The sequence below is a fragment of the Paramormyrops kingsleyae genome, chromosome 7 (genome assembly GCF_048594095.1).
Source record: "Paramormyrops kingsleyae isolate MSU_618 chromosome 7, PKINGS_0.4, whole genome shotgun sequence".
NCBI lineage: Eukaryota > Metazoa > Chordata > Actinopteri > Osteoglossiformes > Mormyridae > Paramormyrops > Paramormyrops kingsleyae.
The window spans coordinates 34,647,421-34,769,316 of record NC_132803.1 but is presented as its reverse complement, the minus strand read 5'-3'; the positions used below and the strand labels follow the sequence as shown (position 1 = coordinate 34,769,316).

General features: G+C 43.7%; 1 protein-coding gene across 9 annotated transcripts; it reads right to left on the bottom strand.

Annotated features, from left to right (window-relative positions):
* Window positions 1-237: 237 nt before the first annotated feature.
* On the bottom strand, window positions 238-115,230 carry psd3l (pleckstrin and Sec7 domain containing 3, like). 9 transcript variants are annotated; one of them, XM_023795566.2, is made up of 17 exons: window positions 114,895-115,230; window positions 110,786-111,780; window positions 97,279-97,390; window positions 92,404-93,376; window positions 90,086-90,508; window positions 55,548-55,739; window positions 53,067-53,147; window positions 51,338-51,450; window positions 49,917-49,975; window positions 46,241-46,330; window positions 18,822-18,865; window positions 14,022-14,203; window positions 10,852-10,922; window positions 7,873-8,030; window positions 7,195-7,339; window positions 6,745-6,888; window positions 238-3,386 (listed from the first exon to the last, which is right to left on the bottom strand). In XM_023795566.2, the coding sequence occupies exons 2-17, from the start codon at window positions 111,671-111,673 to the stop codon at window positions 3,186-3,188; spliced, it is 3,876 nt and encodes a 1,291-aa protein (XP_023651334.2). In that variant the 5' UTR covers window positions 111,674-111,780; window positions 114,895-115,230; the 3' UTR covers window positions 238-3,185. The 9 variants fall into 9 exon arrangements, with proteins under 9 accessions (XP_023651334.2, XP_023651325.2, XP_023651342.2 ...); XM_023795557.2 differs by having other exon boundaries at window positions 92,404-93,379; window positions 114,895-115,229; XM_023795574.2 differs by lacking the exons at window positions 110,786-111,780; window positions 114,895-115,230 and adding an exon at window positions 107,403-107,718 and having other exon boundaries at window positions 92,404-93,379.
* Between the last annotated feature and the right edge of the window lie 6,666 nt (window positions 115,231-121,896).

The following is a 121,896-nucleotide window of genomic DNA, read 5'->3' as shown; positions in this document are numbered from 1 at the left end:
ACTGTTGAAAGTGCCTACAATGGGCACGCAACTGGACCTTGGAGCAACAGAAGGAAGTCACCTGGATTAATGAATCCTGTTTTCTGTTGCATCACGTGGATGGCTGGATATGTGTTGGACCTATGAGTCCGATCCATGTCAGTGTTGCCCCATTTTGATCATGAAGCCGTTTTATGTCAGAAAATCAAACCAACATGAATCCCAGGCCTTTGACGTTAGAAATAAAGAAAAAAATCATTCAATTAAATACATTATTTTATTTGTTGAATCCATCTACAGCTTGTATACCACCAACGACGTATTGCCGGCGTGAGAGCTTAAGACACGCTATGAGCAGGTTAAATCACTTGAGCGACCAACAATGCGATCCTCTGCCTCTTGAAACACAGGGCGACAGTTATAGTTAACATTTACACAGTTAAAGGATTGTACAGGATCACAGCATTGAGAGAAACTTTGATGCTTACGTTCAGATGCTAAGGTACATTACAGTCCATCGCAGAACATTTAGATTCCAGAGCACCTGTAGCTTCAGTTGCTCCCTGTCGTCTGTCCCATGGAAATAAGATGAGATTGGTGTTTCTTTGTGATTAACAGCAATTAAGCTGGCACCATCTCTTCTGTTTTTGAGAGACATTCGAATGGAAACATCCCTCCAAGTTGATCACAAATTGTAACCCGTATAAAGAATACTTGTGAAGAACAGCATTAAATTATACTGACTTTTTTTTTTTTTTTGCAAAATGAGAGAAAACGCTTCAAAGATCTGATAAATAGCAAAACTGCTTGAAAGTTAATTGTTTATATGAGGTCTGATTGCTTCCTTATGGCTGCACATAAAAAAAAAAAAAACTTGACTGTGGATAACAGAAGTGAGAGAGAGGACGTTACCATCAAAATTACATTTCAATTTTTAAATAATGCAACCTAATGACTAATAAAGACCGGATTCACTCTATCAACAAGCTACATTGTATTTATATTAAAGAAATGTGCCACAAACAAGCAATTCATCCACATAAATCCTTTATACATCAAAGAAAAGAAACAGCTTGCTGAAATGTACCTGTACAATCAACAACACATAATATATCAATGTGTCAAATGTACCAATGCAACACTATTGCAATATCATAATTTACAAACTGGCTCATTCATGAGGGGCTCATTTTGCATTAGTGTGCTTAAAGAGCAAAATGAATAAGATGATTGAGACCTCTGATCGTTTTGGGCATGTGTCAAAGGCGTAAAACTGAGCACTTCTATACACCTTCCATAACATAAAACATGGATTTGTGGAGCAGGCCTCATGTGAGACGCCCAAATTGTAATTCGAATGAAATCTTCAATTTACAGAATGGGGCATCTGGATTCACGACATTCGTTCCAAAGATGTCGAACCTTTAAACATTGTACCCCTAGGATTGAACAGTTTTTTCTACTGCAAATTAAAACAAAGCATCATCATTACTTCACCATAAGTAATAATACTCCATAAGTCATAGTGCCAATAAATCTGAGACACGAAGAATAATATACTAAAGCAAGCAAAAGGGGGGGAAAAAAAAAAAAACTTTGGAAACAAATTACAGACAGAAGTGAAAATAATGTTTGCATGTTGACCGGTGTATTGAAAATCTGAAAAAATGTATCAAAATATGTGTAAACATATGTTTTGTTCAAAATGTCTGAAATGAAGAAAAATAACAAATTAAAAAGGAAAATATTCTGGAACGGTCCAATGGAAGAATATTGTCCCAAAACGCACATAATTTTCCAGCGCCAGGAATGTCGCTGAGCGACGTTATAATTCAATAACAGCATCAGTAAAGGCAATAATTGCAACTTTAAATGTTACAGCACTGTGAATAGTTTCCTCAAAGGAAACTTTGTCAATAAACAAACTACAACAGCAAAACTATCGAACCACTGAAAACAAAGACATTTCGAGTTGAGCTGATCGAAAAGTACATTCAGCTCAGTACCTTCAATAAAATAAAAGTTAATTTCTGCCTGGAAAAACCTGTGATGTCAGTAAAGAAATGTATCATTCTACTCCTTAAAGCTCTTTGAAAAATTCAAAAGAACTCATTTATAAAGTGCACTATAAACACCAATTAGATCTTTACAACAATACAGTTATCAAATTAGAATTTAAACTCGAAATACATAAGAAGGTTATAAAAGACAAAAAAGGAGCATTGGCATTTACACTACTTAAAAAGCATAAATATATCCTTTGCTGTAAATGGATAAAAAATAAATGTCTCAGCTAGAGAGACTATGGTTTCCTAAGTGTACATCAATGACATACTGCAGTCTGAAGACATCAAAGGGAGTGTACTGTAGGTGTAACTGATATCAACACTATACTGACTGACAGATATGAAAATATCCCTTATTGATAATACAAAATTATATTTAGTCTCAGTATGGTGCTCAACTACTTTAACATGCAATTTTACAATTTAATGAATTGTTACAGGAGGCTCTCGATTTACTTTTTTAATGTGTTTTATGCAAGATGCAAAGGACTTCATCTCCGAACACAAAACTCTCTACTGAGTGATGCATCACACCTCAATATTTACATTGTGATGCAAATCACTATACACATAAAATGAAGGAAAGTTGAGGAAAAGGAAAATGAAAACCAACAGGGAGACACTGTTGCCGTTAGAGGCCTGTGTGTCTTTAAATTTGTACAGTTAAATCATGAATTAAATTAAATGCAACCACCACACTTAAATCTACATATTAAAATATCAGGTTAAATTTGTGATCTGTTTTTTATATTTATGTATAGAGGTTGGTCAAGAATCTTCCCCTAAATTGGAGATAACCTTCCTCTTGACTCAATGGTGGAAAAAAACAGCTGGAAATCTGACTGGACGATACAGCGAAACAGAGAACAAAATGCATCACAAAATTTTTTTCAAAAAAATGTCACGCCTCAAACAGGAGCACCGACAGCAAACTCAACGATCTTGAAATAAAAAGACCACATACGTACGGATGATGTTCCATACAAAATGCTACACAAGCACCAGTCAGTCTAGGGAGAGGTGGTTATCATTTACATTTTACACAACTGTCTTCAGTACAACAGTGGGCCGATAAATAAATTACACAGGATGTATTCACAGGCGGCGCCGGGGCAGCCGTCTCCAGCCGGCGGGTCCTTCCTATGTGACCTTGGGGGCCTCGGGCCGGTAGTCCTTCCTCTCTGAGATATTCCGCTTCACCTTGGCCACAGCCGGCTGCGACTCCTGGTTCAGCGACGGGCTCGACTGCGACTTCTTCAGCCCAGCTTCGGCCTCCTTCCCAGACAGCAGGTCCTTCACCCCCTCCTTCAGGAGCTTCACGTACATGTTGTACCGGTTCTCCTTTTGAAGAAAGACGACAGCGTTACCATTTGAAATTTCTGCCAATGAACGCCTGGCTACACTAACGCTGCCGTCTGTTTCGTGCCTGTCCTTAAGTAAACGTCTCTACTGTAAACACTTTAATGGCTGTAAAATCCTTATGCATTATTAATCAATGGCCGTTTGCTCAACTGAATGATATTGAAACTATTTCTGAGCCCTGATTGAAATGTCATGTTTTTGTCTCCCCCAGTAACACAAAAAAATGAATGAACAATGCGTTGACGAAGAATGGGAATTATTTTATGAGTCTCATGCACAGATGGGGCGGTATGATCCGTACGGCACGTTGTGGCAGGCAGAACCAGGCTGGTAGCTTTCCACTGGATGTGGGGGGGAGCTGTAGCCGTGGAAACAGTGCCGCTCATCTGGATGTGCAGTGGATGTTCAGCAGACACACTGACGTGTGTGAAGCGTGTTACATTCGCTCGATCAGCAAGTTTAAAATGTGTGGGTGTCAGCCAAAATATGCAGAATGGCACAGAGTCTGACTTCTGTAACTGAGATAACTGAATAAATGCACATAAAAAAAATCAAGCAAGGACACCTGTACATTGCTCAGTGGACAACAGCTTAAAATAGGTAAAAACAAACCAAAAACAAAACTAGGGAAAAAACAATCAATGAATCAGGTGAAACAGAAATGTTCTGTTTAAAGAATAAACTGAAAGGGTCCAACGTGTTGATTACTCTGTACTTGCAGAGCTCTGTGCTGAAATGAGTAAGGTAGAGAGATAAATCTCATGCTATCTGATCAAAGCATTGCTATTCTTTCATAAGAGGATGCCGATTCTGATGGGCAAGGGAGCATTTTAACAAAGAGTCGGCGCTTATCGCAGAAGAGCACCTTTTCTAGAAAATGAGACTTTGCAGCAGATATATTATAAGTCTGCAAACAGAGGAAGTGAAACCAGAGGGTATCAATCGATTACAGGACTGTTGTTAATCACTCAGTGGTAATATGGCATGAACAATAATTGACTTCCTTCTCAAAAGAAAATTTTGTTACTTAAACTTGAGACTGAACTTCCACTGCATATCATACATAATGCAAAGATTTTGTGCATGTTTGCTAATTATTATTAATTAATTTTTATATCCACCATATGTTTTTGGTTTTTTTTTTTTACATGCAAGACAATGGTCATTCAGTCATTATATCCTTTTGCAGTGCAGGGTGGTGGAGATCCTGAATCCCAGAGTTCACAGGGAACACCATGGATGGGTGGGATGCTGGTCCACAAAGAGCAAATCGCAACAATTACAACATCAAAAGCAGCAACAACATCAACTCCTCCTCCTTCTTTAATCTCTAGATCGTCATGCAGGCAGAGAGGTGGGGCCCTTTTTTGCAAAAAGCTCAAAATGCATGACTGAAGGCTGCATGATCAAACAGGCATCATTATTAGAAAGATGTTTGCCCACGGCGAGAGAATCTCTCTCCAGTTACATAAAACATCCACCATTCCCTGCCCAAAATGTCTCACACATCTTCTGGTCTCTGAAAGTCTAATCCTGTTTCCGTTCCTTTCATGGGCATTGTTTTGTTGAAAAATACAGAAATACTTTCTCACTCCAGCTGGAAAAACATTAACCTGCATCACAACCTGCCTCCCACAGTCCTGAGATGTTTAATCCCACGTTCAAAACAGAGACTCATTAGGCAACATACTTTGATATGATACATACATATTCTGTTTAAGTGACAGTAAACTGCCACCGTCTAGGTTGGAGCAATAAGCTTCTAATTATTTTAATGGCAACATTAGAAGGAAAAATTAGGTCAGCAACATTCAGGAGGTTTCCAGTGCTAAGAGGCAGTGATTAAAACCGCAGGACTGAACGTTGGGGAGAAGTTGTGTCCAGTGAAGATTCCTCATGTCGGCTCTTAATGGACACGCCGTCAGTGTCTGGCCATATCGTCTTCCCTTTCCATCTCTAGGAAACCTCGCGCACTCCACCCGCGATCCGTGTCCCGAATCCCCTTTCAGGGACGCAATACGAGTCGGAGACGCCCGTCGCTGCAGTTTTGTCTTTGTGCAGCCGAGCAGCAGACTGGGCTGGCTGCCCGCGGAAACGCCCTGGTTGAGCCGGATGCCACGTTCACCATCTGCTAATGATGCTGTTCCACTTAAAGGCATGACTGACGGACAGACAGACTACAGTCCTGAGCGCATTAATTCCCTCCGACAAACGGCGCTAACGGCGGCGGGCAGACGGATTAACCTCAAGAGTCGCCTTTTGAAACTCATGCCAGCTAAACGTAAGCCCTTGATGTAAAAATAGTAACGGTTCTGGCAAAAAAATAACCCAGGCCTTTAATCCTATTTGGGCACATGTGCGGCCATTTGGACGAACATTAAACGACACCTAAAACCTCTCCCAGGAGGAAACAGCAGAAGTGAACCAGCAGTGAACAAGAATGGATCTGTCTGCATCCTGCCTAACAATATCAGTCAGCCCACTGCTAGACCCAGAACATCAGTGCTACAGTATGGCATTGGCAAAGGTCTATAAACACATTTTGGTAACACTTTTCTTAAGGCCATGTCTTTAGTAATTTAAACTCACTACTTATAGTTACCTCCATTTTTACTAAGGGAGATGCCCTTCATAGAGGCTCCCTAAAAAGAAGCCTTGATGGATTCTCCCAAATTGTGCAATTCTTTTGATAAAACACTCAACCAGGATGCCCCCATTTTTCTGCCAGACATATTGCTATATTGAAACACAGTTGCATAACCTTGAACCCAAGGACAAGGTGGACTGGCATGTACAAAATATGTAATCATTATTCTGTCATGAAGGGGACCTCCTCCTCTTTATTGTGTGCACTCTTTCCTCCCTGGTCTGTCAAAGACCCTTTGGACACAGAGCAGACGACTGTCATGACTTTGGATCAGTTCAGACTGACTCGGAATGAAGCTATGTTCAGTTTTAGCTGTGCTGTCCAAGCATCCTTGCTGTGCCTTCACAATTTGAAATAAAATTCTGAGTGGAAAAACACCCTTGATCGCCCTTAAATGGTTGAAACAAGCCCTGAATGAGTGGCTAACCAACAAACCTTCGTATTTTCGTATTTTGACACTAACTAGCAGAGTATTTCTGAGTAGTAATAATCTGAGCTAACTAACATCAAACCTCTCCATGTTACGTCTTCAAGACAGCATTAAACATTTTTCTTCCATGAATGCTGCTCTCCTAAGGCACGTCAGCTATCGGCCTTAAGGAATGGAGCTAGCGGTACGAACACGGTAAAGAGCGTGACAGTGCGGATAACAGCAGGACGGCCGCACCAGCACGTGAGAGATGAGCTCACCTCAAACTCCAGGTAGTGCTCTTTAAGTCGGTACTCATCAACCTCCTTGGCTTTGACCTTCTTATCTGGGGGGTAGGATTTGTGCTCGGCAAGCTCCGTGGAGACATGCTTCAGCTTAGCCTCATGGGATTTCAGCTGCTCCTCCTGGAAGGGGAAGAAATCGCCAATGCTTTTTCAACAACAATCTTTTCGTAAGCACTTTGCGAACATTAATGAGAAATAAACGTAACTTGTAAAGTAAAGAACAGTCATTTAAAGATGAAACAAAAAGAATTGTGTTCAAACGTGTACGTCAGTTTGTAAAAAAGTGCTTGTCAACAATATAAAAATCTCAGCCAACCTTCAACAAATAAAACGAAGATAACTGTCAAAAACACGCGCGGACACACACACCATTTTCAAACAACCAAACTTGCATGTATAATCAGGCAGGGCGGGCCACGGCCTCACCTGTGACATGCGCGTGGTGGTTGCAGGCAGCAGGGGGCGGCTGAACTTCCTCTGGGAGCCAATGGCTGCCGGGAAGGAGGGTGCAGAGAAGACGGCTGCCACAGAGTTGATCTTCCTGATCCAGGAGTCCATCTCCTCGGGGCTCCTGAAAGACCGGTCGTTTGTAAAGGAGACACGCTGCGGCTTAATACGCCCAGATGGTCATAAGAAAACATATTTTACTTGTACCCCGACTCCTCCCCCCCAGTTCAATTTAATTATACATAACTGGATGATGATACAAACCATAATGTGTTATAACTAAAATAAACATCACCAAACGAAAATGAGAACTATGCAAAATGAGGTTGGAAATGTTAAAAATTAAAATGATTAAACCCAGCAGAGGCGAGACATTCAGACGACCCAAGTCCCGGTTTACGTTTGGGGAAAAGACGTGACTCGTGAGATCCCCGGCCTCGGCTACGGATAAGGAGCCTTATTGCTTTATCCAGGCCGCCCTGAGAAACAATGAACTCCGGACAGACTAATGCCAGAGATAAATGTGCTTTCATTGTGCTTGAATCGGAGCATGAAATTAGATTTCATCCAGAGAATGGTCCCTTATTTCCCCCGCCACGCCTGCGTGCGCACACTCCCAGCGACGGCATGGCCTGGGCCTCCCCGAGAGCTACTCACTGCGCCTGGAAGAGGAAGACCCTCCAGTCGGCCGTCTTCAGCTTGAAGACATTGGGCTTCTTCTCATAGTCCATGGCCTTCAGGGCCAGGGCGTGGTGCACGCTGATGGCGTTCTTTAGGTCCTCCTCGGACAGGGCCTTCTCCGGCTTATACTCGTCCTACATGGGGGTGATGGACGACATCACAATCTGAGTATCAGGTCTTCACTGGACCTTACCTTCATGAAGGGGAGTGTTTCAGGGAGTAAAAACATGGACTGTTTGCGGGTCCCCAAGGAGTGGCTTGAGAAACACTGATGTAGAAGAAATGGAAGGAGGTGCTGGACCAGTAATACGACTTAAACCATTTAAACATTACCTTAAAAACGGACACTGGACGTTCTGCTTTTGCTCCAACTCCCCTAACGGTGCTATTTCGATCAAATAAACAGTCTTGTTAGGATTTATGCTTTATTGATTTATTTATAACATTTTTTTTTTATATGAAGGCATGGGTAAATAGGATGAATGTTGATGTTTGAGCAGCTGTTGCGAGTCAGCAGTGATATACCTGCCTGTTCACAGCCCACTGGAGCTGTACAGAAAGTGGTAAGCAATGCAGCAAAGGGTGCTGCCCAAAAAGTGTCTGTGTGAGCCAATCTGCCAGATGCATAGTGACAACTACTCATTTATCATCATATCCTACAGCCTTAAATGACTGCTGCTTTCTTCTGTATAGAAATTTCATTAACTGAGACTCTCTTGTGTCATTTCAGCATCCAAATGGCGAGATTGCCATGGATACTTTACCATTAATGGGGGGGGGGGGGGGAGGCAGTCAATTCAGAATGCCAGTCATGAAGAACTAATCTGACACAAGCAAACACTCACATGAAACCGTACAAGCACGCATGTATGCATTCATGCACACCCATGCACAGAATCCCTGAAGGACCTTAACAATAATCTTAACAGAAGCTCTAAGGAAACGTATGGTGCCAATATTTCTTATCCTTTTGAGAAGCCTGATGTACAGGAACAGCTCACCTCACATGGTCTGTGATGTAATGAGCCCATTAAACATACAGGTAAGCTTGTATTATTTAGAACAAGGAAAATTCTTCAATAATACTGGAGGTTTATGAAAATATCTCACATAAGTGATCTGAGCATGACTCAACTAAAACTTGAGATGACAGTCTATCAGTAATAAAATAACATAAAGGATGCCATAAATAGCATTCATCATATACAGCGTCACGGTGTTGGGTAAAGAGCATTTTGTTTCCCCAGAATTCTCCAGGCAGTGTGTATGTAGTGTCTTAGTGTCTGACCATCTCCAAATGTGACATTTCATTAGAATTAATTCCCTCAGTCCTGCTCCTACTGATGAAGAGCTGGGTGTAATTCGCTATGATTGCTACTCCAAAGTCTAAAGCCCTCGTCGCTCAAGTTAACGTACCAGCATGTTTGATTATTACCTGGCAGCTCTATGGAAACCACCGCAAACACAATCAGTCCAGAGGGGGATGAGCACACGTGTCCCAGCCACGGGGACACCTGTCACTATAAAGTCAGAGCGACGGGAATAAAACCTGCCATGCGTGTTCGGAAAGGGGAGGGAGCGGCAAAGCATGTGACCTTGATTGCATTTATGAAAATCTTGCTAACCTACTTCAAAGAAGAGACTGTCAACGTGAAAGTCTGTGATAATATGGCTGCTGTTAAGACGATGCAGGTCGGTAACCAGTGAGAGCAGGATGAGGATGCTCATATAGTGTATTATTATATCAAATTTCATATATGTATATGTAAGCATTACTGATTTTATGGCAATATATTCCAGGCTCCATTTATATTAGAAGGTGGTTTGCAGTATCAAAAAGGACGATCTAAATACTACTTGTCCACATCGTCCAACATCAAAGCTCTGCATTCAGCATCACCTAGACAACAATATCTCCCATCTCCAAGTACCTACTGTACAAGGCTGATCATACAGTGGGCAATCTGTATAAAAACAGAATCCAGGACTGGCGGATGGGGAAAAACGATGACAACGTCTGCCTGTTCACAACAGGAAGCTGGTTAGCATCTTAACGGCTGGCTAGCCCCCCCCCCGGCACCTTCTTAGCTCCATCTATTCAATCCACCTCAGGACGTAACAGAAGTATTTATCTCCTCTTCATTATCTGGTTTGTACAGTGGCAACCCCAATGTCCTGCACCAGGTGCGAGTCAATAATAATAAAACATAATTAGGCAGAAAAATGCGATCGGCGCATACAAAATAAATGCCCTGGCAGTGAAGTATCCTTCCACGCTGGGGAAACCTCAACTGGGTGAAGCCAACCAGAGAAAGGATTTCAAAAAATGAGACCACAGTTAGAGATAAAGGAGGGTGGGAGGTGCATGATAGAGAGGCTGGAAACAGAAAGTGCAGCTACCAGAGGTTCTGGACAGTGTTGGATAATTAGAGGTTCTCCGAGCAAGGCGTAACAGGCCTCTGATAATTATTTTAATTGGTCTTTGTACGGGGGTGCCTTAGCCTTTCAAGTCCAAGTTAACATCGTGATTTTACGGCCTGTCACCGCTGCAATGGCGGGACGGCAGATTACCCGCTGAGTGGAATAACGTGTGAGGCAAAGAGACAGAAATTCATGTGCATCAAAGCGGTGTGGCGTGAGAGTGCGTCCCTGGAGACCCGAGCAAAGCCTCCAATAAATGCAACATTTTTTGCATGTCTAGCAGAGACCTTTATTAGAAGGACTGCAGACAGATCAGCCTATAGGAGGCCATACTTAGACGGACCAACAGCCCCCTAAAAACGCCATAATGCCCTAAAAACTTGGCTGCCTTAAGCAGACAATCGGTCAAACAAAGACATTAGTTATGGGGATCTGGAAGGAGCCAGATGTCGCTGATGCCTTTTTATTCTAGATAAGCAGACAACCTGTTACCCATTTTCCTCTTTAATATTTTTCCATCACATGATTCCTTACCTTCTGCAAGTAAAGGATCATTCCTTTGAGAACAGCATAAAATGTTTTCCATCCTCTCTTCCCTCTCGGTGCTAAAAAGAAGAAAAACGGGACATCAGTCACAAAAAACACAAAACGCGAGCACATGTGAGGAGAAAAAGGGCCTTGAGCTACATCCACTGATCTGCAGGATCAAATACATCAACCCTGGTTTTCATGCATTATCGTAACATGACAACGCTGACTAAATAATTGTGTTCCAGGGGATGCCCTCTCTCAGGATATGAGGTAGCATTTAAAGCAGTAACATCCCTTCTTCTTGGTACAAACCACCTAGTGTTTAACGTCATGCAAAAAGAATGCGTCTGTGTTACGGTTACAGCGCATTGGCAATTAAAACCTCACTTGACTTGACATGAACACAACCACCTTCCGACACAAATATCCAGTAGGGTGCTTATGCTCAACAAAGAACCCAAGGCAGGATGTCCTTGGGAAGGCTGAGACGTCACAATGCCAGTTTGAGGATTTCTGACTCTGGCCCATTACCTAGAGAGGGCCACATAAGCACTTTAGTGTGGGATAGAGGACTTGAAATCTATATTAAAGGGCCCTTCAGAACTTCAGTTCTCCCTTGCTAACAAATTCCGGCAATACCATTCTCAGAGACATGCTGCTATGGCAACGTGCGGAAGATGAACTTGGTAACAACGGTGGCTGTAGAAACCGTTTCTACGGACCTGATCTATCGGGCTTCGCGAAGGAACGAACGGGTGGCGTTGGTGCCATCTGCCTGCCCGTTCCGCCTCTATTTCCTGCCACACGCAATGCCATGAGCTGGCATCGCTGCAGTCTTTTATTACATTGACCTTGCAGAGTGTCTTAAACATGGAGTTCTCTTATTTAGGATCCTGGGGCGAAGTGCAGCTCTGCGGGTCTGGATTTTGTGTCTGTGCCCAGAAGGTTGTCGGTTCAAATCCCATGGTGAGATAGTAATTATAATCACAGTTGGTCTGTTAGGCAAGATCCTAAACCTCAAATCTACTCCAGGGGTACTGGGAAAATGGCTGACCCTGGACTCTGACCCCAGGCTTCTCTCTCACCTGTATGCGAGAATCTCCTAGGACAGCAAGATGGGAAATACAGATACCAGGTATTCTTTCTACCAGTACAATAACAATAAAAGCTTTCTATTTTTATTCTACCCATGGGCAGCAAATTACATCAGTTAAGTAAAAATCCACTCCACGTGCACACGAAAACAAGGTTTCTTCCATGAAAACTTCACAAATTGATTTTGTGGGCCATGTAAGATTAATAGGCCCATAGACACTATTTTAACTAGAGGGCAGTTATTACTCTGATCTACTCTCAGATCCAAACTGCGCTTAAAAACCTTCAGGATGCTGCCACAGGAAGTGACTGTAATAGATGGCAGTTTTTAGCAGGAGCACGTGTGGTCTGTACCAACAAGTCAGCAGGGTCCTTCCTTAACGTGGTGAAATCGTCACACCGAAGAGGTAAATGCCTGTGAAGCCAATCCCCCCCACCCCCATTTGCAGCTGTTAGCAACTCTGCTTAATTTTCTCCATAGGAGTTCACGTTACTCAGATTGTTTTCCTGCTACTCCAGGTCGTTCCACTTCCCGATTATTAAAGCTTAAAAAACTCGACCCACAGTAAGTACGTGCTGTTCATCTTTCCCCTTGTTGGTCCTGCTACCTCCACTGCCTACAAACTCGAGAAAGACCAAAACGCTATTTCAGTGCACTGGCATAACAATGAGGTCCAATCTGCTTAAAAAAAGAGGATTTATTACACCTGAAATAGCACACGTGGCTAAAAATTTCATACACACACAGCAGGCAGTTGGATGGTTTCTGTATTTTAAGCTCATGATCTGTTGCTTGCAACTGATTTTTTTTTTTTTTAATGTTTTGGATGATGGATTTTTTTTGACGTAATAGGCACACTAATACTGCAATTCCCAATTAATCATAGGAAAAATGCTTAAAATTTTGTCATTCAAAATGGTGATGCAGCCACATTCCTGAAAGGTAAACAGTAAGTTAACATGACAAGTTAACACTATTTCAACTAGTGCACCGTTTCATTTCTGGAGCAATTTAGCTAATTCTTTAGGGACAGGCTCCATAGTAACAACTTAGGATGAGATGAAGTGACCCTCGTTTGGCCTCTGACTAGCTGTCCAGGCAAGCAGCTCATTCTCATAACAGATTAAATTATGAAAATTCTTGTGCATACAGCAGAGCACAGACAAGCAGGCATTTAGTGCAAAACAGACAAGTAAACATGGTGCAGATGAATAAAAAAATGCAAAGTACATACATAGCCTATTCTGAAAAACAATTATGGAAAATTAAGGAAATAAACAAATAAACAAACATATATGGGCGGATGGAATATGATTAATTAAAAAAGCTACATTTTTTCATGTACTGCCCCCCCCCCCCAAACTGTGACACCCCAGGCAGCTCCCAGGGGCAGCAAAAGGGAGCAACTGCCTGCCTTGTGTTATTTGCCCCTCTCAGAGTTGTGCTGTACCCCGCCTGTGAGGGTGACGGAGTCCCCCTCCCATCCTGGGGGCTCTGTGGTGATTTAATATGAAAGCTGACAGGAAGATGGAGGCATGGGGCCGCAGGTCGCAAACGCTAGTGCCCGTCACGGCACGCCACAGCGGCACCATGCAGCACGCCATATCCGGCAGCCTGCTGCTCCGCATTCCCACGGTAACAAACCCACACAACAGGCGAATGGATATTAAGCTAATCGTGTTCCTGTTAATGACAAACAATAAAGAAAGACTCTTCAGCTGGGTAGGATCGATAACTGTGCATTATGAGGGATGTTGTGTATAATCTATCATTCACATTTATTATGTTAAATGAGCAATAATATATGGTACTTAATGTCTGTGACATCATCCATTACCAAGGAACATAAGATTACTGATGCCGTTTTGAATAAATGTGCGTTTGAATCTAATTTCCTCACTATGGCAAAAATTTACATTAATCATATACTGATTAACCCAACAGCAATATGTTCGACTGCTCCAGAAGTAGAGTGAATTCTGGCCATCAGATACTGTTATTCTCAAACGGTGAATGGTTTTACGGTTGAGTAGGAGCAGTAGCTTGGAGGAGCTCGGCAGGAGTGAAGGAGACTCACTCTTCTTGCCATCCATGTCGGCGTGGATCTTGCGCCCCAGGAAGCCGGTTTTGTAGACGGCCGCATTGGGGTCGTGCGAAATGCTCAGGAAGGGGTTACCGCTGCTGATGCTCTTCGTGTTCGCGCTGTCCGTCTTGTTGTCGGCGAGCTCGGAAAAGGACTTCTTCAGCTCATCACCATCTCTGCGTGTCGCAAACAAAAACAAAGAGCTCTGCATTACAACCTTACTGATTAACTCATCAGGCTAACGTGACACCCGAAAATATGTCAATTGTTGTATAACCGATTCATAAAATTTGTCAGTGATTGTCCTTGTAACCTTGAACAGAATCAGCAGTTGGAAGATGGATTTATCAATGTCTGCACATTTCAAATGGTACGTTAATTAAAAGCTGTACTCGCATCCTTGAACCCAGTGCATGCTGGGATTGCTCCAGGCTCACCCCAATCCCTGCACTGGTAATGGAAGAAGGATGTGGTGCTTTCGTTTTCACTTTTGTAAACTTTTGCTTTGCTTGGAGCCATTTTCATCTCTCTGACATTTTGCCAAAGTGCTTCACACAAAACCATCCTGAAGGAACATCGTTTTTCGTGCACTGTTTGTGTTTTGTTCTGAGCTTCCCAGACCAGGCGTTTACCTAGAGAAGTTCCCTCTCAGATTCGCCATTATATCCGCCGGACATGCACGCCGTACTGGTTCACGAACCGCCAAGAAAAATACACACGAAAAATCTGAGCAGGAAGAATCGATGGCTTCACTTCACGTCGCCCTGTCATCAGATCATTTCTCCCAGACCGATCGGAGCAGATGTCTTCTCTATGCGAATGTTGGGGCTCACCTGACTGTCCGGCCAGTCACCTGTCCTCACCTGACTGTCCCCAGCGGAAATTCGCGGCTCTCATCAAATGCCACCCGTCTTCACTAATACAAATCAATATAATCCTTAAACCCTCCTCAGACCCCCGAAAACACAGTGGATGAACAAATTCTCATTAAAATGATGAGTATTGACTCAGAAGACAGTGTTGGGCTACTCAGCAGACCAGTGGCCTGTACTATGAAGCGGGGTTACTGGCATATCGGGGTAACTTGTCGGATTTCAGGTAGTCTGGGCAAAATGTAAGTGAACGAATATGAAGTCCATTTAAACTGTGGTACCTTAAATCCTACAAGTTACCCCGATAAGCCAGTAATGGGATTTATTTTATTCATTCTTTATTTGTAAACAGAGTGAGATGGTAATACCTAGCTTCACCACTAGGACACAGCGCAGGAACACAGCCATAATCGACTTTAACATAATGGTGATGGTGGAGGCAGCGACATCACAGTCATATTGCCCTCCCCAGACGGCGAGGCAGATAAATGAGTCTCAGATCCATCGCTCCTCCCGTACAGACGGGGAGGAAGCCTGGGCATTTCTTAGCGAAAAGTTTGCCCATGTTGGGGGGGGAGGGGGTGGGGGCAACATGGCCATATGGGGCTTTTCATTAGCGACAGGCCTTGCATCGTCACCAGGGGGTGTGTTAGAGGTCTCTTGCTGATGGAGCTTATGCCACCTTCACTGGAATTGATGGTGGGAGCAACGAGATAAACAACACGCCTCAGCTTGGGGATTGGGGGGTCATCTGTAGCAGGGTGTGAGGGGGGGGTCATCTGTAGCAGGGTGTGAGGGGGGGGTCATCTGTAGCAGGGTGTGAGGGAGGGGGGTCATCTGTAGCAGAGTGAGGGGGGGGTCATCTGAAGCAGGATGGGGGTGGGGAGTATTCTGTAGCAGGGTTTGGGGGTGTTCATCTGTAGCTGGATGGGGGGGGCTCATCTGTAGCAGGATGTGGGGGGGGTCATCTGTAGCAAGATGGGGGGGCTCATCTGTAGCAGGATGGGGGGGCTCATCTGTAGCAGGATGGGGGTGGCTCATCTCTAGTGGGGCGGTATGTGGGGTTACGGTTCGTGGTACATGCCTGGTTAACTGTCCAACGCTCAGGGAGCATGTCACAATTTAAACAAAAATATCAACAACGTACTGCATGGAAAATCACATAAGTGCCCCTATTGTGGAAAAGTACCCATCTTAATATCATGATTATCTGTAGCAAAAAGTCATACAGCCTACAGTTAGACCAATTTCTACATCAATATTTCCTGAGAATACAGCAATTTTCCTTTAAATCTGTTTCATTCCTTGAGTGATCAGATTAACCTGTTTTTTTTTTTATCCTCCGAAGGGCCAACAGAACGTCCCCTGAAATCGCATCAGATGACATTATGATCCCAGGTGCAGTGAAGTAACCACTGCACTACAGGCTGCTGTACAAGTGGCCTCCAAAAGAGTGGGGAAGGCAATGTGCCTGGCACTGCCAGTGACACGTCTCCCTCCGCGACCGAAACAAAGCCATTTAGCTAGCAAGTTATAAATATAAATTATGCTAATTCAACCTTCTGCATTGTTCTGCTGACAGCTCAGACATTAACAAGCATCTTAAAATGAACAATGAATTTCTTAATTACACAAAACATTATTCTGCGTGCGACAAAAGACATTTTGAAACGGGGAATCGCATTATGCGCAATTAGCTAACTGGAATCTCTAAAATAGACTTCAAACAAGAAAAATCCTCCATAAAATCACTACGATGTCAAAAATACAAGCTTCCATGCTAATTGCCAGGATAATTATATGATGAGAGATAAGCAGATTTACATGGATCTTACAGCATTTAGCTAATGCTACATATGTACGAATACTACTGGGTAGGGGTTTTGAGTAACAGGTGAAAAAATGTTTAGGTAAGCAGCAGTGTGCTGTTTATTAGTCAGTATTTGAGGTGATATGGAAATAAGAATGTATGTTTTCTTAAGCATAAGTTTACTACGATTTACACCAAATATTTTTTTATACAGTGACATCCCAAAAAGTAAAAAAAATAATAAAATTACTCTGTGTTAATTTTGTTGATTTGCCTTCCTGATATTATGCACTATTAACTATGCTAATTGTACTTGCCCTTAACTGATTGTTTTTTTAAATAGCAAGGAGAATTGAATTTTTATCCTCTAGGACAAACAAGGTTCACACTTCTCAGTAATGGATAACCGACTACAGGTCATTTTGATTTTCAGGTTGAATCTATCAGGTAAACCACTCTACTCCTTTCAATAGATGGTCTGGTAGTTATTCATTATGGAGGAAAAAAAAGCCTGATCTGTCATTTGTTGACAATTAATTTTAAAGTGAACAAGAGACATGTCTCTCCTTCTGGAAACACCACTGCAACTTCTCGTTTAAACACCTTTTCAGCAGCTTCGATCATTGCAGCTGTCCATTACAAGGGTGTCTCCACGGCAGGAGACACGGTCGTTTCCTTTGTGACCTCATTCCTCACACCTATCGCTGCAGCCATAACCACCCGAATTGGTGCCGTAGCCCACAAGGGCAACAGGCACAGCCAAGTTACCCAGCCCAGGCCGTGCCGCACGTTTTCATCTCAAACCTGGGGGAAAAAAAACCAAAACAAACAAAACCTTTCCGTTGCCAGATATCTCCACATCTACGTATATAAATGTCAACAGTGATGTTAGCAAAGGCAGAAACAAAATAAGCCGACAAAAGTGCCGTAGTACCCGGGCAGCCATTTTGACTGCGGGGTGGTCAGAAACTGCCACGTTGCCATCATGGCTCTGCCAGAGCACTGTAATTATTCCTGTCACATTCCGCTGGCTGTTTAAAGACAGAAAAATGCCTGCCCCCCACCCCAAAGTATTCACATAAATAGAGACAAAACATAAAAGTGATACATCACTCAAAATGTTTTTATCCTAAGTTTAATTTCCTGGTCTGCTGCCCTTAGGTTAGCTCGCCGCATACAAATTGTCTGATGCGCAATCATACATCAAGATGAAGAGTGTGCCTTTAATCCTAAACGATGGTGACGACTCCAGGCTGGTGTTTGTTAAAAAGCTATCAGTGCCATCTTCTGTCACGTTCTGCTCAGTGCACTCAGGGGTGGCCGCTCCACCGAAGGCTCTTTCTGCGAGATGTTATTCCTTTTTTTTCCCCTCGGTTGTGTAAGAATGTCTGTAAACACACTTCCTCCCGGGTGGCGATGTCTATGCACCTTTGCCACCGGAGGCGCAGGTACTGTGCGTTCAAGGCTGGATTCACACGACTCCGGAGAGGGTCAAGGAGACTGTTACTTTAACATGCCTGCTGACCGTAAGGAAACGGTGATTAATTACAGCTTAAACTGGAAGACTTTGCAGTAGCAGGCTTTCGCCGTCCCGGGGGAGGGCCTTAGTGATCACAGGAAGGGGCGCAAACGGACGGACGGCCGTGATCACCGTCATTCGCTGAGCCAGCTCTCATCCTAATTGATGGCCGGGCTTAAGCCGGCACTTCTCCGATCGCTCACTCTATCTTGAGAAACACGGGAATGTGTCGTGGTTCGTAATTGTGAACGTCGCTCCTGTGCAAAGATCACTATTCGATGAAAATCACCATCAGGACCAACACGGTCTCAGGAAGGCAATATGAACACACAACAGACAGGCATCCGGTAAAAAGCTCCTAAAACACGCCAATGCTCCGAAATGTAGATGTTACAGGAAGTATGGAAATACAGGCCTGAAATGAAATGGCTCTTTGATATCAGGAGGCACTTGCTGAGAGCGACAATCTGGCTGATTGGAATTCAGACTAATATTCCATTACAGAGACTGAAAAACATCAATAAGGAACATCAACATATTCTTCAAAGTGAAATATATCAACAGAATTACTGCATAATGAAATGTATACTTACATTGCCCACTGCAGTTTTTCATTTTTGATTGAATTGTACAAGGCCTGGAAAAAAGGAAAGAAAAACAAATAGCATCAAACACATATTAAGATCACAAATATTCTTATTTTGGATTTGCAATGCTGCTTCTGGATTCCGCCAATGACTCGCCCAGCTGTGGAGGGCAGTGCTCATGACCTCTTACCAACAAATTAGTTTGACATTTTTCAAATCGAAAGGCACCACAAAGACATTTACTAAACAGCCTTCAGAAAGGTTTAGAACTGAACAAATACAACGCGGCTCTGAGTTAATTAAGCACCCTCTCTCATTATTTATGAGCTCATGTTGGGTTTAAGCCGACCCAGATGTCACTGTCATTTAACCCTTCGGCATTTTCCAGCCATATACCTTAATAAATCAGTTTCTATAATAAACAAACAATCGAACACATTCATAAAGAACTCCTAAATTAAGAGGAAATTGACAATCCAAGTTAGAATTTGTCCCAATATCAAAGAAGTGAGTGATTGATACACCTGACGAGAGAGTAGGCACTTAAGGAAGGTCAATCATAACAGAGCGGACTTATTAAAAGGGCCGGGGGGACCGGCACCGCGTCTCAGATAACATACTACAGACGTTCCTCTACTTATGAACCTTCAATTTACGAACTTTCAGACATACGAACGAAGGGGACTGCAAATCCAAATTGTGTTACTTGGGCTCCTGTTTCCTGTCTGCAACATCAGATTTTGTTCTGCGCACCAATTCCGCCTAGTACGACCTCTGGCCGCTACTCCCGCCGCGCAGCAGCGTAGCGTGTGTACTCCCAGCATCCCAGTTCTTTGTACTTGCGGATACCCAGGTATTGACAACTGGTACGCAAGTACGCATTCATCTTTAAAAGTGATACCTGCTGCAATCGATTGTTGTAACAGCGTGAATGCGTACGTATTTTATGTGCATTTGTGCCGATATGACATGAAATTATCGTATATTTTAACCTTTATATGCTAATTCGTACTTCATTTGCGATATTGAGGTTAAAATGCACGGCGATTTCTTGTCATACTGGCGCAAATGCACATAAAATACGTACGCATTCACACTGTTACAACAATCAATTGCCGCATGTATAGTTTTTAAAGGTGAATACGTATACTTGCATACCAGTCATGTCAATCCCTGCGTATACCCTTAAAATGATGCTGAATAATGACTTACGAAAATTCCAAGTTACGAATGGCTGTTTGGAACGCATCTCATTCGTAAGTAGAGGAGCGTCTGTACAAAAAGGCTGCACGTCATGCATTTTATAAAGTGCATATATTAAAGCGCTTGTTAACAGATCTGTTTGCTTAGTGACGTAAAGAGTCATGTAACACAGAAGGAGTTAAGTGGGGTGGTGGGGGGATATTACATAACACACAAAACTACAGGTGAACATGACAAATTGCTCAGCAGAGCGGCAAACTGACTCATCACACACTACACCTCAGGGCCTTTCGCCATTAATGATATCATATGAAAATCACTAGCCAGAAGAACACAAAACACTACAAAAATAAGGACATACCACACATTTCTTAACTGATATTGTGTTTATCACACAGTAAACTGCAATAATTGCCAAAGAAATTTCTGTTGGGTATGAAATTACATCATATTAAATAAATGCTACAAAATATTGCTGTCACAGCTGGTTCACTTTACGAAACAGCCACCGAGTGAAGTCTGCTCCCTATCAGCGTCACCGTACCTGACCGGTAACGTGCTTTAAAAAAGTCAGGCATTTGAGGTGTCGGTACATCTGGCAAGGTATAGAGGCTGCTGTTTATCATGATCTTTATCACGATAAACATCTTAACGTGTCGCATTTCGGCTGCCCATTACACGCGCTAGCACTTTAGCTAGCTAGCTAGCTAAATACAGTGGAATATTTTTCAAAGCGTACCATTAACTTGCCACACAAATTGCTGCAGATCTGCAGTCTGTAACTCTGGAGAGCCGCTCCCTGAAAGAGGAGATGGCTCTGACTGACACATGTCGGTCGCACATCGAGCAAAAACAGCGCACCGGACAGCATCTACATTCTCGCTGCTACACTGAAGCACCCCGCAGAGCCGCCAGACATTTGAAGGATGTCCTTCTCCAGCGGTGCACTTGATCACCCCACACCTGCACTCGAGCTGACCAGGGGAGCCATCGGACAGGGCACAGACATGACTAAAAATGTTACTGTTGTACATCGTGGTTACAAACATTTGCTAATCCTGCCGTCAATATCAAATATTAAGTATACAGGATTTATACAATGTAGCCCGAGAGTCTTGGATTGCCAAGCAACAGAAATACTAACCTATCAGAAGTAATAAAATATTTTCAGTACAAGACTTAAGAGTTTAGTTGTCAAACCAATTTGGAATTAGGCTGTAATAGACTGTAGCCAACTGGCAGGACTATAAGTGTTTGTTAACGTTAAAACACGATCCAACAAAAAACCCATTATTAATTCAGCAGGTTTTCAGCAAATCCTGATCTTTGTCTTAAATCTAACACCCCACATCCCTGGTATGATCTGCCTCTTCCTTCCTTCCATCCATTCATCCATCCATCCAGTACAGTGTCAAAAGATCTCTGGTACTGCCCACCCTATAATTTTGCATACACTCACACCTCTAATCAAGTGGTCCAGCAAAGCATCTTGGAATTAATAAATATAAATTAACACCCAGACATCTGAAAGGCAAATCAGAGGTAGCTGATCATCAAAAAAGCACGATAATGCAGAAGGAACAACAGAGGAAATACTGAACATTTCAACGCAAATCTGTCAACAAGGCCCTCGCTGCCGGTCCCCTCACTGGTAAACAGTGTGCTAAGCCAATCGTCTCTGCAGAAACAAAACGGCCAGAAACACAATGCGCAGAAACAAGGGAAGCTAGCCGTTATTTACACAGTTTGTGTCATTAACACGTTAAACCTGTGTGTCTCACTGGACCTGTATTCAGTAGGAAAGTGATATTTTTAATATTGCATGTGTTTTGTTGTGCAGCCACTGACTGTAGAACTTCAGCAGAGGGCGGGGAGGGGAGGGGAAAGGGAGGCTTTGGTTACCAGTGAAAGCTCATGCCATGGTCCTCACTCAAGTACATGACGGAGCTAAATGTCACGTCTCTAAGCCCGATAATCCCACGCATTCAGGGCCACTGGAGCACTGCCAAGGCGCACATTTCGGCCAGGGGCTCGTTATGTTACAATCTGGCGGAGCGTCGGGCACGGGGATGGCGAGCGTATTCACGGCACACACGCTCACGGCACACACGCTCACGGCACACACGCTCACGGCACACACGCTCACGGCACAGTCTATCACGCGCCAATATGTGGCTTAAGAATTCCTGTTGTGGTCGGGCATCAAAACAGTTCGGGATATTCTTCTTGCAGGGGGGGAGAGAGAGAGAGAGTAGAAGAGATGGGAGGAGAGGAGTAGAGTGAGATGGAGAGGGAGGGAGAGAGAGTAGAAGAGATGGGAGGAGAGTAGAGAGATGGAGAAAGAGAGAAAGAGAGAGAGAGCGAGAGAGAGAGAGAGAGAGAGAGAGAGAGAGAGAGAGAGAGAGGGAGGGAAGGACAGATATGAAGGCTTCCTGGGCACCATAGAAAAGGCTCATTTTCAGGCAATGAAAACAGATTCACTGCAGCACATATACATCCGTACATCGAGAGAGAAGCCTGCAGACAGCGAGGCCAGGTCTGACAGGAGCCGCACGCAGGTGCCGGGGCTGGGGGTCCTAAATACTTGTTTGAATGCAAAGTTTGACCCTGAGGCACCCCGGGTCTCTGGCGCCTGCCAAATCCTTGGCGGATCCCCAAGCGAGGAAAATCGACAGCTGGTAGCAAGGTGACAGTGGCAAGTACGGTGACACAGATCTGTACCTGCTGAGGCTAATAAATGACACCCCACTCCGGACCGCTTACAAAAAGACAGGGGGGAGGCACACACACTCACACACACACGTCGACCCCCATACACAAAACAATTGTGAAAATGCCGAAGCAGCGACGGCAGAGGGAAACAAAGCGGTGCACCAGCAGGCACAGAGACCTTCCCAGGGCAGCGTGATCCGCCTGATTCTAACAAGTGGTTATTTACCCAAGAGCCCGTCTCCGAGAGACAGGCAGGGCACCTCATGCAGACGACTTCCATCATGCAGAAATGCGGCGTTAGGACCAGTGGTCCGTCTGATGGGCAGGCGACGCGCCCCTGAGCGTTAACGAGCCAGCTTGCTCTGTCACCATTGCACTCTCTCTCGTCGTACACACGAGTTCGATCTCCCGGCATCGGCTGACCAAAGAATCAGTCTTCGAATCAAACCCACTTAAACAGCAACAAACATGCATTTACACACACATCTGTATTACCTTGTCTTTCTTCTGAGCGGATGAGAATTCCGAGGAATTGGACACTTTCAGGGACTTGGACCGGTGCTGTTGCCGGCGAATCGACTCGTCCCTGCCGTACTTGACGGATCCGCTGGCCCTCATCCGGACCTTGCTGGTCCCTTGGACGCTGTTTACCCCAATCATTTCCACGCGCCGGCCCCAACGCGCGTAGCACGGTAACTATGGGACGCTGTCGCTGCCTTGTGTGTGTGTATGTGTTACTGGGGGGGGCCGAGGGGGGGGCTGACACTTGCGACGGAGGCGGCGGGGACGAGTGAGAGAAGCGGTCACAAGCGGAGTCCGCACCTTCAAAGCAGCCGTGCAGCAGTCTCCTGCATCTCCGCGATACTGTTTTGATTCAGAGTGATAGTTCCAGGGGAAGCCAGACGTCAGAGACGGTGAGTTACAGAGAGAGAGAGAGAGAGAGCGAGAGGGAGAGAGAGCAAGGCAGAGAGAGGGATGGAACAACACACCTCCCCACCCACCCTCTCAGAGCAAAGCCAATAGCGCAACCAGATTAATTTATATTCCAAATAGCAACAGTAGAGGCTTCCTGTGACGCTACGCAGGGAGATCATTAATGTCTGCAGTGAGATAGCAGGCAGAGGGAGGTGGCTGGACCTCGGGGAGAAGGAACGGGGGGTCCGTCGGCACAAGGCGGGGGCTGACAGAGATGACGGACTCATGCCTGGCCCCTCGAATCTGAGAACCCTGCCCATGTGAGCGCACCTGAAACAAAGTGTCCCCTGTAAACAGCCCCGTGCTGGGGGGGGACGGGCATTAATAAACACCCCCAGAAAAGCAGCTGAGGTGGCCTTTCTGACATGACATAATCCTCCCACCCCAATCTGTTTTTTGGATTTGTATATTTAAGTTTCTTATGTTAGCAACAACAAGTGACAGAACGTGTAATATTAACATTTCTGGCCGATTACATTATTACAAACATTGAGTGGGACCCAGCTGACCGCGACAGGCACGGATAATTAATGAAAATGCGTCATTAAGAAAGCCTGCTCCTGTTTACATTTAAGTTGAAGGAGGATTTTACACACGTTCAGATTAATTTTGTTTCAAAGCAAGCTTTAATCTCTCCAGTGTACATGTACAGAACAGAAAGCAACAGGCTGTTTTGATTATGGCTTTGAGAAAATGATGGAACTGGCTCACTTCCTTGCATGCCAGGTTCCAGTGAATTTGTATACTGGAAATATAAAAAACCAGCCTGAAATCAGTCCAGATGAGACATCCGTTTACAAAGCCATTATGATCAATACCAATTCATGAAAAGAATCAAAACAGGGTGAGAAATATGAATGACAATCACATATACAGCAAAATCAACACAGACCAGTAGACTCCATTACTGTAAAACCCAACTGTGGTCAGTTTACTTGACAAACGTTTGAAGCTGTTGATGAAATATTACAACAGTTCATCTACTAAAACACAGTGACACATTTATCACAGAGAGTCACGGTGAAAGTTACTTGTTTAGAGCCCATTGTTATACCCACAACTGCATTTTGGTGTCAAAGTACTTACAATCCACTTTAGTTACACTGAATGATAATATTCCCCCAATTGGCAACAATAAACAGCACTATGATTGTACACATCTTTTTAACAAGGAAACAAGGCAAAATGAAAAACAAAAACAGCCATCTTCCATTACCTGGTCTGTTTTTATTCCAATAATGAAAAAATGACCAGCCTCATCACACAAAAAAAAGCCAAAACCACTCTCTTTCATTAAAATGGAGAGATCAAATGTTCTGAAAGTTTTCGGGGGTCAAACATTTCTCAGCCACAAAGGTAGCGTGAACAATCTGAATCCACTGTATCTCACCATTTAAATGTAATTACGCACTGCTCTGGCAGACACGCCTCTTTCTGGGACCGGAATCTCAGCATCGCCGGGTCCAGATTTTATTAGATAAACGACAAATTGAATGTCGTGACGGAGAATGGTCTTGAATTAAACGTGAAACATGAAAATGTACATAGTGCCACCCCCCCCGATGAACAATAATGCCTGTGTGAATAAGCTGTGACATAAAAGATGTGGGGAAGAAATGAGATGTCTGTCATCAAGGGACCTTTCAGAGTCCCCCCTCATCCTCCTTTAAATCAGACATCAATTAGTTCCTTAAAGATGCGCGGGGGATTAAAAAGCTACTGGGGACACCCTGCATGCGGGGCGTTACGTAAAAATATGGAGAACGGCAGCAAGCAGCCTGTTAGCCACTGTGCCTGTTTGACTTCTGCAGCCAGGCCCTGATGCTAAAGGCTAAACGGGGGGGGGGGGAGAGAAAACCTCCTAGCAACCAGCTGTAACTATAGAGCCACACTGACAAGCTGACAACATCTTGCAATGGAACGTGTTGAGCATTGGAGATATGGCACTGACTATAATATTTTATTAAATAAGGTAATTTACATACGATGATCTTACTATGTCATAACAGTAATTCCCATCATTTTATATTTAATAGAAAACTGTGATTTTTCTAATCATACAGAAAAGCTTGCTTTACCCTTGAGGATCAGGAATGCTACACCCTGCCAAATGTGGGGTGTGAAGTTCCAGTTGTGGTGCCCGTCCGGAGGTAACCATGGCGAGCCAGTCGTGGCGACAGGACGAGCAACTGACCTTGGCAGATCGGTCTCCCGTACAGCTTCACATAACAGCAATCCATGTATATTTTTGGAAGGTTTAAGAAGACCCAAACAAAGCATGATTCTTCCTGAGCCCATACCCATAAAACAGAGCGGTTTCTGCCACTCTTGCTGGACGACTGACGACACTAAGCGAAAAACGCTTAGCCAGCTGCTGGCTTGGGAACATGACAACTACTGAGAGGCAGCTGTAGTCCGTAACCAGACTACTAGCAATTATCCAGACCATGTCAGAAATACTTACAATGCATATAATTAATGGTCCCAGTGCAAGCTGACAAGCGGCATCCATACTTATACACCAGATTACTAAAATGCCAAACAGGCCCAGGTTACTCGACCACCCAACAAATCAGCCACGTCCCGACACACAGCACATATCAAAGCCATTTATGCAGCACGTCACTTTCCCTGGACAGGATAATCTGACTTTAAACAAGCTAAAGTGATTTTCGTTCTGAAGGTGACATGTAAATGGCTGACAGTTATCGATAGACGCACAGTAAATATCACTAGCTATTTGTTTATAGGAGGCTGAAGTCCTTGATTAAAAACCAATCTTCCAAAAGAAATTCTTAACAAGAAGAATTATGATGCATTAAAGATATCGATTTGTCAGTGGCATTTGGAGGATACTAAAGTGGGACTTGCAGTTGTTCCAGGCAGGACTTTAATAACATCCCATTAAAAGTCCTACAGCAATAAATTGTACGGGCAAAATGATTTGTTTGATAGCCAGCTGGTGTGTGAGTAGCAATTCTTCATTTAAATCACAAAATTATGTTGTATTTTATGTTAATGTTCTGTACACAAGATCTCTATTGTGGTGATGACAGGGCAAAAATCTTTGGAAATGAACCCTAAGTATAATTTTTTAAATGACCAGTATTTCGGATATTCATAGGTACGTTTTCCTTAATTGAGAGGTCAGAGAGTTTCTCTCTTATGCACCACTTAAGGCACAGATAAAGGCCACCCTGTGTCCTCCATGACGGAGTCAACCCCACCTGCTCCCCTACTGAACACAGGGAATAACGTGCCTCATCCCCACCTGCTCCCCTACTGAACACAGGGAATAACGTGCCTCATCCCCACCTGCTCCCCTACTGAACACAGGGAATAACGTGCCTCATCCCCACCTGCTCTCCTACTGAACACAGGGAATAACGTGCCTCATCCCCACTTGCTCTCCTACTGAACACAGGGAATAACGTGCCTCATCTCCACCTGCTCTCCTACTGAACACAGGGAATAACGTGCTTCATCCCCACCTGCTCCCCTACTGAACACAGGGAATAACGTGCCTCATCCCCACCTGCTCCCCTACTGAACACAGGGAATAACGTGCCTCATCCCCACCTGCTCCCCTACTGAACATAGGGAATCACATGCCTCATCCCCACCTGCTCCCTTATGTAGCACAGGGAATAATGTGCCTGGAAGACCTTTTTCTGAGCCTCTTGAGCACTGAAGCTACAAGATGCTTTGCTTGTGCAGATAAAGGCATCCAAATTTATATCTGCTAATCCATGATAACAAAAGCTTGCTTCATCTTTGTTTACCAACATGGTGGTATGCAGCTCAGCGTGTTAGGACTCAGTGCCAGCAATTGGAAGGTCGAAGACCTTAAAATATGTGGCAGGCAGAGTGATATCACTGTTGTTCCCCTGAGCAAGGCTCTTAACCTCCAACCCCTCGAAAGAGCATCTGACCCTAACCCTCTCAACTGTACCTTGCTTATGATAAAAGGATCTACTACATAAATTAAATGTAAATATATGCATCGGGAATTCAGATGGAGCTGAATTCCCTTCAGAGTGTCATGGTCCCACTGGCCCACTTGCTGCTCATTAAGCAGCCATGCTGGCAGCAGTTATGTTCAAAGGGAGCAGAGCTCTCAGCTACGGGTCCCGGTCGGGAGTGTGGGCCATGCCACTGGGGGGCAGTTAATGGCACTCAGCGGTACCACATTTTATCTGCTTCGTTAGGCCGAAACGCAAAGAGGCATCACCCAAATCCACCATAATCACAGATTCGTGTTGGCAGAAGAAACGGCATCAAATGTATAAAACTGGGCAATAAATCTTACAGCAATTTATTGTTTAAATTCTAATTACCAATAATCCACTAATTCATCTTCCAACTGCTTATCCAATACAGTGTCACAGGGATCATTAATAATAAGGGTATCCATATTCCACAGGGGGGGTCCCATGCAGCATGGGGCACAAGGCAGGGATCCAGCCTGGATGGGATGCCAGTCCATCACAGGACACACACTCACACAGTATGGGCAGTTTAAAGGGGCCAATTACCCACATGCCATTGGACTGTGGGAGGATACAGGAATACCCAGAGGAAACCTGCGTTACACTGGAAGAACATGCAGATCCACACACAGCGCTGGTGGAAGAGTCCATGATGGTTACACATTTATATTTTAAATGCTAAAAATACCTACAATCCCTGGCCACAGTTAGAAGGTAATAGGATATAAGTCCATCCATCTATGACTTTGCCTTTTGGACATGCTTGCAGGCATTTCTAACAACCCTTCTGCCTACAGACTCTCTGTGCTCCATAAAGGTCATGCTGCTTATGGCTGTAACATCCCAAACCACAGATCAAGCATCGAACCTCATTCACCCCTTTATGGCCATCAATGCAGACGAGCGGAGAGCGGCAGGCAGGATTAGGGTTACCGATGGACCTGACGATGGTAGAGCTGCCCAGAAAGGGGTGGGACCCCAACACTGGCCACTTCAACAGATGGGCATCGACTAACGGACGTGCCGACATAACAGTTCCCGAGAGACAAAAGAAATGAAGCTGTCACAGTTAGGGGATTCACAAGTCGCAAAATGAGATTAATACCTACATGCAGGGAGATGTAGTGAGAAGGTGATATAAATAGATATATATATATATATATATATGTGTGTAAGAGAGAGAGTTACAGGATCACACCTTATGGCTTGGTAACTACGCAGAATACACCAAATAACCGGCAAACACTTATCAGAAAACACCAGATCCGGCCTCATTGATCCAGCAGGGGAGACAGACCCTTGAATTCATTTACTTTCATGGCAATCGCTGCAGCTATGAAGCCCAGAATATTCAGGCTGGTCCAGCAGGGGCTGGTCCCGGTAATAATGGACAGTCTGGTGTCGGCTTATACTCCACGGTTTTTCCATGCCACTCAGAACCGGACCAGTACGCTACACAGGTGCGCCGCTCACATTCCTTTCATGTGAGCTGCTACGCTAATGTGGCATCTCCGCACGCTTTCATCTCAGCCTTTCCAGGGCCTCTTTTTCCCCAGCAATCCATATTCTGACAGACACACCAAGGCGGTGACCACTTCACGCAGACAGATGGAGGTCTTCTCTGAAAGCCCGAACCCACGACCCAGCAGCGTGGCCATAAATGGGTGCTGATGGGTGAAATATTGCCTCATCTGCCAAAAATCACCGCCTATATTCCATGCACATAATTGACATTTTACGGCTCACGCAATCTCAGAAATGGGTTCATGGCAAAAAACATTCGGGGAAATCTGTTTGTTCACATTATGGCGAACTTTTTTGTTGAAACGAATCAACACGGGGAAAATCATGCTCATTTGAAAATGTGACAGGGATTTGCAGAAATTAGGTTTGCATATAATTTTAAACTCCCGTAGATAACACATTTAGGACTCATTAACATATGACAGAACTGTTCTGGGTGTGACCCAACCCTGTACTGCCTGGGATAGGCTCCAGGCCCCTCTGCAACCCTAACCAAGATAAGTAGTTAAAAGATGGATGACTGAAAGAATGGATGAACAGGCACCATCTGACATGTGTCTCAACATAAGGGAAAATAATTTAAATTTCTGTTATCGAGACTGATAATAATGTCATGCTGATGGAATGCTTGCGGAGATACCAATACGGTTAGATAACCATCACACTGGAGCCTATTAAATTCTATTAAATGCTACACAATTATCTGAGGGCTGAGGAGGAACCAGGCGTTCGGCACAAAATGTCAATGCTGATGCACTGGTGGGAACCAGAATTCAAAAGGCAGTAATTATCCATGTACCCGAAAACACTCGGCAGTACAGACACCCGTGTGCGAATCACTAGCTGACCATCTGAGGATTCAGCTTATTTTCTTCAAACCTGCAGCACAACAGAGGTCAAAGGCCGCGAGCAGCTTCACAACAATATCAATGTATAAAATCAAAGGCAGAGGCACTTTGACAGGAAGACTCTGAAGTTGCTATTAGAGTGCAGTTTTTATGGTTTAAAACCCACTTTTACTGTGCAAGACCATAAACAAATGCTTTCAGTGTATATTTACTATTATGAAGAAAGTACTTTAAACAAGATTAAGTCAAGAAATGATTAGTGGAAAACACTGAATATCATTATACAGACAGTTATATTTGCCAGATTATTCTGTGCTCATGAAATGCTTAACGGTATCAGGTTCTCTACCATCCAGCCTTACCTGAATGTGGAGGATCAATTCTTATAAGTTTCTCTCTTAAATTTTACTATCTAGCCAAGGACTAACTACTGTAGTACACAAGAAATAACTAACTAGATTCAAAACCAGGGGATAGTTTTCTTTTCGAAGCGACCGATTTCAGTTTCCATGAGTAAAGCGCGTGATCAGAACATGTTTTCATATAACAGTTGCCGGCCGGCAGGCAGGGAGGGACCGGTGGACAAACCGTGAAGAAAATAGCGAACCGTCTAAGAGACTCTGCGTTGGATCATCTGCTCAGAAAATTATACGTATATGTTCAATATTAACCAAATGAATGTTTTTGTATGGATAATGGATTTAAAATAATACAGAAAATCGAGCACATGAATTATGGCGACAGCGTGCCTTCGTATCTCTGGGGAATAGGCGTGCGTGCGGTGGCACCGCGCCCGGCGTTCGGCTTTCGGCACACCGTGCTTTCTTCCCATGTCCCGATGCGGCCGGTGGGGCGTCGGGGTGCCGCCGCGGCTGTTGTCGTTTTAGCTTTAACTCTTGCCTTCCTTCTGTCATACATATGGTGGTAACGGAGATGGTTATCGGTAAACTAAAGATCGCCGCTACCGCACTCACGTTTAATAAGCCACAAACATTAACGAAACAGACGAAGGTAAAATTAAAGTAACTCGGTGAGACTAATCACATCGCCACCTGTCACATCACACATCATATTCTTATCATCCGTAAAAAATCGGCTGAATTATATTAACCTAATATGTAACCTTTTACATAAAAAAACATCACCCATTTTTAGTGGCTAGATGTTAATTTCAGCTAGTCAAGTGCTAGATCAAGTGGTTAGAGGCCAGTATTTCCTGGTGTAATTCATCCTAACCTCCTAATTTTTAAGAGAGAGATATGCATAAATATTTTCATAACGAGGGATTTATGATTACTAATTATGAATAAAAAGCAAGAACAGTTCACATCAAATTAACTAGCAAATGACATCCAGTGTCTAAAAACGCAGATGATTGTGGTGTAACATCGACAGAGACTGTGAAATGGAGGCACGCCACACCTAACCCTACCATATCATCTGTCAGTGTCCGAGCTGCAAGACATTAAAGAAAACCTTGTCGCTTTGGCTAACCATCAACTTCAATGTGAAGAATGGGGGCGTGCTGAGAGGGGGGCGACCATTATCATATTACTACAATTACAAAGGTGCTCTCCCAAACATTACCCCACAAAAAAGTGTATATACGGTGTATACAATTTGTTCTTTATACAACTTTCACACTTCTCTTATTACTGATTTTTCTTACGTTTTTCCTTTGTTGTATTTCTGTCTGTTATGTTGGACAAAGAAATTTCCCCCCACAGGGATCAATAAAGTTCCATCTTATCATCTTATCTGATAAAACTGTAGTGTATATGTAAGAATTCTTTCACCTGATTTCGGTGCTAGCAATACCAGAATTACCTTATTGTAGTCTTATCATCGTCCACTCTCCATTACTGCTTATCCAGGATCCAGGACTGAGTCACAGTGTAATATTGTTATAATAAAATGAATACATGCTAGGAACCACAGCACCATCAAAACACACAGCAAAGTCATCCCTGTTTTCCCAAAGCCCTTATCAACAGGCAGGACATGACAGTAACAGCCAGGTGGTGTTTCAAGCTGCCCATCAATAAATCTACATAGGAACTGCACTCCCAATTCAAGCTAACGCTACAGAATGGTTCATTTTAACAATGTAATTAGGGGCACTAATTATCTAAGGTGGTTTGATTGGCTCTTCATTAGTTTCCCCTAATTATGACAACAGAGCAGCAGCATGCAATTAACGGCATCGTTAAATTAGGCCATTTGCAGTTTGCAACTCCATAGGAGACCTTGTCGTGGGGTCGGCGTAAACGGGGGACACGTTTTCAGTGCTACAGTGACTATCATCGAGGGGGATGTCGACACGCCGGTCGGTGATGTACAGGAAGAGGTCAGGGTGAAGATTGGGGGGGGGGGGGGGGGGGGGGTTGTGCCCGCCCTGTGAGTTACACCCCCCTCCAATCTTCCTGTTAATTAACCCTTGTTCTTAATATGTTTCACCTGCGCACAATAAATGCATCGAGCCTGATGGTTTTCACTGTACAGCCACAGCGTCATACACAAACACTGGGTGCCAACGGAAATGCACAGCTGAGAATAACAGGCGCTTCAATACAGGTGCCTGCATTTGTTCACTGGCGGGGGGGGGGGGGGGGTGCCAAAAAGCCACATGACGCAGCAATGCTCTCAACACCTCAGCGCCCAGCCGGACCATTGAGATAATTACCTGTTCTATAACGGTAAACCAGCTGTCCTGCCAGATCACTTTCAGGCAGCGACCAGTTTAAAATGCTTTTACCAAAATCTGTAGGACTCCATTTCCCAAGCATCCCTGCACCAGGGAAGTGACTGAAGTAGAGAGCAAAATCTTAGCGTATTAGTTTTAGTTTACAGAGGACAGTGAAGTTCTGAGCCCACAGCACATAGGAGTGAGCAAACACTCAAACCAGGACTGTGGGCCGACCTGAGTGCATCAAATGTGTGAAATAGCAGTGAGGAGCTGATCCAACGTGGGAGCTGATCCAGGAGCGGCAATAGGAGCATGTCCCAGGCCTGGCTCACGCCAAAGCGGCCCATTTAAAGCGCTGGGATGGTGCCACCTGGGGACGTCACATGCACATGGCCCCGAAAGCACCAGGGTGACCTGTTCCAGGCTTCCTGGAAGCCGGAGGTCGAGGCCATGGAAAGACGCATGGTGGGCGTTCGCCGGACGTGGCAAATACCGGACGCCGCTAAATATACAGCTACATCGATTAGATTAACAGGCGCGTCAGGGGCATGTCCCCGCCTGCTGCCCTCCTCAAAGCACCCAGCTCACACGGCCAGCCCCCAGTGCCACGCAGGAATTCCTGCAGACGTGTAACATGGGACCAGCAGCACAGTGGACAGCTCTGAGCTAGAGTCAGGAGGTTGGCCTTGAAGGTGTACCTAAAAGAGAGGTTTGCCTACTGTACAGTATCCTGCCATATACATTACCAAAACTGCAAGTTCTGTTGAATTAAGGCATGAACTAGGCAACAGAATATAATAATAAGAAGAAATCGTTACTTTAGGATCATATTTTTTAGTTTTTACATTGTCCCATTATTGTGGAGGGGGGTTACGTGTTCCAATGATCCCAGGAGCTAAGTTGCCTGGGGCTTTATGCCCCTGGTAGGATCACCCAAGGCAAACAGGTCCTGGGTGAGGAACCAGATGAACTGCGGCTCATAAGACCCCCTATGATGAGAAATAACATAGATACACGTTTTCCCTCGCCCGGACGCGGGTCACTAGGCCCCCCCCCGGAGCCAGGCCTGGGGTGGGGCTCGATGGTGAGCACCTGGTGGCCAAGCCTGCACCCATGGGGCCTGGCTGGGCACAGCCCAAAGACGAAACATGGGTCCCCTCTCCAATGGGCTCACCACCCGTAGGAGGGGCCAAGGGAGTCGGGTGAAGTGAGTTGGGTGGTGGCCGAAGGCGGGGAGCTTGGCGGTCCGATCCTCGGCTGCAGAAGCTTGCTCTAGGGACATGGAATGTCACCTCTCTGATGGGGAAAGAGCCTGAGCTGGTGCGCGAGATTGTGAGGTTCCGACTAGATATAGTCGGGCTCACCTCGACCGCACGGCTTGGGCTCTGGAACCAGTATCCTCGAAGGGGGTTGGACCCTCTTCCACTCTGGAGTTGCTCGCAGGGAGAGGTGCCGAGCAGGGGTGGGCATACTTATTCCCCCCTGGCTGGGTGCCTGTACATTGGGGTTTACCGCAATGGACGAGAGGGTAGCCTCCCTTCGCCTTCGGGTGGGGGGACGGGTCCTGACTGTTGTTTGCGCTTATGTGCCAAACGGCAGTCCAGAGTACCCACCCCTTCTGTCCTTGGAAGGGGTGTTGGAGAGCACTCCTCCTGGGGACTCTCTAATTCTGCTGGGAGACTTCAATGCTCATGTAGGCATTGACAGTGAGACCTGGAGTGGTGTGATTGGGAGGAACGCCCCCCCCCGATCTGAACCCGAGTGGTGTTTTATTATTGGACTTCTGTGCTTGTCACGGACTGTCCATAATGAACACCATGTTCAAGCATAAGGGTGTCCATATGTGCACTTGGCACCAGGACACCCTAGGCCGCAGTTTGATGATCAACTTTGTGGTCGTGTCATTGGACTTGCGGCCGCATGTATTGGACACTCGGGTGAGGAGAGGGGCGGAGCTGTCAACTGATCACCACCTGGTCGTGGGTTGGCTCCACTGGTGGGGGAGGAAGCCGGTCAGGCCTGGCAGGCCCAAGCGTATAGTGAGGGTCAGCTGGGAACGTCTGGCGGAATCCCCTGTCAGAGGGAGCTTCAATTCCTACCTCCGGAAGAACTTTACCCATGTCCCGGGGGAGGCAGGGGACATTGAGTCCGAATGGGCCATGTTCCGCGCCTCCATTGTGGAGGCGGCTGACCGGAGCTGTGGCCGTAAGGTGGTTGGTGCCTGTCGCAGCGGCAATCCCCGAACCCGCTGGTGGACACCGGCGGTGAGGGATGCTGTCAAGCTGAAGGAGGAGTCCTATCGGGCCTTTTTAGCCTGCGACCTGACCCAGAAAAAACGGCAGGAGATGGATGGATGGGTAGGTGTCCTGTATTGCATGAGCACTGGTAGGATTGCTTTGCACTGTCCTGTATTGGTTTTGCACTGCCAGTACTGCTTTAGTCTGCTTGTAACTGAATGTGGCTGAATGACTAAGCATTCCAATGCACCTGTTGTACTTGGCCAATAAAGATCCTGATCTCTTATTTCAGGCAATGCATGCTGTTTTATTGTCTTAAGCAGTCTATTGCTGTCCCATAGGCTGTCCTATAATGCAGCAAATATGCGGGGGTGTGGTGGCCGGCCTTAAAGGTGGGATCTAAACCACTGTGACTAAATTAAAAAGCAAACCCTTGGCGGAAAGCTGGCACACATCGTTAGAGAGATGGGTGATATGTCCCCCCCTGGGGGAAAGGGGGCCCGGCCTGGTCTCACATACCGCCTGGCAGAATCACATAGCTAGTGTCTCGGTGTCCAGGGCAGCTAAAAGTCATCTTCATCCTTCTCTCACATCGCAACACAACACAGAAGTTGGTGGAAAAACTACTTCCCTGACAGAGTGACCTCGGCATTCGGTAAAGGTGGCAGAACAGGAGACAAAACTATCTATTCAAAGTCAATAAAACACTGATGGCAGACATACGAGCGATGCTACGCAAATGCATATTGATGGAGTCGTCTGACAAATGGACATTAAGCTGAAGATGGAGTTGATTCCATCATCTTTCAATGTCTTCAATATTCAAAATATTGGCTTTGTTTCAAAATAACAAAAATGATGCACCTTTGTAGAAATCGCAAAGCGTGAGCATGTGTTATTTGTCAAAGTGTGCCAGCCAGTTCAGTTTCCATTATCAGATTTTTATAAAATTGAGTAACCCCTTGTAGGGATCGCAAAAATGTCCCCACAAGGTCAAAATAAGCTTTATCACATTGTGGGAACATTTGGTAATCCCAACATGATGACCTTAACCCCTATCCAGCTCTAACCCTTACCCATAAGTAACCAAACAAATACAAGACTTCTGACATTTTTTAGTTTTTTGATTGCCTTCACAGATCTTTGTGGGGACCCAAAAAATGGTCCCCACAATGTCAAAAAAAACAAGTTTTTATTACATTGTGGGGGACATTTGGTCCCCAGAAAGTAATATAAACCTAATCAACACACACACACTCCACTGCAAGGACTATTTACTGGGGAAGAAAAATTTTGCACAATATTTCCTTTTCCTTAAACAATGACTGCAATAACATAAGCACTAATATAACCTTGTCTAGAACATAAGAAAACTCATAAACGGACTCGACTTATTTTCATGCATTAAAAATGAGTGCAATAAAAACAACTAAATGGATAGTGTTTCCTGCATCAAGTAAGAGACTCACATGATATCTGTTCAGAAAGAGGCACCAAGGAGATGTTAGCAAACGGTCTGGTTATGAAGCAGTTAGCAATAGACCGCCGGTCTGCATAGGGAACTCCAGCGCTGACAGGAGCTGCTGCCCCCCCGGTGTGATCGATGGCTGGCCTTTGCGTGCTATTGCTGGCTGGTTAGCTACCATTTCTTTGGTGTCCCAGCATCGTAAAAAGATGTTAAAGCGAGAAATACGAAGTGTCACGGCGTCACGCTAGTGAGCATCTCCCTTTTTACAGAAATCCACTGAAAGGCCATCACTTCCACCATGCCTAAAGCACTCTCGAATTTATTTAATTAAACAATTGACCTGTGTATCTTTTTGTGGCTGTGATTTTGCAAAAAGCGACAGAATGAACTGCACAAAAAAAAAAAAAAACCTTTTTTGGTACTAGCAACATTTTTCAAAAAAATCACGGTGCCCATTTCGCACATTCCTGTTCTGTGAAGAATTGAGGTTCTGGGATGGAAACGCTGTCCTATTCCTCAAAGCTTTATGTCAATAACAACAGCAACCAATCAGAAAAGGTGACTGGGAACGCCTGAATTACACTCCTCACCACAGTTATTACACAGGATGTATGGCAAGGCTCATACTTTAGAGTATTTTCCGCCAAACCTTTGAGTGGAAACACGGCATGGAGAGTTCAGCACTCAAACCAGCCCTCGCTGCCTGACAACGTCCCCGTCAGCAAACTCAGGGACGTCTATTTGCATTCAGCAACCGCCGATAATTGAAAACAAAAAGACAATTAGAGCTTTGCTTTTTGACACCGGGTGTGCCCGCTAGCTTTAATTAAAAAGCAGCCTTCACGGGATCTGTCACGCAAACAGAAGGAGCCTGTTACACAAACATACAGCGGGAGGGGGGCGGATTGCACACACAAAAACCACCCCCCCCCCCATTGTACTACTGGATCCGAAAAGCTTGCTTCTAGAACACGCCATGCAGCCGTGCCTATCAACAAGCCCGTGTGGCTAATGAGCTTTTAATTATCAACGTGTCTCATCTAAGAACACTGTCAGGACTCTTCCGAAATGTGAACAATGCATTTCTCACCAACTTAATCATTTCTTTACATGGGTGGGGATGCATTTAAAAGTGCATTTGCAGGGCTCTGGTGTTTACTCCCCTCAAAGAGAGACTTATTAAACCTCTCCCCAACCCCCCATGAACTGTTGTTATAATCTCCATCGCTTACTTTGTCGGCGTTTAAACGCCAAGGTACTTAAAACAGCTGTCAGGCACACAAGATCAAAATAGAAAATGTCAGCGCAGATATCGCCGAGGGCAGGGTCTGATTACAAAGCATTTGAGGCTCTCCCATTTTCAAAGGGCAGGAGGCCGCGTCATGGACATCGGTGCTGAAGGTCAGCTGAAGACTATGGACAGTGTCCGGGACACAGGTCAAAGACGGACCATGAAAGACTAACAGAAACGTATTTGCAGAACAGTGAGGATAGTGAGTGACGATATCACAGCTGATTCCAGCCACTAGCTCCCTGTACTGAATCTGCTCCCGCTCCTAGGTTTGGAAAATGCCGTATTGTGGCCGGTGACATCAAGGAAAGGGGTTGGGAGAAACTGTACGCTTCCCGAAACAACAGGAAAGCAGACCGGCCCGGGCGGAGAAGTTTTACGGAGAGTATGGTGTTTTATGGGAGACGTTATTGCAGGGTAATTTGCAGTTTGTTTTGCTTTAGTGCCGAAAGTAGCATAAAGGCTGTCCAGAGTTCGTAAAAGCTGGCACTGCAAGCTAATTGTGCATCACTGATCTCAGCATATTGGATTAATTCATAACAAAATATACATAAATAAAAAGCAGAAATGATAATCAAAATACCACTTATAAAAACCTTAATGGTATCACCAAAGAACAACAACTTTTGACGTGTTGTGACGGTGCTCTGCCTGCCCACTGTTCCCCTCGGAATTGTGAACCATCCTCGTTTGGAGGGACAGGGGACCCGCGTCCTGGGGGTCCATGAAAATGGGTGGTTCAGTGCATTATTAACATCCCTCCACACTAACTTTGCATACCTAACAAAGTGAGTGGAGCTGGGAAATGCCGTATTGAAGCGCTACATCATTACGTCGCCGAGCCGTAGGGCGTTTAACGGAGGGGCCCTGCCGCCCTGGGTCCCCGGGGCTCTCCTGTTCATTCATCAGCAGCAGAGCCAGGAGGCGACGGCTCCTCAGATCACATGATGTGGGCCCCTAAGGAGGAGCCATGGATCGGTACCCCCCCCCCCCCCCCCCACCCCCATCACACCTGACAGCTTGTCTGTTCAAGCCGACCTGTTTGGATCTCAGCACCCAAACTAATTCCCAGACAACACAGGTGGCTGTTTATCTTAGTCTCTGTAAATATCAGGGGAGATGGGGGGGGGGGGGGGGTTTGCATCGACTTTCATTACATTTGCAATAAAATAAAAAGACAGAGTGTGTGTGTGTGTGTGTGTGTGTGTGTGAGAGAGAGAGAGAGAGCGAGAGGTGGTCAGTATGGCAGGAGATGAGGAAAACAGGAAAACAAGCAGCGTGATTACATCAGAGTTTTGAGTCTGGGTTTATTTATTTACTTACAGAATCTATATACAGTGGTACCTCAGAACTCGAATTTAATCTGCTGAGAACTCCGGATCGAATCCTAAAAAGTTCGAGTTGTGATCGAATTTTCCCCATAATAAATAATGGAAAACCAATCAATTGGTTCCCGGCCCCAAAAAATTACACCTAAATATGTTTGTTTTAGCATTTAAACACAAAATGAACTGGATAAAACAAGAAGAGCATATACTGTACTAAACACATCAAAGCACATTTATCAAAACAGTCATTTGTAAAGTAAGAAAATAAATGTATCCAAACAATTATCCTGCCCCGATCGTCCGCTCCTTCCGTGTGCCACGCCCCCTCGTTAACCCCGCGTGGAATCCCTGCGTGATCAGCTGTTTCTAGTTGTTGTCATTAGCCCTCTGTGTTTCGTTTGTTTCCCCAGTCCGTGTCATTGTATTGTCCATCTGCGTTTTGCCTGCCTTACCTGCAATTAAACCCCGTATTCCCCGATACCCTGACGTCTGCGCCTTTGTCTCCGTTCCCTCCCCTCTCGGCACAACAATATTTTTATAATTAAACGTATTAATGGTTTATTATTAATATTAAAATAATGAATAAGAAATCTTCATTTTTAAATGTATTTTATTATATAATAATTACTGTTACTGTCTATCATTGTCTAAATGTATTTTTACTGTCTAAATATATGTATTCAGCTAGTGTAAACATGCACGATGCTATCACAGCGGATGCGAGGCTGAAAATGAAGCATTACCCTTTGTTACCGCTGAGAGACGTGCCGCGTGACTCATTTCCCCGTGCATACAAGTTATCTTAGGTCGGCGTTCACAGTTTGACTTCTGAGATTCAGATCGAGCTCTAGGGAATTTTTTTTCGACCTGGTTGCTTCGACTTTTAAGAAATTCGAGTTCTAATGAGTTCGAGAACTGAGGTCCCACTGTATATAAAAAACCAAAATCCAGGCACAAATGGAGCAGACACAGCATTTAAATAAAGCCCTATTTGCTTGGTTCATGCTGCTGAATTATGAGGTTACCTTGCAGTGGCACACAGCCTGCCATACGTCCTGGTACACGGCCTACAGACCCCCCCCCAAACACAAACACATCAGCCCCACCACCACCGCCGCCGCCTACAGCCATCGCCACCCATGAAAACACAAGCAAAACCCACAGAAGGTCCCTCTCATGCCCAACAGTCCATGGTACAGGCCGAAACAGTTCCAAGCCTAAAAAGTTATGGTATGTAACCGGAGTGGCACTGGGAAATGGGATACGGGATACATCTGCATCATAGATGCTGCTGAATATTTCACGAGAAGGGTCACGTACTCCAAGCATATTCCGGCGACAACGACACGGGAAGTCCAATCCAGCCACAGCCCACCGGCGAGGTCATGTCTTCCCGAGCATCGGGTCGTGACAGCCATCTGCCGGCTGCCACAGACGCCATTCTCCGGTCAACTGTATCCACAAAAACTTTATTTTAATTACTCAGAGAGACAGGCACCTTGGGGTGGGGGACGACGACTAATAAATAAAATTGACAGCTGGCCGCTGAAAAGCACTAGTTCCTTTTCAACATCAACTTACAATAGCTGGCTCAATGCGAGCTGATCCTTCAAACAGAAAGCATTCATTCGAAAATTCACTTGGATACATATTGGTGATCTGGGACGATGTTTAATGAGAGTAAAGCCTTGGACAAAACACAGAGACAGGAGAAACCATGCCTATGAGAGCCTCATGAAATTTAAATAAATCATCCTGTTTGTTTGGTCATTCTCCAGAATGGTGCGATTTACACAGAAACGTGGTCGACTTTCCCTACAGCCTGCATCTTGCTTCTAAAAACACGATGCAGTGAGTTAATCATGTTATTGCTGCTTATATCAATCACTGTAAGGCTGTTATCAGGTGAAACTGAGGGTATCGGGGAAAAATAACCTGCAAGCGATAAGTGAAAAATTTGCCGCTTTAACACAATTTGGGTTTTGCAGAAAGCAATCATTTCATCTCCTCTCCATGTGAATGATGAATACAAGGCTGCTGTCCACAGAGCCACGAATACAGCGAGTGATAATCGGCTGCCAAAATACGGGCTTTTAGCATCTGCCTGCCGTCTGTCTAGGGAGCAACGTTCGTGTCCCTGTCCCTCAGAAACGTCCGGTGGGTGGATGGATACTTTATTCGTCTCACTGCAGTAAATGTAGCACATGATCATTTAGACAGTAAAAAAAGACAATTAGATATCAATACACAGAAACAATAATGACCAACAAACAGTCACAGTGGAAAGAATGTCTGAGAAAGTATGGAATTCCGTAGTAACAGCTTGGAAATAAATGCCAAATGCCATATACTGACCCAGTGACACTAAGGGGACCCCCCCAACCCCCCCATGGGCAGGGCAGAGCATAAAGGTCGGCTCAATGCGATACGAAACACTGACAGAGAGCAATTTCACCAAACCTGCGACTCCCTTCAGCTTTTTCCTCCCCAGTCGACACCTACTGTTACGCAAGCCACCCCCAGGGAAGTTTCCTCTCACAGGGCAGCTGGCCCTAGACAGAGGTCAACAGCACGGCAATCTAAATCCACATGGTGAAGATTCAGAAGGACATCAACGAAGGCAGACTTCAGGTGTAACAGACAAAATCAGCGGTCTGACTTTGGCTTGAATTTCAGGAGATGAGGAATTTTAGCCCAGGCAATGAACTCAAAATCAAAGAATCAGTCAGAATCGATGTTCAATATTTCCCTTTAAAACATGTATTTATTACTAAGCATGTACTGAAATACATCTGTCTCATACCACAAAGTTTCCTAATGTACATATTATGCTGCACAGATACAGTATAGCAATGTACAGTAGTGACCGAACAGCTCAACTATTTTATACAATCAGTGAATGTTTTGGCTGTGTTTAAACAGAACATTGATTCTCTATACAAAACTCTTTATGAATTGTGCAAGTACATAATCTTAAAGACTGAAAAAAAAAAAACAATTCTGATATAGCTGTGTAGCCTGATTGAGTGAGTTTGATTATGACCAGTTTACAATAAACAACATTTTAAATTGTAAAAAAATACAACCTTAATAACGAAAATTATTCTGGTAGGTAGCTACTGAACTTACTCCACACTTCAAAATGAGCATTTAGAGATTTTCTAAATAAAACTCCAAAAATCAGTAGTGGTGAGTATATTGTGCAGCAACAATCCACAAAGCTTACAGGAATATGTGCAACAGTACAATACAGTACAGAGCAGTGTGTTTTACTGTTAATTTAACAGGCTGCAGATAAATCATGACTGGCTGCTACGATAATAGATATGCTAAACAGAAGAATGAATTATGGCAAGGAATTGAATACACACTAACCTCTGGCTTAAACAGACAATTACATCCACAGGGAGCATAAGCTACTCACACATGCTGGGACGGCTTAATAACTAATCGCCGGGATATTCTGTGACTGTAGCAGCAGACCCCATGAATCTGCTGACAACTTATGGAACGTCTCTGAGAACCCATGTGAAGACCTTCATTTGACAAAAAACAAGAACTCCATTTTAAATCAACAGGAGCTTGAAATTTCAGGGAACCAAACAAACAGCGACTCCAATGCTCAGCGATACCAACAGTCGTCGCTGGATATCGTTCTTGGCTTTTCACACTGTTTGTCTTTTGGGATCACAGTTGATCCCCTTTGATTCTGTGATTCCCACTGGTAACCGTAACTCATGACCGTCACTCATGTCCAGAAGGAAAATCCATGGTGGCCACTGAGTCACCATTCATCAGGGGATCTCAATATGCCTCGGGTGGGGAATAACAGAGCCGTACGGCGGGGACGACACAGAGGGCGGATGTATAGCTCAAGCTGCTAATTTCAGACGTGATTACGGGTTTAGGGCACCAAAGGACAATAAACACCATTTCTCATCTTAGTCCATCAAGGATGGCAAGCTAGTGGAGGCCACATCCTCCAGTGTTGCATTAATTACTGCGATGGGAACAGGGAGACGCCATCCATCACCCCGCCGTGGACAAACCGCTGAGCACGCACTGTCGGTATCGGCAGGGCAGTTCGAAGAAGTGCCGAGAGACGACGCCAAGGGTGCCGACTCTAATGTCATATGTGTTATATATTTATACTTATATTTTAATTGTTAACTCGTGTCGTACTACGGCTACTTCGAGAGGCTTTGCACACAAGCATTTCACTCACATGTATAGTACCTGTGTACTGGTGACAAGTGACGTCACATTAAGAGTAATTTGATTTGAAATATAGCAGAAGTCTGGGGTTGCAGACCCCTACCCTACAAAATGTAGCATCCCTTTAAGTCGACGCACCCCACACGTGTGGGTTTTAAGTCCCGCGATCTGCATAGCTGCAGCGTGCGTGATTTTTCGGCGGCCGGACTTTGCCGTGATAATGCCCAGAGACAGGAAGGTCTGACATCAGGGCGTGAGCAAACACCTGTACCGCGACAGATGAAACGGGAGGGGGCCCAGAGCCCCTGGGCAAGGCAACACCTGTGCCGGGGCCCCGGCATCAAAGGCGACGGCTCGCCTGACCGCGGCGCCAACCACGCGTGTCTGACCGAGGAGCGATGCCACTGGGTCACCCCAGGACATTTAACGAAGCATAACGATGCACTTCTGCGAGCAGACAGAAATCACTGGCTGACAGTCAACATATGTCAGAAGAGGGGGAGAAAAATAAATGGTCGAAAATTACATTTGCGAGAAAGTTATGTACATTAATTAAGCGAACAAGCTTTGTTTTCTAATTCAAAGTCAATAAGAAAAATAGATTTCCACACAGTTACCTTTTTCTGACCTCAGTATCAGCACCTGCCATATATTTTTCTGGCAGTCTACTGTAAGTCAGCATTCAGCTTCTGAAACCATTTCTGCATCCTTTTATCATAAAATCCGTACTAAAATAGTACAGCCCCCCACCCCCACAGCCTTTTCAGCCCATAATGAAGGAAAAGCAGAGCTAGGGGCACATACGGGCCCCCGAGAGGCTCTCCTAGCATCACTTAGGAGGTAACCACCTTCTGAAGCCACCAGCTTCTCCTTCAGCGGCAGCAAGACACAGAGCATTTAAATGGACAGCGTCGTCTATCAGTACATCACCAAGGCCAAACCACCACTCTGCCTGCAGAAAATAGCAGGTAGAGCTTCTTATTCTCAAAGCACTTAACCTTGTACAGCTGGTTATCAATTGCCGGGCATTCACCTAAAGCGCAAACCAATCCACGCCTTTTCATCCAGTTTCACACGGAACATTTATATATTACCATTCATTCTCAAATGCCAAGTTTTTAAACAACGTCGTACCACTGAATAACAAAGCAAAATCTCCCACAATTAATAAGTAAAACAAGCTGATGGGGGCGGGGCTAAAATGCCATAAGATAAAAGCGAATGCCTCGCATGTGCAGTGAGAATGTGAGAAGGTCACTATGCAGCACGGCCATAATGAAACGCTCTCGAGGACCGCCACTCACGCGGCCGGCCGCACTGGATACATTTCGCCTTCCCGGCCAGCTCCGTCACGCCCGCCATTTGGCCGCCGCGTCTGCCAAGCGGTGCTGCTGCCAGGCTCCTGTCGCTGCGAGAATTTGCTGTGGGCGTGAGGTGTGTTCATTTTATTAGACAGGAGGAGGGGAGCCGCCATTATTTCATTATTTATTTCTGTCGAAGGGCCACTCTTTCGTATACGCGCTAGCTTGGCCGCGTTCTGGTTCCGCAGTGTAGTGGTGACCTCTGACCTTCCCTCTGGATTACCACAAATAGTCCCCCCGGTTTGAAACCGAGGCTTTCTGCTTGCTTTATAGTGACAATGCTCAGCTAGTGCACAGTTTCCCAAATGCTACAGATTCCCCTTTTCCTGAGCATGAAAAAATCTCTCTCTGAAAGGGTAACGTCTGACAGCATCCGCCAGTGCACCCATTTTCAACAGCTACTTACCCAATTATATATATATATATATATATATATATATATATATATATATATATATATATATATATATATATATATATGTATGTATGTATGTGTGTGAGTGTGTGTTTATTTAGCAGATGCTTTTTTCCAAAGCATAACACAAGGAAGGAGATCTTGAGATCAGAGCATGAGGCTGCCAGAATCTGTCCAACGATGAAACAACTGTTCTACCGGCCCTGGGATTTGAACCCATGACCTTCTGAACATGGGCACAGATCCACTAACCTACTGAGCGACACATCGTCCCCGATTAGGGTGACAGCTGCTAGGAGCCTATCACAGGAGGCACACAGTGGGGCTTGGGGTGAGGTACGCATTGCTATAAAGGCACCACACACACACACACACACACACACACACACACACACACACACACACACAACACACTCAGAGCAATTTAAAATCAGCTGCACTGGGAAACACAAAACCTCCACATAAAGAGCTAGGGCCAAACTCCCAAGAGGTGTAAGGTGACAAAACAAGCCACAGATTCACCCCAATATACTCATAAACATTCGCAAATCTATTTCACGTGAAATGTGCCTCGGGTGATTACTATGACAGCTAGCAATATATACCATTTCAACAATAAATTTTACAGTTATAGTCATAGCTGAGCATGAAAGCAGTGACATATCTGACACCCAGAAGTATATTACCTTGAAAGTAATGTTAAGTAAGGGTACAGGAGCACTGACTACAAACACAGAAGCACAGCATTATAAATGCACCACAAAAGATTTGTGGTCTTCATGGAATGCTGCCCTCTACAGGTCATTCCTAACTGTCCTTAACTCCATTCTTCACTGCCACCACTAATTAATACATGGGTAGAAACTTTATGTACTTCAGTTACAAGCCATACACAATATCAGGTGTACAAATATCAGGTTAATGTAAGCTGATTAGCAAAGATAAGTCAACTTCCCCCTGCCTGAGAGATAGCATTGTCTTTTGAACACAGAGGACTAAAATAGTTTGGTAATGCTATAGGCGCTCCTTTCAACTGGCTGGCCATGCACAACTCTACCCTTGTCTCCACTCCTCTCCAACCATCGGAACTGCACTAGGGTTACACCAATCTGGACTGGAAATGGGCCCAGGCGAGCGGGTCACCGGTCCCATGAGTGCAGCCTCAAAACTCACCTTCAGTAGCTCCTTGTGGAAATCCTGCCCCCCGTTCAAGCCGTCAAGGTTATTGATGAATTCCTGGCACGTCATCTTCTTCCCAATATTCTGCAGGGAAGCAGAAGCGGTTCGGCTTTTTAGCTTCTCAAGATGGCTATGAATCGGGCTCCGAGGCCCCCGTTTAACCCCCCCCAAGACACAGGTGTTTGTGCTGATCAACACTCAAAATGTTCATAATAATTATCTGTACTGGAGTGCCTAATGGAGAGGGAGGGGGCAGGCCTGATCGCTTTCATTCATTAAACCATCTCAGGTGCCAAGATGTGTGCTGACACTCATAATTTCTGACTTCAGTGCCACACGGTTCACCACATATCAGGTTAATTTGTAACCGTCAGCTTTTCTGAGGTGGCTTGTATTTATTTAAGTCAGACGAATGGACATACAAAAATAATATAAAAAACCTCCCTTAACGGTAATCTGTAATGTAATAAGGTGCAAAAATTATATTACTTGGCTTGCTGATAGGCTACCCAATATAATCTGCAGTTTATGGTTATGCATGCTGGAACAGTGCACTGTGCCAGGTTCATTAACACACTGCAGGACGAGCAAATACCTCTAAATGCTAATTCAGGGGACTGTCATTTATGATAATGTAGTATTAGATAATAGCAATAATAATGCTGAAATACTAATAAAACACAGTGTTTCAGACAAGGTGTTCTTGATATTTGACCTTCTGGGAAATTCAGCTGAAAGCCTATTCTGTCCACAGGAGTCTGTAGCTGCAGTTAGCTAGTGTATTGTTTTGCCCAATAAAAAGTTTTGTGCCTAAAATTTGTCAAGTTATTCCCACAATATGACGGGAATACTGTTATTCCTATAGAACATATTTTTGCTAATTTTATACATTACACAAATCCTCAAGATTAAATTATGCCGTAAAGCATTTCACATGTACAGTATGACTTGCTGCTAAAATATTTATATATTCACATAATGAAACAAACATTTAGTGTAGTGTTTTAAAAATGGAATGGAGACAGAGCATCCGTTATTATAAGTGCGAAATTGACTGCTTATAATATACCGTACATACACACAGTGTATTAGTCTTGGCGCGCGAGCCAACCGCTCGGCGAACTGCGCATGCGTAGAGGGCGCAGCCGCACGGTAAGCAGTTAGCAAAAGTGGAAGGATGACTGCACATAATGAAGGCATACAGGCAGACATACAAATCCCATTTAAAGATAAAATGATTTTACAAAAAAAAAAAAAAAAAAAAAGACCACTACCCTGCAGATCAATAAAATGATCAGCAGATCCTCTTGACATTCTGTAAACAAGAGAATCCATTTCGCCCCAAAGAAATTCCACCTGTCTCAAATGGAATTATAAATTATAATCTGAATTCTCAGACGTGGCATAAAATGACGATAAACATTATTAAGGCGGCAACGAGAAACACTAACACGTGTAATAACAGAATCAGCACGGCTAACATCAAACAGGACGCTACAATATTTAGCTGTTAAAAGCCGGGGGGGATCATGGCTGGGCTCGGCAAACTCGCGTCTGTCCCGGTGACTCAGGCGGTTCTGCCGGTACCGGCTGCGCCCGGAGGCGACCAGAGCCGGCAAACGACTCAGCGCGGTTCATTATGAGCAGCGGCTCCGCGGCGTCCATTGGAATGCCCCTTATAAGGCTTTTATGCCGTTTTCATGAAGTTTACTTTTATCGACCTGTAAGATGTTCATGCTAAACTTTAGTACAAATCGCATTTGGACCAATTAAACGGGATTAGCGAAAAAACATCACTAACGACGACGGACTTAGTAAACGAACACAGACGAATGCATGCATTTAAAAACCCTACCTACACTTTTTTTTGCAAAAAAAAAAATTTGCAAAATGTGTCAACTACCGTGCCACTGGTAAGTCGTTATGGATGGAAAAGCACGACGAAGTTTAAGGTAACATTTTACTTGAGAGGGCACAAATAATGTCGTAGTACACTATTACTTAAATGTTTAATCAAAAACTGTGTTACGTATCATAAATCAGTCATAACAATTCATACTAATTCATATAATTGTTCATGATTTGTACTTGAGTAGTAAGAGTTAATAAGGTACTTGTATTTGTATTCAATAATTTAACAATATATATAACCATTTATTATTATATATTCATTTTCATATATATTTAATACTACATGATTTATTACATATATATTTCTATATATAAATACATTATTTGAAAGACAAAATGTGCTTTATAAATGTTCAAACAGTAGTACACACAGCGGATAAATAGGTGTCAATGTGACGTCTTAAAATGGGTTTACGCTGCACGCACTGGAAAACAAGTCTGAACTTTAATCAAAAAGATGGACACGAGCTGAACTTCAGAAAGCAACAGCAGCACTTGGATTCTGGCAACACTGCGGGCGAGTGCTGATCACAACTCCATTTAAAAATGCATGGACAAGGTGCATACGGGGCACAGTGAGGGCCAAACAAACGTCCCATATCAAACACAGAGTGAAAGGGTACCAAAGCAAGCCCAACTTACCACCTATTGAATAAGTGGGGAATGCAGACGTTACGGGGCGGTGGCAGGGAGGAAGAATTATTGAGATGAGAGTAATTTACAAATATTTAAGTATATGCATCTAATACATACACAACAAAACTGAGTATTTTCCCTAAAAGCTCCCCGATACATTTTATTAATACCTTTTCCAGCTAACAGCAGTTACATGGTTTTCTAAAAGCCCTCATGAATATATCACATATAATTAGGTAGAGGATTGCATTTGGATTAGGGCCAGTGCAACGGTGGATTGTCCCCTACAAGCCGCTGCTCTTATCGGAGTGACTTTAAATGCATCTGCATTCAGCCAGGTTTCATCCAAATCCTTTAATCATGGACAATGCCCTTGTGCAAAATATGCTGCTATAGGAAGTGGAGATCCTCTGGAAGGAATGCCATTTTTATCGATCTTTCCATAAAAAAAAGCACCAAAGCAAATGAAAAGTCATAAAATATAGAAGACAGAAAAGTTCAGTGGAAATTAAAATCTGCCAGACAAAATAAAAACATTAAAAGGAAGCAGTTTTTTTAATATAAAGTTAATTAGCATGACTCCACAATAGTATTAACGGTGGATTTTTATAAGCTCACAGAAGTTTGCTAATCGGGGTACGGGGGGTACAACTTAATAATGCAAAATACAATGGCCTGATTATTGAGGAATGGATGAATACAAATTAATTATTGGGGTATACACATCCCCCCTCTATTTACTTGGTTCCCACACCCTTTATTGAACTGATGAGCGAAACACTGAAGCTCAAAAAAGTGAAGAATATTTCATTTAAGTATGATATTGCTATACACATTTCTAGGAGCTTAAATCAAATGTTAAATCAATTGTGATACCAAACTAGGTTTCCAAAATAGATTTCCCATATTCCATCCTTACATAGCCGAAAAGTTCAATTGTACACAAAATTCGGTTTATAAAATTGACCTTTCCGAAACTGTCAATGTTTGCAGAGAAGTCCCGACATTTGCAGATGCTTCAAGAGTGCATAAAGCTCTGAGGTGACATGGAAGAGGAAGTGAAAAGTTAGGGTTACCTGCAGACAAAGCAGTGAAAAAACATGAAGTTCACAAAGATACTTACATGGCCATGAAGGTCAGTATTCAGCAGCATTAAAGCGCAGGTAAGGCAATGGACCCCATCTGTCAGAGATTAATTTCATAACCCAGTCACTAATCATCCAAAACATTCTTAAAATACTCTCCTACTCTCATACATTAAAGAAGAAATGAGAATCATCATCACAGATTATTAAAGTTCATTAGTGTAAAAGTCTGTCGGAGGTGGAATTTTCCAAAAATAAAATGTCATGGCAGATGAAATAACCACTGAATTAAGGCTTTCAAACACAGCATTGAAATGTGTAAATGAACTCTGGAAGAATTTATGTTCAAGATACATCAAAACTAGCAGGCATTCATACGAGTTGAAAAGTTAATGAAATGTTTCTTTATTGGAAAAATGTATGAAGAATGACTAATCTAATAACCAATGCATCACCTCAGAGAATGTATTACAAACCGGGTCATGGCTAAATAGTTAATCAATAGTAACTTGGATTCACAAATCCAACCAAGGAGTTGAAGTATTATGGTGCAGGTGCCCATGTGCACACATGGCAGGATTCTCCCATTTAAGACTAACAAGATAAATGAAAGGCTTGCAGCATGCATGAGGCATGTGCTTAGCGCTGTGTAAATGCAGTAATGTCTATCATTTGTTTAGCAATAATAAAGGAAGTGTAACAAGGGATAAATGCCCGTATGCGGATTCGAATCTAAATCTCCACACAGATTCAAAGTGAAACATTACTTCCATGGCAACTGTCTTAGCAACGAGACAGTTTTAGCTTTTACCCATTTACTGGTCAGACGGACTTGTTGTTACTAAGACTGTTGCCATGGAGAGACATGGCACTCAGTGCAAAGCACAGCCAGCCTGTGTTACAGCCAAGGTAAGAAAAAAAATGCAGTAACAAAATGCAAGACCATATTGCCTCTTTGTAATGGACTTGCATGTTTCACAAGATAACTGAAGCTTGATGTTAATGGATCTGTATGGCTCCATTTCACGTAACTACCAGAACAAAGGCTGAAGGGTTCTTTACACAACCTAAGCACCTAATCTGTCTTCCACGCCTCAAACATTATGTAGTAAGCGGTGTTACTCTCAGCTGAAGATATTTATTCTACAGCTGGCCTAGTACACATTTCAGCATGCCTACTCATGAGTAGTGTGTGTGTGTGTGTGTGTGTGTTAACGGCTGGGAGCAAAGCTGCACCACCAGGCAAGGCCACAGCACACCATCCCACACACCGAAGAACTCCCTGATGGCTGCTAGGGAACAAATGACAAAACGCCATTGCCGTCTGCAGGGACACGGTAAGGGGGGGGACGCAGGAAATGCACATGCTGTGTGTGAAACGCCACAGATATGGTGCCAGACGCAGGTTCATGGGGACGGCACGAGACCGAGGCAGCGGCGGCAGCGGCGGACTGGATACCTTGCGATGAGATGGTGGTGGGATTACACTGATAGTACCTATTGGAGAAGTGGATCAAAACACGCTCTCTCTCCTGGGTTTCACCCATTAGTGCAAAAGCTTTCAAGAAGGATCTGGAAGGTAAAGCAAACATCAGTGTTAATGAGAGTCCTGGCTTCGCGGGTGGGTGTAAAATGAGAGCGCCACCGGGATTGGATGGTGCGTTACAGCCATTACATGGGTGCAAAATGAGAGAGGAACTGGGATCGGATGGATCATCATCCAAAAGACTTGCTTCCTCCTTGGGCCACTGCTTGCTAATGTGACCTGTGCTCCGCACGCAAGGAACAACACAATCCTTTTGCCCCCATCCATCCGTCCATCCACTTTGGCATACCCCTTACCCCAATCGGGGTCATGGGAGAAAAACATGGCATGATGCCCCTTGGACAGATACCCAGTCTAACACCAGGACTGAGAATCTGAACATGTATCTGAAATGACTTCACGATTCGTATCATTTAAGTACGCCGGGCTTTGTGTTCCGTTCCAGATATTCCCTGCCTGAAACACCCACACGCATCTCGTCTCTTGCTTTCTCCCTGGGTTCCTGTCCCTCATAATGACCTTGAAGAGAATTACGACAGAATATGAAAAAGGAAAAAAAGAAAAACCCCAAGCGCCAACACGCTCTCTGAAAGGAATGCAACTCACTTCCAGAACTACGCATTATCAACCGCTGGCTGTAACAGTGACATTTCAGGTCTCTGTGGCCTTTCAGAACCGTGAAGCAAACAGAGAAGCCTCCCGTTTTTGAGAGTATGCAGTTGGCATAGGTTTCCTCCCACAGTCCCAAGACATGAGGTTTAGGTTTATTTTCTACAAAAATACGTTTGTGTATCTGTGTGTGGCCCGTATTTCCTGGGAGAAGCTCAGGCTTCACCTCATTCCCACACTGGCTAAGTGGCTGGGAAAACAGCCAGACCGGTGCGTGGACTGAAGGGTGTTATTTACATAGTCTTAAAAATCTGGTTACTCAGACACCCACATTGTGCCCAGTCTGGATAATATTTTGGAAAGATGCTTCATATGGGCAATGTAATGCAAAATAATTCAAACAAATTAGCAACTGCAATTAAATATGGTGAGCGTGCACATAGAGTTTTCCCCATCAGACCAGGACAGCACAGACTCAGCTGCTGTACAGCTCCCCAACAGGTCGCTTGGGGACATGCACCCTGACCCTAACAGCACACCCCAAACAGAGAGGCAACGTGTCTCTAACGTTTGCGGCAGCAAGCAAGCACAGCTGAAGCCCGCATTAAGGGGCTTCCAGAGACACCCACGCAGCTTGTTTCACAGTAACGGCCCCAAAGGAAGGCAGAGCGAGGTGACCTAGCAAGCGTTCAGGACCTGGGGACATGGATGTACAAATCAGACAGGCAGGGAGTATCTGGAACGGAATCGGGTGCTTGGGCACATGCACAAACGCGAGGGCAGAGTCTCTATATGGACCATTCAGGAGATCCTTTTGACATCGTTCAACATACCTACATCGACGTTATATTTAGAGACAGACACACACACAAAATATATATATATATATATGTATGAGAAAGAGAGCAATCTTTTCTAGAGAGACAGGTCATTTCCTTGGTAGAATCATCCAGTACAGTTGGCACAGTTCAGAAATGCGTAGATACTAACGTAAGCAGATACATCTCTCGCGGGGGGGCGGGGGATGCTGTACCTGAGAGATTGGTCCAAAGTCATCCCTGTAAATTCGAAAAAGGTGAGGTACTCTTCGGCGACCATCTTGCTGAACTCGTTGCTGCAGACACACAGATCACACCTTGTTTAGATTCGATGCTGCTGATAAGAATAAAATTCTTTCAAAAGGACCCACCACCTGCCACCAATCCTGGTTTGCTCATACAGGGTTGGCTCTGTCCTTGGGGTCAGGGGTCACGCCTTCTAGAGTACTCCATTACGCTCACACATAACAAAAGGGCCATGACTTCTACCCATTTCTTCATTCATCATTGTTCTTTTTTTTTAATCATACAAAAAATATCAGTTTTATATACACCCCCACACGCGTTCACAGCTCCCGATCCAGCCCAACAAATCATGTTCAGCAAAGCAGATCTCTGTCTGGCCTTTACCTCGGCACCTCCGTCTCACTAAAACGAGAGGAGTCTCCGAAGGACGGACTGCGTCACGCGCCACTGACGGCTCGCCAAGGCTGCCTGTCCGCACGTTAACTTGTTGAGTAACGAGGGCTTGTTTCCATTTGAAGAGCTGATCAATCAAATTGATCGGTTTAAGGAATCTGATGGGACAATGGGAATGGCGATGCAATTGTAATACATAGATTTAGTAACGGGACTTTTTAAGTCAACAGATTTACGGCTGATTTCTGAGCTCAGATCACGCCCTTTGGTCTGCAAAGCCCGATGAGGTAACACAACGCAAGAGCGAATTTAATTAACGTCCCATAAATTTCCCATTTACGAAGTGCTTAAATGAGCTTAAATCCCTTCACGGTGCATAAAAAACTGATATGATTAACTCCTGGTCCAGCCCGTCTGCTCCAGAATTCAATTCTTGAATTATTTCAGGAGCTGTCAGATTGGACGGGGTGAGCAGGGAGTCAGAAGGAGGACGTGAGGACGGCCTTCCACACAACATAATTGACATAAATGACGTTGCCATAAAAGTTAATTAAAATGCTGCGTGGTGATATATTTTTCTAGTGCTTCTCATAATGCAGTAATAAAAACCACAGTGAAAATCCCAAGGCCAGCAGGAGAGAGTAAACTCAACAATACCAAATAATATCTGAATATGTTTAGTTTATGAATTCTGCTTTTCGGCGCTTGTGAAGGACTGTATATTCATCCCCCTCCCCAACGGAGATATCTAAACATAGAAAACAGTGGGATGTAGCCAAGGTACAGTTAGCTTCTAGTCTGGCGGGGGGGGGGGGGGGGGGGGGTGGAACCTGTTATTAATTTCAACGCGTTATTCTGCAAACAGGACTGCAATCAAGGCTGACTCGGTGGTGATGCTCCATTTGAGGACATGCTTTGGCTTCTGCTGGAGTCCGCAAAGAGGTGGGAGGGAGCAGGAATAATATTAGAGGAGTGCATTTTGCTTCCCAGTGTGTGAGGGTTTGGTGGGAGGTGAAAGATTTGAGGGGGGGGGGGCAGAGGAGACTAGATATGAGGAAAGGCCAGGAAGGTACCAAGACAATAACGGTGACAGCAAAGCCCAAGGTCAAACGTTCCAAAGCGAGATCTGCACATTGCTGGTTTGGACCTTCTTCTGTCAAGAATACAAGGGGCTTTTTATTTCTGCTCTAAAGAACAAAATAACACAACCACAACAAAAAATAACTGCACAAAAGACATAATAAAGAAAGCCAATCACGGCATGGAGCAGTTATGCTCTTCAGAGTACACTGCATAGCACAATTATGCAAGAAATATGAAATCATACATATTCCACTACAATCCACATCCTCCTTCTGCTATGGAGGAGAGCAGAGAGGGAGGCTGGGTAATCGTGCCATTTCCCTCCGTGAAACATCCTGTGGTCACACACGTCGTTTCCTTAAAACCCGAAAGGTGAAATGCGTTTTGTTTTCTATATAATAAAAGCACCAAAATAAACGCGAGCAAAGTGGTTCTGCTTTGCTGTTCCGTAAAACATTGTGATCAACATCCGTTTCTAAGGATGTCATTTTTTGTTTCTGGGCTTCCAAAACTTTGATGTTTACATTAAATTTTCTTTAAGATTTGAGGTAGAACAACCATCGCACCCAGAACCCTCCAGAACAACTGGGAGCATTACGGACATCTTCTGCATATTGTCTCACTAATCGGGACTCTTCCATGTTCTTGGGACTGCTAACTTCCTTCTAACAGGAATGCAGAAGACGTACATCCAAACCCCCCCCCCCCCCCCCAAATAGGGATGGTTCGTCTTCTCTCTCACAGATCCTGGTCTGGGTGCATCTACTGCTTGTAAGCCGATTGTCATGATAAAAACAGGAACCATCATTTATCCAATCATCCACCCCCCTCCCTCCATCCATCCATCCATCCATCCACCCCCCCCCCCCAACCAAGCCACCATACTGGTGTTTCAGAGGCCTCTGGTCTACTTTGTGAATCTACGGGTAGAAAGAAGGAAACACCAGCGAGAACATGGGTGATGAGGCTCTCACTTCTTGCCGAGGTGCTTGGCCACATCGGAGCGCCGGAAGCCCTCCAGGTGGAAGAGGCGGCGTGCCAGGCGTCGGGCTGCGTCCTGGTCGCCGCGGCTGCCGTTGTGGAGTGTGTCGACACTGGCCCGCAGCCCCTCCGTGCTGCCCATGTCCGAATCCCAGTCCGCCAGCATGTCCTTCAGCCCCGCATCGCTGGGAAGGCCGAAGAGGCGAGGGGAACAAACAGAAATGCCATTTAACAAAGGCGAACAACCCAGGCAGTGGCTCTGCATTCTGAGAATTACACAGCCTTATCGAATATCCCAGCATCTTGCCTTAATACTTTATATTACATACTTTGCCCAATACTTTATATCTCAATAAACAAGTCATATCTGGTGGTTGTAAAACCCAACTTCTTTCTGTAGCACTTGACCAGTTGAACAGTGAATCCTGATTAATTTATTTTTTCCCCCAACTCAGCTTGAATTGATGTGCAACGGGATCATGACCAGACACCAAGCTGCCCTCTTGGGCGAGGAAGCTGACGCTGTAATCGCGAGCAGATCTGCATTATCTTAATTTCGCAACCACAGGGGGATGGCGGCCGGTGATGTGCGGTATTTTCGATGAGCGCCTCGCCAATGCTGACAGGAGGGCTGCTATGCAAAGGGGCTGCTTTGGCAGGAACCATGGATTACTCCTAGTGAAGTCATCCTCCCGGCTTTAAAGGGAAAACAACCCAATTCAGTTATTCCAAAAAATGAGATAGAAACTAAATCGACGGAAAGTCATTTGACAGAAGCCTGTTTAATATAGTGTGATACAGGAACGGAAAAGCTTGCTGCTGCCTTCAAAAAGCTTAAAAATAAAATGCTTCGATTATATGATACATGTAACAAATTGCATGCTCAAGTACCTACACCCAAACCAGACCGTTCTTATGGAACCAAAACAGGAAAGCTACATCAGGAGCAGTTATTTCCATTGTGGGGGGGGGGGGTTAACCTTGCGCAACACTAAGGTCAACTGTAAGGCGCCTTCACGCCATTCAATGGGTCTAACACTAGCCAAGTGAGACAAAGCGAAGCTGAAATCCCACTCAGATTCGCCAGGCATTAGAATGCTTGTGGTTGCTCCAACAGCTGGACTGACCACAAACATTTTGAGTCAGTCTTTTATTTTTTTAAACTAACAGCAGCTTAAAATAAACTGCATAACTGGCTATAACAAGCAGCAAACATCTGCAATGATGTTAGTGGCATTGATTAAACTTTCATTACTTAAAAAAAAATTAAAAATACAAAGAATTATCCCCAGAATGGGTAAAATACGATTATCCTGTATGACTGCAAAATATGGGTTCATGTTTATTAATTGAAATTGTTTCATAACAATGATTCTGTTGCATATTAATTCTGCTACTAGGAAAAGGCTGCAGCTGGACCGAACTGATAGTCGGCCTCTTAGTTATCGAAACTCTGCAACTCCAGACGAGGGAGCCCAGCCAGAGCGAAAACGGGGGGAATGCTCAACAGTTTACTAAACAGTGCAGTATGGGCGGCCCCCATCTCACCACTTAGAACATTGTCTGTCTGCCCGACTTCTCCTGTTAGTTTCATAAATGTGCCCAAAATTGCGCCCTCACTCCCAGCAGCGAAAACGCAGGGTGAAAACCCCGAGAAGGGCGCGTGCTGTCGCTTTGCGTAACCAGGCTCGTGCTGAGCAGGCTTTGTCATTTCCCCCCGCTCCATCACACGGCCGACATGATTATTAGCGCCATATTTTACACGCCAACACGCACACATGGGGAAAGCAAGCCGAGTGACGCGCAGCGTCTGGTGCGAGGGAGCACTGGGCACCATCCCCGCCAGCCTCGAGAGGAGGGGCAGAGGGCGAGCGGCACCTCCAGAGGGCAACCGTGCACGTCGCACGGAAATAAGCCCACGGATCCAGAAACGAACCGCATTCACTAACGTGAGGAGCCCGAAAAACCAGCTGAAAATGTTCTGGCAGCGTGACGCGCGCGAGTTTCACAAACGAATGGGAAGCGGCACAAAGGAATGCGTGTAAACACAAGGAGCCGTAATGCCACATGCGTCCTGTGAAATAACAGAAACCTATTTTAATGCCGCCAGCATCTCGTTATTAAAGCAACTAGCAGACACATATCTGTCAGCCTGTAGTTGGGGCAACTTAGTGACTGCAAAGGGTTGTGCTATAGTGCCACCTGTTGATTGTCCATATAAATAACATAAATACCAGAAATTGAGGCCCACCATGTAAAGCGTCGTTGTCTGCAGAATTTTCTTTGCAGCTTAGAAAAATCCATTAAGAAAAAACCTAGACCAATAACTTTAATTATAGGCATAACATTTTTGAAACTCTTGGTTTATCAGAAATGAAATGCAAAATGCATTACATAAGCATAGCAAACCATATCATGCCAATCATATTTGATAAACTGTCTAGCTAATTTATATTTGCTACGGTTATAGCCAGTGGAGGGAAAAAAACCTACATATTAAAGGGGCCCAACTGAAGAGATATACGGGGGTACAAATAGACCCCAAAAAAAGGGGTTAATTCAGCTGACTGGGCGAGGAGACAGAGTCCGTTTGTACATTATAATGTCTGCCGGGGACATATTACAAAAAAAAAAAACAACGAAACATTTTCAACCCTGAAGCAGCAGAAATCTGATAAGGGTTATCACGGGTTCAGATATGCAGAATTCTTAACTTATTCCACAGGGAAATTCTTCAACATAGAGCAGCAAGGTGGTTAAAGTGCAGACAATCAAACATGTAGTGCAAACACAATGCAAAGTTATGTATTGTTAGCGCTGCAGTATACGAGATCATATACTAACCTTACTACCTGTAGAATACAATAACAAGGAGTAATATTACTCACGACTTAGCCATTTTAGGGGACTGTTCGCCTAACCCCTCCCATTAAACTGGCAGTCCCAGGGATGAAAATTGGGAATGTGTTCCCTGGTCTTTAGCTGTGACATCTTTCTTCTTGTTTTTGCACATAAAATGCAGATTCATGCCAGCATCCCTTCACTGTCAATCAGACATTTTCTGGCACCAACCAGGCTACATACAGAGGCAGTATACATCTATCAAGGTTCCAATGCACAATTTTACTGATAATTTCCGACAGGGATCATTTCAAATGGCACTCAGATGTATGCATGTATGATAATGGATGGACGATGTACTGTGGAAGACTCTTCCAAAGGGAAACCCATCCTTTAGGTTAAAAGGGAAGGCAGGCTCTCTTATAACACTGATCTGCTAGGCAGCCAAAATATGAGCTCACACTTCTAAGGAAGAACAGGGAAGTTGATAAGCAAGATTTATTCATTGACATGAACCATATGGGATTTAAAATGCTGAACAGAGTCAGAATATTTCTGCTGTACATTCATGCCATGAGTAATGCACTGGAAGATTAACTCACAGAACAAGATTTAATTTATAAGGCATATATATATATATATATATATGCGCGCCTTATAAATTAAATCTTGTTCTGTGAGTTAATCTTAGTGGATATAGATATATATAGATATAGATAGCATACACACATATAATGCAATAATGCATTTCATACATTATTGCAAATTATCACCTATCTCACAGGCATCTTATTCAACGGTGAATAAGAAAGAGGCACTTGCTGATTTGAAGTCAGAGTAAAAACTGAACAGCACAGCAGATAACCTGAATCGCTCTAACAGAGAGCCAGGCATAGGCATATTAACTGCCATAGCACTAGTTCAGGAAGGGGAATGTTGACTAATGTTAATGCAATTCCATCCATCCATCCATCCATCCATCTTCCAACCACTTATTCAGTACAGGGTATGGGGGGGGGGGGGGGGAACACCCTGGATAAGATATCAGTATAACGCAATGCCCCACACACACAGGAAAAAAAATGCTAAATTTATTTAAATACATATAAAGATTATATACACTCACCTAAAGAATTATTAGGAACACCTAGGCCTGGACGATATGGCAAAAATTTATATCACGATATATTTCCTAATTTTGGTCGATACGATATAATTCCGATATCGATATGGACAATATTAAAAAGCCTCAGGAAAAAACTGCCGAGGACACGCACAATGGTTGTCTGCAAACTGAATTTGCAAAGTCTATAATACCTCCAGGCTCCTCCTATTAAAATTATATAATTTTTTTTTAAAAATAAAAACAGTACAAAAAAAAAAAAGGTTCACTTTTTATTTGTATTTAGCCTTTACAAACAAGAAATGTGAAATAAACTATCAAATAAATAAAACTCTCAGACTCAGCTTATTAACAATAATATATTTCCATTTAAACTAGAACAGGCTGATTATTCATATACAGTCGAACCCGGTTATGTCGCCGGCCTAGGGGGTTGCCAAAAAGCGTCGAGATAACCGATGATCGAGATAACCGAAAACCAATATGGCAGCAATATATTAGCATGTGCTTGAAATGTATTTATGTGCGTTAATAACTGAGAATGTACATGCACGGGTTTTTGGCGTTGCCGCGATTTGTTTGACGCGATCGGCATGCTATAAATATGTACATACATCGGGGCCGGTTCTAGACATGCATATATGAGGGGGCAGACAGAAATGTGAAGGGGGCACATGGTGGCGACAAAGGCGGGAAAGGGGTGGGGTGGTGCTCTGGATAACTGTTTTTGTCATGTAATTGGATTGCACTTTGTCAGGCCTCTGCCCTAAGACCTGTCCAACTTGGGTGTCCCACCTGAAGGCTAAGCTTCTGCTGGTGTAGCTCTTAGGGTCACTGAGGCACGCAAAGCCCCTGACCACAGTAAGGTGGCAATCCCTCAGGGGGAAAACTGAAAAGTAAAACAAAAAATAAAATAAAATATTCCTCATCAGATTAAAAACAAGACATTTACCTTAATTGGATGGCCTATATCAAACATATTTGAACCCAACAAAACACTTTTCACTATTGCCAATATTACCAAAACTAAAAAGGGTAGGCTAAGTTATGAAAAAGAAAAAATCAATTCACCGAGTCTTGAAATATAAAACTGAAAAATAGGATCGGTCAGGGTTCATTTCACTACATGTTGTACTTGTTATAACTATGTATGTGACGAATAAAGAATCTTGAAATCACAACGAACAAGTCGCTCAATGAGAATGAATGACGTAACCGACTGGCTAAGCTGCTTCTAGCGCCAAGGTGGTTCAAATGGTACGATCCACACTAGGGGTGTCTAAAATCGTTTTACATAAAATTTTCCTACAAGGTGAGGTTCTTTCTTAAAAAAAAAAAAAAACAAGAAAAATGTTAATACCCCCCCCCCCAAACTGCTATTTTTGTCTATTTGGGGGGGGTCTTGATCGGGGGGTACTGGGGGGTACAGTACCCCCCGATCAAGACCCCCCCAAATAGACAAAAATAATTCGAACCATGATCTCACTAGTCACTATGATTTTGACGAGAGAGATTGCTGTTTCCTCCAAACCTTCCGCAATCACGCAGCTCATTTCGCTTTGCCCTGCCTACTGAGAAACTGGCTCATTTGCATACTAACAGTGATTGGATGTTTAGCTGGGGGGAGGGTGAGTGGGGGATCTGCCGAGTGCTGCGTGAGCCCGCGCACAAACAGAACGCGGAGGGAAAGAGCGAACAAGAAGTGAAACTTATCATCTCGTTTGTGCCTTTTTCAGTGGATTTTTCAGCTACTGTAGTAAATCTTGTCCATATTCAGTTTGTGGGTAATTATTATTTTCTTCCTCAACTTCTAAAAGTTTGATTTAAGGGGGCAGGACGTTTGCTTAAGGGGGCGTTGCCCCAGCGTAGAGCCGGTGTTCCGGGCAATTCGGTTTCCCTATGTTTCCCCTGTCTATCAGGAAATAATGTTTCCCCTAATATTAAAGCAAAGAGGTATGTGAAATGTCTGAAAATCACTCAAGTACATTATTACATGTGAATACTGTATTGTTATTAGTTCCGAGGCCCAGAGTTGCTGTATACCTATTTTAACAGGGGGGAACCAAATATCCTGGATGTCAGGAAATAATGTTTCTCCTAATATTTAGGCAAATATGTATGTGGGATGTCTGAAAATCACTCAGGTACATTATTACATGTGAATACAGTAGATCGTCACGCATAATATAGACGTCTTATAAGCAATAGTATACCGTTTTCATCAAGAAATATCTCTATCCAGCGAATGAAATACTTTAATTTATTATCTGTAAAAACAAAAAACATGTGATGTTTTAAAATATATGGCTTGTTTACCTCAAGAGCTTTGTAAAAAGACATGAAAACAACAGCGAAACCGTGCACAAATCAGCGCGCGACAGGGGAAACATAGGGAAACCGAATTGCCCGGAACACCTGCCCCGACATACATGTTGGCTAACAAAAGGCATACCACCAACTAACAGCAGAGATTTACCAGTATACAATAAAAACCACCGTCGTTTCTTGATACAAACCTTTAATTATATTCTCCAACATTGAAAACACAAAGATCGCTCACAAAATCACAAAAAACCTGCGGGGTGTACTGTAGTTCGTTTTCACAAAAAGCTAACCAGTGTCAAAATTAAATTCACGAGTCATTTCCCTCTGATGCAGCTCTGAAAAGTATCATACACGTGGTTACTATGGTTTCTTTACAAAGTCTAAAATGCTTTGTTGCTTTTGCTTTTAACAGTCTGCTTGAAAACAAATGCTTCAATATTATTTATGCTGTCTAAAAAAGTTTTACCTGGATCACGTTTCACAGCTGCGTTGTTCAGCAAATTACCATGCGAATGCGATTTGAATACGCGCTGTTTAGCACTTGTGATACATTTTTAAAAGCCGGTGAATATATATAATATTCAAATGTATATCGAAATATCGGAAATGTGTTTAAAAATCGTATCACCGTTATCGAAAAAAATTATATCGCGATATATATTGATATCGAATTATTGTCCAGCCCTAGGAACACCTGTTCAATTTCTCATTAATGCAATGATCTAATCAACCAATCACATGGCAGTTGCTTCAATGCATTTAGGGGTGTGGTCCTGGTCAAGACAATCTCCTGAACTCCAAACTGAATGTCAGAATGGGAAAGAAAGGTGATTTAAGCAATTTTGAGCGTGGCATGGTTGTTGGTGCCAGACGGGCCGGTCTGAATATTTCACAATCTGCTCAGTTACTGGGATTTTCACGCACAACCATTTCTAGGGTTTACAAAGAATGGTGTGCAAAGGGAAAAACATCCAGTATGCGGCAGTCCTGTGGCCGAAAATGCCTTGTTGATGCTAGAGGTCAGAGGAGAATGGGCCGACTGATTCAAGCTGATAGAAGAGCAACTTTGACTGAAATAACCACTCGTTACAACCGAGGTACTGTATGCAGCAAAGCATTTGTGAAGCCACAACACGCACAACCTTGAGGCGGATGGGCTACAACAGCAGAAGACCCCACCGGGTACCACTCATCTCCACTACAAATAGGAAAAAGAGGCTACAATTTGCACAAGCTCACCAAAATTGGACAGTTGAAGACTGGAAAAATGTTGCCTGGTCTGATGAGTCTCGATTTCTGTTGAGACATTCAAATGGTAGAGTCAGAATTTGGCATAAACAGAATGAGAACATGGATCCATCATGCCTTGTTACTACTGTGCAGGCTGGTGGTGGTGGTGTAATGGTGTGGGGGATGTTTTCTTGGCACACTATAGACCCCTTAGTGCCAATTGGGCATCGTTTAAATGCCACGGCCTACCTGAGCATTGTTTCTGAGCATGTCCATCCCTTTATGACCACCATGTACCCATCCTCTGATGGCTACTTCCAGCAGGATAATGCACCATGTCACAAAGCTCGAATCATTTCAAATTGGTTTCTTGAACATGACAATGAGTTCACTGTACTACAATGGCCCCCACAGTCACCAGATCTCAACCCAATAGAGCATCTTTGGGATTTGGTGGAACGGGAGCTTCGTGCCCTGGATGTGCATCCCACAAATCTCCATCAACTGCAAGATGCTATCCTATCAATATGGGCCAACATTTCTAAAGAAAGATTTCAGCACCTTGTTGAATCAATGTCACGTAGAATTAAAGCAGTTCTGAAGGCAAAAGGGGGTCAAACACCGTATTAGTATGGTGTTCCTAATAATCCTTTAGGTGAGTGTATATATAATCCTTAGTCCTGGGATTTACAATGTTCCCCACTGTAAGGACCAGCTCCGAATAAGAATGACCAAATAAGCAGAAACTACCAAATGAAAGTTTACTGGTTCACTCAGTTCATAAGTCCATGGAAAGTTACCAGGTTTAAGCCCCCTGGGACAGGCAGCATGTTAGACAGGAGGGGGACGCCACACAAACACAGTGTGGATCCAAACCATCAGTCGTATGGGGCAATGAATGAAGGGGCAGCAACAAGAGCTGGTCACCAAGCATCACAGCTCAAGGTCTTACGACCAGGACAGGCCCACTCTCTCAAGCTAAATATGCTACATCAGGTGCTATGAAGAACTGACATGAAGAGCTGCACCCCAAAAGATAAACCTTTAGGTGAGGGCTTAGTAGGTTAGGCTACTGTGCCTGTTATCGGAAGGTTGCTGGTTCAAATACCAGGGTCAGCAGAGTAATTTTACTAAAGGCCCTGAATCCCCAACTGCTCAATTGTCTAACCCTGCATTCTCGATAGTACGGCAGGTTGGATAATGTCTGTCAAAGAATCTAATGTTAATAACACTAATGATAAAAAAAGGCTCAAAAGACGCAACTAAGTGAGGGAGGGAACAGACTTCACAAGGCTCTAGAGAGGATCAATTAAGATGCTGCTTAGCCTAAGCACAGACTGACCAAAAGACCACTAACCGCTCTGCTAATATCAAGTTCTATTGTCTGCTGACGGGGTCAGGGGAGCATGGTTCGGTCAGGGTGCCTCCGCTACGTAAGCACCTCCTGCGGACTCGTCAGTCATTTGGAGGTGACACTTCTAGTATGAGCGCATGAGCTCCTCTACAGCACCGCATGACCCACTGGGTCTCAGTGGAGGGGGTTGGCTTGGAAGGAAGATTCAGGAAAGTCACACCTTGCCTCTGATGCATCCGACATCCAGCCAGGCGGAAGGAGTGAGGTGGACAGTTAGGCCCGGAGCCGCAAATTCCTATAACAGGGATGAGGGGACGCGATTTAGGAAGCGTGCACAGCACTGATGGTGTGAAGATTAGGCTCAGGATGAGGGGCAGTTCTCATAACAAAACCAGAGGATTGAGGGCCACGAGGTCCTTTAAGAACACGAACAGCCGGGGGGAGCAGGACAAGCAACACCAATTTTTACCCGTGACCCTAGACGTGTTTCTCATGCAAAATGCATTTTTTCAAACACACAAATTGCACTGCAGTTGCTGCATATCATGAATGTGGAATACAGGCACAGCTAAATGGCCTCTCCATTAAAATATGTATTTTTTTTTTTGTTACGATGAGACACTGCAGTAATTGGAACATTAGTGTATCCATCAAGCCATCCAACACAGTGAAAACACATTGTAGCGAAATGAATTATCCCACAAGTTTCTCCTCCCATTTTATTAAAAATATAGATTAATTTCATACATGGCACTAAGGCAGCAACAAACTAGAATTTGGAAAAAAAAAATCCTACCAAACTTTTCAGTTAAAAAAGTAAACAATCAATCTCTGCCAGCAAGTCATGGTTTAGTGGCAGCACACGAACACACTTTGATGAAACAACACGAAAGAAAAACACACAGCGCCTGTGATTCAGCATCTCGCTGACCTCGGTAAGCTCACAGGCACTTTCACAATGTCCTTGCTGTCACCTGCGGAAACGCAACGCTTTGATTAGCCGCACAGGCGAGATGTGCCAACATTCAACTGAAGTATTCAACAAATACTCATTAAACAAAATGATTGGGGGGGGGCTAAAAACTAGTAAAAAAAAAAAATTCTAAACAAAGCAGCTCTCAACTCACGCAAAAAATGTCCAAGATGTTTATGGAAACGCCAAATCTAAAAGCCAATATACACCTGTAAGTAAATGAACACTTTATGATTTCATTTATTTATATGTGCTCTTTAGCACATGTTTGTAGTATACTCCTGGTGTATGCATTATTTTTTTTGATATAAGGTGTCCTGAATGTTAAGGGAAGGTAAATCCCACTTATGTAAAATCTGACTTGCGTAAGGGTTTGTGGAATGGATTAGTTACGCCAGTTGAGCGCTGCATGTGTAGCTCCAATGGACTTGCAGCCTTATCAAGGTCGACCCGTCTTCCTCCTCTGTGGGTCCCATGATACTTGGTCACGGTAAGACTGGTGTGTCAGGTAAGCAGGCATCAAAAAAGGATTGACAGATTGTGCTCTGAATGTATAGGTCAATTTTCAGAGCCCCGTGATTGGCTGGCATCCCTTCCCTGGTTTTATCTGTCATGATGCTATACGGGTTACAAGGATATATACCAGGCTTCCCATGACCTCATATCAGATAACCATGGAAAATGAACTGCCGGATATGGTTTTCTAATAAAAACCTGTAATTCATTCAAATTGATAACAGGCACTACCTCCATTATAGACTTGATTAAAACAGACTTTCTTGCAATCACATTTTAATTTGCTGTTATAGATTTATTACACAACGCCCATTACTTTACCGTTATGGAAGACTGAATGGGAATGAAAACAGGTTTCATGAGAAAGGTCACACACCGGAAAAGACTCGCTTCCTACAGCAAACCTAATAAGTTACACTGAGTCAGATAGACAGTTATAGGCTGTGTGCAGTGCAAGTCAGGCTGCTGTTACATTGTTGAGTGAAGCACTGGAGACAGGCAAACTGTTGAGGACTTAATTTGACTTAAAAAAATAAATATCTATATATCTCCATATATATCCATCACAGAAATAACTAGCCTAAGCGAATTCATATGATTATTGATTATTTACCTCCACAGACAGAGAGAACATGCCATCACCAAACAAAAACAATAATAAACAAAACTTATGTACACCCCCCATCACCATTCACCGTTTCACCTGTTTGGAGCGACAACCCATTCAACCCATCAATGTGATAACACTGAATTCTGTGACAGGTTACTCACTATGTCGCCATACAGTTTGTTCTGAACCTGCTATATTTATAAATTTAGAGAACTGGGGGGTATTTTCCGCACGTCGCTTAAATCATCCGAGATCAGATGCCTCATCTTGGATGAGTTAATGCCGGTGAAACTCATCTAGGATAAGTCGGTTTTTCAAACGCAGCTGTGCAGATTAGTCTACCTGGATCCATTCATCACAAAACATCAGAAAACAGGGAGCAATTTTTCCACGCAATCCGAGGAGGACCTTTTATTTGAGACGTATGATGAATTCAAAGATTTAATATGTACTAAAGGAAACGCATCAAAAGCGAGCCGAACCAAAAAAGACGGCTGGGAAAAAGGTGTCCGACAAATTAAATATGTAAGTAGTTTTTAGTTATTGTATTTATCACTTGAATGTAGTATTACGTTTCCAATGTTTCATTATTATTTTTTTTTGTCATAATTACCGATCAAATACAAGCACAATCATGTAGGACATGGGAACAAGTTAAAGTGAAGTACAAACATGACATTTCATTCATATATATGAATGAATGTTAATTTTATGTATATGAAATGTAGGAAATCTTTCATATTTATAAAACATTCCTTTTGAAGCTAATAATAAGAAGGCAGACAAAAGCTTTGGAAAATCTGGGTAATGACAATATTAGTGTGATTTTTTCCATTCTTTATAGAACTGTAATTTTATTGCGTTTACATTACCTGCAATGGCATAAAACGCCTCTTTAATTGCCTGCACTCTCAGGTGTCCAGGAAAAACAAATGCGAATTGCCTGGCAAACTGTACTCTTTGATATATTGTCCGCATCGCATACAAAAAAGTGCCGCTTGCAAAATATCTCAAGGCAATTCACATTGTCTGTGTGGCTGTGAGGGCCAGACTTCATCTAGTTCAGGAGTCGACAACCTTTTTAAAGCAAAGAGACATTTTCTCCTAAATATCGACTCAAGATTTAAAAAGAGCCACAATGGGTAAGGAAGGGGGTTTGAGATATGATTTTTTTAATGTGATATGTGTATATATGCATTTACCACAAAAATATAAGTCTATAAATTATAGAAAAATTATTTTTGGGGGGAACATCTCATATTTAAATCACTCGGACGCGTAACAGTGCAAAGGTGACTAACAGTACAACACTGATTAGTTTTTATGAAAACCTAGGAAGGCGTGGTGACGATTTACTACAAAAAGTATATGAAAGAATTAGAAATCCCAATAAACGTTGAAGCGTACATCGAATCTCAGGTGCTTAAGAAAACTCCGGAAGGCATGCAATTTAACCAGAGACGTACTTGGCTTTTTTCTAGCTTAACACCTTCTATCACAGCCCATACTATCTCCTTAACGCCATGCTTCTGAACTCATGGGAACTGGGAGGGAGCAAAAACGTGGACTGTCTGGGGGTCCCCAAGGACTGGGTTGAGAAACACAGCCATTAGGGCAGGGCAACTGAAGTCACGGTCCTCAAGGTCCGAGTCCGGCTGATTTTCCAACCTTCCTTTACCTGTGAGTCAGGTGTGAAGCCTCTGGCCAATCACAACCAGTAATCATTAAACTAAGTACCTGGGAGAATTGAAAGCAAGACCTGGATTTGGAATTGAGGTCCAGATTTGAAGAGCCCTGCTGTAGGGAATGACTTTTGATTGGAACAATTATGATTGGCTGGGATTGCCTGTTAAACTCAATTTTCATTAGTTCCCTCCTCCCTTTCCATTGGGTTAAAGAAAACAGGCAGTATTTGGTAGGACAGTGGAAGCCCTGGCCACCATGACCATTACCTCAGAAAAGACAACAGGAGCTCAATGACACTCCATCTGAAAATTCTGAAAATTTATTCTGATCAATAAAAATGTCTTTCCATTTCAATCAGGGAGCACAGAGATTGCTAGGTAGGTCAGCTTTTAACTACTTTAGTGAGGTCAGTCTAAGATAGCAAGTCACGTGGCTTCAGCTGTTAATTGGACAGTCTGCAGACCTTTAGATTTGGCTAGCTGGAAACCTACCCATCCATTGATCTTCCATGACCGCTAGTGCAGGGTGAGCCTGAAGCCTATTCCAGGACACACAGGCTGGGAACACCCTAGACGGGTCACCAAAGCTTCATAGGGCATACACACCATCAGAAACTATGAGCAAAACAGAGGAAGTAGTTCCTATAATGTGGTCACAACCCACACATAAGTGGGGAGTATATGCAAACTACTGCCAATGCAACCAAAGGGTCAAATTCCTTTAAACACAGGGATCACAGCCTGCTCATTTCAAACAACATTCCGTTATAAACATACTGAAATATATATCTGTTTTGTAGTGGGAGAGGGGTCATCGCTTCAATACATATCTAAGTATTCTTTGCAATTTATTATGGAAAAGAATTTTAATTGATATATTTCAGAGCACAGGAATTCAGCAATAAAGAAGCGATTATCTGACAGCGGAACTGGATAGTAACATAACCGCTAAAAAACATTTAAACTTCCCAGGAAATGTTTTTGAAAATACCCACTCCTCATAGACAAATAACATTCTGAGCCGAATGTTTATCACAAATGAATGCGTGTAAAAATACAGGCCGGAGGGAAGTTTTTATCTAATGAAGGACTCGAAAAGAAAGTAACTTGGGAGAACAAGAAAGGAGAAAAAAGTTTTACCGAGCAGTGACATTTGCTATAAGCGCTGTCTTTTCTGTAACTGATTTTCCTTGAAGGCATGATGACGCCAAACAGCTGTTTTGGTATAAATCACGTCTACGGTCCTCGATCCTTTTGTTTTCCAATACGATATCGCAGATAAAAAAAAAAACTTTAATTACTGTAGCCTATTTTTGTTGATGCGCCGAATGACCAAATGAACCCGAAACTCATCAGGGACTTGGAAAGTGCTCGTATCCAGAACAAACATGATGATGCTGAGAAGCAGCAACAAGCGGGAAACGACAAAAAAAAAAACAGCTTAGACATGCAGATATCCAACCAGCACTTTTACTTTATGCCGCTTTTCTATGCGAAACCCAAATGAAACCCGCATCTGATGTATTTTACCATGCAATCGTTAAAACACTAGAAGTCGTTACTGCCAGCAACTTACTTAAAAGTATGTATGTCAGTTGAAAGATTAAAGTACGTGACTAGTTACAAACATTCGCTACTTTTCCCTGTCCGGCTGCATAGCTTAGTATATAAAATACATGCTGGCAACTGCATATAAAGAAAGCTGTCTAGAAACCCAATGAAAGGGAGTGTTGTTTTACCTGGTGCCCGGAATATGCAGCCGTGGCTATTGACATGCAAGCTCACCGGGCGTTTGCTGCGCGTCTCCAGGCAGTTTGGTGAGTGTTACCGGGAAGTGCATCCCCGCCACAATCGGGCAGCAGCTTAAAACGCACGGCGGTATCGGAGCTCCATCGCATTCACCGTGGGAGGGAGGACAATTTGGAGAGGAGGTAGGGGGCGGGGGTGGGGGAGACGAAGGCGTTTGCTACGGAGAATCTCAGCTTATCTCCGGCTCGGCGTCAAAAAAGTTCAGCCGTTTCCCACAAGCCACCGCAGCCCAGGAACAAAGCGTGGAGCGCCGAAACATCAAAAGGGAAACTTGAAACATCCTGCCTTTCACCCGGACTACGGCGCCTGACAACTTCCCCTTTTTTTAACAAAAGAAAGATCACCAGAAACCACCAGCTCGCCGTGACATTAAAAATAAAAACGCCCATCTCCGGGAAGAGAATCGAGGAAGTACAGCCAGCGCGGCGGCGGCGGCTCCTCGCCTTGCTTTGCCCAAATGATGTGGATCCCTGCAAAGGGACATGCATGCAAAGTGTAATCTTCAGGACTAAAGCAGCGAAATTCAGGCTTAATCCTGCATTGCTCTGGTCTGTCGGCAGCAGCAGCAACAACAAAAACCTCTGACTGAAGGGGTGCAGTTAAACATGGACAGTACATTTTCTGCGAACAGAGAAATGCATCCCACTGACATAAGGTTCAGAGGGTAATACAGGGTGAACCTTCCATTAAATAAATAGCTGCCAGGTTCGTGGCCTTAATTTCAGTAGTGTTGTATTTGCATCCTATCCCGTGACTTTCCTCCTTATAACAAGGAAACTCTGTATGTAAAAATATTGCAAATGTAACATTAGCCTGCTGCCTGGTGAAACAGCAGTAAGCAAGGACAATCAGCAAGCCAGCGGCTGGGGAGGAACAAACTATGCAATTCTATATTTGCTCTTGTTTCTTTTCATAACACCACTAGCTAATGGAAGAACAGTTATGGAACTCATCTGTGAATTCACAGTCGATTGCAAGATAGCTGGAAACCCAGAAAACAGAATGGTGCCTATCCAGTTGTCCGGGGCACTCTTTACTGTGCATAATTGAAATGGGTAGCTAAAATTTGCGTTGTTTGTAGGTAGGTAAAACTACTGATTAGTTGAAAATTAAGAAAAGAAAATTTAATAACCACAAAACTTTATTGAACTTCGCTATCTCCCATTGGAACTACGATATTTTTCATATTCCCATGTCTGCCTTTGACCCAAAGCATTCTGAGATGTCAAAGGGTAAACACCATGAATAAAGTGATGGTGCATGGTGATTTGCAGGCTGTCAAGAGGTTAATGAAGAGCACCCGAATTTTAAAATGTGATTTTATACTTTTTACTAGTTTATTCCAGTGAGAAATATTTTCAAGAAACAGACACCCATATAAAGAACATAAGAACTATACGAATGAGAGGAGGCCATTCGGCCCATCGAGCTCGCTTGGGGAGAACTTAACTAATAGCTCAGAGTTGTTAAAATCTTATCTAGCTCTGATTTAAAGGAACCCAAGGATTCAGCTTGCACTACATTATCAGGAAGACTATTCCATACTCTGACTACACGCTGTGTAAAGAAGTGCTTCCTTAAATCCAGTTTGAAATGTTCTCCTGCTAATTTCCACCTGTGGCCACGAGTTCTTGTATTTGAACTAATGCTGAAGTAACTATTCGGTTGAACAGCATCAAAAACCTGTTAGAATCTTATAGACCTGGATCATGTCCCCCCTCAGTCTCCTTTGCTTGAGGCTGAATAGATTTAGCTCAACTAACCTTTCCTCATATGACATTCCTCTAAGACCAGGAATCATTCTTGTGGCCCTACGCTGCACCTTTTCTAAGGCCGCAATGTCCTTTTTAAGATATGGTGACCAAACCTGCACACAATATTCTAGGTGAGGTCTCACCAAGGAATTGTATAATCTTAGCATTACCTCCCTTGACTTAAACTCCACACACCTGGAGATATACTGTACCCCAACATCCTATTGGCCTTTTTTATTGCTTCCCCGCGCAAAAGTGTTGAGAATGAGACATGGAAGCATCAACATACACACCAAGGTCTTTCTCATAATCAGCTACCTTTATTTCAGTAGGTCCCATAAAATACCTGTACTTTATATTTCTGCTCCCTACATGGAGTACCTTACATTTGTCTATGTTAAATTTCATCTGCCAGGTATCGGCCCAGTCACTAATTAAATCAAGATCCCGCTGTAGCTGCTGAGCCGATAGTTCAGTATCTGCTACACCATCCACCTTGGTGTCATCTGCAAATTTCACCAGTTTACTGTATATATTGATGTCTATATCATTTATGTAAATTAGGAACCAATAGTGGTCCTAAAATTGAACCCTGCGGTACCCCACTATGAACGCAGGCCCACTGTGACATTGTGCCTCTTATAACTACTCGCTGCTTCCTATCTGTTAACCAGTTATTAATCCAGGTCACTACAGTTCATAAAATACCTGTCGCTTTGAGTTTAAGTAAGAGTCTCTTGTGGGGGACAACATCAAAAGCCTTTTGGAAATCTAAGTAGATGACATCATAGGCCTTCTTATCATCAACTTCCTGAGTAGCTTCCTCAAAAAACTCCAACAGATAACCTGCATGACCCTGAATTGGAGAAGCAGTTGGAATCCCACATACATGCTACATATGTAAAGACATACAGTGACAGAAATGGCTAAAAAAAACAGTTATTGTGTTCTGACTGTTAAAGCAGTGTTTCTTAACCCAGTCCTCAGGCACCTCAAGACAGTCCACATTTTTGCTCCTGCCCACCTCCTAGTGCACCTGTACCAGGCATTCCTGATTGTTTCAGAAGGAGCAAAAATGCAGACTGGGAGCCCCCAAGGCACCAAAATTAGGATGAAATACTACACGATGCATTTCTTGTATTTCTAAGAGATATTTCTATATTTCCCAGAATTACAAGGCAACCAAGTTTCATCGTACTGGTAAAAATGTTAGAGTGACATATAAAACTAAACAGCTAAAAATGTTGCATATGTTGTTAAATCACCGCAGCTAACTTTTGGGCAAACTATATCCATTCCAACAAACAGCAGCAAACCCGCTTAGGGCCGTCCGCTTTATATATCTTTCGTGACAACATGAGTTACCGCTACTTGTATTCTACTTGTAATCAATCCAAACAAATCCAAGCAGCAGCCTGAATAAACAAACACATGAGTTTTGTAGCTAGCATGCTTTGTTTTGGTTTTTGAACTGTGGCACTATTATAATTACATTTTAAAATTGAATAGTGGGATTCAGTGAAGACCACATGCTAATGAAAAGTGTTGGGCATTTCAGGTCCAGAAGCTACAAATCCAGACCAAGATTTTGTTTCTACCAACTGGTAGAGCATAAAGAGTTGCAGTCATGCAGTACTCCATGGTTGGTAGAAACAAAGTCTTGGTCTGGATTTGTAACTTCTGGACCTGAAATGCCCAACACTGCTAATCAATCAATAAGAGTGTTGGCCCAACCAGGCATTACATCATTGCAGCTGTAATACAGAGGAAATCGGTTGGTAACAGACAATTTTTTACCCCGCAGTAGATCTTGTTGAATTCTGTTACACAGAAGCCATCCACAGTTTGCATTCCCTTGATCAGTGTTTCCCAATCCGGTCCTTGGGGACCCCCAGCCAGTCTATGTTTTTGCTCCCTCCAAGCTCTCTGCCAGGAACTGGGAGGCAGCAATAACATAAACTGTTGTGGGTCCCCGAAGGACAAGATTGGGAAACGCTATTCTAGATGCAATTTGTTACAAGGGCTGATGTTAATTCAATTCAGTCACAGCTCAAGATTTCCAAAAATGTGGATGAAACACCCGACCCAACCCCTCTGACCATTTGACTGTAACACACGATGCTTAGTTGGACCATTTCCCATCTCGTCGGAGTGATTTTGAGTCCGCCCTTGGCCGCAGAGCTCGCGATAAGGGCTTCTTCTGAGGACGCCGGTGCCTCGCCCACATCCCAGAAGCAGCAGCCACCAGTCAGCTGGAGCGCACCAGCAGCGCTAGAAACCACACTCGCTATTCTTGGAGACTGATAGGGTGTGTCCTCACAGCTGCATAAATATGACCTTCAGTTTCAGATTGAGTTGGTGAACCTTCTGCCAAACAGGCTGCATGGTGTGACTGCTTGAAAATATCTGGGTATGCAGACCAAAGATAATATCAATACTATTAGGGACTGGCTTTAAAATGTACTCACTTTAGAGTAAAGACAGTTCAGTATGGTTCCTCTACCAACTGGTATTTATTGTGAGCTAAAAGTACAGAATAGTGATGTGTTGTTAATCCCTGTGAGTAAATTCTCTTTTTTTGCTTTGCCCCATCTTGCTGTCCATGCAGCTGGTGGTAGGTTTGGGGGGTGACACTGTAGGGGCAACCACCTTGTGGTGCCCAAGGAGCTGGGGATTAAGCATTGTGTTCATATTCTGCCAAGGCCAGGGCTTGAACCAGCAACCTTCTGATCACTGGGAGTGAAGCTTAGCCTGCTGAGCCACACACTGCCCCCCTAATCTCATGTCCCCCCCCCCCTAGTAATTTAATATACACTGTGCAATGCCCAGTCATTAAAACATTATCATTTATTTATTTAGCAGATTTACAATAAGAAACCAGGGTCAGCTTGCAATTATGGTAAAGGGCCTTGGCCAGCAGCTTAATGATCATGATTTGAACCAAAAACCCTCCAATCACAGGCAGAGAATTCTAATCCACAGAACCACGCACCACCCCCAACTATCGCTTTACAAATATTTATGAATGAGGATTGTAAGCAGACTGTACACATTTATTTACACCAGTCACTGGAAGATTGATAAGCGCTAGACACCTTTTATAACTGAGTTTTACTGAAGCAATTTCATATAAGTAACTGTAACTCAATCTGAACCCCCTGAGATAATTACTTAAGTGATTGGTCTCTTATCCACTCTGATGATCATTAAAGGAATGATTTGCATTTATGTTCTATAAGGCAGGAGAAACTTGAAGAAGACCTAATCAGAAAAGAGAAGAAGATCTCTCACTAAGGGTCAGTCGATACCCCAAGCTCAGCTCCTCTCCCTTAATCTAAGTACCACTAATGTCATCTCCGTCACTCTTATGCATAACTCAATGTCTACAATATTGATTTTCTTCTTTGGTGACAGGAATCAAAGCAAGGACTCCCACCACTGTGTTACAACCTAGAATCACACTTTGTTGCAAAACAAGTCAAGTAACACTGCCAAAATGTGCAATGAAACGTTCTTGCTTTCTAAAAACCACATGTAAGCACAGCTAACAATCAACCACATCTTAATTAGAGGGGCACCAAAAAAATGCTTCAAAATAATTGTCCATGGGAAATATGCATTGGCACCAATGAAAACGAGCCTGTGGTTTGGAACCACCAGCGAGAAGAGGCAGTCCAGCACAACAGGGAAAGTATCCAAGGAACAGATGTAGTTATGCAAAATATTTGAACAATGGTGGTAGAATAGAGAAGTGTAATGATCAGGGCGGGGGTATGAGCATGGATTCCCGGGCACAATCAGAGGGTCTGGCACTTTACAGGGGTCCTTCAATACATGAAGCAGACATAAAACTGGGCAGGTAATTCACCGTCTGTTCCTTATCTCAAAAAATCCTAAAAATATGCAATTTATCCTGTAATTTTGTACACATATCATCCAGGGGGGGATTCCATATTTCTTCAGATTGAGACTGCCAACTCAAGTGAGGGGCTTAGAATTTCTATCTGTGCTCCTGGTTAATGTTGGTCATTGATGCACTGTTTGCTACAAAATAAAATAACTAAATAAAACTAATACTGCCTGCTGGATATTATGGCGAATTCCCCAAAAGCAGGCTATAGGGGATAATTCTTTGCTATTCAGTTGATTTCAATGGTTCCAATCTAAAAGTGATCCATATATTCGTAAATCTGCTCTGCCATTAACATTGCAGGTCTTGGATCAAAATTAATTCAGGTCCAGCTTCACACAGGTAAATGTATTTATTTGTGTATGATAACAAAACCATTGGGAGCTGACAGCTGCCCTGCAAGACCCACCTCATCCTCAGAGAACTTGGTGTTTTAGAAAACATATCTTCCAGTTCCACAAAAGCTTCTATTTGGACCTTTCATTCAGACTTTATACAGCACGATATATAAAAGTCTGAGAGATTACAGCACAACCCCAGACACTGTCAACAACGTCTGTCAACGGTGTGAGAAATTGAGCCTTTCTGGAGACATTTCAAAAATAGGATCAAGGGTCGTATTGTCATTATGCAGGTGTGGTTACAGTAGTACAACAAACCTGAATAGCAGCTACCGCTGATGCACATACAGAACATTCTCAAGAGTAAAGAAATGTAATAATGTACCGGAATACAAATACAACACTGCATTCAGAATCCAAGAAAGGTAGGAGTCAGGATATTGAATTTGGATGCTATGTATCGCAGGCTTACACTCAATATGAGTTCTGCATTGCAACTGAGATAACACTAAGTGCAAGACTGCCAATAATGAAGTACTGGACAAAATGAGTAATACTATACAACAAAGTACTCAATGAGGACAAAGTATTGGAAAGAGCAGAGTATGGGGCAAAGAATGTACTATGAACAAAGTACAGTGCTGAGAAGATACTAGAGCACTGCCATGAACTGGTGACTCAATGGAGGTATTGTACATAAAACCATGATAATACACAGAGGTGGAGATTTCTGGTCCAGAGAGTACGAATCCAGACTAAGATTTTGTTTCAACCAACCAGTTGAGTATAAAGAGTCACAGTCACGGAGTACTCAACCAGTTGGTTCAAACAAAATCTTGGTCTGGGTTTGTACTCTCTGAACCTGAAATCTCCACCTCTGATAATACAGTAGTATTAAGGATGATGATACACAGGGCAACTTTTTGAGCAATGTTGTTCGGGCACTTTCCCATTGATACTGGGCAACAAATAATTTGGCAGTTGGCATCTTTAAGTGATCATCCGCTTCCTAATGAGTTGCCCTTTGTCTCACCTGATTGGCAGTTGCCCGGCAACATTGCTCAAAAAGTTGCCCTATGTATTGTCACCTTTACAATGCACTGTAGGGCAGTTGGGAAACTTAGTTGCAGGGGGGTGAATGGTTTCTTGCCTGTATCTTTTAGGAGACCACAACTGAGTCCACAACCAGGTCGAGTTGGGTCTGTGACCATGTCGAGGGCCCTCCGGAGACACTGATCATTGGCGATGCCCTTGATGTTTGGCACTTGTAGGCCAACAATCTATCTAGCTGATTTAACGACTTAACGACACAGCTCTCCAATTGACGGCAGAGTGACCGCTGCTGCTATGCAGTAGGTCAGAACACTCTCAGCAGTGCATCAGGAAAAATTTACCAGTTGGGGGAAGTGAACTCTCGTTAACCTCCTTAGGAAATACAGATGGGGCTGTGCTTTTTGAGTTAGAGAGGAGGAACTGATAGGCCATGTGAAGTCCTAGGAGATGTAAGCATCAAGGAACTTGAAGCTGGAGACTTTCTCAATGGCATCGCCATTTGCGTGGCCAAGGAGGTATCTCCCGTATCTGGATCTCCTAAACTCTGCAATGAGGTCTTCTGTTTTCTTAGTGTTCAGGGCCAGATTGCTGGCCGTGCATCAGCCAGGCAGTTTGTGCATCTCCTCTCTGTATGCTGACTCATCACTGTTGGAGATCAGCCCTATGACAGCAGTGTCATCGGCAAACTCGGTGACGGGGTTAGAGGCAGAAGTGGGACGGCAGGCATGGGTGAAGGGTGTACGGAGCAGTGAGCTGAGCACACAGCCCCGTGGGGTGGAGTTGGACTGGGTGCCCAGTCTGACAGCTTGGGATCTGGTGATGAGACAATCCCGAATCTGGTTACAGGGTGGTGTGTTGACATCCAGATTGTGAAGTTTCAGGCGACCAGCTTGTTATGGCACTGAATGCCAAGCTGAAATCGATAAGCAGCAGTGGCGTGAAGAGCAAATGAGATGGCGTCTTCAGTTGATCAGCTTGCCCTGTAGGCAAAGTGATGCTTGTCAAGGGTGCAGTTAGGGATGTTAGCCTTGATGTGGGTTAGGGCCAGTATTTCAAAGCACTCCAATATTATGGGAGTCAGTGTAACAGGACGGAAGTTGTTTAGACTTCCAGCTGCTGAAGACTCTGGTGCAGCCTGGGAGCAGTTGTACATGCTGGTGAAGATCAGCACATGCTTCTAGCACACGCCCTGATGCACTGTCCAGTGTGGGAGCTTTGCTGACATTGATTCTGCCCAGGGTTGGCTCAACATCACAATGCCAGAACTTCATAGTCTGCAGATGGCAGAGCGGCTCTTTGTTCTGTCTGTTGAATCATGCATAAAAAGTGTTAAGTTCATTGTGGAGAGAGGTGTTACCTGAGGCAGGGAAATTGTTACGATGTTGTTTTGAACTGGTCCTCAATCTGACCATTGTAGTTGTGTGTGGCCTCTCTGACACCCCTCTTCAGTTCCGTTCAGACATTTTTCTGTCATCAGTCATTAAGTTACAGTAATTCTATGCATCCTGGGAGGCAATATTTTATTCCCAAAGTATATTGATAAATTTAATTACCTCTGCATCATTTTCTAGTATGATTCAAAACATACAGCATAAATGAAAAATGGAGATGGCCTGTTATTATCTACATCGCCCAGGAGACATGACAAGCCACTGATTAGGTCACACACTGCAGAGTAGGGAATTCTGATTAGCTACAAAACGGAGAAGATGGTCGCAGTGCGAAAGCATGAAAGCAGCAGCAGGGCTCCATGCACAACTTCCTTCTGAGTGCAGTTCCTTCTTCAGCTTCCCAGTGCTACCACTGCTGTCTGAGTCACATTCACACGCAAACGTAGCCATAGTGACTGACTGAGTGACTGAATGACGTGGTGGTTCTAGGGAGACCCCCACCTCCCCCGCCCCCCCCAAATGCATGTTACTTGGGTCTGAAATAAATGTATCATTATTATTATTTAAATTTATATATGTAGGTGAAACACAAGCGTAAGAACATTTTCGTGACGGACTGTTAACGCGGGTGCGCAGGGTGGTCGAGTCGCTTCAGTTGGTGAAAAGTGAAGTTAACGACATAAAAAAATTATCAAGCTTGTGGAAGCAGGACAGTCTAAACAAGAAATGAGAGTGAGTTACATATTTGTAAAAATTGTTAAATGTAACTGCAAAGCATTGCATAAATAACATATTGATTTTCAATTTTGTCCTTTACTTATTAATGCTGGCAATCTAGTGCAAGTCAAATGGACATTAAAGTCAAATGCATCTGGCTCCCCTAACAAAACAACTGGCCCAGTCTGCCAACCCCCCCAGCTGAAATGGTGTAGAACCGCCACGACAGACTGGATGGATGGATGGATGGATGGATAGATAGATAGATAGATAGACCGACCGACCCTGACCATTGTCCAACAGTCGCTGTGACTCAGACCAGCGTGCGTGTGCTGAGAAAGGCCGCCCAGCATAATGCTCCCAGCGGCACTTTCCGGTATCTTTGGCCCTGGATCCGGAGTGGTACCCGGTTTACCGGCTTGCCTCCTGAATCACCGCGCCGCTTGTTAATTACTCAGCAGCCGTAAGGGTTTATTTCCCCCTTTAGTTCGCTTAAACGTAAAAAAAAAAAAAACGCAGGCGACCCCGTTAAATTAAAGCGTTGTTTAATTTCCCCACCCTGTCAAAAAGTTAAGATGAAATCTACAAAACGAATAAAGTTATTTTAACGGAAATACAACTTACTTCGCGTGAAATTACTCAATGTAAGCATCAATGCATTGTTCCCTTTTTTGTTCAGAAATTTATGTGCAGTGAAAGCAGCCGCACTTCGAAATTAAACGCAGAAGGAGTCATTCCGCTAAATCTGCGCGGAATTTCAGCGCGCACTTTGATAACCTCTCATTTGCCGGGCTCGGCTGCGCGGAGACTTCCGTGTTTATCTCTGGCCGCTCTTTTCGTGCCTCATTATAGACGCACAACTCGCAATTCCCCTCCAGTCTCCCCTCACATGAAACAAACAAGTTTTTCACATCCCAAAACAATTTGTATAAAACCGCTGTCACATCCAGAAAGCATGCAGTTGCATTGTTTCCATGTTTATACGCTGATGCATAATAACATAGTATTTTGTAATGGGTAGTCATTACACATCTGTTCTTTCTGATGCACGTTTCTCTCCTTATGTGCTTTCAATTGGGTTTTAAGTCTATAATAAATCGACAGCAGAAAAACGTCTTAAAGTGAAACGTGGGGGATCTTAGCCGATCGTAATAAGAATCTGGGCCGCCATTGAGGAGGAGCGTTTGGGAGGCCCACGCTTATAACTGGCCGGCTCCTTCCCGTCCATGCAATCAGTCATCTCGGGGTGATGCCGGATATTCTCCCTCGGAGGATCTCATTGAAAGCGGCTGCCGCCCTGGCCACTATCCACAATTCCACAAAGCCTGCGGACTACTGCCCCCTGCTGCCAAAAACTGCGAACTACACGCAATCCGTAGCTGCACAAGGGAATTTTACCAATAATGTCACAGGCAACACTGACAGGCGTTTTTCCTTTAATAATTCAGTTATTTGCTAACCATGAAAAACTTGATCATTCCTGAAAGTATAAACTACCAGCTAGAACCACATCAGACTCCAGCTTTCTGGTTTTGAACAAGCAACAAAAAAGGCATCAGCATATACAGAGTCTGGCTGTCTTACACTTGTGAGACGGGCATCTCAGATGCATGGAGGACAGAACAGGCTGCTGAGTCATTCTGCTGCCACTCAGAGGCGCGCGGCACTGCCGGGGGTCCAGGACAGAGGAAGCAACAGCTTTCAGGACACATCACGGGGCCCGGCAGGACACACAGGTCACATGACCTGCACGCAGCAGCCGCCGCGGGAGATGGGGGCACATAAAGCGCCCTTGTTCCTTATTTATCACACACAAGCCCGATATGTGCACAGGACACAAGCAAAGAGCACACGGCCGATTCGAGTTTTCCACAACAGTTTACAGAAAGCATGCAAGCACAAATGTATCTTACTCTGTGCATCTGACAATAAACTGGGACCTAATTTTTATTGAAACATCTGTGAGCTACCTATACGACAAAACTAGATAAGACAGCAGGCAGAGGGGGAACATTCTACTGGTATCAGCATCAGATACATAAACAATTACAGAACATATCTCAATAAAATGTGCCAAGAAAAAAACTAAACTAAAAAAAACCACCAATTTAAAAGTGTTATTGATTCAGGCCGCACAAAAAAGCAGGCAACTGAGGATGGGAATGTGGCTCCACTGTGTCACTGATGATGGTAATAATGTGTCTCGGTGGCAGCTGGTGGGGGAGCAAGGGCACAAACTCAAAACAGCACAGCCACCGCCGGCATGCAGAAACAGGCCCCCCCACACGTTTAAAGCTCACTAGTCAAGCAGTAATTTGATGTCAAATATTTGATCTCACCACTTTATTTTAGTTACCTGTATATTCGTGCACGTTTCAGGCTAACTGCGTGCCCATTTCACAGACAGCATTCACGCCATCTGTGCGATGACGTGCACAGCCCCCCCCCCCCAACCCCCCACAGGACAGGGTGAGAAAGGGGGCCGTCGGCAAAGAGCTTCACACCCCGCAGGGCACTCAAGATTCCTGATGTGACATCGACAAGTCAGGAGACTCAGAGTCTCTCCGACAATAAATCATTCTTTAAAGAGCCTTAAATATCTATTTTTTAATATGTAATTAGAGCACTTTTTACATACTAGAGCATGTAAAAATAAAAATACAAGCTATACCATTAAAGGCGTCACACTCATCATCACTTGCATACACCCATCTTCTATAACTGCCTACATCCTATGTAATTTTTCACACACACAAACCCACACGTGACAATTTACTTATTCAACAGACACTTTTAATCCAAAGTGATGTACATTTTTGAGAAATCAGGGTCAGCCCGTCCCTGGAGTAACTAGGGGTTTAGGACCTTGATTAAAGGTCAAGTGGCGACCATCTGATCACAGGCACAGCATTCTAACCTGCTGAGATACACAAAAATCCCCGCAAATATAACTGCTTACATCTGGTTCAGGGTGAGCCTGAAGTCTATCGCAGGAATCACAAGGCACAAGCTTGGGGACACGCTGGATAGGACAAGCATTACACCCTCCCATCCCTCCAACTGTCTTCTAATATACAGGCTTTTAAAAGAAGGAACGACAATAGGAAAAACGGATGCTGACGACACCGTCCCTTTAAGGCAGCGAGACCTCCCGCAAGGTTTCTCCCATGTTAATGAGGCGGCGAATCACAGCATGTGCTCGGGGAGCCGTGCGGGCCTCTGATCGATGGCCCCTCTGACAGCTGGCCCCGCCCACGTCCGCCCACTGGCTCACGGGGGAGCGGCAGTGCGGAGACTAAGCGGGATAACGATGCCCGCCGCCTCCGGATGGGGCCGTCGGTGTCTGCGATTAGCCAGCTCGACCCATCGCTGGGTGTCTCTGACGCCTGCCTGCTTGTTAAAGCTTCCTGTAGACAGAAGGACAGCCCACTTCTCAGGAAGGACGGGGGGAGAGCGGTTGAACACCCCGGCGAGGTGGACAGCCCTCTCTCACCGCCCCCACCTCCATCAGAGACACTGGGGCAAGGGGACGGCTGGGAAGGCGCACCACGGACCGGACGGAGAGGGAGAGAGGCCAGCCTGCATCTGCTCTGCCCCCGCACCCCCCCACCCCACCCCCATCAGCCTCACACGCGAGCGCCGGGCTGCCATCGTCACGGCGACAGAGCGAGCGTGTCATGCGGAAGCAAAGAAGGAAGGTCGAGACTTACGGAGCAGAGGGATGCCCGGCGTCGCACGGGCCGGCGGCGTGGGAGAAGCAGCCAGATACGAAGGAGCCCATGGGAAAGTCGTTAGCGGCGCACTGGCGCTGCCCCTAAGCCATGTGACCGGCCCCTCGGCAACTGGAATGACCTACATGGAGACGGAGCAGCGGCCGTCTCCCAGGCGGCCCAGGACACAGGTACCCTCGTTTCTGCCTCTCCAGCCGAGCCTCGGGGGGGGGGAGGGGGGAGCCGCCACGGCACACTGAGGTCTTCCACCTCGCCGTAAGTCCTGCTGGTGGACGAGCCACTGTTACCTCCATCCGCTCGGGGACAGGGACGTGGCAAGCAAGGGAGGGGGCGAGCGAATGGGGATGGGGCGCGGTAGTGGGCGTGTTGTCAGAACGGGCTGATTTAGGCGAGCGAGTAAGCGGGGTCAAGGGTGACTCTGGGGACTGGTGGGGAGGGGTTACATCACATCCAGCTCAAGATGCCGTGATGAAAATGCACCGCAGGTCACATGACCAGGAGGTTTAGCGCCCAGACCGGTATGGTTGCCGTATGGCTCCAGGCATTCCACGCCTCGCTCAGCGCGACGGGAAATCACCGACACTGGTTATACTGGCCCTTCTGGTGTGCTGCTGGGGCCGTCAGGACATGTGGGGTGTTTGGGGACAGGATTCAGAGGTAGCCATTGGAGTCGTGTCAAGTCAAGGTCACCCCGCGTGCATAATCGCGCTTATTTTCGGGAAGCTGCAGTGTGGTTTACCAGTGGAATACGTCAATGCAGTTTTACGATCAGCCGATTTGAGAGTGAAGATTTCAAATAAAATGTTTTCTAAAACATTTTATTGGATATTACGATACACTTTAGTATTTATATAATATGTTTCTGTATATATGTAACTATATATAAACTAGTAGTTATTTTAATTAGTATTACAAATGAAGTATTACAGGTATTTTATGCGGTACTATGCCCAGTCCTGGGTTATTCCCTGCCTTGGTCTGGGAGCTTCTGGGATAGGCTCCAGACCCCTGCATAGGATAAGCAGGTACAGAAGATGGATGGACAGACAAGTAGTATTACAAGTGCTTACAAGCAAAGCATTTTATATCATAGCTCTAAAATGAAGAAGACAGACAGTACATGGTGAATTCCACATTAAACAGGATTAAAATGATCAATTTATAATTCAGGGTAAGAAATGAGCATTTTTATGGTCAACACAACCTGCCATCACATCGTTGTGATTCTTGTGACGTAGAATCACATCATTCCCTAAACGGTACACGCCCACATGCATTACATGACTAGATGCCATGCTGGCAGAGCCTTGACCTCATGGTCCGTGGACGTAAGTGTTGCAAATAGGCACGTAATTCACCCAATTAGTGATTCCTTTTGATCCACAATATTAGGTTCATGATGTTCCCATGATATTTTTGGGAAAAAAATGAAGAAAATTTATTTACCAGAAAATGCAACATTTATTTTTGTATTATCAATTTAAATATTCATTTTGTTAAATCAAAATATAGCTTTGTTTCATTTTGTTACAAACGAATAATAATTATCTACAATCATTAAGCAAATGCTTACATAAAATGTAGCAGCTTATTAACTAAAATATTCCTTTTATTCAAAATGAAAAAAGTTAACCACAAATAGGCCTTTTCTTAATAACTATTTATGGACATTCATGAAGGCTGTCGTCAGGCTTAGGCATAAAACAACAATTTGACCACTATCTGCACTCCCCATTCTGTAGTGTTACTTCTGCAGGTTGCAGTAAGGCTCGTGCACAGTGTGAGGTGACGTGAATTTGCGCTGGACGGCTGCGGACAGTGTGCGTGTAGTCCAGATTTTTTGCCCAGTGGAGATCATGCACATTCCAGTGCATTGACTGTGCATGTGCAAGATAATTGACTAGGTGTAGAAGAAGAACTGTTGTAGGAGTTATTCACATATACTAGATATTTAGACATTTTTACTGTCCAGAAAATTAATTCTGTCCATACATTGTACCACAATGTAAGGTATTTTCAAAAGTAACACTATTCTGGCTTTTTGAAATCTTGGCAATAAAATTTGCCAGGGGTTGGGGGGTCCCCAGCTAATTTTGTTGTAAGGATTTTGGATTCCACAGTATGCCCTGACAAAGCCCAAGCCTATGCTAACAACTCTGAGTTCATAAAAAGTTTACCCATTTTACTACATTGTATTGGTGCTTGTTGCAGTACATCTGCCTGCTCCTGCTCTGGTGGAATATCACTGCTGCATGCATGCATGCACCAATCACAGCCATCTGCATCCACTGACAAATGTACTATGAACACAAGCTTTTGTGCACAATGCCGTCCGCAGCCCGAAAAAGCACGCAGAGAAGTTAAGTATGAACTAGCCTTCTGGTTCCCAGTAGGGGAGGGCAGGCCAAGTTATTGCACCATCTGCTGTCTAAACAACACAATTACAGCTAGGAAAAACAAAGGGATTACGCAGCCTAATAATAATTTGAGCTATTTTGCAGTGCGTTTTTTATTTACACGATTCGAAACATCATATATTTTTACTGCGATTTATTGTGGCACGATATATAGTTACATAGCTAGTTGCGAGAAGGAGAAGCTGGGACAGAGTGGGGGATGGGGGGGAACGGGCTCCATTATCACACGCCATTATGAAGCCAACCTCTTCCCAAATACATCCATACAGGGAAGCAGTAGAGACTTTAAACCCATTTTTATCCCTCCGGTCTCTGACTTTCCCAGTGACACCGCAGCAGTGTCACAATACAGATGCTTACTGTACATATGGTTCATCTGCTCTGTGTTACGATATCTCGACTTTAGAGTGGGTAAATGTTTGTCACTTTCAGCACATTATTCAATAAATTACATTAGATATTCGACACTTTTGCGTTTTTTGGAAACTCATCATTTTTAATTGTGATTCATCTGAAAAGTTTTGTAAGGTTTGCACTTGTCCCCTTGCCCACGGGACTTTAAGGAAGCTTCTTAAGCAGCCTCTCTATTCTAATGCAGTCGGGTTCTGCGGGCGCGCCTTGGAACCTGACGGAATGACGCCAACGGGCTTCGGCTCACCTCGCCGTGAAATAACGAGAATCAATTACAGTCGACCTCCTGATAACCACAGAAGTGCAGATCCTGGGAGAGGAGGCTCGTCGTGAAGCAGACTGCAGGAGTCACACACGGGTTACGGAACTGCGCTGAAAGCTGGGAGGCCACAAATGACAGGGTCTGGCTCCGCGACTGATCTCACCGCTGTGATTCCAGGGACGTGGCGCTTCCAGGCAAGACTTAACCAGAGCCGCTTTCATAAACACCCAGCTATAATGAATAATGAATCCCAAATAGGCAACCCCTAGGACACCGACACTTCATAATGTATAAATATATAAAGAATCTAGGTCGGTTTTCATAATAAATACTTAAAACCCCATAACAAAGCAGATATTGATGTATTGTATACATTATAGCACCATTAAGTATTTAATACAGTACTTTCTATAATCCAGTCACAATTAATTGTTCAAATTTAATTTAACCTGAAACTTACTGAAAGTCAGTGAACGAATATAAGGATACTAGTAGTGTTGAGACTGCCCTGAAATACATTGGTTGTTGGATTAAAATGTAAATGACAGATTTCCAATAGACAGTTTTCGACAACATTAAAAAGCTAAACCCACAAAGAGGGCAGTTAGCACTGCATTCCCTGGAATCTGAAAGACAGCCTGCCGGGTCGTGTTCAGGGCTCAGTCCTACACTACCCGCATACCTCCTAGGTCACTCTCACCTTCCTGTAATCAGCAAGGTGTCGCATGACAAACCATCAGCCAATTCCAACTCTAACCACTAGTCATACTTCATGGATGAGGGTAAGGGCATTCTGTGTATCGCATGCAGCACTCCCTGCAGGAAGAATTCAGAAAAAAGAAAAAAAACTAAATAAACTATAATGTATCATGATGCCTTTTCACATTAACAACTGAACCAGCTCTCATAGCTTCCAGTGTTATCATCGCTAGGCTACTTAGCATTTCAGCAGGCTAGTCTGGGTCTGCTTAAGTCGCAGAAACTGAAAAATCAAACCCACTGAAGCAGTGGGGGAAGAAATCCTTCTGTCCTTGCAGTAGGCGTGCATTTCTTTTTCCAGAGGCCCTGGAACTTGTATGACTTAATGTGTTGCACCCATTTGTCCAGCAGAGGGTGCACTTTCTCCATTTCAAAGAGCAGTGATAGCTAATTTATGGCACTATATGTAACTACAGAGAACCTTCATCCATCCCTCTTCCAGCCACGATACATTTTTGGATGGTGAGGAGGCCTGGAGCCTATACAAGGAAGGACAGGGAACCCTGAATGAGATGCCATTCAATCACAAGGGAACACCAACAAATTATGGGAGGAACCTAGAGTACTCAGAGAACACCTGGAGGAGAACCGACACAGTCCAAACACAGACTGGGGCCAGGATCCGAGCCCTGGGCCTGGAGGTGTGAGGGATGGTGCTGCCCACCGAGCCGAACCCGACACAGACCACCATGGTCACCATGTTTCTGCAAATAACCAGAATTTGTACTTACTTTTTTATTGTATATTGTATATTTTTGTATATTTTTGTATTTATTTGCACCTGGTTAGATACTAGGTGCATTTCATTGGCTCTGTACGTGTGCTTAGCGCAATGACAGAAAAAGCTGAATCTAATCTAAATTTATGAAAAATCGCACACTGCCCACCAAACAGGCTCAAAATGTTAAGTTAAAATAAAGCTGCACAAAGCTGCAATCAGTTTCTCTGGGACTTCTGCGCTCCACTCGACCCAGAAAGAACAGAACACCATAGGCCATGTGCAGCCTTTTGGGCATGATGAGTCCGCCTGAAGGCGATCTGCGGCTTCCGTGCTGAAGCCCACAGAGATAACATCAGGCCGACAGGCCCCAGCATCACAGCTTTACATGCGATGACCACACGCTTCCTGGATACTGCCAAACATAATTTACATTCACATCACATATAACAGAAACCTCATTTACATCTGGTAGACTGCACCCCTCTAAAATTTGACAATTGCAACGGAAACAAGGTTTTTCCAAATAAGCAAGAAATGAGGCTTAAAGATAAATTAAATTTTGTCTAATAAATGCACAGATTAACTACATTATAAAGAGGCTTTTATTGGTAAGGAATGTGTGGAACAAAACTAAAGAGCCTAGTTTTTAGGGTCGTAAAAGCAAAATATGGGGAATTTTTGGTACAGGCTAAATAATACCCATGCAGAAGCTTGGTCAGAATATGCTAATAGCGCAGTGTCCAAAAAGGGGCACATTACGGTAAAAGCCAGGTGAGGTTTAGGCAGTCAACAGTGACATATTGATCTGAGCTGTTTTGACACCAGGTGTAGCTTCTTGTGGTCTCAGGGTCCGGGCACAGCTACCACATCAAATGGATATCAGCTCTTTTTGAATCTGTGCTGACCATATATGCCCATATATAAGGGACGAGGGTTCTCTCAATGGGCTTCAGGTGGATGATGTCACAGCCGTAGTGGCTCCCAACATCGGCTGATTTAAACCTGTTGTTGAAGAGACTGAAGAGATTTTAAGGCGACGGCCATGGAACCACAGCAGAAGTGTTTTTCTCCCATAACTGTAGGTGATAAATTTAGCAGCCCTACTTCTGGTCGCCAGCTATTTATTTTTTCCTATTGTCAGATGGCATCGTAGACCTTCCCACAAAGGTCATCCCCATTAATTAATCCATTGCTTTTTAATGAACCGTTCAATGTGCCAAGTGGTTATGAAAGTTCTAGTAGCAGCCACTATGATGGGCAATCATTGACCTTGGAAGCACAATCTCACCTACCACACAGACGAGCTGCTTCAACAAGTTATTTCCTGTTACAGTGCAGAATGTGGTCGTTGTCATGGCGCACATGCAGCGAATGAGAAAGAACAGAAAAAGCCATTGGCCATGGCGGATACGAGGCTTTTTGGAATACCAAACCATTTCAGGATGACTTAGAAATTTAATAAAGCTTTTAACTATATGACACTAATTCTGATTCTAGACCTGAAGTTTTCAAGCGCAAACCACAATGTTTATGAACACAATATCACTCGGAGTGTAAATCAAATAAAATCCCGTTTATTAAAATTGACAACAAGAGTGACACAACAGCCATTGTCTCATTCCACGTATGGTCAACACAAGACAAAATGCAGGCTTAACGGAGTAAAACATAAAATACAATCATAATAATTGTGCAATAGAAGTACTAGTGTATACCTTCTAAAATAATTATTAATTATAGCAGTAGGACTTAAAAATACATTATCTGTTTAATATACTTTCTTTTCTTTTCATTCATATAAACTATTAACTATTCCTTTATCTGCATGAATATACTTCACTAGGCAGTGATTCACAGCATGCACATTTAATATATGTTCTCTACACATTTTCTATAAACATATTTTGTGCTTTTACAGGAGAGTGAAGGCTCTGGCCAGAAGATAATTAGTCACATCATGTCCCTTCGACCTTGACGGCGTTTCTAAGCTATTTCTACACCACACAGACTTAATCACACACATAACTTAATCTTTCATAACCATTCCAGCCCCAATGTCTGTATCACATACCCTAGGACAAGTAAGATCTATCATGAAAGAAGGACTGTCTGCACATGAACTTAAATATTATCTGACTCCTAAACCGCACACTGGCACAAGATCAATGCTGGCTAATTCACCAAGTAATTAACCTCTTTTAATATTATTATTAAACATAATAATTGTGGTATACACTGTGTTTACACACAAGGCATTGAAGGCATTGTGAGTAATGAATACACTGATTGTGAGTAATGAATACTGATCGTGAGTAATGAAAATTGATTGTGAATAATAAATACTGAGTGTGTAATGCAAGGAAAAAAAATCTTACTAGGATTCCTTAGTGTAGGCGACTGGTGGTCTCAATATTGATTTTTGGTGTATTAATAACAGTCACAGGTTCATAGAATCCATTGCTTAGTGATTCATTTAGATACTTTTTATAAGGCTTTAAAAAAGATGCGTTTCACATGAAGCTCTATTTTTGTGTTAGAAAAGACAGCTGATAAAAATCATAACAACACAGCAGCTGAAAGAGGAAGTCGCACGCTTACCTCAAGCAGCCCTGCAGCCAGTCCTTCGGATGGCGCTCTGCATTCTCCACCACGCCGTTTGCCAGAGACTGTTTGTCCGGGCCCTGGTCCAGTCGGTGGGCGCTAACGGCGCCCCCACTGGTCACGTCCAGATAGGACGTGGTGAGCTCGAGTGCGGCCTTGCCGCTCCTGCTGGTCGTCGTCACGCTCAGCACCTCCTGCTGGCCGGTGTCGGTATCGCCCTCCAGGAAGCGCCCACCCTCCTTCAGCCGCTGTTGGATCATGGGCGTGAGTGGCATGTCCGTGTTGGGGCAGGCGTCCGACTCGTCGGTGGATGACAGGGCATCCAGGGAGTCCAGGCTGCTGTAGAGTGTCCCCTGGAGGCGCTCCGACTCCAGGATGCTCTCAAACTGGGAGCTGAAGACGTCTGTCGCTTCCTCGCCTCTGTGGGGAAACGTGAAGTTAGCATTTATGTCAGAATGGCTGGAGATGGATGGCTTTGCGAGAAGAGAGTAACGACGAGAAGAGAGTATCGCGATCAGCACAGCCCGGTCCATTTGGCTCCCCTTGTGGCATGGTGCTGTTAACCAGTATAAACCGAAAAACACTAAGCGAATTTTCCACATACTTACATGGAAAGTCTCAAGATAGTCACAAAAGTCAGACAATGTTTCATAACTAAAAGTATCAAAGGACTAATAATTTTATATTTAAATAGAGGCAGTTCTCGAGTAAATCCGGACTTACACAAAAAAAATATCCGAGATACTTAGAGTTTATAGAATGCACTAATGCAAAGACGGCACGCTGAAAATAAACTTTTACACTTTACCTTTCCAATTATTTACTATGAGCACTTTCGTACATAATACAGTGGTACCTCGGTTCTCGAACTCACTAGAACTTGAATTTCTTGAAAGTCAAACAAACCAGTTTGACCTAGAACTCGATCTGAATATCAGAAGTCGAACCGTGAACGCTGACCTAATATAAATTGTACGCGCCAGGAAATGAGTCTTACTACAATGCAATTCTTACTTGAATGCCTTCTTCACAGACTGGATGATTAACCAAATAAAGCAGTGCAGCATTACAGTAACTAACAATAAATAAACCACTAACTTACGTGTACTATTAGAGCATTTATGTCATTTATTTAAACTTTATTTTACCAGGTAAATTAACTGAAAACCAGTTCTCACTGCTTTACGTGATATTCGGGAGAAATAGCAGATTACGCATCAGAAACTCCCTGGGATACAAACGTCATGCGTGTAACTAAACTCTTCAGCCAATAAGGGCAAAGGTGTGTCGTCACATCGGCGGTTCCAGTTAGTGCAGCCGGGTGAGAGGTCGCAATGCATCTAACCATAATGCATTGCGTCAGGATCAGAATGCGTTGCTTTAAGCCAGCGCTGTAAGCAAGTCGAACGCACCCAATGACCGGACTGGGGAAACAAACTGAAACGTGGACTAAATACAGAAGACTAATGACAACAACCAGAAACAGCTGATCACATGGGGATCCCACACGAGGTTAACGAGGGGGCGTGGCACACAGAAGGAGCGGATGATCGGGGCAGGACAGGGGAAATGTTGGGATAAGATCTTTATGGTTTTGGAAGCTATTAAGAAAAAAATGCTCTTCTTGTTTTATCCTGTTCATTTTCTGTTTAAATCGTAAGAAAAAAAAAAAACATATTTAGGTGTAATTTTGGGGGGCTGGGAACCAATTAATTGGTTTTCCATTATTTCTTATGGGAAAAATTTGATCAGAACTCGAACTTTTTAGGATTCGATCCGGAGTCCGGAACGGATTAAGTTCGAGAACCGAGGTACCACTGTACTAGTATATTTTTGGCTTATGTGTTTTTTGCTATGAGGTGGCCTGAATTGGATGGGGGGGGGGGTAAAACTGACTATAAAATTTGACTTGCGTCAAGGTTTGTAGAATGGATCACTAATGGCATTCGAGAGCTGCTTCTATATAGAATCCTCAGGTCAAGTCTGCAGCAGAAATGTACTGTTTAAAAACCGAAAGTATGAAGCTGTGTACTGACTGGAAAAAATTATTGGAGAAAAAGAGAAAAATAAATAAATGAAAAGGAAAGAGCAGCTAACGATTCTGGCGTATTCTGTGGGGTGGGGCCTGGCCATGCAGCGCCGTGGCAATGTGTACGGGCCTGTTGTGAGTTTGCCTCTGAGGGGATCTATGTGGGGCAGCCAAGTTTAAAATTCACAGAGTGCACCTACCCACCCCCACCCAGCCTCTGGGTTGTTCTCATAATTAGATATACAATTAAGTGCACATGAGGGGGGGCATGCGGGGGCGGGGTTACCTGGAGCTCACGTCTGGCGGCTCGCCATTTTCCGGGCTCTCTATGCACACCTCCGGGATGGTCCTGAACACCTCGTCCTCCATGGCTCCCACCAAGGGCAGAGGAGACGGCTCGGAGGTGCTGCTCCTCAGGCTCCTCTCTAGGGCCTCCAGAGTCTCCAGGGCTTTGCTCATCCTGGGGCCCGGGTTCTCCCCCACAGCCAGCTCAGCACCGGGGGCAAGTGGGCCATCCTTATGGAGCTCGGGAAGCCCAGAGTCCTGCGGCCCGTCGGTCCTGTTCTCCATAAATCGCAGCTTCTTGGGGGGCTTCTCCCTGGTCTGACCTCCATCCAGGAAGGCCGTGAGGATGCCGGGGATTTCAGCCAGGATCTTGCTGGACTCCTCCAGGGGCTCATCCAGGAGACCAGGGGAGGGGAGGCAGCAGTCGCTCCCTGGTTCTGCTGCAGCAGGCGGTTCCGTGTCCATCCTGGCTCCAGATGTTAGGGCGGCAGGAGCCGGGCTGTCCGCTGGGTCCTCTTGGCCAGTGTTGCCATTAACCACAGGGCTTGGGAGTGGCAACTCTGCCACTGCTGAACTGAGAGAGAGCGTGTCCTGCCTCAGTGCCTCAGTCCATGACTCAAAGAGGCGGTCGGTCGTCATGGGCGACTCAGGTTTTCCCAATTTGGAAATTTCCGAGCCTTCGCTCCCGGGTGCCGCATCCCCGCCTGGCTCTGCCCCGCTGTGGCTATCGCGGGGGACCGCCCCCGGGTCTCCGTCTGCACACCGGCGCACCGCCGCGTCCCGGCTCCTATTCCCCAGGTCGGTGAGCAGGTCTGCTAGCTCGCGGTCGATCTCTTGGAAGAGTGACGTCTCGTTAAGGTCCTCCTCCTCTTCCACCTCCCCTGCAGTGCTGACAGCCGCCCCATGCTGGACAGATGCTTCCGAATTAGTACCGTTGCCTCCTTCTGGCAGAATGTGGGCGTTTTCAGCAGCTGCTGCTACAAAGCAGGAAAAGGACGGATAATTACCGGCAATGTCAGATGTCAAAAAAACTACTAAAATTATTGAAAAACAATATTTCATGTTTTTTAAATCATCGATGCACCGATGCAATACTAAATGCTATATTTAGTATTACTTAAAAATCGCATATAAAATGTTATTAATATAACCACTCATATATCTTCTCACCACATTAGTACAGGGTCACAGCTAATGCTATTAAATGGTGTTAAAGTGTTCTTAAAAAACTATCCAGAGTCAACTGGCCGCAGTTCACCAATGCAAACTTGATAAATCCAGGCTATAAGTTCCCAATTACATCCACACTTCAGTGATGTAAACACATTGGCGTGTAGTTCATCTGTCTCTCAATGGTAGGGAATCACATTTCAGACGTTAAAAGCGCTTAGTGGGGGAGACAACAGCCCTCGGTCTGATCTCATTCAAATGAGGGCTCCCCCTCCGTCATGATTACACTAGACAGAAGGACTGCAAAGCCCTCACTGAGATTATAGGAGTATTACTCGCATGGAATATTGATCACCACAAAAACATTTCAGTTTGCAGGACCTTTCCTCATTGCTCTAACAGACCTACTGAAAGGCAGAGAAAAATGCCTTGAAATTCTGAGAAGGATTACTTTATTATCATCATTATTAATTTTTATTTTAGAGCACTATGTATCGTGATGTATGGACCAAACGGCTAAATGAGCTGCTGTACATCTTTCTCTGAAATCCCTGGGATATTAAAACCTGGCCCTGTGTGTTTATGCAGGGGCCGACTACAGGAAAATAGCTCTCTTGTGGCTCAGCTCCTTGTGAATAGCCCTTATGTGGACTGCAAACACTGAATCACTGTGCAAAAGCAAGGGCTTGTGCTTTTGGGAAGGTGCCATTGCCCGCTCGGTGCTGTAGGGGGCAGCATTTCACCCATGCGCACAGGCAGATGTCCCTTTCAGATGCTGTGAAAAGGCTTATGTGGAATAAAGTGTGTAAAGCGACCATGTGGCTACTGGGTCAACACAAATCAAGGGGTAAAAAGATCATTCAAATGACTCTTCCTGGTACATGACATATAAATGGATTCCTCCCGTCTGCCAACCGTTTATCCAGTACAAGGTCGCAGGGAGCTTGCAGCCCGACCCAGAGAGCAGAGGACACAAGGCTGGGGACACCCTGGATGAGATGCCAGCCAATCACCAGGTGCACACATACGAGTGATATAGGGATGCCCATTCACCTATACATAACACGATAACATCAGGATCAGGATCCTTAGCCCAAAGAGGACATCACTGACTAGCTCCTGTTCCTGCTGAGCTGTTACTTAGTTGCAGGTCACGGGTGTTAGTAATAACCCTTTACATTTGCATTTACATATTTGAATATCGCAGACATTCAATATTGAGGATATCTGATCCCCCAGCTCCTCCCAACAATTAGCAATTGGAATTCCACTTCCCTCTGTGTAAACAGAGCCCTTGAGGGTAAATCTGCCTTCACTCACACTTTGGCCACAGTCCTCAATGCTGGAACTGAAGGAAAATACCAGATATTTCGGGAAGCCTGCCCAATACAAACACAGATGGGGAAGAAGCCTGTAACCGCTTTGGACTAACTGGCCCGGTAGGCGCTAGACGTAAACCCTGTATAGTTAGTAGCTTGAACTGATCTGAGATCATCCAAAGGCTTTTACTGATGCCTCACACACTCTTAGGGTTAAAGAGGCATAACGAAAGTGAAAGCTGGGCTGCCCTTGCACACTGTGCATGTCCAGACAAGGTGGAGGTGGATTCCACAGTCTAACATAACCACAGTCTAACATAACTTAGGTGAAATCTGGAACTTCACCTTTCCCAGCCTACGGACAATGATATAGGCACTGGTGCATATCATATACACGCACCTACTTGCAATGAGCCGATTGTACCACTATCAGAGCTCTCTAACTGCAGGGAATTTGATACCAGGTGATATTTCAGCACAGTCATCAGGCCTGTTTCTAGAGGTCGACCTCTTGGCGGGGAAACCACAAGCGAACTAGTTGCTCCTTGTCCCTGCAACAGCCACCAAACGCCACCCGTTAATGCACCATCAAAGTAGCCGAACTTGGCTCGTCTCTTCAAACAACACGTGACGAGGAAGTGCAATCGGTTCCTTTAAAATATTAACAAGTCTCCTCTTCCTTCTTCTGCAGTCCTGCTCCTGTTAGTCCTTATAAACGTTATGAAGTTCCCAAGCTGCATCAGGTTATCAGGTGTGTGGCTCAGTGGGGTAGCCGTCTGTCTGTGATCGGAAGGTCACTGGTTTGAACCCTGTGTTTGACAGAATAGTTGCAACCCCACTAGGCCCTTGTGTAAGACTCCATGGAGTCAGATAGCTGTGCAATAACCCCTCTTATAGTCTATAGCTGAACAATTGAACACGTGGGCAGGCAGATCCTGCAAACGCAGTAGTGGCCAGACACACGGGCCTCTCTGCAAACAGACACACGCCACAGTGAGAAGGGAGCAGCAGCTTTTGGAAGTACATGGCTTCCGCAAGGAGGAAATACAGGGAGCTAGACACTTATCAACACGCTGCTCGAAATTCCCATTCGGACAGAAGCCAGTATGAAATCAACACAGGAAAAAAAACAGACGCTTCAATCGATAGGAGCTCAGCCATTTTCAGAGCATAATGACGTTACTGTGCATTTCGGGTCTCTCAAGATAGTCAAGCAAGTATTCATGAGCTGGGGTAGAGTAGAGGTGCAGAAACATAATGTACAATTATCAAATTACAGATCTTCATCTTCAGTTCTCAAGCTGTCCCGAGATGTAAAGCGCAGTTTACTGTAATTTACAGGAAGCTGTTTTCCGACAGGCCAAGCAAGCCACCCATTACCAGTTTGGTAAGCTGGGAAAGTCCATTCCTTACTACACAAAAGGACCCAGACTGCAGAGCTGACATCAGCCAACAGGTCAATCGCAGAATGATTATTAGCACATGATTTAGATAGATATCTCAAGTCAGATGAGCATCTGCCCCAAAGCTTTTTATGGCAAATACTGCGCACTAAATAAGCATATACAATTAAGGCTCATTTTAATAGATTACTATATAAAAACAAAACATGTATTTTAAAATGTTTAGAAATCCATGTATGTAGTCATGTAGTCAAAAATGTCAGAGAAAAAAAAAAAACATTAAACATTTGAGATTACCAATTAATACGCATTAGGACAAGACAAAGTAGTTCTCACAAACTGGTGAATAATTGGGCAAGCTGGGCAAAGTATATGGATTCTTACCATGCTTTGAAACATAGATACGAAGAGCATGCATTATAGAGGATAGAATTAGCACACTGTGTGGAACCTGAAAACACATCCAAATGAACTGGGTCTAGGCAAAGACACCCATCAGCACAAATACTGGCCACTCTAAAAATACAAGCTATGAAGTAGGAACCAGTACAAGCATTTCCTGCACTCTGAGCCACACAGCGTTTCCAGAGTGCTTTTGTCTGTGTCCACCAGCCACCTAACAGTCTCCCCTCCTGTCATCATCCTTCATTCCTGGAATCCGCCTTCCGTTCCTGTAGCCCCACTGGCAAAACGTTCCTAAAACGTTTCACATGCAATACTACAAAAATACTCTATCTCTTCAATATATGAACCATTGCTTACATTTTATTTCTGATCGTTTGTCTTTATTCTTAACAGTTTTGTTGCCCATTGAGACAACATTCCGAGCAAAACCTGGTCATTGTAATACATGCTTTGGGATACACTAGAATCCTGGAAAGCTTGGCTTCTGCATATTCTGGGAACGTAAACGGTCCTGTCCCTCAAAGTAGCCGGCAGGTAACGCTGCCACATTAAACAGAAAATGACCTGGGACGGCCTTACCGCTTTCGGACGAACTTGGCTCGTCTGCTTTGCCAAAGAGAAAGTCGTACTTGGCCCGTGCAACACTTTGAGCATGCGGGGAAGTGGTGTTCACCCAAACGAACGTTTCCGCCTACAAGGGACAAACAAAACAGGTTAATGTTAGCAGACAACACTTCGTATGAGGATATGCAGCAGACTCACCACTGACAGATTGTTCAATTAACCTCATAGCTCTCCTGCTACTATTCAATATATCAATAAGGCACAGATTGTTTAACATGTTATTTACTGCCGCCTGGCCAATCAATGACTCGCCATAAGCGATGCACCAACCCAAAAATTCAAATTCAACTTTTAACATATCAACCAATTAACTAACTAATCAATTTATTGAGGAAACCGTATGAAAAGCCAAAGTGTCTGGAATCGTTAAAGGATGCCAAGGTCTTGAAACAAACTTAAAAGGATTACAACACATCTAAATTTCACAGAGATAGGGCAGTTGTGAAACTGTTTCTAAAAATATGAAGGCAAAGAAAGCCAGCACCTGTCACACACCAGATAGATACCTTTGCCACAGTGTTTAGTTTCCATACTGCAGATTTGGACATTTTCAATCTGTACCTTGTTAAAAAATCATTACAGCTGTCATTCAAGGTATGAAATGAAGACAGGAATCACTTTTGGTGGCAAGGATGGCATGTGACCAGGCGGTATGATGCTGAACAGGACGAGTCTGCGTTTACCAAGACAGAGAAGCCCAAACCTCCTCCACCAATCATGCCTCAAAGCCCGTCTGTTCACTGGTTTATACAGGACAGAACAGCCCCTCTTGATTTCGGCTAATATCTAGTCAATACGGTATAATCATAACACAATAATACCTCTGATTACTTGCTTTTAAATTCACAATCACACCGAGGCCGAGCAAGTAGTACAGCTCATATAGTGCACTTGTACTAATTTGGGGAGGATTATTAGGAGACCTTTAATCACTTGACATTAAGTTGAGGAAGATGAGGAAATCAGCTGCTTGGTTGAAAGTGTCCGAAAAGCTCACCATGGAAAGATGTAGAAACACTGGACATCGCAATACAGATATTACAAGAAAAAAACATACATCAGATCTTTCTATTTCCTACCAGCATTCTTGGTATAAAGATAAACAGATAAACACTAACTCTACAGCTTTCAGAGTCAAAGGAAACCCTTACGCAGAGACCTAGAGCTATGGATGTGCAGTCTAATACTGGTATCAATGCATGCTTTACCTAAAGTACCTTGATACTTAGGGCTGGAAGCTTCATGGATTAAATGGAATGGCTTCATGGAATCTATGCTATTCATTCATTCATTCATTCAAATTGTGTTGCAGTCACATACCAGTCAGAGTGACACACAGGACACGAGTCACAAACTTGTTACCCTGACATGTCACCAGGCACTGTTACCCACTGTCACTAATGCTGTCAAACTCAGACATCTATTCCTATCATGCTATAGTGTTTTAGTGTGTGTCTTTTTAAACTGGTTCAACATCTGTATTCTAGGTGAACTTGTCTTAACTCAGCAAATACACATACATTTAAAAACTACACATCGAAAGTAATTGCATTTTACTTATGCATCTGTCAAGTTTAGTTGAGTTTTACCATTCAATAAGGAAGCAAGCTGTAAGTCAAGAAAAACATTGTGGTTTTTAATCTGACATTTATCAGTGTCACTGAGTCATTCATGTGTCATTTGTTATCTAAAAGTTCTTTTTATATGTCTAAAAGATGTTTTATAAATATAAAAGGCATCCTTTAGATACCTAAGACATTTGTCTTTCAACCCCAATACAGAAAAAAATGTACTTATAAATTAAATCATTAAGCAGTTATGGGGCAATTCCTGCCTTTTACTTAAAAGGCACCACAGTCAATACAAACGTTGCCCTGCAATTTACGGCAATTTTGTGGAAAACAATCCACAAACGTTAGTTAAAGTGCGGCAAGTTAATTCCAAAGAGGAACCATCAAATACTCTACATAGAGCACAGAATCACAAAATATATCCTGCTAGAGTGATTTATCAATTGAACAGTGTCATCATCAGTGATGCCTTGTAAATCCTAAAAAAGAGGGGGGGTTGAGCTTTAGCGTGGAGTCAGATGTGTGATTTGTTGACCCTAGCGGATCCTCTAAGTTTCCATGGGAAAGTGGTTACCATGGCTGCCTGCAGTAGGCACTGGAATGAAGGCCTCACTCAGACTGTATAGAACTGGAGCCTTTCTCACTGTATGTTTGATGGGAATTATTAGAGTACCACTTTTTGAGCACTTAAACAAAGCAAAAGCCGAAAAAATTTGTAAGCCAGGGTGTTCTGAACAACTTTTATAAAACTTGAGCGATTTCCTCAATTTTCTGTCAATGCAACTGACTTGTCTTCCACGCGTTTACGGAGCAGACCAGGGAAAGAAGCTATATGTTGCTAGGATGCCGGTAAACCCCAACATGACCCCTCCGCAATCATCCACACTGCAAGGAATGGTTTTGCATTCATAGCTCACAAGGGAAGATCGTCCTCACATCCATCACGTGCAGAGGACCAGGAAAACATTTACGCTGCTTAAAGGAAGGAGCATTGCCTGCAGTGACAGTGAAATATGAAGACTAACAAAAGCAAAACATCTGCTAAAAAAGCCAGAATGAAACCAGAATAGAAGCTTATATAATAAAAAAAAAAAATCATGACAGACGAGAACCTTAATTTATTTTACAAATGTATTGTGTCTATACTCTGAAGCACAGAAGCAAGGGAGTGGCTGGTGGTTATTAATTTCAAACACTTAAGTATTTAACAACATTAGTTGGTTGCTGCAGGTGTTTTACCCTTTGACTCACTTTATCCTGCTAATAGGAATCTCTAACCGAGCTCTTTGGGGTTGAACAGTATTGACTAGGGATGCACCAATACCAATACCGGCATCGGGTATCAGGCGATACTACGCTCATACTCGTAAAAATTGTCCGATACCAAGAACCGATACCACTTAAGTGCAACATTACATTAAAACTCAAAGCCGCTGCATTTTTTGTGCTGCTCAATCAGACTTTGGCGACTAGCGGCCGGGAGATTTGTCAACCGGAAACATTCGGGAAGGATAAATTCACAGAACACCGGCACTGGCAAAATTGTTGAGTATACGCCACGGATGTCAGCAGTTTGGACATATTTTCAGATAAGGGACGACGAGAGAAGTAAAGCAGATTGTAAGCTCTGTTCTGCTAAAGTGGAGGAAGGGACAGCATGTCATTTAACACAAGCGATTTGATCAAACATCTAAAGATGCACCACAGTGCAGAGTACATTAGTCTGCTAATGCTAGCAAAGAAATACCGCAGCAACAAATTTTAGCGCAAATTCTGGAGACGCAAGAGAAAACGAAACTGAAGCGTTATTTATATCTAACATTAAACTAAGTAAGTTATTTAATGTTAGATATAACTAAGGCTACAGGTTCCATCACCAGTATAAGTACGCTTTCTTCGCTCCTATAAAAAATAGGAATGCCACCAAGCAGACCAACCACAATCCTTGCGGTCTGCATTGCCGCGACATGTAGTTACATTTTTGGGGAGGTGCACATCAGGCTATGGCGTAGGGTCCACGGCTACGTCATACTTATGTGTCCATTTGACGCAGAAGTATAAATCAACCAGTACAGTCAATGTTTTGTTCTTCTGTACAAAGCTGAGAATTCAGAGTTCTGATATAAATGATTGAGTTTAAAATTCAGACTTGAAGTAAGGTAAATATATATATTTATATATACTTATACACACAAACAACATTACACATTTACTGAATTGTCATTATATGCAATATATGATAAATATATACACACATATACATACACACTCACAGGTGTTACATTTAGTTTTACAAAGTTAGGAAAGCTTTGTTTAAGGTTTAAGTTAAGCCTGATGTTGCCTTACACATAAAAGAATGATCACAGCCTCTTCCACACAGTAAGGCAAAAGCCTATAGCTTATTAAAAACTGGTATCGGATCGGTACTCAGTATTGGCTGATACCCAAAACCCAGGTATCGGTATTGGTATCGGGACAGAAAAAGTTGAATCAGTGCATCCTTAGTATTGACCTATTTAAGGCAGAAATACTGAGCTGACCAAGACACACGTTTATGTTTAGAAACGCAGTGATTTACTATGACAGAGCCACACGTCAAGATAAAGCAGGTCAGCAAGAGCACATCGATCCCAAAAAGGCAACACTTATCTAGGACTGTGTAAATAAGACTGAATAATCAATGAGGCCAATGAACCACTCGTATCACAGTTAATGAGTGGACCCATGTAGGGTGTTTGCATGAAGGTAAGACACTTCCTTGGCTCCAAATGGCAGACTAACCTCAGCTAACTGCCTTAATTCACTCAGTGGCATGTCCAGAGTTCTCCAACCACATGACTGCGACCCCCTTGTGTTCAGCACCGGGAGAGAAAATGCTCCCCGTTGTCCCGTTATTACTTTTTGGGAAAATGCAGCCACAGGCCACAGCATTTACTTCCGGCCTCACCGGAGTTTGACAAATACTTAGTATTCATGCTGACATACAGCTTCTTCAGACCATGCTCATGACTCTAAATGTAAATCAAGTGAAGAACCTTTCCTTAATTTTCCTCCATATCATATCAGAATGTCTTTCCATTGACAGAACAGAAAACAACTAATACATATTTACTGAAATCAGGCATGGGGGGGGACAGGGGGCAGGGTATGCTTAAATCTACACAGAGGTGCACCCCTTATCAAAGTTCTCAGCCTAGAGATATTCAAGAAAACATGCACACACAACCAAAAAGACGTAATCTCTAAGCCAACACTCATCTTCTATCTAACTAACTGCTTATCCAGGTCAGCCTCTCCAGGAGCCTATCCCAGGCAGCACAAAGCGGGAGACTGGGAACACCAAGTCAGGTCAAGTGAGCTTTATTGTCATACCATCCATATATAGGTACAGAGCAGCATGACATAACATTCCCCCAGGACCATTGTGCGACATACAAACAGCGACTTACAATGGGAGGGGTTTTGCAGGGATGAGAGACTGAAAGTGCACAAAACACAGGACAGGGGAAAAAATAGGGGAGCTGGACACAAGGGTTTATATGCCAAGTGCAAGGTATATGTGAACTATAAATATTACAGCAGCAATATAGTGGATTGAATAGACAGAGAAATAATAATGAGTTAAACCATACAACTGAGGTGCACAAAGAAGCACAATTTTGAGACAGCAAGTAGCAGGAGGAAACCCGCATGAGCCAGGGAGAGCGCAAACCCTACACACAAATAACGAAGGTAGGATGCAAACTCCCAATCCTGGAGGTATGAGGCAACAGAAGTACTCGCTGAGCCGCCATTAGCAAACAACATTCTTCAACATTACACGAAAACAATGTCAAAACAATAACAGTAACCATCTGCAACATTACATGTAAATAACGCAATGTCGACAATAATAACAAGCATCTGCAACATTACACATAAACAATGCAATGTCAGAACAACAACAGTAACCATCTCTAATATTTCCCACAGAAACGAAGGCACCAAAAAAATCTCCAGTGCTCTGCTCAATCAGAGAGAATCGACATCACATCCAGATGATCACCTTCATCGCAGAAACATCAGAAATTAACATTGTGGAATATCTTTTTTGTAGGTCCTGCTGATTAGCTCCTGTGCTAATTAATGAAGGGCAAAGCCACACAAGGTGTGGCTAAAACTAAGGTAATAACCCAGAGCTGCGGGATGGGTTCCAGCAGAAAACTTGGGTCACTTTCATCACTGTAAGCTACAATACGTCAAAACAGCAACCACAGTTAAACGTTTCCATTCGAACAGCGATTTCCCATTCTGGGTGAATGAAAGCCATTTGGAGGGAATGTCTGTGGGTCTCAGCGGGCTACAGATGTTGTTGAGTCCATCACGATAGCAGTCGTTCCCTGGCTTAGCTTTCCTGTCTGCCCCCTGGGCCGATATCTCCAATTCCTGACAAAACCACGAACTGTGCTCCATTTACCTAATACCAACTCAACGCCAGCAGCACGACGACTTCCCACGACATGCTGGAGGGAGCTCAAAGACAAAAACGGGTCGAACAAGTCACCAGATTTATGTTCGTTTCATGGAATGTGGGAAATGAACATGTGTGCATTCATGCATGGTTGCAACTGGGGTTTCGAAAGCATTAAGAACTCCCACTTTCAATCAGCATCCCCAGCACCCAGACGGAACGTCCCAGGCGAGCCCCCACACCGCGTCACCTCCCTGCCAGACCAGAACCAGTGTCCTCACTGTGCACATTTAAGTGCTGAAAGTGCCGACAGAGTTTGAAGTCCACGCCACAAGGCATGACTTCCATCAGTATGCGGCTCTACATCACTTCGAAGCGAGAAGCAGTGTAGTAAAAAAAAACTCTGAATTGCAGAACATCTTGTATCGAGTGACCTTTAGTGGTGGAACAATGGTTCTGGTATCAGTAACTTGTTACATCAACGGTCACAACCTCATGCATTGCATCCTCCTTACAGGCCACTGTGATCATGCAATGCTGCCAGCCTCATTGCATTTCGTAACCCCCCCCCCCTCCGCCCCACACACACACACACACACACACACACAAAAACTACAAAGTGCTGTTTTATAAAAACAAATAAACCAGCTGAAAGCCTGGAAATCAAACGAACGATCAGCCCTCAGCCCAGTGATGCTCTCGCCATGCCTGAAGCGATATCAGTGACACCGATATTTAAGTTCGTAAGCAAAGTCACTATGACTGTTTTGATAGAAAAGTCCGGACAGGATTATTGTGTTGTATGTTATGAGATTTAGTTTGATAAAAAACAGATGAATTTGCACTCTTGTTATTCTGATAAATTGGGGGAAACAAAAGTCTTTAAATTAAATAAAACAAAGATTATGCATTTTTGAAGATGACAAGTGACAACAAAATATACGTAAAAGTAATTATTTATATACATAATCCATTATTTTGCTGTTCTATAATGTAAATTAGCTTTTTATAGCCTGTCTGCTTACAGTCCACTATGTCATTTCCTTACATGTAAAAATTAAAAAAATAGAATGAAAGTGACAGAAATGAGATATAATCTTCACTTCCAGTTCATTCCTTTAAAGGAAATAAACTTCAAATACCTTAATTTTAATTGAAAACCAGCATGCCAATACACGTGGGACTTTTCTAGAGGGTGCATTTCCTTGCAGTTCATATTCCTTGCAGTTAAACTCAGACACACAAGAGGCTTCCTTTCTAACTTGCAATAGGATATTAAACCTATATGACTCCTCTCGAGAGGTAATGATTAACAGACAAACATTTCAAGGGTTGCTGCTGCAGCCAGCTGGGAACAGATTACCTCTAAAAGATAACCGACTGAGAAACCCCTAACAATGATAATGAACATCTTCCACAAAATTACACTTCCATATGAGGCCCTCTGCACAGGAAGTGCACATAAAGCAGTACTTCAAAATCATATCGCGTGATCTATTTAGGAGCATCTGTCCGGCAGGAAGGAAGAGCCCTTAATGACGATGGACTTCCTGAAGATGGGCCACATCCATTAGCCCCTAAGCAGTATAGTCCATCCCGTGCAGAATGTCGATATGCTCATGCTGTAGGAGTCATAGTTAACTCAGGGTCAAAGAGTACTATAAAAAAGCATCTGAGAGAGAGCCCAAGACAGACCCTCTGGGATGCTGCGAGACAGCTGGTGCTTGAACCAGTGAAAACATTGGCAAATATTCAATACCTTCAAAAAAAAAACAGGTAACAGCATTCCTTAAGTATATCATAAATGATTAATAACACAATCATCCATCTGAAATGCAGCATAACAGAGGCTTCTGTTAACCTTCCCCAGAACCTAAATAAGTGAGGCATACTGGGGCATAAACGGAGCTCAGTTTAGAGCCACAATGGAAAAATGAGCAATTGCTAAAATAAGCTCCAGGTGTGTGTGTGTGTGTGTGTGTGTGTGTGTGTGTGTGTGTGTGTGTGTGTGTGTGTGTGTGTGTGTTTGTACACACACACACACACACACACATGCATGCATACATACATACTTATATAAAATGTCGCAATAGCAAGAGAGAGAATATGGACATGAACACTGGTTTCAGCTACAGAACCAGAGGAAAATCCAACTACTGACACAGACACTTGTACACCATTTCAGCCACACGAGGAAAATGATTCCTTGTTTACAAGAATGAAAGGGAAGCACATAATGTCTGCTAAGGGAGATGCGGAAACAACGTTAACAGGCCTCTAGCAACGCCGTCAACGGAGAAACACACACTGCGTCTCCGCTCTGGAGGGGGGGGGGAACTTTCCAAGAGCACTGGCTCTAGTGAACCTGTCCAAATGCATTCTCCTTTGTGCTACCAACAGCCCGCACTCACGTGAGCAAACACATTACAGGACACAACCCAGACAGGCAGACAAAACTCAAGGCTGCATAAAGACTTCGATTCGCAATGGCATCCAGCTGGAATGCAATAAAACTCCAATCCGCTCTATCCTGAATTGCCCTCACTCCGCCAGAATGACCCCCTGCCCAAAAAACAGGCCATTTTAAAAAATGCCTTCTGGGGTGATGCCAATACTTACCTGTACGTATGTGTCAAAGGAAAGCAATATGGTATAGGATGTGAAACCCAAAGAGTTCCCATATAACTGTACTCATACTTTTACAAAAAGCAACATAATATGGTCAGAACAATCAAATCTGCTAAGCAGCGAGCTTGCAGCAGGGTTATTAACATCAACCAGTCCAGCCTCAGCCTACCTACCGATAGGTAATACTTGCAAACAAGATTCATACCCACTATTAAAAGGCATACGGAGGTGCTATTTCAACAGGCAGTTGTGTTCCACAGATTTACTGCTCCAGTTTTCATACTGTAGTTGCAACTCAAGTACAGAAAGGTTGCAATTACCCCAGAGTGAAATCAAAACCCACACACTGTGATTTGGGTTTCAGTCAAGCCCTGTTGCAGGGAGTCATTCTGCTTTTGATACACACAGCATTCTTTCAGCAAAACTTGGCATAACCTAAAGAGGAATATAGTCCATACTGCTATTTAAGGGTATAGTTAAAGGGGCAGGGGAAAGGAAACCAAAAAGGTCACTTACTTTTAAATGCTTGTTGTGTGCTAAAACTCCCCCAATCCCCCACACCATGGGGTGCCTTGTAAAATTTAATAATCTACAATTTAACTCTACTACTAATAAACGGCTGAAAATTTAAGATGATGAGCACGTCTCATTATGCACAACAGTATTTTTGCCTAAATGCATCAGTCAGCTACCATGAGAAGGTATTTAGATTTTTTAATTATTGATGCTGGGGGAAGTGAGCCGCTGTGACACCTGGATGCCGCGGGAGGAGCCGCAGCCAGTCACCTGAGAGTCGGGACAGGGGATGGGATCACCTCTGCCAGGTTGGGACACTAAAACGACGGCGAAATGCTACCGTGTAACCCACGTGTATTAATCCCAAACAGCGCGGTTTTGCCCGAGGTGTGCACGGCCGAAAAGCGGTGCATTACAGCCCAACACGCACATAACATCCATATAACCATTGTTCAGGACTGGCAGAAAAAGAGGCAACGCTACTGAGTCCCTGATATACTGCACATATCTAAACAGCTCAGGGAAAAATGTTATCAATTTTATTCCATATACCGCTTTGCATACCATTAAGAAATATTAGTTAGCTTGGCTAACGGACTTTCCGCAGAACAGCCCACACCTTATTCATAGGCAAAATTAGAGAATAAAGTCGTTTACCTCCATGCACGGGCTCACTGTTTCCACCAACCAGCTCCACTGTTCCCTTACTAAGCGATAACAAGTTGATAGGTCGTGCACATGACAAGCGGCCAGCTTAACTAACTGGTCAGCAGCGTGCGTAATCTGGATATGTGTTTGTCTTTGTTCGGAGGCTGGCTCCCAGTTAACAGGACACGCGACGACCCCGCGAGCCCAGGGAACGCGCACGGACACGGCGACAGCCGAAAAAGAGCGGCAAAGTGGCGGCTCCCTACCTCATCGCTCTCTTCCATATCCCTGTGCAAAGCCTTTGTGTTCAGATACTACTAAGTGCGGCACCTTTTTCGCGCAGCCTGCGCTGACAGCTCGATCAGCGATGTCACCTAGTTTCCCTCCCTCATCATCGCCTGGCAGTAGAGGGAACATTTGATGCTGAGCCCCGAACCATCTAAGATGCCTCCTCCAAAGGATCTGGGCTTAAAGGCATTGTAATACTGACGATAAAATAAAACGAAACCGCAGCGCTGACAGTCGCGGCTGCCTCCAAGCACAGTTCGGGAAGCGAAGGCGGCGGACGGAGGCGTGACAGCTCCGATACAGGGGACATCAAAAGTCCGAGCGAAGGGCTGGGGGTAAACCTTCTGCTCCGGCATCGCGTCTGGTGCGACGGATGTCTGAGGGGGTGAATCAGTGAATCCGTGCCTTCCGTTTAGGCAACACGCAACCCCCGAGCATACCTGCGCCCGTCTGCTGGTAATGTCAGTGGCTTCACAAGACCCCCCCCCATCGGCTGCAGTTCCAGCTCGCCGTTTATTCAGGCCTTTTGATCTGTTTTGCTATGGCCCGCCACCCCCAGACGCCGCGACACTTGGTACGCTCCCCTTTAAAGCGTTTCCTCATCCTACCTTTTTCCCGCAAACCTCCACGTAAGGGATTTTCTCGTTAATTCCAGTTCGTTTTTACTTTCTTCCAGGGGAACTCAAAGAGAGAATAACTGAAAGTAATGGGGTTGTCGGTGTTTTGCCTAACACGTTTTTCTGTTTCTGTTATATTGTGTGAAAACGGGGACATAAAGGTGGCAGTAGCAACTCATTACGTTGGTCATGTGGAAAAAAGGCACAGAAGGCGACATGCTGGAGCGTGTCCGTGCAAAGACGATTGAGCGTCTCCATCTGACAGAAAAAACATTCAACGAATTTCTGCTGAAAGACAATGCCACGTTATTATAATAATAATAATAATAATAATTATTATTATTATTATTCGTATAATCAATAAGATTATATTTCTTATTGTTCTTGTTATATTTCCAGCATTACAGTCTAATGCTCTAATGTTCTTTGTGTGTTACTTATGCAATAAGTACAGATAAAATGCGTTTGAAGCTTTCCTTTTTGGTTCATACGGTATGCTGCATGTACTGATTATATGTTATTCTGAAAATAATTAGGCTACTTTAAAATTAGACTGTCTTTGATGACATTACTTTTCAATGAAGCTATCAATATGTCCTATAGTAAAAAGGTTTTCTGAAAAATGGTTTTCCTATATTGCCGCTGGATCTGTAGGTGTACTACATCGAATTTGTACTATGAATAGTTTATGTTTTTAGTTCATGTTAACATAAATTCGATCTAGGTGGAATGAAGCCTTAGGCTATAAATTACAGAAAGCCATTGATAAATGTAAACTATAATGTCAACAAACCGTTGTTGCCAAATTTTGTGAATGTATTTTTTGCCAATGTGGGGAATCAGCATGAATGTGTTTCAAAATGAAGGAAGGCAATTATTGGCAAAATGAAACAAGCCACTTTAGAATTTCCTGAACAAAAGTGTACAGTAACAATGGTGTGTATAAACTACCTGGAGTGCTGAACATTACATTTTATTGAGATTAGAAATACATTTTTCTGCATTATATGTGAACTGTATATTGATTTAATGCAGAATTTCGCTGATTGATTGAAAGAAAAACTCACAGAGGACCAGTGAAGGTGGAGACTCTGGGACGAATCCAGTGTAAACGTAGAGTCTGTAAGTTATGCAGCTGCGTTACTCACAAAGTGCTGAATTAGGACTTTAGTTTTACTTGAGCATATATAAGGTTGGCTTCACATGATAATCTGAGACTCAACTGAATTTTATTTTTCTTTAGAAATAGGACATGCAATCTGGATTTCAACTGTAAAAAATGGGTCTGGATTCATTTTTCTATCCAGTCCTCTAAGCATATACTGACATTATAGAAATATGTGTACAGCTTCATTCTTTACACCTACATGTTGATTATAGCAAATACTCAGCACCAAAAGCTAGATTTATATGATATTCCCCAGTTTACAGAGGTTCATTTCACATTTTATTACTGAGGTATACATGAACAAAAGGTATGTATCACTGTTAGTGCTTACTAATGTGATTGTATTCTTAGACAGTATCTGTCTATGCCTATTATCCATCATTTGAGTACAAGCAGGACATGGATAATTAAAAAATCACGATTAAACACATCAAATTATCCATCAGAAGATGCCATATTTGTTTTCTCTTATGACTATATTTGATAACATTTGGGTTTTTGTGTGTTCAGTTAAATAACCTATGGCTATTGTTAAGTTTTGAACTTTTAATTGAATTGTCCAGGCTGAATATTCAATTGGCTTTTACATTGCAGACAGTAATTTTGAATACCTAACACTAGGGGGTGGTCCAGTTCCAGTCTGGGTGTTCCCACCCTATCTATTAACAGGTAGGCAGGAGAGATGTGACACACACATACACTTATAATATCAGTTAATACTGTTGAATCAAAAGTTCTCATAAAAGGTATATATTTCAATGGCAGACAATGTACTCTGTAAGTAAGGTCTCTCATCATAAAACTTTCCCTGTTCGCATTTGAAAGACCTATTTTAGGTAAAAAAATTATAAGTAAACATTAAATTAAGAATCGGTACAATATTAGCACAATTTCAATATGGATAATTACTGTGTAACATGTAAGACGTTCCTCACAGTTCCTGACAGTGATCTTATGCAGTGATTTTCTGCAGTGACTACTCCAGTTCTAAGTTAAATGTCATTAATTTCTTAAATTTCAAAAAAGCAGAACCTTCCTGGTGGGAAAAGCTGGGGATGGAATTATTTCTAGTCCATTTAGCTAGAGGAATGACACAGACGAGCCCCGGATGCTAATCGGCAATCGTCCCATCTGGGTGGAAGCATTAGTTTACTGTGTGGGCAGTTGTATGTATGACCAAGCTATCAATAACATATTTGTGTATTGCCTAACTACATTGTTTCCATTCTGTATATACTCCAAATAATACAGAATAAATGCATTTTCATGCATCATTGTGTTCCTTTTCATTTAAAATAAGAATACAGTAAATACACCAATACCCAGGCACTGACCAGGATAAGCAATTAAGAGCTGGACGGATGGATGAATGAATGGATGGACAGAAATATATCAGTATTTATTATTGAAATCAGTACTGAAATTTTTGGGAGTAGCGTTAAGTAAAATATTTTCATCCGAAAATGAACTGTCTGTCATGTTTTGAATGCTGTAATGTTACAGTGTCTTGGTGCTTTAAGTTGCACAGATAAGAGGCACGGCTTACTGAGAAATCAAAGGAGTTGCAAAGACTCACCTTCTGAATCACTGTAGGGTTGAACATTGTTGAGGGACCTTTAGACGTAGAGCTCTGAGTAGCTGCTGATATTGTGGTCTGAGTAGGAGGCATCATTATGCCAGGTGGTTGAGGAACGGTCTCTACCATCGATGAGCTTTGATCCCCTGACTTCTTGTAGGCATTTCCAGGAATCTTGGAAGACCTCTCCATGACAGCAGACATGAAGGTCTTACTCTCCCTGTGGAGAGTCTTATTTGTTTTACTCACATCCACCTCGCAAGGTGCATCATCTAAGTTACTGCCAGGGACATCAGTGCACCACGCGTTAGTGGCTTTTTCCACAGGAGGCTGACCATCAGCTGGGTACACAAATTCCAAGAGTTTGACTGGCTCTTCCATATATAATCCATGAGTTGGAACCTTGTTCAAGGCTGATTCTCCTGAAATAGCACTAGAAGAAGATGCTGAAGACACGGTATCCATGGGTGAAGACTGGACTTTTTCTCTTGTTTCAGAAGGTGTATCTTGGCGCAGGATCCAAACGGGAGAACGCGGCGGCGTATTTTTGCCGTCAAATTCTGATCTCACTGTGTTCAAAAGTGAACCGTCTTGGTTGCCGGCGTGTCCCTCTGCTACAGCCGAAACTCCAGCTGGATCCAACGAGCCTGACCTGAAGAACTCAGGGGTTCCATCTTCATAGTCTGATTTCAGGACATCCAAGCAGAAGCCGGTTTCTCGGTCGGCGCAGCTGCTCAGCTCGGCATCTCCAGCAAAAGTGGGGCTGGAGTTTTCCTCTCTGGAGGCAGCGTCGACAGCGTCGGCAGGACACGACGGCCCGATGGCCTTGGAGGGCGACTGCAGTTGGATGAAGAGGAAGGAAGTCTTGACCTGATGATGATCACCCATTTCCTCTATGGGAGGGTAATCTCTGCAAGAACCACAGGGGATGGGGCGTTGTGGGTGTGCGGGGGGACATGGCTCCAGCGGTCATTGCTCTCTTGGTCTCCAGCAAGCTGTGGAGAAATCGAACAGTGTATTGTGGCACAACAGTGAGCACCAGTCATGTTAACATTCATATGCACCTTACATTAGGCAGCACCTAGCCTGGGGTCAGTGTTTTCCAATATGTTCTGTGATGGGGCTGTCAGAGAGGTGCCTTTAATACATGAGAATTTTATAATTGAACCTGAGATTGTGAGTAACCTATCACAAGAGAAGAATGGATCAGATGAAGATGCTAAAATACCACATAATTTACAGTTCTTCAGTATGAATAACAGGTTAATAAAGGTGTATTTTCAATAACGCTTTCATACAAATTACACCAAACAACCCTCTGAAAAAGGGGTGAAAGCAAAAAAACTGGCGACAGTCTCCGCAATCTGAAAGTGCTCTGGTCATGCTTTCTGCCCTCATTTCCTCACTGAATAGAACGTCCAGTATCTTTAATATCAGGCTTTCATTGTCATAAGATCCCGTACACGGTACACAGGGGTCAAATTCTGTTTTTAGCTTTTCTTGGATTCTGTTTTCAGCTTTTTGCACATCCCCCCTTTTGGTATTAGCCCGTAAATCAAACATAAGGGGTGTTAAAACCATTTCGGTCAAAGATAAATAAACCCGACAAATTAGATATCAGACAATCTGATACTGTTTTTGTGTTCCTTACCAGATTTTTCAGTGGTCATTTTAAAACACTGTAACAAGAATTACCAGAAAATATGAATAATACAATACAATTATATTGTCAATCAACATTTAAAAAAAAACAATACAGTACAAAAAAAAAAAAGAAAACAGAAATGAGGAATTGTAATTGTTAAATGTTGTGAAATTATTGCCAAATATGTTTAGTCATCTTCACAAGACAGGCGTGCCATTTCTGGTAAAGAAAAGGAGTGCCCGGGAAGAAGGCTTTATAAGTGAAAACGGACAGGCTGGGCATCCCAAATGACCGCCTTTCAGACACTCTCGCGTAGACCAGGATCACGATAAGCAGAGCAGCGCTTTCTGCGAGCAGCAGCTTGCTTGGCAGCCGGGAGGCAGCGCAGTGGGATGCTCCCCCGTAGGTCCGCAGCTCCGTTTTAAAGCCGCAGAGTGTCTTGCTCAGCAGAACCGACGTGCGTGGACGGCGGCCAGCGCTGGAGACAGCGCTGTTATTACACTGGTGCCAGGGCTCGGGGACTGTAGGCTACTTAATACCAGACTCGAGAGAGATCTGCCTAATGCGCCTGCCGGGCTCGATCGGTGTGAACCACATGCTGCCCTAGACAGACCGTCTGGTCCTCGTGGTTTGATCAGAGTCTTCATTTAATGTATCCCAGTTCACGTTAAAAAATGTGATGACGGAGTACACGGCAATGGGCTGTTTTTAACCATTTCACTGGCCGCAAGCAGTGAAGAGCTACACAGTTACATTTTTGGCGAAACTCTGTCCTTTGAAACACGTCTATCATGGTTTCATGTGATATACAATTATATGGATCGGAAACTAGTCACAAAAACCTAAATGGGAATATAGTGGTCTTGCCACTAGATTACATGATTTCACTAGGATGTCAAATGATTTGTCAGCCTTAGTTTTACATAATATAACTTATAAATACATCGGGGATAAATAAAGTTTTTTTAATCGAATTGAATTGAATTTCAGTAGATCAATGTTTAATACTGTATATCTTTATATTTATTTCGCAATAAGCCATGCCGCCACTCACACAGGACCTCCCCAATCTACGCTACCAACGATTTCCTTTCTAGTAAAACGCAATAACAGTATTTCTCAACATGAGCCAAATGCAAAAAAATATATATATATCGGAGGCAAAAGACGATCTGCTGCGGCGAGTAAAACGGCGCGTAAACATTTCTGATTAGTTAAACGCTTACAGGGCCTGCGCATCGTTTCGAAATGTAAATTACGCCGGGGCTATATTGCGGAAAGCGAGCTCTTGGGCAGTGATGTCATGAGATGTTTACGACGGACATATTTTTGTGGAGAGATCAGTCCCTTTCACGTTAGATTCTCTTGTTTTATGTATAGGACCAGTAAATGTACCCGCAAAATGGTCTCGCAATTTATGCACCGGCTTAACTGTATAAAAGTAACTTCAGCTTCATAGAAAGACGAAAAGTGGGCCGTGATTGCAGGAAAATGGACCTTGCTCTCCTTTTTTATAGGTTAAAATTGCCTTTGAAGCTGTTTCCTGTTGCGTAATACACCCAAACTTTACCTTCTGCATTATATAAACCAAAACGAAGAGGTCACAATCAAGCCAGAAAAAGCTATAAGCACTAAAATGTAATTTTAAAAAATCATAACCGCAAAACCTATTTTGTGTGCATGTATAGCATCATACGAGCGTGCAGGCAAAAAGACCAGCATGTGAAGATCAGCGCTCAGCTACCAGCCACCGCTGAGAATTAAGACACGGCCGTGCCACGTTTAGGCGGCCAACCAAACTTTGCAGGGTAGATGAAGAGAGAGACTGGGGGAGAGTTTTCACAATCAAGCCTACAGCTTGTGGTTTCTCCGCAATTGAGAAAAAAGTTTATTTTTTGTCCAAAACAACACCGTCTTTATTCATGCTTTGTGAGGGAAGCCAGAAATGTCCAGCAGTCAGAAGATGTAGGGTAATTTCTTACCTGCAATGGTCTGGCAGGGTCAGACAGATGTTGCTTATAAACACATTCAGGTTTACTATACAAAAATTTCAGCAACAGAATTAATGATCATCAAAATATATTGTTCATATAGTGTTTTCATTGATGTGCGCCCTAGCCCAGTTTAGAAACAGGCATTCTACTCATTCATGGTTATGTATATCATGTTTATCAGTGTAAACCATTAGAAATTTGTTTCAGAAGCACATGAAGTACGAAAATTAGCGGTTCTTAAAAATCCAGAAGCCAGAGGGTCTTGTAATGAGGTACCCTAGTAATTAATGGTAATACTAAAATAACACACCAGGGCAAATCTGACATAAACTGCTTTATGAAAGCGACTTAAATAGCTTTAAAAGGTGCATGGCATTCGCCTCTGTAAATACTGCTCTACCTTAATGCACGTTTATACGTTATAGTGATGGCTAAATCTGCTCTCAGCACAGTGTAATTGGTATGCTTACCATGTTGCACAAATCCACCGTTCAGTCCGCAAAGTCTATGTTTTTTTTATTATTTAAACGCGTTTCCCCCAAAAAATATAATGCACTTTGAAAAAGCCGTCCGATGCTTGCCGGTGCGCACCAGTCCGCGTGATCAGTCGAGGTTCAGTTGCACTTAATAATGAGAAATGACATGCAGCGCTCCTTGCCGCTGATGCTCGTCCATCTGCTAGCGAGGCAGCACGCGCGCCCAGGGATCTCCCGTTATTCATCCAGGGCTCGGGATCCCTTACCAGTCCCTCACTCGCACGCCTCGCGCTGCACACGGCCATCCCAAGAGCTCTCTGGCTCCCAGTGAACCGGCACTGTCGCACACATCCAAACGGTATAAAGTGCTACTGAATGATCTCAGAGTTCAATTTTGATTTGATGGCACAGATTGCATTTGTCCGAACTACCTCGACGTGACACAACTTATTAAACGTAGCTACAGAAAAACAAAACCGAGTGATTTTTTTCTAAATTATGCATCCTTTGACCCTTTACTGGATAAAAGAGTTTGAAAGATGGACGGAAAAAATATTCGTTTAACTTGCAATGCCAGTATGACAAGATTCCTTTTTTGATTATTTTTTACTGATTGGGATTTACCAGTTTCATGCAATAGATTAGCATCTTAGTGTTTTGATGGCTGCATCATTTCGATTAAAATGATCTCAGAAGCAGGGTGAAAATCTTGACCTACATTTCGTAATCCTTGCCGATGAACATGACTTGATAGTTTTGGATAATAAGCATATAAGATAATGGCAGCTATAGAAGATTAAATATATATACAGTCTACATACAGTACAAAGCAGCTCTTGTGGCTGGTTTGAATGAATAGGCTACCTGATTCAGCCAATTGCTGGACATGAATTACACAGTCTGAATATATTTGACCCCCGATCCAAAGTCTGAAGAAATTATACCAAGTCTGATTTCTTACTTCTTAAAACTCTCTTCAAATATTCTTTCGAACTTTGTGTGCATCACAACTTCCCACAAAATATTATTACTGGCATTAGTGCTGGATTTTAAAATGCATGTTATTGGCGATTAATTGCCCGCACGCTAATGCGACTCTATCAATATTTGCCAAGTTATTTTCAGACATCTGGTTTTAATTTCCACTCAGTCAAATACGACTGTGATTTTTCCTGGCTTCAGCTCACTCGGACCAATTTTAGGACAGTAACATTTTTTTAACTTTTCTCCTCTCGCAGACATGTAATTGCAAAACTGCGTGGCAAAGAGATGCGAAATGTTCCACAGTTTTATTGTAGCCTAGCATCCGTTTATTTTTAAGCTGTCCGTAACACCTGCTGTTTTGAAAAGACTCCAGAATCATTACTCCCATTCAGCTTTTTCAGATGGTTGAAATAAGAGCGCAGGTTTGGTTTATCTGGAATGTCTTTGCGTTGGTGAACCAGATGGCAAAAAGCAACAAGAGTGATTAATTTTTGTCCAGAATCAACTAAAATATGCCTCAGTCTATGCATACAAGTGAGAAGCCACTACATAATGCAATGTTGTCACAATAGTTTTTAAATGACTGTCAAAATGAATTAAGTATTAATTTTTCAAAGAAAAAGTTTCATATTTTGTATAAAAAAAATAAAATTCAGGGACAGGTTTGTTCTGTGGAGCAATCAATAATACATAGATTAAATAATATTCTATAGTACAAAGTATCAGAGAGGCAATGAGGGGTTGAGAGAGTCATCATGCTTCTCAGTGGGGCATTGAGTCTAGCACTCGGGGGAATAAGGATGTTTTGGGAATGACAGGCAAAGAGGATGGTCCATAACTCAGGGGCATATGGTTCATGCAGGCCTGCAGCCTCTGTGATGCTGAAAGAGAAAGTTCTCAATCCGATTTAATAGACAAACTCACACCACAATATTTTAAACAGATTTGCAAAAGCCTGTGTGGTTTTGTTTATTTACACTCTTAGCAGTTTGCTTGTACCATAGCAAAAGGGTTTCCCCAGGAGCCACATACAGATTTTACATTCGTTTACTGCCCTTTAAAACTCCCATTTAGTACATAGTCTCCAGTAGTCATTATGGCAGTGTTACTGGTTAGAACATGGAGCCAGTGACCACAGAGATAGGGTCCAAACCACAAACAGGCCTACTGTTACATTAGAAAGTACATCTAGCAACTTATGCTAAATGTTTTGAAAAGTATTGTGCTGATATGTTGTTTCCTGTATGTATAGCCTATCTGAGTGTGTGTGCAAGGATACCTATCATACAATAATTATTGTTTAAGTCCCGCGATTCTGCAAACATCTGTGTCTCACCTCCTTAAACGCCCAATCCAAAAACATCACAAAGCTCCTTCCATACATACACAGGACAAGGTCGAGAACAAAGCACTGCCTCTTTAAAGAACTTTCTCCTTACCGCCCCGGTTGGAGCAATTAGAAAAGATCCCTTCCCGGATTTTCCCCTAGAAACCATTCATCCATACTGGCAGCTCAGCTTGAGTTTATTAACTGTTGCAGCTCCGATATGTTACTTCCTGTTTTTTTAAATAAATAAATAAAAAGCAGCCTTCGGGCAACGGACGCTGCTTGGTGTCAGCCACGTCTCGCTCCGGAGAGAAGAAGAGTCTCATGGTTTTTTAACGCCGTTTTCCAGCTAACGGTCTGCGGGCATAATGACCTGCAGCCGGCGGAACTAAATGAGATGCAGCTGCCTGTGAGCTGTTGGTACCATTTGCATGTAATGTTCATTACTGCTCGATTAGCCGCTGCAGGGGCATCCGGTCACAGCTGTATCTGCAGCCAAATAGTTCCTGTATTCTGTGTATTAAGGTGCTTTATTGAACCTTTCGGTGGGCTGACAACATGCATTTGAATTTGTTTTTCGGAAAATCCCCTTCAATTTTCATAAATAAAGCAAGCAAGAAAAACTGTACTGAAGAAATTACCAACAATATCGATATATAAAACATATAGCATGGCTGCTATGGTAGTGAAAGGAGAGAGAGTTCAGAGTGTTTTTGCTATGAAATAGATTTCAGTGTTTTACTGGCTTAGAATTGTCTTTTGTGCGTGTCGAAGAAAAGGGCACAAGTCTAAAGGAGATTAACTGATCAGGACCCCAGCCAAGTGCTTTGTCTGTCAGCCGTTTATCACACACTGAAATTCTCATCCCTGCCTCCAGCTTGTTGGCTGTTTTTTTTTCAGTTTCTCCACTTAATTAAAGCAGTTTGTTGTTTAACTCTCCTCACTTATTCAAGCTCGACAAATTTAAACACAAAGGGAAAATAAGAAACTGATGCCACTTACACTCCTAGTTTAGATACAATTTTGATTCCCAGGCTCAGTGAATGGATTTCAGTGCCATTGTTTAAATGGCATTTACAGAGATTCTAACACACTGTAATAGGCTGAAATGAAAAAGCCTCTCAGGGCGTCGGACCAAACCTCAGCTCCATTGCATATTTTCAGTGACAGCAACAGAGTAAATCCATCATGCACGAGGTGCTGTGCTTATGGGGAAATGGATCATTCAAGTTGACTAAGATCCTCATTTAGTCATTTTGCATGCTGTAGGATAGTTTACACTCTTTAATTGCCTTATTAGGGGTTAGATATAACATATGCTCCTAGACATCAAAGACCTGCTTAGAAAATATAGATATTTTAAGCAGAGGTGCACTTAGAAATTCTGAGCCCCCTGACAAAAAGCCATCTTGGCCCCGCCCAAATTGACATATAATTTTTCGCATTCAAGGTCCCCTGTTAAGTGCTGGCACTGCTGAATATGCCAGAGTATTTATACCCCACTGATGCCCCTGATTTTAGGATAGCATTACACATTCTACTTTCATTTAGAAAAGAAGATGTATTTTTTCTAGATCATCTATACGTCATATTTCTATACATTTCCTATATGAAAAAGGTTATATGCTGCTACAAAAATTGTGTTTGTCACATTTGTATGACTATGCTGCAATGGGATTTTATTAAATGACAGGTTCCACAGAGCATATAATTAGCAGTATTTGACAGAAGGTGAACGCTAATATGGTTCTCTAGTACTTAACACACTGATGTGAACCTGACAAAGTGGATTTCTCTCCCCCGAGAGGTCTGGAAAGTAGGTTATGATGTTCATTAACATTTATTTCTTCTGCTGATATGAGGTCATAGCTAATTAGCACAAGAGTGCGCCTAAAAATAATGAAATGGGTCACCACCAGTCACACGAGCATGGCAGAGGCACCCTCCCTGTGTTAAACTGGGGTAACGGGCACAGACGTGAACTACTGTATAGGCAGACAATGGCGGAGCGAGGCGATTCTGGGCATTGTGCTGAATATTACATTGTGAGTGGGGCGGCACTGAAACAGACCAATCAATTATGAAGATGTCTCAAGAATAAATGTAAACAAGGCTGCCATTAACATTTTTTAGAACAGACCAAATATTGGGCATTTACATCAGGCGTGTCAAACTGCTGTCCTGGGGGGGCCAGAGCCCTGTGTAGCTTAGTTCTTTCTCTGTTCTACTATAAATGATTCAAGAGCTGTGTGGTAATTAGCACAAGGAATAGCAAGGAGTTCAATCAGGTGTGTTAAATCAAGAGAAGCCCAAATATGTGGAAGGGCTCTGGCGCTCCAGGACTACAATTTGACACCGCTGATTTACATTGGATGGAAATTAAGTAGAGCACCCATTGAAACAATTACTTACATGTATTGGAGTCAGTGAAACCAAGAACGTATATATAGACATTGTTGTTTGAGGTCATTTAAGAGAATACAAAATAATGAAAAGTTGTTTCTTGATCGTACAGTTGCACAAACTAATAACAGAAAATAATTACAATTCATTTACCATCCATCCATTTTCTGAACCTGTTTATCTAATTCAAGGTTGTGAAGGGTCTGGAGTCTGTCCAGGAAGCTATGAACAGCCCAGGGAAGCAGGGAACAACTCAGGACAGGAGGCTAACCTACTGCGAGATGCACTCACACACAACTCAGGACAGGAGGCCTACCTACTGGGAGGTACACTCACACACAACTCAGGACAGGAGACCTACCTACTGCGAGGTACACTCACACACAACTCAGGACAGGAGGCCTACCTACTGGGAGGTACACTCACACACAACTCAGGACAGGAGGCCTACCTACTGCAAGGTACACACACACACACAACTCAGGACAGGAGACCTACCTACTGCGAGGTACACTCACACACAACTCAGGACAGGAGGAATACCTACTGGGAGGTACACTCACACACAACTCAGGACAGGAGGCCTACCTACTGTGAGGTACACACACACAACTCAGGACAGGAGGCCTACCTACTGAGAAGTACACTCACATACCATTCACACCTACGGGCGATTTGGTTGCTCCAATTCTCCTTAGCATGCTTTTGGACTGAAGTGAGGCTGGAGAGAAATCAGGGTACCCACAAGAAACCCCTGCTCCCAGAGGTGTGAGGCAACAGTGCTAATCACCGTGCCACCATGCTACCCCACCAGTTAAAATATATTACAGTTCAACTGATACAATAAGCACACATACACGTGTGCTATGGACAGAGGCACATTAGCATAGTCAGAGGTTCCGGGGCTATTTGATTTTTCAGAGGCCCCTCAATGGTAAAAGTTGGGGTGGGCAGGTGGCAATGGTAAATAAGTTGCTGACTGGGGCCCCTTGCTGAAACCCCTTTTTAAGCTCGGCCTGTGCATTTCAGTGTCCCCAGCTATAGACCTGCAGGCTAACGAGAATAGCTAACGCACCACATCAGCCCTGGAGCTGTGAGGCTACAGAGCTACCTACTGTGCCGTGATGTTTTAGGAAGGGCTGCTCTCATTTCTAAAAAAATGCTTCTCAGATTCACTCTGAAACGGATGACTAATGTGTACCGCTACAGAGAATGCCAGCACGGAAAGTTCTGGCATTACCACTTGGCCCCCGTTGGCGTGAGCGGAGAGGTAGATGTACTCTGCTCCATGCTGCTGATGCAGCTCTTGCACAGCTGACGTGAAACAAAAGGAAGCAAGCTGATGGGTGCCGACAGCAGGGCGGATGGAGCAGCTTCAGCATGACGGAGGGGGTGATGGAGAGGAGGGGGGGGGCTGCAGGCTGCTCTCCATTGGTGGTGCAGAAATCACACCGACGCACAAGCCCTCACCAGCACGTAAGAACCTCACCAGCACATATAAAACAACCAGAAAAATGTTAGTGTTTATCTACGGGTGACATTTTTACTGTTGACAGATTGCAGCTGTGTTAGAGCGGCTGCTCATCCAGGATCCTCGGAAACTGACACGTGATCCTGATGCTGAGGCCATGAAAACCGCGGGAATTGCGTTTGGCCAGATGCTGCTCCATAGTGATGGGATCCGGAGTGACAGGGTTAATGAGAGACATGTCAGGATTTGTGGAATGTGATACGCGGGAATTGCATTAAAACAATGACCTGACAAGCCGGGGGAAGACCCAGATGTTGACCCCTGCTGGGGGGTCAGTCTAATTGCAGCGTAGGGTGTTTGCCAATCAAAACAGATCAGGCATGAAAGGACCTCTGTTGAGTCCTCTTTGGGTGCACAGTAGTAAATTTTATCCTGGCCCTCTCTGGGATATCCCAGCGTGGCTCCAGCATAATTCAACACACAACGCAACAATCATAGTTTCTTTAATGCTAAAAATCAGACCATTCATGCCCTGGGAGAATGGCTTAATAGTAGGCAACTGGACTAGCATGAAAAGGAAATTCCAAGCCCGCTGAGATCTGCCGTGCCACCGTTGCTGCTTTCATATGGGCCATGTAGGGAAAAAAAGGTCCTTTTGGCTGAGGAATATGATTTTTGGGGTTATATCATTTATGGAAGCACTTTCAACAAGACTGGGTTACATAAGCACAGCTGCAGAAAAAGGTTTATTTTAAAGCTAATTTTGTCCTAAAGACAGCTCAGCTATAAGCCACGGTACAAACAGGCCTTG

Coding starts and splice junctions, on each gene's coding strand:
- psd3l (XM_023795557.2), bottom strand. CDS start 111,673: ATGGGTGATCATCATCAGGTCAAGACTTCCTTCCTCTTCATCCAACTG. Junction 10,923..14,021: donor CGACATGGATGGCAAGAAGA/GTGAGTCTCCTT, acceptor TCTTCTTTTTAG/CACCGAGAGGGAAGAGAGGA. Junction 3,387..6,744: donor AGCACTACCTGGAGTTTGAG/GTGAGCTCATCT, acceptor TTTCTTCAAAAG/GAGAACCGGTACAACATGTA.